Source organism: Gossypium hirsutum, chromosome A11, assembly GCF_007990345.1.
Source record: "Gossypium hirsutum isolate 1008001.06 chromosome A11, Gossypium_hirsutum_v2.1, whole genome shotgun sequence".
Classification (NCBI taxonomy): domain Eukaryota; kingdom Viridiplantae; phylum Streptophyta; class Magnoliopsida; order Malvales; family Malvaceae; genus Gossypium; species Gossypium hirsutum.
Window position 1 is genome coordinate 111,210,781 of NC_053434.1, and position 109,009 is coordinate 111,319,789.

At 34.1% G+C, this 109,009-nt stretch overlaps 3 protein-coding genes and 2 long non-coding RNA genes across 5 annotated transcripts; 3 read left to right on the forward strand and 2 right to left on the reverse strand.

The window, feature by feature from the left end:
- Positions 1–7,109: 7,109 nt before the first annotated feature.
- LOC107887835 (sugar transporter ERD6-like 5) lies at positions 7,110–10,857 on the forward strand. Its single transcript, XM_016812064.2, has 18 exons — positions 7,110–7,390; positions 7,639–7,701; positions 7,926–8,015; positions 8,159–8,218; positions 8,315–8,380; positions 8,492–8,557; positions 8,637–8,712; positions 8,796–8,860; positions 8,955–9,047; positions 9,147–9,227; positions 9,317–9,401; positions 9,487–9,530; positions 9,632–9,694; positions 9,786–9,845; positions 9,959–10,012; positions 10,114–10,173; positions 10,288–10,402; positions 10,490–10,857. Exons 1-18 carry the CDS (start codon positions 7,181–7,183, stop codon positions 10,609–10,611), a joined length of 1,473 nt encoding a protein of 490 aa, XP_016667553.2. The 5' UTR covers positions 7,110–7,180; the 3' UTR covers positions 10,612–10,857.
- Positions 10,858–16,337: 5,480 nt separating this feature from the next.
- LOC107887846 (uncharacterized) lies at positions 16,338–17,711 on the forward strand. The gene is made up of 2 exons (XR_001681212.2): positions 16,338–16,999; positions 17,294–17,711. It is a non-coding gene; the product is annotated as an uncharacterized lncRNA (long non-coding RNA).
- Positions 17,712–27,815: 10,104 nt separating this feature from the next.
- LOC121210054 (uncharacterized) lies at positions 27,816–30,227 on the reverse strand. Its single transcript, XM_041082135.1, has 6 exons — positions 29,910–30,227; positions 29,315–29,844; positions 29,131–29,245; positions 28,813–28,974; positions 28,323–28,610; positions 27,816–28,214 (listed from the first exon to the last, which is right to left on the reverse strand). Exons 1-6 carry the CDS (start codon positions 30,225–30,227, stop codon positions 27,816–27,818), a joined length of 1,812 nt encoding a protein of 603 aa, XP_040938069.1.
- A 1,001-nt stretch (positions 30,228–31,228) lies between these two features.
- On the forward strand, positions 31,229–40,266 carry LOC107955732 (sugar transporter ERD6-like 5). The gene is made up of 18 exons (XM_041079849.1): positions 31,229–31,435; positions 31,657–31,719; positions 31,946–32,035; positions 32,135–32,194; positions 32,292–32,357; positions 37,881–37,946; positions 38,021–38,096; positions 38,173–38,237; positions 38,413–38,505; positions 38,646–38,726; positions 38,809–38,893; positions 38,989–39,032; positions 39,118–39,180; positions 39,265–39,324; positions 39,400–39,453; positions 39,537–39,596; positions 39,684–39,798; positions 39,907–40,266. Exons 1-18 carry the CDS (start codon positions 31,244–31,246, stop codon positions 40,053–40,055), a joined length of 1,482 nt encoding a protein of 493 aa, XP_040935783.1. The 5' UTR covers positions 31,229–31,243; the 3' UTR covers positions 40,056–40,266.
- Positions 40,267–42,258: 1,992 nt separating this feature from the next.
- LOC107904554 (uncharacterized) lies at positions 42,259–43,325 on the reverse strand. Its single transcript, XR_001686250.2, has 2 exons — positions 42,949–43,325; positions 42,259–42,678 (listed from the first exon to the last, which is right to left on the reverse strand). It is a non-coding gene; the product is annotated as an uncharacterized lncRNA (long non-coding RNA).
- Positions 43,326–109,009: the final 65,684 nt, after the last annotated feature.

Sequence of the window (109,009 nt, forward strand, 5' to 3'; positions counted from 1 at the left end):
ACTTGGTCTGGACGTCTAGGTCGGGTTTAAGGTATTACACTCTCACAGTGTCATCTATCAAACATAAAGAAAAAATCTTTTAAAAACATATGAATCGATAAAAAATGTATAAGTTTTTTTCACATCAAAAATGAATTTGGACAAATGGTTGTGTAAATCCAAATCTAGACAACTGTTTATCTAGATCCATTCCATATATGTTTTTATATTCTTTATTTTTAATAAATATCATTTTGAAAAATATACAAAATATAAAATTATATACAATTAAAAATATGTAAAACACTTATAATATCTTGAAAATATATATAACAAATAAACACATAAATTTTTAAAAATAAAAAAATTATAAAAATATATATACACTATAAATTTATAAAAATATATAAATATGTAAAATTACTAAAAAGTATGTCTAGAATGAGTATAGAAAACAATATGTACAGGTTTATTCCTAATGTGAATTATTTTATATTTTTATTACTTTATATATTCTAAAATTTTATATATATATTTAAAATAATAATATAAATAACATGATATTTTATAAAAAAAAATACAAACTTACTAAAAAGCACATCTAAAATGAATCTAGACAAGTTGTAAATGTATCTAGACAATTTTTTGTCCAAGTTCATTTTTCAATGTGAAAAAGTATATTTTTTTAATAAATTATATATTTTGAGTTTTTAAAAATTTTTAATTTATGTTTATCATGTGTCATGCTTAAAGGCTGCCATGTGTCATTGTTGGATTTTGTATAGTACCTACAAAAATAAATCCTTACTAAAAAATAAACTTGTAGACAATAATGAATAGGTTTGAATCCAAAGAGACTAATGATAATTTTATTCTTTAATAAAACAAGTAAAATAAAAATAAAGTGGCCTTTTAAATTAAAAAAAATGAAAATGAGATAGCAAAATAAAGTTAAAAAAAGAGCAATACGATGAAAGTCTAGCTAAAGGTAAAATCTTCATTTGATTTACTAGTTTTTTTTTTGTGTGTGTGAATTACAATAACAGAGTAAAACTCGAACAACCAACGCTATTCAAACCCAGGCAACACTTGAGGTGGTAAACACCCTTGACCATCAGGCTATCACATGGGGTTATTTTTATTTACTAGTTTGATCATTAATATAAAGATAATTTCAGTGCTCTTTAAAAAATTAGTTATAGTTATTGACGTCATAGCTAACAACAAGTCTCTCCTTACCTTCTTGATAACCCAAAAGAATCTTGTTGAAGTTATTCATTAATAAATAATCTTATAAGTTTCCGCTTATGATTTAACTTATCAATAGCATTATGAACAAGGGAAACCTAATTCTAATCAACAAACACACACAAGCAGAGTTAATTTAGTTTAGATTGCTTGTCCACGTAACATGAATTGCATACATATCTTATACCCAATCATGCTATTCGTCGCAAATATTAGAATCAATTAAATAATTACGGATTTAACAATTGACAAGACAAATATTCTAAGCAATTAAGTACAGTACCAATATTAAAAAAATATGAATATTTGTAATTAAAACATAAGCATGCAAATACTAAAGAACAAAAAAGAAATAAAGAGCAATTAAATATCACAAACTTTTAGAATCAAAATATCGAAAATGCTTTAAGAAGACTTTAGAAACTTATGGAGAAAAGCAAACACAAAAATAAAATAATACTAAATTGGATATTTCTAGATATTAATTTAACAATTTCTATTTATAGGCAAAAATCACATCTTAGATAAAATACAAAAGTATCATTTATTAAATAAAGAAAATTTTTTCTAGATTTTTTAGAAGATTTTCACATCAAACTTTCAAACCATTTTTAGACATCTTTTCAATATTTTTTAAGCTTCAGAAATGAAATAACTTTGATTAAAATTTTTAATTTCCTTCAAAACGATAAATTATAGACCCAGAATCATTTTCTTTAACTCAAATCATAACTAAAATATTGAAGTAGTACCAATTGAAGGTCCAATCTGAAAAAAAATTATCAAAATTAATCTTCTAAGTTGACTTTTCTCTAGTTATTCACCTAAACTTTAAAAAATAAAATGAGTAAAAATAAAATGATTAAGGACTTAAATAATAAAATTAAAATGGAAAATTATTACAGATAAACTGACATTTATGAACTTATCACATGGGCTATTAATGCCTCAACAAAAATTAATGATGTTAGGGTAAATTTATCAATCAATATAATGAAATTCAAATTCAAATATTAATTAGAAAAAAAATATCACAAATAAACAAATTTAGAGAGCAAAATATACATATATATTTTTTATAATTAGCATTGGGGCAGATTATTTGAATAATGTATGAAATCTACAAAACATCCGTGAAAATTTTATCTAAAAAATGTATCCAACCTAATATTAAGAAATTAAAGCTTAAAAATTCATGAAATTGGTGCGACCTAGACTTCTTCATGGATCAAGTTATTTGTCCAGACCCGAAAATTTGTTTGAAATTTGGAAGGATTTGAGTAAAGTTATTAAGCCTAAAAAATGGGCTTGGACAAAAAGATTAGACCCGTTTAAAATATGGGTCGGGCTCGAGCTTAAACATTCAATGATCGAACTCGACCCGATTTATTTTTAAGTTTATAATATTTTATATTATGTTATTTTTATTTATTATGCAATTTAGAACATATTAAAAAAATAAACTTATATTAAATTTATAATATTACTTTAACATAAACATTAAAATAATATTAACGATTATATAAAACTTTCAATAAATAAAAAAATAAAAATAAAAATATTAAATATTAAAATAAAATAAATATTTAAAAAAATTTAAAAATAATATGAAAAAGGTTTAAAATGGGCTTGAGTAAATTATTTATAAACATAGATAAATCTAGAAAAAAATTTAGATCTATATTTTGATCCAAGCTAAGTTTAAAAAAACATAAAATATATTAATATTACATTTAAACTCAACCCAAACTTTAAATATAAACACCTCTAGTACATCACACGTAATTATAAACTAACTCTATGCCTATATTTTAGTATTATCAAAACAAACTTAGTGTCAAAATTGATTCCTCGAGCAAGAAATAAAATTAAATAAAACAGTTTATTCGGCTCACCTTTTTGAGTGGGACAAAAACATTTGATATTTAATTCAAGTAAATTAAAAATTAAGGTACATTACTTGTCCCATCAATTTTATTTTCTAATTTTTATATTTTCAATTATTGAATGAAATGATTTTCAAATCATAATAAAATTGAAAAAAGTTCTTAACTAAGGTCCTATAATCAAATCAATTATTATTATACATTAAAGTTTCTGTACATGGAAAAGCAGAAAGGCACATGCCTAGATGCTTCATCTAATTTGGTTATTTAAAAATTAATGAAGTTGGAAAAATGGTGAGGGAAAGCATGGAAGATCAAACAAAACCAATCAATGAAAATATGTTTCTAGAGGGAAATAAAACAACTTAACCTTAGTAATCATATGTGATTTGAATTCAAGTCGTACTAGTTACGGTGGTGTTAGAGTTTTACTCTCTTTTTATAATTAAAAAAAAACAACTAACCCTGATTAAAAATAACCTAAAATAAATGAATTTTGATAGGTCATAGGACTAACTCTATGAATAATTAAAAAAGAGCCATAGAATTCGGGAGACAACTTATGAGAATTCTAGGGCCTAAGAGAATATTGATAGTGTTGGGATACAGTGCCTTTAGTGTAGTGATATTATCTATGTACTTATAATTTTTCGAATAAATTAGTTTAATAAATTCTATCATTATCATTAATATCTTTTGTATAAGGTTCAATAGTTTTTACACGTAAAGCAAAATGAAATAAAATATCAGCTTATTGATTATGTAATGTTTAATTAATATTAAATTGCATTATGCAGTTGGATCATAATGTAAAAAAATAATTTATGTTAGTAGATAATCTAAATGATCTTTAATCCAATCAAAATTAAACAAGTCAATTAAAAGATATAGTGTCTATCAAATCCGATTAAAAAGATACTTTATTTGAGATATCGAAATGAATGACTCACAAAAAATAATCACATAAATAGGCAATAAAAACACCAATCTGTTGGTGTAAAAAGAAAATACTCAATAGCCAAAGAAACTCTAATTTTTAGTACTAAATAAGTGTTGAATTTATATAGCATGTTGTAACCGAAAATAAAATTTAAGAAGTAAAAAATCAAGCACCTTAATATCTAATCCCTTAACATCAACAACAAAATTTTAAAAAATATAAAAAAACAAAAAATTTTGAATTACAAATATTGCTTCCTAATCGACTGATTCTAAAGCATATTTATTTATTTATTTATATTAGTGTAGTATCATAATTTTAGTCTTTGTTTTTATATAATATTTAAAATTATTTATCACCCCTCCGTAATCGTTAAATAAGAGGATAATATATTTCAATGTATTTAAACTTACATTCTCTTACATTTATAACAATACTAATATTAATTGAAATAGTATTCTAAAACAGATTTTAAAGCATGCTTTACACACCATCACGTAATGTAGAATTTGTATGCTTGTTTTGGTATAAAAAAAAGTTGAGACGACAAGTGATTGGATAAATTGGATTTTTGTAACAGTGACTTACATTCAACAATTTCCTTTGATATGATGACATCTAACTAGAACCCAAACTTAATTGTATTTAAAACCTAACCCTAAAATGGAAACTCTCTAACCTTAAGTTATCCTATCTTGAAATCTAAGCTTCATATTTAAAATAAAAGAAATCTATTAACTACTTAATTATACACTCTAGTTAAAACAACTCTCTAAAATATATGAAACAATAGTTATAAGATTAGAAGAGGAGATGTTTTAGTGAAAAATCTGTGTTGGGCAGGGAGATTTTATAAATAAATAAAAAATGTTGTCTTGAAAATTGTAACAAAAAAACTTGACTAATCTAAATTTGACTTTCAGGCAAAATTTTCTTTTTAATTTGATTTTCGAAAGGAAATTCCCTATAAATTAAGTAGAAATTGACAAATTCCAATTATTGTAACAACCTTTTGATTTCAAACCTATCTATTACATCATTTGCTTGCGGATTAGCTTTTGTCTTCGTCATAGCAGTAATTGCTGTTGACTGTTTCTTTCTAGCATTCCAATAAAAAAGTCCTTTCACGGCTCACTTGTCAATAAAATAAAAGGTAAAACTATTAATTAATTGCAAAATAATTATTAAATTATTTAAAAAAATTTACTTTTAACTTACTCAACCATTAATATTGTTACATAATAGTTAAATTTCTTTGTTTACACTATTTACACTAATTAAAAGTTCTTTTTTTACTTCTTTTTTATAGTTCAGCTTTTTTTTATGAAATATCTTTGGATGGCACGAATTTGTGAATCAAAATTTAAATAATTTTTTTCTCTGGTTTCCAACACTGGTCGCTAAATCGACTTGTTTCTAAGATATATTCTTTTACTCGTCATTAGGTACTGACCCACTATACTGATTATTGAATCATCATTTGGAGCTCGTTAGCTAGACTTTTTAAAAAAAAAATTAATAGTCTAGTGACTTAAATGAAAACTTTTGAATAATTTAGTTGCCACTTTTTAACTTTTTGAAGTTTAGTAACCAAATCGTAAACTTAGTAATAGTTTAGTGATATTAGGTGTAGTTTGCCTTAAAATAAAACAAGGCATAATGAAATATTCAATATAATTATGAGTACAGGTGTTCATGAGCCTAACCAAGCTTAAACATGATATTAACAAAAATTTAGGCTGATATTTCAAGTCATGCCAACTTAATATCATTTTAGTCCCACCCATATTTTTTTAAAAAACATTAAAAATATATACTGATATTATTTTTAATTCAATATTCAATATTCAATATTTAATATATCTTTATTTGTTAAAATTTTATATAATCATATTAATATTTTTTTAATATTTATATTATAGTAGTATAATATTACTATAGATTTAATTTTTATATGTTATAAAATATTTTCAGAAGATATTTAATCAAACACCTTGAGGATATTGTATTCTTGTGTATTTTATATTTTTTCAATGCTTTTTTTTATTTTTGAGTTGCTTTCACACTGTTTTTAGTGTTTTAGAAAATTTTTATCAAAATTTTTTATTTTATAATAATTAAATTAATTTAAATAAATTTAAATTTAAGAAATCTTCTAACGTGGTACGGATTGGAAGACAAAAATTTTAATCCCGACACACTAAACATTGCTGAACAAAAACCCATCCAAAAGAGAGAAACGAGCCATAACGACTCAGTGGAAGCCCACTGCATGAAGTTACTCAAGGCATTCCAAATCGATAGATCCACTGGTATCAGTTATCAGCATCGGATCCATTCGAAAGGACTGCCGGAACAACAATCCATGGTGGGGTTATTATTCTGAGAGGAGAGAAACATGGAAAATTAAATTACCACGAATTTTATTAAAAAAATTAAGATCTGTTTATATATTTATGTATTCTATAATTAGCGTTAGCGTAGAGTAGTTGCAAAATGTAATCAAATCTAGAAAAGATTTTGTGAATAATTTATCCACAAAAATGTATTCAACCCAATGTCAAGAAATTAAAGCTTAAAAATTGGGTCCCATATTACATAATTATCCTCTAACCCTATGCCTATATTTTAGTATTATCAAATCAAACTTTTAAGGTCAATAAGTAATTAAGAATAGTGCTACATGTCCCACCAACATTTTTTTCCTTCTAATTTTTATATTTTATTATAAGCCATACTTATTGGAACTAATACAAATATAAGTATTTTCAATTCAAAGAAAATGAAATTAGATCTTAAATAATTTCCTATAATCAAATCAATAACTATATAAAAAAATAAAAAAAATATCATATATGATATTTGTACTTTCATAAAATATTTATGTGGTATTTATATTTTGTAGTATAAATGTCTTAATAAAATGTATATTGATAATTCACATAATATATTGAATATTTTTAAAATATAACTAACTAATGTAAAGTTATTCCAAAAATAAATCAAACATGGAAAACATGCATCTAAAAGTATGTCCATAAAAGTTCTTTTATATGAAAATTTGAAAGGCAGATGGATAGATGCTTCATCTAACTTGGTTATTTAAACAACCAGCAAAATTGGAAAAATGGTGAGGGAAATTATGGAAGAAGGGTTGTTAACAAGCAGGTATCAACTACCACCAAATGAAACAAAACCAACCAGCAATGGCGCCGACGGTGACGGTCTTACCGACAACCTTAACATGCCATCTCAGCCGGCAGCTTCGTCGTTAACACTTGTTCTTGTCTTTTGTACGTTTGTTGCTGTCTGTGGCTCATTCAGCTATGGATGTTCTGTAAGTTCTTCAGTACTTCCTTCTCTTCCGAACCCTTTTCTCTTATTCTGCTTCTTCTTCTTCTTCTTCTTCTTCTTCTTCTTCTTCTTCTTCTTCTTGTTCCAGGTTTTTTAGTCGGAATTCGGAAAGTAAAGTGGTTTCATCCATGATCAATATTTTAATAATTACACGTTTAAATTTAATAATATGTGCAAATATTTATATTATTTGGTAATTACTGATAATGATCTAACTTTGCATGAACCCAGCTTGGTTATTCATCACCAGCGGAGACAGGGATCATGGAAGACCTGGACCTCTCCTTGGCAGAAGTTAGTACACCCGAATCTTGTTCCATTCATTTCCTTTATTATTATTTTTTTGTACGACAGAAAAAATCATATATTCAATAGGCTTCCACTTACTTAAAGCACAAGAAAGCTCCAGTTGGGTTTATGTAACTATCTTACTCGAATCAACGCGAGTGACAAATACGGGTATACTTTTTTTTTTTTTCCCCTTCTAAGTTTATCCTATCTTTGTCACCCAATTGCAGTACTCTGTTTTCGGTTCAATAATTACAATTGGAGGAATGGTAGGAGCAATTCTAAGTGGGAAGATAGCAGATCTTATCGGTAGGAAACGTGTAAGTTCTTTTTTCTTCTTTTGGTTAAGCCTTTATACCTTCCAAAGATCTAATAATCATATAAGATTTCAAGTTAAATTCCTGTTGAATAATGGCTCATCTCATCCCTCTTAATTAATGTGTTCATGTACCGTGAGAAACAGGCAATGTGGTTCTCTGATGTCTTGTGCACTGTTGGGTGGCTAGCAATAGCATTTGCAAAGGTTAACTTCTAGCTTGAATCATTTACAGGCTATTGTAACTCCATATACACCAATCTGTAAGATCTTAAATGGTTGTTGTTCAACTCTTGTTATAAGAACGCTTTGTGGCTGGATATTGGAAGGCTGTTGATCGGACTCGGAGTCTCTATTTTCTGTTATGTGGTAAATATACTAAGGTTTACACTTCACATTTCATCAACTTAAATCAGCTTTTATGTAACTTACTATTGAGATACATGTATATATAGTAGCTGAACTTTCCATATCAAATAGGTACCTGTTTATATAGCTGAAATAGCACCTAAAAGTTACCGGGGTTCCTTTGCATCATCAAACCAGGTAAAATATACTAAACCCATAACTGATTGTGATTTTTAAACTCATCATTATTTAGATACGAGTTTTCCCAATGGTGCAGTTGATGACTTCTTCTGGGTTTGCAATTATGTTTTTCGTTGGAACCTTCATTTCGTGGCGCACCCTGACTATGATCGGTATATACTTTGATTTTTTTTATTAACTTAAAGCTAAAGGTAGTGTTATGTTATTTATGTATTATCCATTCTATTTCCTTCAGGTGCTATTCCCTGTGTAGTACAGATAATAGGCTTGTTTTTCATTCCAGAGTCCCCTAGATGGCTGGTATGTCTAACTCAGTAGTATGGCCAATCATAGGACGCTTTTTAAGTGCATAACATGTGGTCGAGAAAATGCAACATGTGACTGGCTTTTGCAGGCAAAATGTGGTCGAGAAAAAGAGTTTGAAGCATCCTTGAAGCGTCTTAGGGGAGAGAACTCAGATATTTCTGAAGAAGCTGCTGAGATCAGAGTATCATTTTAGCTTCATATCTTGTTATCTTCTAAAGATTGTGAACACTTGTTTCCTCATGATAACAAGAAACGCTATGTGCTTACGTTTCTCTTGTAGGATTATATAGCTACTCTTGAGCAACAAACAGAAGCAAGCTTCCTTGAATTGTTCCAAAGGAGATATGCCAATGCACTCATTGTGAGCCGAGAATAACATTAGCTTAATAATCTGTACTCACCATTTATGACTTGCCTGATCACTTACATACGGCTTCTTGGAATTTGCAGGTTGGAGTTGGCCTAATGCTATTGCAGCAACTAGGAGGAAATAGTGCTGTGGTATATTATACTAGCCGCATATTCAAAGAATCCGGTAAATTATTTTTGTTGTCAATACAAGTTTAATACCTGGTAGTGGTGGGAGAAAAGAAAGATGAAAACAGTCTTGTTTGCAACAGGTATATCAGGTAGCCTTGGCCTTCAAGTTTTAGCTGTTTTACAGGTACCTTCATGGCTACTTTTCCAACTTGTAATGAATGTCAAATTGTGTTCCAAGCATTTCCGAATTCCGAGACATGTTGATTACATTGTTTCTTTTCGCAGGTTCCAGCAGCAACTATAGGTTTGCTTTTAATGGATAGATCCGGTAGACGGCCACTTCTTTTGGTTAGTATTGTAAACAATTCATTTTAAGATTGTAAAAATGCTGAACAAACCAAGTTAAAAAGAATAGAATTTTAATCCAATTTTTTGGCAGGTTTCTGCAAGTGGATTGTGTTTCTCCTACTTTCTCCAGGGACTGGCATTCTGCTTTAAGGTATAACAGAATTTAGCTATTTTCTTCAAGAGATTGACAATGGCATTTCTTGTTTAATGCTTTCAAATTCTTATGTTTTTTCCCTGAAAACTTTGATGTTATTTCACAATCAGGAACTCCCCAATTTGAAGGCTCTTACTCCACCTCTAGCACTTAGCAGTACTTTGGTACTTTAGTTTGTCCTACAATCTTCTGCTTTTCACTTATTTGACTATTGTACATATTGAGCCAAACTACATGTATAAACTGATCAATAATGCAAAAACAGATTGCTGCTACAGCTTTCACAATAGGGTTGGGAGGAATACCATGGATTATAATGTCAGAGGTTTGTGCCAATTCTGAGATAAAAAGCTTCATCATTGCTTACATATCAAGTTTTCTTCAATAGCTGGAGACAAGAGATTCATTTGACTAAAACATGGTCCATATTCTTTGTCAGATATTTCCTATAAATGTTAAAGCTCAAGCTGGAAGCCTGGTGACTTTAGTCAATTGGTCCACTGCTTGGATAATGACTTACAGTTTCAATTTTATGATGGATTGGAGCTTAGCAGGTCATCCTCCATATCTCTCCTTCTCTAAGTGAGTAAATTAACATATCAATGTTCAGAACTAAAATGTATGAGCAAACATCACTGCAGGTACATTTTTCTTTTTCTCGGGAATCTCAGGCTTAACTGTCCTATTCGTGGCCAAGTTAGTCCCAGAGACGAAGGAGAGAACACTGGAGGAAATACAAGCATCCATCACTCATTTTATGTAATATAAGATTTAATCTTGGCATGGCCATGAATGCATGCACCAATAGGTATAAACAGTATGCATATGGCTTACTTTCATTCTTATTTTACAAGTGATCATTTCCAAGGAGGAACAATGCTGGTGAACCCTTTTCCATTTCAGCATATTGGGTTTAAAAGACCCTAAATATGTATTTGTATACTGTGAACTTGTACAGTATTGTGACATTCAATTTTCTTTATATATTTACTGTTGGAATTTTGTTTTAGTTCATTTGGGCAATGCCAACTGAATTTGGCATTTTCTTTTGCAGGCAGCTTAGATCATAAGAGTAATTGTACTGATTTGGATTGACTTTTATGAATATCCAAATGTATAGCTTTTTAGGCTTTCTGAACTGTAGCCACAAATTCATATGAACTATTGAACATCATTTCCTCAATGCCAGCAAAGCCCTAAATCCCCTTCCTTTTTTTTTTGGTGGTGTTGAAAAAATCTCAACCATTTAACATTATGAAATTATTATTTGTTGTATAGGCTTGTCCAAATTATTTATTATTTGGTGCATAAGCTCTGTATCCAAATTGGTTCAAAGAGGTACTAAAGGGATGTTGTATATAATGATAAAAAAGACACAAATGATACTTAAATGTAAACCGTGATTGGTGAAACCCTAGCCTTGTAAGCGAACACATATGTGTTCATACAAGGAGGGGAGTTAGGAGGATACGGAGGTGATGTTGTTATATTGCTCATATGAGTGGATATGAAGATATAGGAAAATTTGGTTATTCAAGAATCGGGATTAGAAGCTAATACAATGAAGGGTGTACGTGGAAAAAGGATGCATGTGGTTTTGCATGTTGCATGATAACATGAACAGTAAGCCTGTCTGTCATAAATGGTAGTCCACATAAATGGCTTATTCAAGGAGTAAATGTGCCCATAACTATCATAAATGAGTTTAGAAACCAGATTCGTTCACCAATAGTCTGAGTATGATTTTGGTATCATCCGCCAGTTGATCCAGAACAAAGTAAAGTATCTGCCAACTATCATGATCTAGTCGAATTTCTTTTCCTTATTGTTTGATAGTAATCATGGTGGAATTATTATCCCCAGGAACTTACTAGGTTCTCACAAACTTACCCAGTTTCTTCTTCCTTTCATTTTCTCACGTTAAGCGTGATGATCGAAGGGGTACAGCCAAATTTGCATCCAGTTTTTAGCCTTCTTATTTTCGGGGTTACATATATTTGTTGGGGGTGCTAGGTTAACTGTTAGAAACCGCCATTTGAAATTATCAATCTGTATTGAACATTATTTTGAACACGTTGAATGTTGAATGGAAGGCTTGATGGCATAATGTTATTATGACTAATTGATGTTAGTCACCAAGGGTCAAACTTGTACATCTTAACCCTTAAAGTGTGACGAGTTTTTATTCTAAAATAGTGCTTCTAAATAAACATAGTTTTAAAATAAAGGAATACTACTCTGGGAAAAGGGGGTATCTAATGATCTTTTCTTTAAAGAAAAATAAATATGTGTGTAACCCCCAAATTCGATCCGATGAACTAGATTCGAATCTAGGGTGTTACCATTCTAATACAGATGTAACTTATACAAATTATGATTGATTACACTACTTAAAGATAAAAATTCATCAAAAATACATAAGTGTAAACAATTATGAATTACAATTATAATACATAGATAACTTAATTACAAGTATAACAAAATTGATGTCTTGGTTTAATATAGTTATCCTGAATTAAGGATTTCTATGTATCAGACCAGGCTCGATCGTGCCAACAAAGCTTGCTCTGTATGCATAATAATCTGATACGTCGCTACTTTGGTGTAGCCTTGGCATATTTCCTTCAAGTATAGTCTCACTTTCAACTTGAAACATAAAGTATAACCCATTATAAGTTCATAAGAATTTAGTAAGAAAAACACTGATTACTTAAATCATATTTGCACACTGCATCTGGTAATTCAAATAACCATCTTATTGTTCTTATCCTTCAACTTGTCTAAGGCAAATACTTTTCTAGAATTCCATTCTTCATACACTATAGATGTCATACCTTACACTGAGATCATGTCTTACCCATCAATATCTTCGATACATCACTTACGTTCTTCATTTTAAACTTTCATGATTTTTTATCCATTTCATTTCCAGAGGTCTATACAGACGAAACATTGTTATTCTTGCATACATAACTCGGAGTCATCGTTTCATTGAAATTCATGAATGATCATGTACATAGAAGACAAAATACCTCCTTCAGTTATACAGTTTGAATCTTCCTTGAGAATACCCATTTACCTTTCTTTATCTTCTCAATTCATTATTCACAATTGAATCATAATATTATACGATACTTTACTGTGGCCCATAGAGACACTGTGCCTTATTGAACTTACTGATTACTTTTACGAACCATACTGAGCGCACTAAAACCATTTAATACAAAATTTGATCTTGCAAGACTTACCCTTACACACTAAAAGCGTTTCCTTTCAGAGTTAGTCATAAATACCATTCATTCAGAGTGCCCTATTATAGCATCTTCCTTAGAGTCTGCCATGAACATTGTTCCTTCAGAGTGCACCACAGAGGCATTTCATTCAGATTGTTGCCACAAAGGCTATCATTTTAGAGATTACCATAAAGGCTAATATTTTTATTATCGCCAAAAAGGTTATTCCTTCAAATTTCGCCATGAGGTCTGTCCTTAAGAGTGCACCACGAAGGCATCCTTTACGAAATATGCCACAAAGACATTTCCTTTCCTAACGTGTATACTATATGGATTTGCCTAAACTCGCATTATGTGAGGTTTGCCTATCATTGTCCTGGGACACATAGAAAACCCCATTAGGTAATCATCTTCCTTTAGATTCTTTTCAGTGGATGTCATGACCACGGGCTTTTTTCTTTTCAAAGATCGTGTTTAAAGTCCTGACGAACCCCTTTTGATTCCACCGCAGTGAACAAACACAAACTTACTTGACAAACCCTTTATATATATTGACACCATTCAAGACTTAACATATATTTCATCTCATACATTCTAGAAGTACTTATACAATCATACTTCAACATCAGAATGTTTATTACATACTTAACTTGTCATATTCCATATAAACTATACATGCAAAACTCATTAAACATTCATACAACAAAATAATCATCATACCATACGTTCTTAGTTTCAGTTTTGTAATTCAAACACAATCTACAGAAACATCTCGAATGCACCGTATACATAAAAGGGTTGACTTAGAGAATAAATTGACATCCACGGATTGCAACTTGAACTCTAGATCTAACATTTAGTTAGGGATTATAGCAATAATTGCCTTATAAAATAGAAGAACACTATCGAAGCCATCCCTTTTTGAAAATTTTAAATTTCATGAAAAACAAGGGAATCGACTTTTTGAAAATAAGACATGGAGTCGCCACCGATCTTTTGTTTTGGTGTGATCAGGTCACCTAGGAATTCGGTTATTTTAATAAAACAATTTTGGTTTACTAAAACAATGATTTTGGTCTACGAACTTTTGAGAAAACGGGTTCGGGAGTCAGTTACGCATGAGGAAAGATTAGCACCCTCACTACGCTCAAAATTGGTACCAAATCGATTAAATACTGTCCTTATGTCTAAAATTAAAAATGTTTTTGAAATGTGATTCTTTTTTAATAACATTTGAATAACCCGAGTTGGTTGCCAAAAATCTTATTGTTTCGACGTCCGAAAATTTATAATTAGAAAATCACAAAAGGATGCTCAACTATTTAGTCCAACGAAAAACTGAAACCCTGCACAGTAAGGCATGATTCCTCGAATTTCCAAACAACGACCATTGCCTCACCTTAGAAAATACGAGTGAAATTTCGAAGGGATCTTCGATCGTTTTGAACAAATGAAAAAGCGCAACCCAGCACGATAGGGCACGATTCTTGAATTACCAAACATCGAACATCACCTTTGTTTTAAAGGGTTTTCTTAAAAAACATGAGTGAAAACCTAAAGGATTATTCGATTGTTTTGAACAAACGAGAAATCACAACCCAGCATGATAGGGCATGATTCCCAAATTGTCGAACACCGAGTATTGCCTTTGTTTTAAAGGATTTTTTTAGAAGACATGACTGAAATTTTGAAGGGATATTTGATTATTTTAAGCAAACGAGAAATTGCAACCCAGCACGTTAGGGCACGATTTCGCGAACTGCCAAATATCGCACATCGCCTTCGTTTAAGGAATTTTTAAAAGATATGGGTGAAATTCTAAAGGAACCTTTGATTACTTTAAGCAAACGAGAAATTGCAACCCAATAGGTTAGGGCACAATTCTGAGAATTACCAAATATCGAATGTCGCCTTCGTTTTAAAGAATTCTTACTAGTTGTGAAACTAGCTTAAAAAAGCATTAATTCGATTTGAAATAAGACGGATTTAATCACAAAATTTGGATCTTATAAAACCACATTTCAAAAATCGATTGGAAAACGATGATATGGGGTCATATGTGTACGCATAAAACGCGACAAGGGAAGAGTGGAGGCAATACAATTTATTTAACCAACTAACGAGAACTTAAATGACTAAGCATAACTAGCTTGGAAATATAATTCAATTTCAATCATGCATGGAGAATAATTATCACATCAATGAGATGAATACCATGCAATAACAACGTATATGCTACAATATAGAACAAACAACAAAATATATGCAGAACAAAATTAAATTTAAGAGTCAAAGTAGTATAAGATATTGAATCAAAGATGATTTAATGAATCAATAATTTATGCTACATGCGAATTAATGGATTGGTGCACTTTAAAATTTATTTGTGAAAAAAAAGTTGGGATATACATCTAATCATTTAAAATACATATTATAAAATGAATGTTTAAATCGAATATCATACCAAAACGTTGAATAATATTGGTTTTAAAAATGAGGATTTATATAATAAAAATTTAAAATGTGTAAAATATATTAAAAAAAATAATAAAAATATATAATACGATATAATCTTTAAAAACATAATGGATCTACAAATTATATGTATATATATATAAATAACTTCTAAAAATAATTATTTGTAAAAACATAGAAATACATGCATGATTAAATTAATTTTATAACCAATTATATAATAGTTTTAAGAACCTACCTATGTATACATATATAAAGAAAACTATGTGTATAAAATACATAAGTTTAATAACGTATATATCAAATATAGATATCTATAAACATATACGTATATAAAAATAATTTAAAAGATGTGTTATATAGGATTATATAATAAAATACAATAATAAATTTAAGAAAACATATGAATAAAATAACATAACGTTAACAATATATATATAAAATAGCTTAAAATGTATATCACGTGAAATTATATAATAAGAGATGAGAATAAATTTAAAAGCAAATATATGTGTAAAATAATATAATATTAATGATATGCATGAAATTGACCTTATTATAAAGTATATATATATATATAAAAGAACATTTTAAACAAACAAGTTTAAAGGAAAATAAATAAATAGATATATAGTTACATATAGGGACATATATACATATATAAATGAAAGTGTGACTAACGAACTAAGACCATGCAAAACTTAACAAAATACTCCAAAATAATATATTAAATGGTGATTGATAAGTAATTTTTTTTTTAAAAAAAAGGGTTTCAAAAAAAAAAGAATGCTGAAAATAATGAATAAATAAGAAAAACTCAATTGAAACAGAAGTAAAACCAAGAGGACAATTGATAAATAAAATAAGTTGCTGAAATAATAAGAAGGACTAAAGCTTAACACGCGCGAATGCATGGGGACTAAAATTGGCAATATACCAGATCCCAGAGTGCTGCGTTTAGGTGCGGACCCGATTGCAAATGAGCGCAAATTACCAGTCCAAATTTAAAAAGGGAAACAAGATAAATTGGACGCGATTGACCATACATGCGAAAAGGGAGGGTCTGACGCTGAAATAACCCTCAAGAACCCAGGTATAGGGCTTGCCAAACGGTGTCGCTTCAGAGCCAATGAACTTGGCTTGAAACGTCGTCGCTTTATGCACCCTCACAGACCAAAAACAAAACCCTAAATGGGACTCCGTCCCCTTTCTTTTTTTTCCAAAAAACCAAAGTAAACAAAAAAAAAAAAGCCTATTGCTCCCATTCGGCCGACCCCAGGATCCGCGCAGTCCAACCGCCACCACTGCGAACGGTGGAGAACCACATGCGTGCCCCTCGCCTAGAACCTCGGCTTAAAGACCACCGATTTCAGCCCCAGAAATCCCACCCCAAGCTTCGATTTCGGCGAAGTGGAGAGGGATTTCGATGGCCCATTCGCACAGGTAAGCCCTTCTTTTCTTGTTCTTTTATTTCTTAACAAAAAAATGATGGAAGGCTCGAGGAGAAAACGAATCAATTCATAGAAAACTAAAGCAATTCCGGATAACTAAAAAAAATCACCTTTTCTATTTGATTCCTTTTTTTGTAGGCGTAAATGTGTAAGCCTTCGTAAAAAAAATACAATCGGTGCGTTCTTGGCTTTATAGCCGAAACTAAAATAGAAAAATACAATATTTCCTTGCTTTGCTGTTGCTGTGTTTGTCTTGTTCACAGGTACGGGTTTGTCTTGTTCACAGGTACGGAGCAGAGGACATGCGCTGGCCCTTGGCGCGAGGCGTACGGGGCTGTGCTGGCGCGGGTACGGGGGCTGTACTGGAGGGTACGGAGGTAGCTGGCGTGGGGGCTGGGGCTTGGCTGCCTGGTTGCGGTGCAAAAGTGGGGAAGAAACCTTAGGGTTTCTGTCCTCCAAACAATGGGCTTATCGGGCTTGTGGTTTGGGTCTATGTTTAGTTATTGGGCTTGTTTGGGACTTGGGTTATGTAGTTGGGTTTGGGTCTGTTATAAAACTGGACTGTTGTATTGGTTTGGTTTAATTTTTTTATTTTATTATTTTTTTATTTTGTATATATTTTGGTTTCTAGTGGGCCCGAGCAAATTTGGCCCACTACAAACACCATTAAAACTCGTTCAAATAAACTTTATAATCATCTCTAACCCAGATAACCCACATACAAATCCTTACTTCTTTATCTTACAGTCATGCGCTCTGACAGCTCTAATCTTTCATAACACACACGGTCATAAAACTTGCCTTAACATAGAGATTCACTGATGAAATCTGGGACTACATCTTCAGCTTAAAGAAATACATTTTGCTCCTTAAGCCTCAGATAACAATATTCTAGAAGAAAGAAAAAGAGAATTCTTTATTTATCCAAACTTGAATATCTATTAATATAATCTAAGTCCCTATTTGCACATGAAAAATGTTACATCTTTACTGAATTGCCTTATCCAAAAGTCTACAACTTTTGAGAAACTTACTTGAGTATCCCTTTACCTTTTAACTCTTCCAGTTCACATTCTGTTGGTTACTAACCAACTTACCTTGCAACTTAACTTGCATAATACCACGATTAAAAGTGCACTATACTTCTGATGTGAACTCGTACTTTCAATACTTTTCTACTTGGTCGCTATCTTATTCTAATTGACATAGCGTTTTCATTAACTGAAACACATAACTGTATCCGTCTACTCTAAACGCCAAAAGATGTATTCGAGTGAATACCACTCTGCCAGTCATACTATTTTAGGACTATACACTAAACCTTATACCTGCCAAAATCGAGATGTTATAAGTTGTGTTTTCTAATCAGGTCAACCTATGATGCTCCACATCAGAATTCGATGATTGGGTCGGATGTGGGGTGTTACAAGTTTAGTTGATATTAGAGCTTCGGTTTAGTCAATTCTCGAAAACCAATGTCGGTTAGAAACCCCATAATACATATTACCTAAATTTGGTCGAATTTCCCATAATATTACTAAAATTTGTGCATAATGTAGCAAAGAAAGAAGAATATCTGTGAATGTTAGGGATGATGAGGGTGAGGAAATACAAAGTAATCTCTTCCATAGGTGAGCAACCTTGCACCATTTTTGAGCAATGGAATATTAGGGACTGAGGCTCGAGATTCCTTAATTGAAATGAAAGGGAAATGGTTAGACCATTACATGGGAGTTGCCCTAACCTTATCTCATATACACTGTGATGAGTCGGTGAGACAAAAGGAGATGGTGAGGACAACGGTTTCATAACCAATATACCCTGCAGCTCTAGCTCTAACAGTAGAAGTCTTTAAAGAGGACCTAGTGGAGACCATCCGTAAATGGGGTGCCGAAGAGTTTCGAAGCAATAAAAAGGATGATTCAGTTACAGCAGAAAACTGGCTTTCTCGAGTTTATCGGGCAGTTGAAAAGCTATAGTGTTCCCTAGTAGAGAGTTTAAGATGCGACATCTCTCTGTTGGAGGATGAGGCATATTAGTGGTGAACCACAGTATCTAGCATGGTACCAAGAGATCAGGTGAATTGAGACTTTTCCTAAATAAGTTTAAGAACAAGTTCATTAACAGACTCTTTGTTGAACAAATGAAAAATGACTTTTTGGAACTCAAACATGGGAAATGACAATGTTTGAGTATGAGAATGAGTTTATTAGGCTAAGCAAGTACGTTAAAGATTTGGCGCCAGATAAGGAAGGCCTGTGCATTAGGTTTTGATAAACCATAAAAGTAACATATTTTAATCCCATGCTTGGCATGTTTTTGGATAATTTTTTATGTAAATTAGTGAATTTGATGCTCCTAATCCTTTAAATTTATGTTTCTATACTTAGGTAAGCATAGGGAAGTGAAAGAAGCGAAAAATGGGCCAAAATCAGACAAAAAGAGTTTTTTTCATGAACCACACGGCATGGGCACTTCTACACAGGCTGGGCACACGCCCATGTGAGCCACACGGGCTGGCCACACGTCTATGTGCTAAACTATGTCAATATTGCTCCCTGTTTCCCAAACACGTGAAAAAACCTAATTTTTAGGCTTTCTGAGCATTCTAAAGTCTATAAATACACACTAGAGGATGACTTAAAGGAGACACGCAGATAAGAAAGAAGAAATTACTTGAAAAACACCATCGGAATCAACTCAGAAGTAGATCTCCTTCAAGATTAAAGATCTTCATTCAAATTTCCTTTGAAGTTTTATTGGGTTTCTTATGTCTTGTTGTTATTTTAATTTTAAGATGTTTTCATCCCAGATTATGAACTAAATTCCATAGATACCTACGGCGGATGAAACCTATGATAGGTCTTGTTATTTAATTTCTGATTTTACATGATAAATACTTGATTTCTTGTTCTCAATTATGTATGCTTATTTCATGTTTTGATATTTTCAGGATATTGATTCATGTTAAATGTGCTTATTCAGTGGAGCAAAAGTCCCCATTTAAAAGTAGATCTAACATAATTGAGTGAAGTTACATGCAATCCTAGAAATAGGATGACATAAATCTATCAGATTAGAGTCAAATCTAATAGGGGAATTCATAGATCAGGTTAATGCGACAATAGGGGTTTTAATTAGAAAGAAATTTCAATTAATAAACCTAGAATCAATTGTTTTTACTCTCAAAACAGATATTAACATAACTTAGAGATTTCTACGGATCAAGGCACAAGTGAATAAATCGTTTAATTCAGATTCAAAATAATAAGTGAAGTCTAGGTAGATTCTTCCTTGGGTTTTGTCTATCTCATTGGTTTAATTTGATTATTTTCCTAATTTATTCTCTATCGTATTCTTAGTAATTAGTTTAGTTAAATTTAGATTAAAAATAATTCCTTCAATTTATTGGCTAGATAATAGAAAAATAGTAAGTACTAGTACTTTTAGTCCTCGTGGATACGATATTCCCGACTCACTATAGCTATACTATTATTCGATAAGTGCACTTTCCTTTGTCTCAATTTTAGTTAGTTTAGTGACTATCTGGTTTGAAGGAGGATTGAATGAGGAATTGAGGGTACTGTTGTCTGCCCTCGAGATCATAAACTTTGTAGTCTTGCTTGTTAAGGCCCAAAGAATGGAATTAGCCATTCAAGAAAGAAATAAGGTCAATAATAGGGAAAAGAGCAAGCGCGCAACCTCCGGTGTGGTGTTTAATATTGGGTTCAAAAGACTTAGAGATGTTAGGGGGTATTATGTTGCCCCAGTTAGAAAATCACAAATTGTGGCTTTCTAATGAGAAAAGAGTCCCAAATCCCCAAATCTTGAAAACCCTGTTAAAATTATTGTTATGTGTTTATGACGTGAAAGTATGGCTGACTTAATGGTAGTGTGCTCTAGGAGTGTCTGGGAAGTCATGGGTTTAAGCCTTGGCTTCCACAAAAAAATTATTTTTTAAGGTTAAACCCCTACCTTTGGTCGGTATGGTTATATGAAAAACTTGTTAAAAACCTTACAGAATGGGCCTGTTGGTTTAGTGGATAGTGACGCGTGAAGTGTACAAGGGGTCTGAGGTTTGAATCCCTGCTTGTGCATATGGAGATTATTTTTATTGATGGTCGTGGGAGGAGGTTATGTTTGACCGAAACTTTGCTTGGTTGAGTAGAGTTTGAACTTGTTAGTTGAGGGGATAACAGGGGAGTGATTTGAGGAGGATTATATGGGATTTGAAAGGGAGAAGAGTTGTAGCCGAATAAGGACTTTGGCAAGGGAATTCGGCCTTGAGGTTGGGAGCTTCTCTCGCTTTTCATTTTCGGGTTTTGATAATTTCTGGTTCTTTCACCCTTGTTTCTGAAGCCGTGTATCACTTTGTTTTTGTTTCGAGTATCTTGCGATTTTAGTTTGGTTCGATTCTACACTTCTCTCTAACCCTTTAGTCCACCAATTTCTTGCCATCACTCCTTTTCTCAATTGGCATTCTTTTCTTTGGCTGAATATCACTTGTCCTTTCTCTCACAAACCCTTTTCGATTTTTAGTCCTACTTGTGGATCGATTCATTTCTCATTCTCCCTTGCTTTCAACTGACTCCTTCTTGATCGATTCCTCCTTTCTCTCTCTTAAGTCTTTTGTTCTTCTTGCTTTGGTCAAATCTGTTAAGGCCTAAGCATCTTCTTTTCTTCCTTAACCGATTCTTACTGAGGTTCTGCCGACATCCCACTGAGTTCTTGGTAAGTGTTATTTTTACGATTGGTTTCCCCCAGCTAAATCTTATTTGGCTTTCTTCCAAAAGGTTCAGCTTCTGTATCTTTTAGGCCGAACGGTTGTTTTTCTCTCTTTTTCTACCTTGGGGGAAAGTTCATTTAACACATCTTTTCGTTTGTTTGTTACTAGAGGCTCGTTTTTTTAATTAAGGAGTTAGGCCAATTGCCTTGCCCCTGCAAGGGATCCTTTCACTCGTGGTAAGTGCTTTAAGTTTTAGATATAGTTATGATGGTTTATTGATTCTTATAAGTCGATTAACTGTTTCGTGTGAAGGTTAAAGCATCAGGAAGTAAACGTTGGTGTTGGAACAAAAAGGGTTGTGTGATTGTTCGATTGGTAAGTAGCGATAAATTGGTTAAAGTATTTTTAATACTATGGTTTTAGATTAACCATGAATATGGATTGATGGTGGGGTTGTTGTTAATTATAGGTTCTTTGATCTTAGAAGCGTCTCGGCTACAATTTCATAACATGTTTGTGTAACACTACCATTAGATGTGAAACGGAAAAAGCTGAAAAGCCGAAAAGTGAGCTCTCGATACAACACGGGCGTGTTGCCACCCGTGTGGCAGGCCGTGTAACAAAACATGGCCATGTGGTCAAGGAGATGGCCATGAGCATTTTCATGGTCAACATGATATTGGGCCATTTTGGGTCGAACTGGACCGTGTAGGCCCAATGGGCCTATGGGCCCCACATAGAAAAATCACACCAAAGTGTGGTAATTATTAGGCTGGGCTGTGTAAACCACACGGCTAAGGCCATTTTTGGGCTATGTGGGCCATACAAGCGTGTGGGCTCATATGGGCTTACAACATGGGCCGTGGGCCTATTATCACTGATTGACTGTTAAGGTTGCACGGGTTGCCCAAGACGACTGTGGACCTATTGTTGGGCCGGTAAGTGTACCTGGACCCTGATTTTTGATAAATAAATGATATACCCCTATGTGATGTATGACTGTTTGAGCATGCCATTTGTACTGCATATACATTTATATTATGTTACATTGCATGGGGTGGGATATATGATTTTGGAGGAAGTGTACTGAAAGGCTATAAGCCTATTACTGGCAGTTCTACTGCAAATACTGTTTTAGTGCCGCAACTGATGCTACTTGGAGTGTAGGGATGGGTGGGTCGATTTTATCCCCACATGGTGTGTAGGGCTGGTACGTAGATGGTGTGTAGAGGTTGGATTGGGTAGGATTTTTTGATTGCGTACTGTACTGTTACTATGATGGGCTTAGGCCCCATTGATACTGTTACTAAAATGGGCTCAGGCCCGGATTGTTATTGTTAATGATATGGGCTAAAGCCCTAACTGAAACTGAAAGGGCTTAGGCCCAAATTGTGTTTGCTCCGATTGATTGCTATTGTGGGATTTCACACACTGAGTTTTCATAAACTCACCTATTTGTTAACTCTGTAGAAATCCCCAAACTTAGACAGATCAATGCGACGGAAGATCAGTGGTGGCCACTCGACTTAGTTAACTTTTAATAATATACTTAAGGTTTATTTTGGGTTTTACGTTATGTAATAAGACCTCTCGAGTTTATTTTTGATTTTGGTATTTTACTCAAATTTATTTGTGATTTACAATTGCTAGCAGTAGGAAAAACGTGAGTTTTCAAAAATTCAAACGTTTTCAAACCCACGACAAACACGTAACTCGTTTTCAAAGCTTCTGCGAATAACAAACCATTTACGAAATTAATAACGTTTTATTAAAAGCAATATTTAAAAGTACATGTCCCACGTTATGAATGAGTAATAAGACTTTAAATCGACTTTTCCTTCTATACAAAGAGTCTAGTTAAAGAGGGGGTTTTTAAATGACAAGTCTTAGTTTTCAAAAAACACTTCAATGTAACATCGCCAGATTCGGCCATAACGTCTAGGCCAGGTTTGGGGTGTTACAGTACACCAAGCGACGTCTATTGCCAACACGGGAGGGTCCCAGAGAGAAGCTTTCCATATGTAACAGTTGTGGAAAGAGCCATACTAGCGTATGCTGGAGGGTCATTGAGGGATGTTTTAATTTTGGAGTCTAAGACCATTTCAAGAGGGATTTCCTTGTAAGAGTAGAAGGAAATAAATGAGCAATTTGTGCAGGTGGTTAAAGAGCCCTAACCGGAAATGAAATCAGGGACGGTGGTTAAATCAGGGTCAGTTTAGGAAACTCTAAGAAGAAATACAACCAGACCCAACCTGAAAGCTTCATCCAGAGTGTATGTCATGTAGGCAAAAGAGGATGCCAAAGCTCCCGACGTTATTACAGATAACTTTTCTTTATTTGACGCTTGCATACATGTATTAATGGACTCTGGGTCTACTCATTCTTATATTTGTGATAAGTTTGTAATGGAGCAGAGTCTTAGAGTTGCCCCTACAGAGGTTAGTATGTTAGTCACCAACCTCCTAGGTCAGAGTATTGTAGTAAATAAAGTGGTAAAAGACTGTTCCCTGAACTATGGCGGGCATGTATTTCTAGTGAATTTGATGCTTTTGGTTTTTCGTAAGTTCGACACCATATTGGGACTAGATTGGCTGACGAGGCATAGCGTTGTGGTTGAGTGCAAGTCCCGAGGGGTATGGTTAATATCTGCATCTCTTCATACGTATGAAATTCCACGGACGAAATTTATTTCTAAGGTAGGGGAGTTGTTATACCTTGGTTTGGTGAATGAGGTCAGTTCAGGTGACTACGTAGGAAAAGACCGCCTAAGTTGCGAGGCTTAGACTGTATAAAGTTGGTAGCTTCGTGGCAGAATGCTACAAAGAACTTTACTGATACTGCGGAGTATCAGTTCGAGTGATAGCAAGATTATAGTTAGGGCGAGGACCTTATTAGGTGGACTTTCTCACTAATAAGATCGCCACCCATGTTTTAGTGTCGTTACTTAAGTAAGTAGGATGACTTGTTATAGAAAATTTTAATTTTTTGTTGTGTAACAAAATCAATTTCTAAACCAAAATTTTCTAACATATTGTTTTTGCTTATTTGGTTGAATTTTTTTATAAATGACATTATAGGTTAGGTCATTTGAAATATAGAAAATTGAATGAAATGCATAAGCTAGATTTAATTTCTATTTTTAATAATTACATGGATAAATGAAATAAATGCATGAGACTAAAATTATCTAAAATCTTTTCCTTATGGTTAAAAGTAAAACAAAAATACTTGATTTGATATACAGCGATCTATGTGACATTCAAAGCACTCCTCTATTGGGAGGAAAGAAATATTTGGTTTTATTTATTGACGATTATTCTTGATATTACTATGCATATTTGTTACATTCAAAGGATAAAGAGTTTGATAGATTTAAAAGTTACAAATATGAAGTTGAGCTTCAATATAAATCATTATAAAGTGTTTTAAATAAGATGATGATAAGAATATTATAACGTAAGTTATTTTGAATCCACTTTCAACTCCATACATACCATAATAAAATGGTGTATAACACCTTTATTGAAAAAAGTTCATCTCTTATGTAAAATGAAAGAAAAGGAAATCAAACCTTTATTTCTATGAAACCCTAGACTCGAATTCAAGTTCGAAGGAGAGAATTGGATTCTACTATGAAAGAATGGGAAGATATTTATAACAAACCCTTGAATTAAATTTGAAAAAAAATAAATGATAATAATCAGTAAATTAATTTAGAAATAAAATTATTAAAATAGGAAAAAAATTAGGTTAGAAAAGAAGTGAGAATTCTTATAGAAGTAGGATTTGAGTAGTGTTGCTTGAAATGCAAGGAATGGATGGTTCTTTTCAACAATGAAGCTTCAAATTTTCTGCTTTGCACAAGTAAGGAGTTGAGTTTGAAGTATCAAATTTCCAGAATTCTCAAGAACTAATTTTGATTTAGAGAATGCAAGATAACCTTTTGATTAAGAGTTCTTCCTCTAAGAAGAAATTCGACCGATTAGATAGGCTAATTAAGAGTCTTGTACGAATGACCCTTAGAGTTCTTGTACAAGCCAACTAGTGAATTAAAATAAGTACTAATAGTAGAATTTAACCTTTTTCTTTAGCAGGTAGCTGTTGATTGAGTGATTGTACTTAATCTGGATCTTACAAATATCCAAATATTATAGATTTGTTGGGATTAAAAACAAAAATCAACCAAGGTTGATAGAAGTTTGAGCAGCAAGGCTCGATGCTTGCAGAGGAAACAAACAGAATCGGGCTTGAAGAGCAAAAATGAAAAAAAACGAGAGTTTTCTGATGAAATCCAATGATTTCATTAACAACAATGAATAAAGGCATTGAGCCATTACATATACCAATTCATGAGTTGGTCAAAATGTGACAAACATTACCTAATCATTACCTACTACCACTAATTTCATTAAAACTTGTTAAATGAAACTTGTACACTTGACAAAGCTGATTTATTAGCTCAACATTCCCTAATTACATCAAATACATCACCAACTATGTTTAAAACTAACTAGATTACATGACATCAACTAAACTAACAAAACAAAATAGTAGCAAAAACTTTAGCAGCTGTATGCATGGCTCAGGCTGTTTCTCTACTCTTTATCTGCTTCACATGCTGCATGCAGACCAACTTCAACACTCCTCCTTAGTTTGCTTGCTGTAAATTCCCATTTTCCTTCTTAATTCATTGAATCTTGACACATTAAGGGGCTTTGTCAAGATGTCAGCAACTTGATCTTCAGAACTGCAATGAATCAGTCTCACCTCTCGAGCTTGCTCCATTTCTCTAACAAAATGAAACTTAATCTTGAAGTGTTTTGTCTTCCATGGAGTACTGGATTCTTAGTAATTGCAATAGCAGATTGGTTGTCACAATTGATCTATATTGCTTCCCTTTGGTGTTGATTCAAATCAGCCATGATTTTTCTTAGCCAAATGGCTTGGTTAACAGTTACTGTAGCTTCCACATATTCTGCTTCAGCAGTTGACTAAGCAACAACATTTTACTTTCTCAAACTCAAACAAAAAATGGTTGAACCAAGGGTAAACACATACCTTGAGGTGCTCTTCATATCATCTAATGATCCAACCCAATCACTATCAGTATAACCAAGCAACTTCACGCTTTCAGCCTTGGTAAACTTCAAACCAAAACTCAATGTACCTTTGATGTACCTGAGAACTCTTTTGGTAGCTTGTAAGTGCTTCTCATTATAGTAATACAAGAATCTTGATGGCAGACTAACAACAAACATGATGTCTGGTCTAGTGGCAGTCAGAGATAGTAAACATCCAACCAAACTCCTATAGGTTGACTCACTAACCTTTTTAGAATCACCTTGGCTCGATAGTTTCTTTCCAACAGCAACTGACATGCTTGTTGCTTTGCAATTTTGCATAGAGAATTTGTTTAGAATCTTTGAGGAAAAAGTCTTTTGACTTAAGGAGATTCCATGCTGAGTTTGTAACATTTCCATGCCAAGGAAGTAAGCCATTTTTCCCAAATCAGACATCTTAAACATTTGCTTTAGTTTCTCCTTAAAATTAACCAATATAGCACGATTTCCTCCTGTCACTAGTAGTTCATCCACATACAAGGATACATTAGCTCTATTTCAATACCTTCTCTTTTGATATACAAGTTTGGCTCACTGATGCTCATTTTGAATCCTAGGCTAGTTAGATAGCTGTCGATTCTATCATACCAGGCTCTTGGTGCCTGTTTCAAGCCATACAAGGCTTTCTTCAGCTTGTAGACATTGTCTTCTTTTCCTTCAACTTTAAACCCTTCAGGCTATTCAATATAGATTTTTTTCCTCAAGATAGCCATTGAGAAAGGCTAATTTTACATCAAACTGATGAACTTTCCACTGCTTTTGTGCGGCCAAGGCAATTAGCAGCCTAATAGTGTCAAGCCTGGCCACTGGTGCAAAGGTTTCAAGGTAGTCAATGCCATATTTCTAGCTGAACACTTTCACTACCAGCCTTGCTTTCAGCTTGTTCAAACTTCCATCAGCGTTGTGTTTGGCTCGAAACACCCACTTCACTCCTATGACCTTCTTGTTGACTGGTTTTAAAACTAGTTCTCAGGTCTTTTTTTTTCAATCATGCTGATTTCATCAACCATAGCCTGTTTCCAGCCTTGCTGAGCTTCATCCTCTTCAAAACAGCTTGGTTCAACTACAGCTAGTTGTGCTCTTTCATATATCTTAGCCAATGGTTTAGTGCCCCTGATTGGTTCACCATCAATGTCCATTTCAAGACCATTTTGATCAGCTTTAGTTTGACCTGCCACAAGATCTTCAGCAGCAGCCTCTGGCTCATTCTTATCCCAGTTCCAGCTTGACTTCTCATCAAATACAACATATCTGTTCACAAGTACTTTGTTGGATGAAGGATCCAAAATCCTATAACCGTTCTTGATACTGCTATAGCCTACAAAGATACCAGGTTGAGCTTTCTTGGCCAACTTGTCCCTCTTGACAATAGGAACATGTGCATAACAGATGCAACCAAAGACCCTCAGGTGAGTCAGTGATGGTTTGAACCCAAACCAAGCCTCAAATGGAGTTCTCTAAACTAATGCCTTGGTTGAGAGCCTGTTTTGAAGGTATACAACAGTGTTAATTGCCTCAGCCCATAAGGTTTTGGGCAAGTTTCTCTCAAACAACAAACATTTGGCCATATCCATCAGGCTTCTATTCTTCCTTTCACTTACACCATTCTGTTGAGGTGTGTAAGTGTTGGTGAGTTGGTGCTTGATGCTTACTTTATCACAAAAATTCTGAAACATGGCTGAGGTATACTCAGTCCCATTATCAAACCTCAATGTCTTCAACATGCCACCTATTTCAGTTTCTGCTGTAGCTTTAAACTTTCAAAACACTGAGGCAACTTCTGATTTGTGTTTCAAGAAGTAAATCCAGCAATATCTCGAGTAATCATCAATGAATATGATGAAATACCTATTGCCATCCAGGGACTGTGTCTTCATGGGGCCACACACATCAGTGTGGACCAGCTGCAACTGGCATTGTTTGAAGGAAATAGCAGTCTAGCTTATTTTCCTAACTGACATACTTCACAACTTCTTCCTTCTCAACTGAATCAGTGAAGTTTTCAACCAAGTCTTCTTTGGTTAGCTGAGCCATTGACTTGTAGTTGACATGGTCAAGCCTCTTGTGCCACAACTTGGATTCATCTGAAACAACTGTGTAGGCACTGTCTAAGCTTTTGCTCTAATCCACAACAAAACTTTTGTCAACCATGGTCACTAACAAGAGCTTGGATCTATTTAGATCACTGATTAGGCATTCCTTGCCTTTAAATACCATAGAGTAGCCATTTTCTAACAACTAAGCTATACTGAGTAGATTTTTGTTAATTTCAAGCACCAACAAGACATTTGAAACAAGCTTGTTACCAGTGGGAGTGTTTATCATCATATCTCCTTTACCTTCTATTTTAATGAAATATTCATTTCCAACTTTCACTTTTGCTTTAATGCTTCTGTCAATTGACTTGAAGATGGCAACATTAGGGGTTAAGTGATTTGTGCAACCACTGTCTAACAGTCACCTCTTTGTGGCCTTTTCTTTTGCAGCTGAGCAAGAAACTGCAAAGACTTGCTCTTCTTGGTCACTTTCCTCTTCTGCTACTCTAGCTTCAGCTCTAGGTTGCTGAGGTTGATTTAGCCTCTGTTTGTCTTTGTTTCTGTAGACTTTCTCAACATGACCCATCTTTTTGCAAACTTGGTACTGCACATCAGGCCTAAACCAACAGTTTACCTCTAGATGGCCAAGCCTTTTGCAATGTCTGCAAGGTTGATCCTTTCTTCTTGCACCATCTAATTTAGGCTTGTCTTTCCAGGTTTTCTTCCCCTTGTCGGCAGAGGAGCTCGAGGCTGGTCTGCTTTTGGCTTGGAAGACACCTTCTTGATGCTCTTCCAGTCTACTGGCTCTCCTTTTCTCTTGAGCATAAATAACATTGATCAGCTCTGTAAATAAGATGTTGGTCAAGTCCCTCGAGTCTTCAAGGGATGATATCTTTGCCTCATACCTTTCAGGCAAGGTTGAGATCACTTCCTCCACAATTCTTGCTTCATTAAACTGTACTCTCCAAACAGTCTGATAATGTTTTCCATAGCTATGATTCTGTTTGAGTATTACTTCACTGTTTCTTCCTCCTTCATCTTCAAGTTTTCAAAATCCCTTCTCAAATTCAGTAGCTGTTGCTGTCTTATTTTTTTAGTCCCTTGAAACTCCTCATTCAGCTTATCCCAGACCTGCTTTGGTGACTCACAAGCTATGATTCTTGTGAAAATCACATTAGACACACTGTTTTGGATGCAAGACATGGCTTTGTACCTCTTGGTTCTTTCATCTGCATGCTGCCTAATCTGAGCCACTGTTGGATTAGCTCTTACAGGTGCTGGTTCAGCATCTGAGTTGACAACCTCCCACAAGTCGAATTCATGTAGGTAGGTTTTCATTTTGACTACCTATATGTGATAGCCCTCTCTATTGAACACTAGTGGTGCTGCAGGTGAGAAACCTGATGAAGACATGATTTTAAGGGTTGAAGTATAATAGGTCCACTAAGAATAGGGCTCTGATACTAATTGTTGGGATTAAAAACAAAAATCAACCAAGGCTGATAGAAGTTTAAGCAACAAGGCTCGATGCTTGTAGAGGAAACAAATAGAATCGAACTTGAAGAGTAAAAATGAAAACAAAGAAAAGAGAGAGTTTTCTGATGAAATTCAATGATTTCATTAACAACAACGAATAAAGGCATTGAACCATTACATATACCAGTTCATGAGCTGGTCAAAATGTGACAAACATTACCTAATCATTACCTACTACCACTAATTTCATTGAAACTTGATAAATGAAACTTGTAAACTTGACAAAGCTGATTTATCAACTCAACATTACCTAATTACATCAAATGCATCACTAACTATGTTCAAAACTAACTAGATTACATGACATAAACTAAACTAACAAAACAAAACAATAGCAAAAACTTTAGCAGCTGCATGCATGGCTCGGGTTGCTTATCTACTCTTTAACTATTTCACATGCTGCATGCAGACCAACTTCAACAAGATTTTAGCTTTTTGAACATTGTATTACAGATTAGCCGCAAATTCATAAGAACTAATGAATAAATCCCTCCTTTAATGGTTCCGAGGAAACTAAGGAAAGAGAGAGTATGACTCAGTCAGCTTGAAAAAAAAACGGGGGACCGGTAGGAATCCAGGAGGATTTTATTTATAAAGATAAAGATAAACTGCATATGTCAACGTGCATGAAATATAGACACAATTGAACAAATATCTCATTTCACGTGGGGACCCGTTAGATCCAATTGGTTACTCTACCTTATTTTTCAAACTGAAATTAGTTTCTTGTCCGTTTGTTCTTTATACCACTTTCAATCTTACTACTATACTTTGTAGCTTAATCTTCAATACAGTTTCTTGTTCGAATTTCATTGGAGATGAATAGAGCAAAATTAGAAGGAGGAGAACTTTCAAGTTCTTTGATACATAAAGAGAAACCTCGGGATGGAGTTGTACATGGTTTTTCGGGTGAAGAACTAGATGGAATTAAAACTACTTCTTCTGCAACAACCATGGTTGTTCTCAGCACCTTTGTTGCTGTTTGCGGATCTTATGTTTTTGGGACTGCTGTAAGTATATTCTTTTCACCAATGAAACCTGCTAAGTAAAGGGTTTCCCTCTTCTGCTTGGCCATGAATTTTGATTACACAGTGCCTAGATTGTTGTTTATTCATCTGTTGAAAAGCAATGAGACTTAAGAAAGTTGGGTTTTATTCAGATACACCTCTGGTAATAATTCTGTCATTTGTTTAACAAAAGATGAACTAATATACCATGATTGATTTTCCAGATTGGATATTCATCTCCTGCTCAGACGGGAATCACAGATGACCTAGGTCTCTCTGTGGCTGAGGTAAAACTGTTTCCTTTGTGTCAATTACTGACATATTCTTCCATATTTAAATGCTTGATTTTGTTTACACACAAAAAGAGTATAATTTGTACAGTATTTATGGCCTTATAATTTTGTTTCAAATACCTTATGCCAGCTTAAGCAACTGAGCAGGAGGATCATCATGGCTTTCCTATTATTGCTTCTTTTTCTGAAACTTCCGTTTTTCCTGCTTTGGTCATTGCAGTATTCCTTTTTTGGTTCAATATTGATGATTGGAGCTACGATAGGTGCAGTAATGAGTGGGAGAATAGCAGATTACATTGGTCGAAAATGTGTAAGATTTTCTAGGACATATGATTATATCTTTAATCCTAATACCAAACAGTTCTTCATGTCTTTGGCTTTCTTCAATATTGGTTAATTTGTGATGCAGACGATGGGTTTCTCGGAGATATTCTGCATAATAGGATGGCTTCTGATACTATTCTCCAAGGTGTTTTCATGCCTAATTTTATTATACTCTGCCTTTTTTCATCTGTACCTTGTATGGTCTCAAATCATAGTGCTAAATGCTAGCTGCTTGTGAAAAGGCTGCTTTCTGGCTTGACTTTGGACGAATGCTGGTAGGATGTGGGATGGGCCTCCTTTCCTATGTGGTAAGCTGTGAACATATAATGTTAGTACAAAACTCCGGTAAGGAAAAAACTCGAACACACGATCGGAACTCGAAAAGAAAAAGAAGAAATAGGACAGGCTCCAAGGCGTGTATCAAGCCACTATCTTTAAGGTTATATTCGCCCCCACTTATCTTCAGTGTGCAAACGAGTTCCAAGCAAATTAACCTCGAGGATACAATGAAGCCAATGACTATTTGCGTTTTGCACTGACGAGAATAGTCCACTATGCACTAAGTAATGTATAACAAAAACTCAATTTTAAGGTTATATTTCATGATGACTACCACAACACATGAAAGTGGAACACTAAGGGAGTTGGCTTCCAACTTTGTTAAACTTGATCGTTTTGATGGTGGCAATTTTCGACGATGGCAGAAAAAGATGCACTTTTTGTTATCAACTTTGAAGATTGCTTATGTTTTGGATACTCCAAAACCTGAAGAGAATGAAAATGAATCTGTTGCTGCAACCCGAGAAAGACAAAAATAGGACAATGCTGATTACATGTGCATGGGCCACATATTGAATGGTTTATCTGATGGTTTGTTCGACACCTGCCAAAACGACGTCACCGCTAAAGAATTATGGGACAAATTGGAGGCAAGATACATGACCGAAGATGTTACAAGTAAGAAATTTCTTGTCAGTCGTTTCAATAATTATCAAATGGTTGATGGTCATTCTGTTATGGAACAATTTCGTGATATTGAAAAGATGCTGAATCAATTTAAGCAATATGATATGAAAATGGATGAAATGATTGTGGTATCCTCCATAATAGACAAACTTCCTCCATATTGGAAAGACTTTAAAAGAAGTCTAGAACATAAGAAAGAGGAAATATCTCTTGAGGCTTTGGCAAATCATCTTCGTATTGAAGAAGAGTATCGAAAACAAGATCAGAACCTAAATTCTGAAAATGCCAAAGTACATGTTACGGAAGAAGTACAGACTACTAAACCATGTTCAATCAGACTGATACAGCACCTAAGTTCAAAAAGAAACAAAAGGGCTCATGTTATCATTGTGGAAAGCCGGGACATTTCAAGAATGAATGTCAATTTTTAAAGAAGAAATCATCTTCTAAGGCTGATAATAACGAAAAGTTCGTTGCAATGATATCTGAAATTAATATGGCACAAGATGATAATACATGGTGGATTGATACCGGAGCAACCAAACATGTGTGCAAAGACAAAAGCATGTTCACAAAGATCACACAATGTGAAAATGACAATGTCTTGTACATGGGAAATTCTTCCACCGCAACAATTAAAGGCAAAGGGTCTGTTGAACTACAATTCACTTCTAGAAAGGTTTTAACCTTAAATGATGTATATTATGTACCAGAAGTTAGGAAAATTTTAGTGTCTGGAAGTCTGTTGAATAAGTTTGGTTTCAAACTTGTTTTTGAGGCAGATAAGTTTATTTTGTCTAAGGGAGGAATTTTTGTGGGAAAAGGGTATATGTATGAAAGCATGTTCAAACTTAATATTATTAATAAGAATAAAAATACTATTTCTGCTTATATGGTTGAATCATTTTGTTTGTGGCATTATAGATTAGGTCATTTGAATTATAGAAAATTGAATGACATGTATAAATTAGATTTAATTCCTGTTTTTAATAAAAATATTGAAAAATGCAATACCTGTATGTTGACTAAAATTACAAGAAATCCTTTCCCTAAGGTTAAAAGGAAAACAAAATTGCTTGGTTTGATACATAGTGATTTATGTGACTTGCATAATACTCCTACATTAGGTGGAAAGAAATATTTTGTTACTTTTATTGATGATTGTTCTAGATATTGTTATGTATATTTATTGCATTCAAAAGATGAAGCGCTTGATAAATTTAAAGTTTATAAATCTGAAGTTGAACTTCAGTGTGAATCATTTATCAAGTGCTTAAGATCGGATAGAGGTGGAGAATACTATAATCCAAGTTATTTTGAACTCACTAGAATTGTCCATCAAGTTTCAGCCCCTTACACACCACAACAAAATGGTGTAGCTGAAAGGAAAAATAGAGTCTTGATTGAAATGGTAAATTCAATGTTATCATATTCAGGTCTTGGACAGGGTTTTTGGGGAGAAGCTGTTCTAACAGCTTGTCATATATTGAATAGAGTTCCTAATAAGGAAACTAAAATAACCCCCTATGAACAATAGAAGAAAAGGAAACCAAACCTTAATTATTTAAAGGTTTGGGGTTGTAGAGCTATTGTAAAAGTTCCAACACCTAAACGTAAAAAGTTAGGTGAAAGAGGAATTGAATGCATATTTATAGGTTATGCACATAATAGCAAGGCATATAGGTTCATAGTAATTGAACCAAATGATTCAATTTCAATTAATACGGTTATTGAATCAAGAGATGCTATTTTTGATGAAAATAGTTTTAATTCTATATCAAGACAATTACAACCACAACAATTGATTCATTCTTCAAATGAGAATGAGATTCTATTGAAACAAATTGATAATAATGATGAATCTTGTCAAGAATTAAGAAGAAGTAAGAGGATTAAAAAGGTCAAAGATTTTGGACCAGATTTCATTATGTTTCTTGTAGAAGGAAAAGGTGAAAGTATATGCAATAAGATACCTTATTGTTATAATACCGAATCTGATCCTATTACATTTGAAGAAGCAGTGAAATCTCAAGACTCTGCTTTTTGGAAAGAAGCAATAAATGATGAAATGGATTCAATAATGGGAAATCAAACTTGGATCTTAGTTGATCTTCCACCAGGTTCCAAACCAATAGGTTGTAAATGGATCTTCAAAAAGAAAATGAAGGTCGATGGAACCATTGATAAATTTAAAGCAAGGTTGGTAGCAAAAGGTTTTACACAAAGACAAGGTATTGATTACTTTGATACCTATGCTCCAGTAGCAAGAATTGCTACAATTAGACTATTAATATCACTTACCTCTATATATAATTTGGTTGTTCACCAAATGGATGTTAAAACTGCATTTTTAAATGGTGAATTGGAAGAGGAAGTGTACATGGAGCAACCGGAAGGATTTGTTGTTCCAGGACAAGAGCATAAGGTATGTAAGCTTGTTAAATCTTTATATGGGCTTAAACAAGCACCAAAACAATGGCACCAAAAGTTTGACAAGGTTGTTTTAGCTAATGGCTATAAATAAATGAATCCGATAAGTGCATATATAGTAAATTTGATAATGGAAAGGGTGTTATAATTTGCTTATATGTAGATGACATGCTCATTTTTGGCACGGATTTGGAACAAATAGAAAACACAAAGAAATTCTTGTCAAACAACTTTGCTATGAAGGATATGGGTGTAGCAGATGTTATTCTTGGGATTAAAATAACCCGAGATGAAAGCACTATAGCTTTATCACAATCACATTACATTGAAAATGTGCTTAAAAAGTTTGATCTTTTCAACTGTATACCAGCATCTACACCCATGGATCCTCAATTAAAATTAGTATCTAATGCTGGTAGGAAAATTGATCAATTGAAATATGCAAGTCTAATTGGTTGTCTTATGTACATAATGACTTGTACAAGACCAGATATTGCATATGCTATTGGAAAATTGAGTAGATACACAAATAATCCAAGTAGTTTGCATTGGCAAGCTTTAAATAGAGTACTTAGGTACTTAAAGAAAACTATTAACTATGGATTGTGTTATAATGGATATCCTCCAATTTTAGAAGGGTATTCAGATGCTAGTTGGATTACAAGTTTGGAAGATCATGCATCTACTAGTGGGTGGATCTTCATTCTTGGTGGAGGAGTCATTTCTTGGGGTTCCAAGAAACAAACATGTATTACTGATTCCACCATGGCAGCAGAATTTATTGCATTAGCCGCTGCATCTAAAGAAGCAGAATGGTTAAGAAATTTGCTTTATGATGTACCTTTATGGCTTAAGCCAATTTCACCTATTTCTATCCGTTGTGATAGTGAGGCTACTCTAGCAAAGGCATATAGCCAAGTATATAATGGAAAGTCTAGACACATTGGATTAAGACATAGTTATGTCCGACAATTAATTTCTGATGGAGTGATCACTATTAATTATGTGAGGTCAAGTGAAAATTTGGCAGATCCTTTGACAAAAAGTCTTGCTAGAGATGCAGTAAAAAGGACCTCAAAAGGGATGGGACTCAAGCTTATTAATTAGAGTCACCCATGATGGAAACTCGACTCAACGCTTGGTATAACGTCAAGTCTTGAGTTCAATGAGACAAAGTACATCATTAGTATGTGACTGTTAGCACTATAAATAAATCCATCCTAAGATTAAAGTGCTAGGTACCCGTAATGATAAGGGAAGGATGAGTAATGTACTCTTAATGGACCCATAACATAAATATGTTAGAGTGTTATAATTACGGGAACACTTTTGATGGGATCTACCTATGTGAGTGGAAGTGTGGCCGCTTCTAGGAGCTTAAGGGCTTGGCTCTGACAGCACTCATGAAAAGAAGACATAGACACATGGCTATAATAGTGTCCCTAGATACTATGCATTGACTGATGTTGAAATCATTGTGTGAGATGTGTTCAGTTAATCAAATGGAATAGTTGGTTCAAAGCTTAGTCTACCATACAATTTCGATTAACTTTAACATGTTTTCACTAAGTGAAGGTTCAATCGTAAGACACCTTTATTTATGCAAATTGATTTCCAAGAATATCAAAATCTAAATATTTTGAAAATGGAGGGAGATTGTTGGAATATTTTCAAATATTTATAGTATCCCAATAACTATAAATGAATGGGTGTAATTAATCAAAAGATAAAACTTTTGGTCATTGGTCAAAAGTTATATCATTTGATTTTAAAAAAAAAAGAATTATAACTATTCAAAAAATATTATTTGAATAGTTACAAAATTAAATGAATAATTATTATTATTTATTTATTCATAAAGACACCTATTGAAAGATGTCTCTATGAAGAGACATGAAAATTCCTATAAATAGGAATGAGATTTCATTTGGAAATCATATCAACAAATTCTAATATTATTTATTCTCTTCCTTCATTTTCTAATATTATTAGATTATTCTATAAAGTATTGCTGCAGAAATCCTTTGTAGAAAAATCTAATAATATTAGAAAATGAAGGAAGAGAAGAAATAATATTAGAATTTGTTGATATGATTTCCAAATGAAATCCCATTCCTATTTATAGGAATTTTCATCTCTTCATAGAGACATTTTTCAATAGGTGTCTTTATAAATAAATAAATAATAATAATTATTCATTTAATTTTGTAACTATTCAAATAATATTTTTTGAATAGTTATAATTCTTTTTTAAAAAAATTAAATGATATAACTTTTGACCAATGACCAAAAATTTTATCTTTTGATTAATTACACTCATTCATTTATAGTTATTGGGATACTATAAATATTTGAAAATATTCCAACATATAACAATTGTACTTGACTAGCCATTCATATGTTTGAAGAAAAATATCTTATCTTGTTCACCGTAGGTTCCTGTATATATTGCTGAAGTTACACCCAAGGATATTCGAGGAGGATTTACGTCGGTCCATCAGGTAACTGCTATGCACTATTAAAGTAATTCAATATGTTCTTGTGCTTATGTACCTGATGACAATCAATTCTGCAGCTGATGATTTGTTGTGGCGTGTCGATAACTTACCTCATAGGCGCGTTTGCCACCTGGCGCACTTTGGCTTTAATAGGTAACTATCAGATTTTAGTGCTACATTGCAATTTAAAGGATTCTCTAATGGTTTCTTCCATGTGACATGATTTCAGGAACTATTCCATGTCTTATGCAGCTTCTGGGTCTATTCTTCATCCCTGAGTCACCAAGATGGCAGGTAATTTTAAGGTAGTAGTCTAGATTCTATAAGTTATTTAAATTAGGAAAATAATGCCAAAACTCAAAAATGTGGTGCATGCTACTAAATGATAACATTTCTTCTGAAATTATTCCTCAAGAGTAAATCCAAGCGTTTACAAACACATTGATATGGTGAATACAACTATTTGCGGGCAAAGATAGGTAAATGGAAAGAGTGTGAAGCTTCCCTGCAGTGCCTAAGGGGAAACAATGCTGATATTTCTAATGAAGCAAGTGAGATTAAAGTAAGTTATTAGCTTTCAGTGCATGCAAGTTCCGGTTTCATTCCTTTGGATTTGTATCACATGTGCCCCTATATCTGCATGTTTTGACTACACAAAACGGGAAAGAAACGGTTTATCTTTTCTAATTTTTTCTTTTGCAGGATTACACAGAACAACTTCAACGGCTTTCGGAATCTAGCGTGTTCGATTTGTTCCAGAAGGAATATGCTTGGTCCCTCATTGTAAGAATTAAAGCCAATCCTAGATGTGTCATTGTTTTTTGCTATGAGTTTTTCCTTTTAACTTATAACTAAACTGATTAAGGTCGGAGTTGGCCTAATGGTACTGCAACAATTCGGAGGAGTCAATGGCATTGCATTTTATGCTAGTTCTATTTTCATATCAGCTGGTATGTTAAAAATATTTTCATGTTCTGAAACAATAGAAGAACTATATAGGAAGTTCATACTTGATAAAATCTTTATCTTTAATTCTTTGTGACAGGATTTTCTGGTAGTGTTGGAATGATAGCAATGGTTGTGGTTCAGGTCAGCTCTCTTGGCTTGCACCATAAACAGATTTCATATAATTTGGATTAATGCTTTTCTTAATGATCAGAATAATCTTCTATAGGTTCCAATGACAACATTGGGAGTACTATTGCTCGACAAATCCGGACGAAGACCACTTCTATTGGTACAGAAGCCTAGAAATGTATCTTCTATATGAATTTCATCTATTTGTAACGTTAAGGAATTGTTCCTGCTGAAATATCTACAGGTGTCTGCAGCTGGAACATGCTTGGGTTGCTTCCTTGTTGGATTGTCATTTCTCTTGCAGGTTCAGCCAGATTTATTGATCTAAAATTTCAATCTATATTCTTTTCCAGAAAATATTAAGCTAGATCACACACAGGACCTTCAACAATGGAAGGAAGTCACTCCTATTTTATCACTTGTTGGTGTACTGGTAAATCCAATGAATCAGTTTTTTTAGGCAGTACTTTTCATGAATTAAATCATCATCATGTTGATATGTTCGACTCACTGTAGGTATACACGGGCTCGTTTTCGTTAGGCATGGGAGGAATACCTTGGGTTATAATGTCTGAGGTAAGTTTACCCTGATTATCCAAATTCTGCAGCCTTCAGTGTTATTTTTACCTTTAAGCTTTACTGAGAAAAGGGTTCCAATTTCAGATATTTCCCATAAATATGAAAGGTTCAGCTGGAAGCCTTGTAACATTGGTTAGCTGGTTAGGCTCTTGGATTATTTCCTTTGCATTTAACTTCCTCATGAAATGGAGCTCAACAGGTACACTGTTGTATTTGACTTTGCCATGTCCACCATATAATTTTCGCTACATACTTATCAAATTTTAACCCTTTTGTTCCCTACGTTACACTGTCTTTCTTCATCCAGGAACATTCTTCATATTTGCTACCATATGTGGCTTAACTGTTCTATTTGTAGCTAAGCTGGTACCGGAGACCAAGGGACGGACGCTAGAAGAAATACAAGCATCGATGAATCCAGTTTCCTTGGAACGACGAGTACCATTTACTCCTTAACAATCAATAAATCTGTCATTGGGGAATTCATGTACAATATTCGAAGTCCTAACTTCCGTGCCATGTTAGAATTCATGAATTCAAAGTTACCAATGCTATACTTTGGTACATATGTTTCACCTGATTATTGGATCCAGTTCTTCTCCTGTAGTAGTCTCAATCCACTGAGTTATTGCTCGACCAGAACAGAGTTCTATTCCTTATAGTTCAACGAAATGGGGAAAGTTAAATATTTGAAACAAGCACAATCGTTGAAGATAAGTGAGAGTCAATAACTAGGTTGGCAATGGTTGAACAGTCATTGAAGCATCTTTTTTATAACCATATACATTATGACCATGTAACAGTCGGGGAATTAAACTTACTATCATCTAGCATGAGTCTTCAAGTAGCCTATTAGATTATTACTTTTCTGTTGACTGAAAATAGAAATGATAATACAGTGTGTACAGGGTTGTTTGGTGGAGAGAAGAAATATTGTAAACAAGTGAATAAGATGTACTAAAAAAAAGTAGAGAGGAATACTGGAGTAGATTCGGAAATATTGAGCACAGCGATAATGGTCGTTGATAATGTGGAGAAAGATAAATGTGATTGATGATCAGGTTCAACAAATAAACATGTTGAGAGGATTTTAAATAGAACTTTGAGAGTCCAAAATGCTAAAATAACAAAAGTCCCTCTCCCGCTAGTGAATGGTTCCTATTTGTAATGTCTCAAGAATGAGAGTTACAAAGGTGACAATTAATAGAAGTAATGAAATTAATTTTCAGTTACAATGACATTAATGGTTAAAAGGGGATGGTGAAGGTTTTGTTGGTGGTCGTGATGATGAATGGGGAAGAAGAGTCTTATGTTTATGAAAGAAGGAAACATTCATCATATCTGATCCATCAAGCCAAATTGTCCGAAACATCCTAAGACTGAAGATAACTTAAGAACTCTGTCATATCTCAGGGCTACTTCCACTTCTTCTACTGTGGCAAAGTAGTATCATGTGAAACATCTTTCGCAAGACAAGGGTTGTTCTTGCACATATGTCATTGTTCTTGCACATATGTGAGTTCTCAATATGGTTGTCCCCAATGTAGATGATGTTTCCATACAAGAGTTGTTTTGTGGTGATATTTTTCTTGGAAGAGCTTGTTCTATAAAATGGTTCTTCTAATAAAACACAATTGTTCTAAATGGAAGTTGTTTTAGACAACCGTTGTTCTAAATAAAACTATTCTTGACATGTCATTATTCTAAACAAGAGTTGTTCCAAATTTTAGTTATTCGTAACAAAAGCTATTCTCAAATGAATTCGTAACAAAAGCTATTCTCAAATGAAATGTACACTAGAGGAGAATTGTTCTAAATTAAAACACTATTCTAAACATAGTTATTCAAGACATAGTTATTCTCAAACAACGGTTGTTATGAACAACTATTTTGAATAATTATTATTCTTCTAGAAGAAATAAAAAGTGAAACAACATTGCAATTTCTTCCAAGCTTGGTAACTCAATTTCTTGAAACAATAGCCAAAACCAAATATCTATAAATTGCCCCCACATGAGTTTCAAGTATCACTCCTATTTCAGTCAAATTGGAGAAATAATCTTCTAGTTAAACTTTGTTTATTTGTTTCAATCAAACATTGATTAGTTTAGATTATTTTATTATTATTTTACCTATATAGGCATTTTTACAACCTAAGGAAAAACATCCATTATATATTAGAACTCATAACACATTTAGAGAATTTTGTGTTTACGTTTTGAGGGTTCTTTGTTTTTGAGGTTTAGTTTCTATCTCTATCTTTTGTACTCTTTATTCTTTTGCCATTATAGTAAAATTATTTTTGCCTGTGGTTTTTTATCCTCTTTAGAGGGGTTTTTCCACGTTAAATTTGTGTGTTCAATTTCTTAATTTATTTTGCTATTTTTTTTACTTGTTGCTTAATCGGGTCGATTCTAACAATGAGAATTCTTATTAGTACTTATGCAAGAATAATGTAGTAAAAAATGATAAAACAACTATATACTCGTAATGGAAAATCATTCATATTGTATAAGAAGGAAAAAAAATGTGTTTCCCATTTTGTTGCACCTTGTATGATGTTTTTTTTTGTTGGGAGAAAAAAAAAGTGCATAAAATTAAATATATGTTTGAATAGCATGACAATGCTTTCTCCTTTTAAAAAAAATTGAGAATAACGTGCTAAAATATTTCTATAACAAGTTTAGAATAACAAGCCATTGCTTTTGTAACAGGCCTATTTTGCCCGACCTGATCTCAAACCAATAAAAACAAAAATATAAAATAAAGTCCAAAATTATTAAAGTCCATTTACAACATCAAAAGTCTAAATAGCCCAAATTTCACCAAACCCATTATATCAGCCCAAACCACAATTAAACAGACACAAGCCCATATCAAACCCAAACCCCTAACCCAATTCCTACAGGCCCAAAATGCCCAATAGCCTAAAACAATTCAGAAACCCTAGGGTTTCTGAATCACCTTCGCACCGTACCCCCTCCATGTGCGCCCTCAGCGCGCACACTGCCTAAGACGGTCCTGCCTGTTACCTTGCACCAAAATGGTAAAACATGCCTTCGTTGACTCTTCCCGTAACCTGCAAACAAGCCAAAGAGAAGACAAAGCAAAAACAAAGCAAGAAACAGTAAAAAGCAAATAGCAGAGATCAAATCACTTGTATTCTCGGCTATAAAAAGCCCGAGACCCGATTGTAATTTTCTAGAGAGAGATTTTGAACTCAAAAACATCAACTGAAACAGAAGTAAAAATTGCTAAAAGGTGATCTTTTATTTTTTAAATTTTTTTATTCTTTTTCCCTTTTATTTTAAGGCTAAAAAACGAAAAATAAGAAGAAGAAGGGGTTTACCTGAGTTGATCGGCCTCCCTCCGACGACCATTGCTGGCTTCTGGATACCCCGCAACCCATCGGGTTTCCAATGAGAATTTAAAAGAGAAAACGAAGCCGAAAACTTTTTTTTTTACTTATTTCTTTCCATTTTCACCGTTTTTTTGGTTTGAAAACATCTAAATCAGGTTTACAAAAGGAAAGGAAGCTTAAAAGGCCAGTTTTGGTGCACCTCCGGCCACCGTCTACGGTGGGACTGCGGTGATCGACTGGTGGTGGCCCTTTCGACCAGCTTTTGGGTTTAGCCTAGAGAGAAAATTATGATGATTTTTTTTAAAGGGGGTTGATGGAATGAAATTTTTGTTGAAATTTTGGTATTTATAAGGGAACCATACGACATTGTTTTGGGCCTTGGTTTTAGGTGCCAAAACGGGGTCGTTTTGCATCAAGACCCGAAGACCCGACCCAAGATGGCCTAGGATCCGCGTGTTTATGGACCAGGGTAAACGCCCTGAAGTGGTGTCATTTTGAGGGTAGGGAATAATTTCCCATTTAATCCCCATCTTATATTGCGCGTATATATGGAATAGTTTTTTTAATTCCCCCTTTTAATTTTATTTTATTTTTTAATTTAATCCAGGGCCTTGCTAATCGAAACACATAGCATAATGATTAGGGATATTGTCCCTTTTAGTCCTTACTAATTTCGACGCATTCTTTTTATTTGTAACTTATACCTTCTAATTTTATTTTAAGTTCCAATTAGCCCCTTTTATTTTAATTCATCTATTTATTTGCTTGCTCATACATATATTATTGCTTTAAGTTACCCATTGGTTTGCTTATTTTATTTACTTTATGTATATTATTCATTTGCCTTCTTATTGTAATTTTTTATATCCCTTCTATTTATTTATTCTTTCAATCTTTGATTTTCTTCCATTAATTATTCATCTTATTCGTACACTTATAATTATTATTATTTCTACTGTTGTTTGTTGATGATTATTATCATTTATATTATCATTTCTATTATCATTATTATTATCCATGCATGTTAATATTTTAGTTGGTCAATATCAATGTTATGCATAATGTATATTATGTTATCATTACACGAAACTTGTGTCATATTACTAACATTCGTCAAGTACAATCCCATGCACATTTTAAATGATTTTTTTCCCTTTAAATAAAATCAATCAAATGTATACCATTTTTAAACGTTCCATTGATTTTATCCAAATTTGTACAAAAAGGAAATTTTGAAAACAAAGGCAATGTTTCGTGTTTGGAAATTCAAGAAAATTGTACCCTAACTTACGGGGTCTCGATTTTCTTGTTGGATCTAAACAACTGAACATCCTTTCAAAGTTATGCAATTCGATCCAATGATAAAATAAAAGGAAGGCTTGTTTTTGGGGATTTAAGGTGTCGTATCCTAACTTACGGGTTACGACCTTTATTTGCCTTGAGATAAGATATCCCTTTATGCGTTTTCATAAATTAAAGAGATTTTATTAGAAACTAGCATTAATACAAGGAGGGATCGTATTTAGGTTCTTTTTCAAATTTTCAACTTTCGACACGAAGACATCGATTAATCAATTAGGTACCAATTTTGGACGTTACGAGGGTGTTAATCCTTCCTCGCACATAACCGAATCTCGGACCCGTTTTCTCGAATTTTGTAGACCAACATCGTTGTTTTAATAAAACAAAACATTTTATTAAAACAATCAAATTATGAGGTGATCCGATCACACCTAAAAAAAAAAGATTGGTGGCAACTCCCATGTTCGTTTTCGTTTTCAAAGCCAAAGTCAACGCCGTTTTCAAAAAAAATGGTTTCGACAGCTTGACGACTCCACTGGAGACTTTGAGAGTCGAGCCATAAATTGATTAATTTTTTCCCTTTGTTGAAAACTAAAAATTTGTTTTAAATTTACGATCCCTTCTTTGTGTTTCATTTTTGTGGTTTTCGTCCTTTTATGATTGGCTTATGGTTCGAGTCTCTTAGTATACTTTTACGCATCATATTGCATAATCGAACGATTTTACCCTTTTAAGTGGGAGTGAGAAGCTACTCCTTCGTGAGGTCTTCACCTCCGTATAGGATAGTGGATCGCTTTCGGAATACATTCGTACCTACGTCTTTGTGAGATTTTTATCTCCGTATAGCCATAGGGAAATGTATGCCCTTGAACTGAACTCGATCCATATGAGCCTATAATAGGTGAAGATCGAGGAATCTACTAATTCAGGTACCCTACTTTAGAACCAAATCACATATAGTGAGCCTTAGGAGCCCACCCTCGGTAGAGCCACTCTAAACCCTAATAGGTTACCCGAATAGGTGTTTGATTATTTCCTGTTTGCTTTGAATTCTACTTTTGTACATAATACTGACTTATTGTGTTTTGCTATTATTGCATGGCATGTCATCATAAAAAGATGTTGATTCACGTTCGGTTACTAGATAGAAAAGCTTAGAATAGAAAAAGGGTTTCTTGATAAAGTGGAGGATAATGCGGTTGTCCGAGTATGGTCCGAGAAGACGCAGCAAGAAAAAGGCGATAGTTTGACCGAGGGGTATGAATTAGAATTATGGGATTTCAATCGCATTAGTGTGACTCAGAATGACCTATAAGAATTAAAAGAGATATGGGGTCAATGGAATGACGAGGTCAAGCAACTCTTTTACTGTAATTACGGTGACCTACCCTATCTGCTCGATGTAAAGGTGGGCAAGTATCTGTTTCGGGCCCTCGCACAGTTTTAGAATTCTGCCTACAGTTGCTTCACTTTCGGAAGAGTCGATTTGGTACCTACTGTGGAGGAGTACATGACTTTACTTCGTTGCCTGAAGATTCAGGTTGACAAAGCCTATTCAAGAGCCGTTAATGTCCCAACCTTTTCGAAGAAATTGATGAGTATCACGGGGATGAACGAGCAGTGGTTGCGGCCAGGGTTAAGCAAAAGGGAGACAGCAAGTGTATTCCTTGGAAGAACTTGAGAGATCTGGTTCTAGCACATTCGAATATGAAGAAGAGGGTTGACGTTTTCGCTTTGAACATCTACGGTTTAGTCATCTTTCCCAAGGTATTAGGACATGTAGATGAAGTAGTCTCGGACCTATTCGATAGACTTGATAAAGGGGTCACACCCGTCTTAGCAATCCTAGCAGAAACTTTTAGGTCCTTGAAAGCATGTCGGAGGGCGGGCGAAGGAAGATTCATAAGATGTATGCAATTATTGTTGGCTTGGTTCCACAGCCACTTTTGAAAAGTAGAAAAGGTCTCCTATCGAGTTTTCTCCGAGGACTATTCCCCATTAAGAGAATTAATGGTTATACCAAGGCGAGACGACATTTCAGAAGAGAAATGGATAGCTATTCTCCAGAATCTACAAGTCAAAGATGTTAAATGGAGGGTTCCATGGATGATCCTCGGTGGGATCTTATATTAGTGCGGTGATTTTGATTAGGTCCTTCTACTTGGAATATAGGAAGCCGTGGGATACACTTTGCTACCGTGTTAAGGCAATATCGATCAAGGCAGTTTATACCAGCAACACAAGGGTTGGCTCAATGTGAGTTCTCTTATAAAGGTGACAATTATAAGAAAAAAGTTTGTGAGATATCAGATGCTTGGAACCAAACCCGAAGAATGAAAGGATTCACTACGGGTCCGATGATGACCCCTGAGTATGAATGGTGGTGGGGTAAGAGAGTCAATGACAACATTCCTATGCCAAATCAAGGGAACGCTCGGCTGATAGAGGAACACTTACAAGCATTCCCGTCTGAATTAGAAATTATCAAACAAGATTTTAAGGATATGAGTCAGGAATTGGGCAAGAAGATAGAACAGTTAGAAGAGGAAAAGATGAAGTTGGGATTGGACGTCGATATCCACAAGTTAGAGGCCGAGAAATTTAGGAAGGGAAAGAACAAGGTAGAGGAAGATTTGGATAGTCTGAAAACTGATTACAAGAAGCTGTGTATGTCGATAAAAACTGTAGGTTTGGGTAAAATGTCAGAGCAGTGGCACCAAAAAATTAAAGAAGAAAAGACTAAAGCCGATCATTGAGAGAAGAAGTTTCAAGATGTTTGAGTGCGAGAGGACGCTTTGAAAAAGAGTTTGTTGGAAAGCCAAAGCGAAAAAGAGAGGTTATGAGCTTGGGTGGACAAATTGGAAAAATCACTATATCAGCATCGCAGTTGTAACTTCGTAATTGAGTTGAAGGCCAGTCTAAGCAAGATCGAGGAGTTGAAAGGGAAAATAGAGGAACTCAAGATCGCACTATGAGATAGAAAAATTCAAGTGGAACTCCTTGAGGCAAACAATGACCATTGTAAAGAACAGCTCTACCGCTCTTAAGATCAGATCAGAGATAGAGATTATGTCATGGGTGAAGCTGTGGCTCAAGTACGAAAAGTGGCTGATCATCTTCAAAACCTGGAGGTTCAGGCCGATGTACTAAGTGTAAAATATGAGTCGGAATCAGATCGGGGATGAGAATTAGCTTGGCTTCTTAGTAAGATTAAGGCTTTGGGCATTAGGGCGAAGTTGTATATGTAATCCATCTTATGTAAAGAAATTTGTTTTCTAGCAAAGTTGTTCTAATGAAATTGAATCAAAATCAACGTCTCTTTTTGCATTCATTTTATTCATCATATGCATTAAATTTCATAAAAAAGACCCTAATTAAATAAAATTATTTTAGTTAATCTGGAAACCAACAAGATTCAACCAACCGAATACCGCTACAATACCCGTCGCAAAACCAAAGCAATGGATCAAATATTAGAAAGATTAGAACAAATGCAAAGGGATATGCAAGAGCAATTAGGTAAAATACAACAAGACATGAGGGAACAAATACAAGAGTCCCAAAATAGTATGATAAGCCAATTGGCGTAGTTACTGGTCAAAGAACGTGAAAAAGGGGAGAGTACTACGGTTAACTCAGGGAACGATAATGAGGATCCTATTTACCCCAGGGTTTTACTCCGATCAATGCCCAAACACAACCAGAAGTGTACCTACGAAGGGTACCCGTCACTATCAATCCTCAACAGCATCAAACTGGTACCTCGGTGCCGATGAACAATCAAACAGGCTCAGGTTCCAATCCTAGGGACAACCCAACCAATCCTGTTGTTCCTGATCTTAACGATGTGGCAGAAATGGAAAAAACAAGAGTGAAACTACCAAAACAATTTGAGGATCAATACAAATGGTTGGAAGAAAAACTCAGAGCAATGGAGAACGTTGATTACCACTACGGAATGGATGCCAAAGACCTAAGTTTGGTCCCAAATTTAGTGCTCCGTCCTAAGTTTAAAACTCCAAATTTTGGAAAATATAATGGAACTAGTTGTCCAGAAGCTCACATCACCATGTTCTGTCGAAGGATGGTAAGATACGTTCACAATGATCAACTATTGATCCATTGCTTCCAAGGCAGTCTGATCGAATCAGCCACTAAATGGTACAATCAATTGAGCTGTGCTAGGATTAATTCGTGAAAAGATTTGGCCCAAGCTTTTATGAAGCAGTACAATCATGTAACAGACATGACACCCGACAGAAGCACATTACAGAACATGGAGAAAAATCAAAACGAGAGTTTTAGGCAATACGCCCAACGGTGGAGAGAGATAGCCACACAAGTCCAACCGCCCCTGCTAGAAAAACAAACAACTATGCTCTTTATTAATACCCTAAAGACACATTTTATTAACCACATGCTGGAGACCACAACCAAGAGCTTTTCAGATATAGTGATGTCTAGAGAGATGATAGAAATCGTGATAAGGTGTGGGAAGATAGAGGCAGAGGAAAGCTCCAAAAGATCGGCCCCAAGGAGGAAGGACAGCGAGGTGAACAATGTAAGTACATAAAACAAGGGTTATTCAAAACCCATTACTGTAAGCAAGCCAAGGACGGTGACTACTAGCCAGCTAGGCCCTCCAAGGAAAGAATCCAACCCAAAGCCAAATATAGAGAGGCTCTAGTTTACGCTTATCCCGATGTCTTATAGGGAGTTGTATCAGAGCTTATTTGATGCCCATGTGGTGTCACATTTCTACTTGAAGCCTATGCAACCCCTTTCCCAAAATGGTACGACGTAAATGCCCAATATGAGTACCATGTAGGGATAACGGGGCATTCGATGGAGAACTGCAGTACGTTTAAAAAGTTGATAGAAAGATTTATCAAAATGGGTATCATAAAGTTCGATAACCTATCAGGACCCAACGTAGTAGGAAATCTATTGCTTGATCATGCTAATAAAGGGATAAACGCAATAGTTGAGAGCGGGAGCAAAAGAATCAAGGCGACGTGGTAGAAATAAAAACACCATTGAGTTGGGTTTGGAAACAAATGATCGATGGAGGTTTGATCACGTAACATTCAGGGGAAAGGCCCAGAGAAGCGAGAAAATACTGTGAGTTTCATGCTGTGAAGGCCATGACATCCAAGAGTGCAGTGAGACCATAGTGCAAAATCTGATGGACAATAAAGAGATAGAATTTTATGAAAAAATCAAAGGATCAGAAGAATGAGACGTTTACGCCTCAGATGAGGGAACAACAGAAGGGGTCAAAAGAGTTAATCACCCTGTGGTGATCATTTCGTGACCGAGGAACAATGAAGCAGGGATACAAATGGCAGCGAGAGTCATAATTCAGAAACCTATATCTTTTCTTTACAAGGATAGCAAATGGGTTCCCTGAAACTATGACTGCAACATGACAATCCCGGGAGAGAAAAATCCGACTAATGCTTCAGGAGAGAGCCAAGATATAGGTTTCTATACGCGCAGTGGGAGACATTATGATCTTGTGGGAATAAGAACCGAAATTGTTAAAGGAAAGGCCCTAATAGTGGAGCAAAAGAAGGAAAAGATGGTCAGGATCTAGTCACCAGTTAATGAGTCAATGACTAAAAAAGAGGCTAGAGAATTCTTAAAATTCTTCAAGCACAGCGAATATAGCATTGTAGGACAGCTACATAAGCAGTTGGCTCGCATCTCAGTTCTAGCCTTACTTTTGAGCTCGGAGACACATCGGAACGCGTTAATGAAAGTGCTAAACGAAGCCTATGTTGCGGATGACATCTCTGTCAACAAGCTGGATCGTCTTGTCAATAATATAAGTGCCGACAATTACATAATTTTCAACGACGACAAAATACCACCATGGGGAATGGGATCCACAAAGGCTCTACATATCACCACTCGCTGTAAGGGATATACATTGCCAGAAGTATTGATTGATAATGGATCAGCACTAAACGTCTTGCCCCTATCCACACTAAATAGGTTGCCAGTGGATAGTTTTCATATGAAGACATGCCAAAATATAGTGAGGGCATTCGACGACACCGAAAAGAAAGTAATGAGGAAAATTGAAATACCTCTTTTAATCGGTCCAAGCACGTACGAGGTGGATTTCTTAGTGATGGACATCAAGCCTTTTTACAATTGCTTATTGGGGAGGCTATGGATTCACTTAGCGGGGGTAGTACCATCATCGTTACATTAAAAGCTCAAATTTATAACGGAAGGCCGATTGGTGACCATAAACGTGAAAGAAGATATCATTGTATCTGTTACCAGTGACGCGCCGTACGTGGGGACAGATGATGAAGCAATAGAATGTTCCTTTTGATCATTAGAATTTGTGAACACGACCTTCATTGTCAAAGGGAATAAAGTCCCGATGCCCAAAATCTCCAAAACTACAAGGATGGGCTTACAACTGATGGTTGGGAAAGGAGCTTTGCCCGGGAGAGGGCTTGGAAGACGCCTACAAGGAATGGTCGAGGCACCCATGCTCATGGACAAACGAGACCACTTTGGCTTAGGATTTAAGCCAGATGCAAAGCAAAAGAAAAAGGAGCAAGAGAAGAAACAAGAAAGGAGAAGAGCGCGTTTAAATGGGGAAGAGGTTAAATGGGAGCCAATAACTTTTCCTCATATATCCAGAACATTCGTGTCGGGAGGGACTATTAACTCTGAAGGCAGATCTACAAGCAAGGGGTCTGCTGAAGAAATGTTGGAAAATTTGAGCATTAACGCAATATCCGATGAAGAGACGAGAGAAGAGAATTTATTAGGCATTTGCCCATACATCCCGTGAAGTGTTTTGAACAATTAGGCCGCGGAGAAGATCCCTGTAACTTTTAGAATTAACTCAGAGTAATGTTCAAAAGAAGCTTATTGCTCTAAGTCTAGGGGCAATAAGAATACTTTTATGAAATAGGCATATGTCTGAATATCGTTATTTCAATAAAAAAAATATATTTTTGCGTATCATCTTGAGCAAATATTCTTTTGTTCTTTTTACTTCATTCATAATCATACCACACAAATAAATATTCTTAATTTTTTTTGTTCTTTGTATTTTTTTCTTCATCCCCATAACAGGTCTCCAAATATCAATGGTATGAGCAACGCTGTTACTGACTTAGAGTCTCCTTTAGAGCAAGATATATGTATGGAGGATTCTCAGGATCTTGAAGATGACCAAAACTGTAACCTATCTCCTGATTTGTTGAGGATGGTAGAACAAGATGAGAAACAAATCCTACCTTACAAAGAGTCAGTGGAAATTGTGAGCTTATGAGAGGAAAAAGAGGTGAAGATTGAAACTTGTATCACTGTAGAGACAAAGCGAGACCTCATTGAGTTACTCCGAGAATTCAAGGATGTCTTTGCATGGTCATAGACATGCCCGAGTTGAATACTGATATTGTAGTACATCGACTCCCTATAAAGGAAGATTACAAGCCAGTTCAATAGAAACTCCGAAGGATGAGACCCGATGTTCTGTTGAAGATAAAAGAAGAGGTTAAGAAGTAATTCGATGCTGGTTTCTTACAAGCGGTCAAGTACTCAGAATGGGTAGCCAATATAGCCCCATTCCTAAGAAAGATGGAAAAGTACGAATGTGCATGCACTATAGGGATTTAAACAAAGCCAGCACGAAAGAGAATTTCCTGTTGCCTCACATTGATACCTTAGTGGATAACACGGCAGGTTATTCACTTTTCTCTTTCATGGACGGCTTTTCGAGGTACAACCAGATAAATATGCATCTTGAAGACATTGAAAAGACCACATTTGTAACTATGTGGGGAACATTTTATTATAAGGTGATGCCATTCGGACTGAAAAACATAGGAGCGACGTATCAGAGAGCCATGGTAACTCTGTTCCATGATATGATGCACAAAGAAATTAAAGTTTATGTCAATGATATGATTGCAAAATCCAAAATGGAAGAAGAGCATGTGCAAGTCCTGAGGAAACTATTCTTAAGGTTAAGAAAGTTCCAACTAAAGCTTAATCCCACAAAATGTACCTTTGGGGCAAGATTAAGAAAGTTGTTAGGATTCATAGTAAGTGAAAAGGGGATTGAGATTAACCCAGATAAAGTCAAGGCCATACAAGAACTACCTCCGCTGCGCACTTAAAAAGAAGTTCATGGTTTTCTAGGAAGACTAAATTACATCACCCGGTTCATTTCACAACTAACAGAGAAATATGACCCCATTTTTCGTCTCCTTAGGAAACATAACCCAGGTGTATGGGATGAGGAGTGCTAGAGAACTTTTGATAAGGTCAAGCATTACTTGTCCAATGCCCCAGTGCTGATGCCACCTTACCTAGATAAGCCACTGATACTGTATTTGACGGTGTTCGAAAACTCCATGAGATGCGTGCTAGGCCAACATGACTAATCAGGAAGAAAATAAAAAGCGATATACTATCTCAGTAAAAAATTCATTGAATGCGAGATAAGATATTCGCTGATCGAGAAGTTGTGTTGTGCTTTGATTTGGACAATCCGAAGACTGAGACAGTACATGCTGTACCACACAACTTGGCTCATCTTAAAACTAGACCCTTTGAAGTATATGATGGAGTCAAATGTTTTGAATGGAAGAATAGCTCGTTGGAAAATTTTACTTTCTAAGTTTGACATAGTCTACGTGAACCAGAAGGCTGTAAAAGGGAGTGCAATAGTAGATTTTTTAGCCAGTAGAGCTCTAGAAGATTATGAGCCTTTGAGCTTTGATTTCCCAAATGAAGATCTAATGTATGTTACAACCACTGAAGAAGACTCTCAAGAATGTCATCCTTGGACACTAAATTTTAACGGAGCCTCAAATGTTGTGGGTAACGAAATCGGGGCAGTTTTGGTATCCCCAAACGGAGATCATTATCCTTTTACTAGTAAATTGGATTTTGATTGCACAAATAACATGGCAGAGTACGAATCATACATCATAGGTATCCATGCGGCCATTGAACGCAAAATCAAGGTGCTAGAAGTATATGGGGATTCTGCATTAGTGATCTATCAGCTAAAAGGTGAATAGGAGGCGAGAGGCCCTAAGTTGATCAATTATCGAAAGCTGGTTCTGGAGTTAATTGAGGAGTTTAACGGTATCACTTTTTGCTACCTCCCACGAGATGAAAACCAGATGGCTGATGCCTTAGCAACTTTAGCTTCTATGATCAAAGTGAATAAGCAAGAGAATTTGAAGCCTATCTAGATGAGTATATAAGACTCCGGCTCATTGTTACAACATCGAAGAAAAAGAAGAAAAAGACGATCACCCTTGGTATCAAGACATATTGCGATTTGTGAGGAATCGTGAATACCCAGACCAAGCGACAAAGAATGATAAAAGGACATTAAGAAGGCTAGCTAGTGACTATGTCTTAGATGGAGAGATCCTATACAAAAGAAGGAAAGATCAGGTGTTGCTAAGGTGAATGGACGTTGTTGAGATAAAGCAAATCTTGGAGGAAGTCCATGAGGGTGTCTGCGGAACACACCTAATGGTTTCACAATGGCTAGACAAATAATGAGATTCAGATATTATTGGTCCACTATGGAAGGGGATTGCATCAGTTATGCCAAAAAATACCATAAATGCCAATATATGGAAAATTTATGTACCTCATTCATCTCTTTATGTCATGACTTCTCCATGGCCTTATTCTATATGAGGCATGGATGTTATTGGACCGATCTCGCCAAAAGCGTCTAACGGACATCGATTCATCTTTGTAGTCATCGATTACTTCACCTAGTGGGTCGAGGCCACTTCTTACGCCAACGTCACGAAATCAACAGTCAACAAGTTCTTAAAAAAAGAGATTATATGTCGATATGGGATGCCTGAGAGGATCATATCAAACAATGCACTGAATTTGAACAACAGCACGATACCGGAGGTCTGTAACCAATTCAAGATCAAACACCATAACTTGTCACCATATTGCCCAAAAATGAATGGTGTAGTAGAAGCGGCCAATAAGAACATCAAGAAGATCATGGGAAAAATGACTGAGATTTATAAAGATTGGCATAAGAAATTATCATTCGCCCTCTACGCCTATTGAACGTCAGTCAAGACCTTTATCGATGTAGCACCTTTCTCTTTGGTTTATTGAATGGAGGCGGTTCTGCCTATTGAAGTTGAAATTCCCTCTCTACGAGTGCTGTCAGAACTAAAGTTAGATGAAGCAGAATGGATCCAGTATCGATACGATCAGCTAAACTTAATTGAAGAAAAGAGGTTGAAAGCTATTCGCCATGGTCAAATATACCAAAAGTGAATGATGCGGGTTTAACAAGAAGGTTCACCCTAGAGAATTCCATGAAGCAGACCTTGTTTTGAAAAAGATCCTCCCCATACAAAAAGACTTTAAAGGAAAATGGATACCAAATTAGGAAGGACCTTATATGGTGAAGAAGGCTTTCTCTGGAGGAGATCTGATTTTGACTGAGATGGATGGCAAAAGCATGCCTAATCCCGTGAATTTAGATTCGGTCAAGAGGTACTTTACCTATAAAGAAAAGGGGAGAGGCCAATGCGAAAACCCGCAAAAGGGCACTTTAAGACCGAAAGGGTTTTAAGTTGAAAACCCAGGATTGGGCAATTCAAATTTTGATCGAAGATGGGGCATGTGGTAGTATTGTCTTCTCTGAATTAACAAGAAGGATGGATGCTACATCTTGGGGAATTAACAAAGGACTTTTGGGCTTCTAAACACATATCAAGTTTAGAGGATCCTCAAGAAGTTTTGTGCAAAGAAGCTCATGCTACGATATCTGGGACACCTATTTTCATTTTATTCATTTTGTATCTTAGCAAAATGTGCTATCTTGATTACCTTATTTATTTCGAGATTTGCTCTCAATAAAACTCCATCTTGTCCATTGCAATAATCTTTTTCAAGCGTTTTTTATTGAAATAACGATTAATGGATCAATAATATTCAAAAAAAGAGGGAGTTCTGCATATTACTCTGAAATACTTCTAAATAGCATAAGGACCTGAAACGGGACCAATTAGTTAGAGCTAACCCAAATTCAAAGGTTGGAAATGTTGGGGAAAGAATATCCCCAAATTGTGTTTATTCTTCGGGTTTTCTACCAAAAATACCAGTTGAAGAAAAAGGACCGAATAATATGTCAATGATAAAACCTCGATGAACAATGAGCAATGCCAACATAAGCATTAAAAGAACATCATGCTAAAATTGGCATTTTTGCATTCATGCAAACATCATTCATATACATCTAGTTAGGAGCATTTGATTCATTCTGATCATGACATCTAACCATTTGGCATAAATAGGCTCATGAAATATATTCAACGGGTCATGTTCCCCAAAGGTTGGAGTAACAGATCAAAAAAACCAAAAATCCTATACCCTTGAAAATGCTGTGGGATGGATTAAAGTTATCATGGCGATCTTATCTCCCTGAAGTTGCAGTGGAGCAGACTGAAGCCATATATCTTATCTCACTGAAGTTGCAATAGAGAAGATTGAAGCCATGAACCTTATGTCCCTGAAGTTGCAGTGGAGCAGGTTGAAGTTACTAGTCTCATCTCCCTAAAGTTGCAGTGGAGCTGACTGAAAAGAGCGAATCTTATCTCTCTAAAGTTGTAGTAGAACAGATTAAAGCTATAAATCCTATACCTCTAAGGTTGTAGTAGGTCGGATCAAATCAAAGACGGTGAATCTTATCCTTGAGGTAGCAAGGGAGCAGATTCAAGCCACTAGCCTTGTCTCCCAAAGTAGTAGTGGAGCAAGTTGAAGTTAAAGTCTTATCTCCCTGAAGTTGCAGTGGAGCAGACTGAAGATAGCGAATCTTATTTCCCTGAAGTTGCAGTAGAATAGATTAAAGATACAAGTCACAAATCTTGTACTTTTGGAGTTGTGGTGGAGCATATTGAAGATACTTGAAGAAAAGAAGCGCCAAGAGAAGTCGAGACTCAACAGGTCCAGGCAAAATTAGCCCTTTTATAGTCTTTGCTTTATTCCCGTTACACGACAATAAGCAAAGAGGGGCAGCTGTAATAGGCCTATTTTGCCCGGCCCGAGCTCAAACCAATAAAAACAAAAATATAAAATAAAGTCCAAAATTATTAAAGTCCATTTACAACATCAAAAGACCAAATAGACCAAATTTCACCAAACTCATTATATCAGCCCAAACCACAATTAAATAGACACAAGCCCATATCAAACCCAAACCCCTAACCCAATTCCTACAGGCCCAAAAGGCCCAGTATCCTAAAACAATTCAAAAACCCTAGGGTTTCTAAATCACCTTCGCGCCATACCCCTTCCATGTGCGCCCTCAGCACGCACACTGCACAAGACGGCCCTGCCTGTGACCTTGCACCAAAATGGTAAAACATGCATTCGTTGACTCCTCCTGTAACCTGCAAACAAGCCAAAAAGAAGAAAAAGCAAAAACGAAGCAAGAAACAGTAAAAAACAAATAGCAGAAATCAAATCACTTATATTTTCGGCTATAAAAAGCCCGAGACCCAATTGTAATTTTCTAAAGAGAGATTTTGAACTTAAAAACATCAATTGAAACAGAAGTAAAAATTGCTAAAAGGTGATCTTTTATTTTTTTAATTCTTTTATTATTTTTCCATTTTATTTTAAGGCTAAAAAATGAAAAATAAGAAGAAGAAGGGGTTTACTGAGTCGATCGGCCTCCCTCCGATGACCATCACCGGCTTCTGGATACCCCGCAACCCGTCGGGTTTCCAATGAGAGTTTAAAAGGGGAAACGAAGCTGGAAACTTTGTTTTTACTTATTTCTTTCCATTTTCACCCCTTTTTTTGGTTTGAAAACATCCAAATCAGGTTTACAAAAGGAAATGAAGCTTAAAAGGTCGGTTTTATTGCACCTTCGGCCACTGTCTATGGCGGGGCTGCGATGGTACGGTGACCGGCTAGTGGTGGCCCTTTCGACCAGCTTTTGGGTTTAGCCCAGAGAGAAATTTGTGATGATTTTTTTTAAAGGGGGCTGATGGAATGAAATTTTTGTTGAAATTTTGGTATTTATAAGGGAACCATACGACGTCATTTTGGGCCTTGGTTTCAGGCACCAAAACGGCGTCGTTTTGATTCAAGACCCGAAGACCCGACTCAAGATGGCCTAGGATCTACGTGTTTATAGACCAAGGGTCTATTTGCAGCCTTGGTCCTTCCGCTTTTGAGTCTGTTTTAATGTGGTCTCTTTTCTTTTTTTGATTTTGCCATGACTTGTTTACTTTGTTTCAAATTAATCCTCGATGTGGTGCCGTTTTGAGGGTAGGGAATAATTTCCCATTTAATCCCCATCTTATATTGCGTGAATATATGGAATAGTTTTTTTTAATTCCCCCTCTTAATTTTATTTCATTTTTTAATTTAATCCAGGGCCTTGCTAATCGAAACGCATAGCATAAGGATTAGGGATATTGTAATACCCCGAAAATTTTTACAGTAAGATATTATCCTTGATATAGTAAAATAAGAAAATAAAGTAACAAAAAGGGAAATTTTGAGTTATGTCAATATTGGGAAGTATATTATGATATATTAATTCAAGAAAGGACTAAATTCTAAAAGTGAGAAAAGTTTTATTGTACAAGAGTAAATACTCAAAATTTGAGGGGTTAAAGTGCAAATATTTTAAGGGTGGAATAGTCTAGAAACTATGAAAAATGGATGAATTAGGACCAAATTGAATAGGTGAAGAACTATGAGGGACTAGATTGTAATTTTATCAAATTAAATGATGGCTCAAGGATGGAATTTTAAAAGATAATAAAGGGCAAAATAGTCAATTGGAAGAGAGAGAAATCTAGAAAGTAATGGTGATGTTGATGATATTTTATAATTATTTAATTAAATAAATATTATTTTAATGAGGTATTTTATTATTTTATTATTATTTATTTAGTATAAAAGGAAGGAAAGATGAAGAATTTTCATCATCTTTCCATGCACTAACATGAGAGAAAGAGAGAAAGAACGAAAGTTTTACTTTCTTTACAATTTGGTCCTTCTACCAAAAATTCACCATTTTCACCTGAAAATCAAAAGAATTTCCATAGCTACCAACAGAGAAAAATGTTAAGGAGACTATGGAAAGTTAGAATATCAAGTTGGATTCAAGAAAAGGAAGCTGAAGGAGAGAGAAAATCAAGAAGAAGATTGAAATCAATAGAACAAGGTAAGAACACCATGATTTCAATATATTTTTAAGTTTGATATTATTGAAAAAGCATGGGATTGATGTTAATGTAGAGTTTCCTTACATATGGTCTTATGTTCTTGATATGTTAGTGAAGAGAAAACAAGAGAAAGTGATGCGAAATAGTGTAGAGAAAGAAAATAAGGGTGTTATAAACATGGTAATTAATATCTTACACTAAAACAGTTTTAGACAGCAGCAGTGGTCTAATTTGAAAAATCACCAAAAATTGTGGAAATAGAATTATAAATTGAATAAAATAAGAAATTAAATTTTATTGAGTCTAGTTTTTCATAGAAGAAACGATGTAAGCAATGAAATTGTAAATGGTGAGATATAACAAATTTAGTTAGACAAGGTCAGAATGATTTCGGGTTCCCTTGTTCTGACTTTGGAAAATCATCAAAAATTGGAGAAAAATATTTAGGGGCTTAAATTTATATGCGTAGAATTCTAAATGTGACAGCCCTAAAGTGACCCTAGTCGGAAAGCGGTCTCGGGACCGCTAGACCGAGTCACCAAATTATTTGAATGTGATAATTATTGCCTAAAATATGTGAATATAAATGTGTGAAAGTTTTAAGCTTCGATTTAGTTAATTGCATGTGAATTTAGCTGATAGGACTTATGTGAGAAAATTTAGAAATGTGCTAGGCAAATGCAAGTGGCCTAATAGTGCATGTAATCAAAGGGGTGGACTTGCATGTCAATTTTCCCCCCATTTAAGTACTAGTGGCCGGCCATGACAAGGGATGATGGGCAAAACATGTCATGAAACATGTTGTGTTAATGGAAGAATAAAATAAGAAGCATGGGCAATAAACTAATAAGAAATTGAAGGAAGAAAACAAAGAGAAAAAAATGTGTTCATCATTCTCATGCATGACCAAAAAAAAGAAGAGAAAAGCTCTCATGTTGTTCTTGGCCGAATAGGAGAAAGAAAAAGAAGGAAAAAGAGCTTTGGGGAATCGGCTATGGTGGTTTGATAGACTAAGGTATGTTTGATGATGTTCCATGAGATGCATGCATGTTTTAGTAGTTAGCTTGAGTTCTAAATAGCCCATGGTTCAAATCTTTACTATGTCATGGAGATGATATTCGGCCAAGGTGGATTGGTGTTGATATCATTTGCATGCTAAAAGTGAAGCTTTGTAATGGTGCATGTGATGGTGGATTGATGATTCTTGAATCTTCTTTTTAGCATTTTTGAGTGAGACATTAAGTTCTTTGTTTAACCATGACCAAAAATTGAAATGGTATGGTGTTGTGATGCATTTGGCCATGGTAGGAAGTAGAAGGGAAAATATGGTTGTTGTTAGATGAAGTAGAGTCTAACAAATGAGCACATATGTGTATTAGTTGCTAGATGGAGAAGAATCAGCTAGCAAGTTGTGTGCTAAGGCCGAATATAATTTCTGTATATTAATGAGTAATGCATGTGTTGAATTGATGGAAAGGGAGAGGATGCTTTACTAGTGTATATATGTGTATGGGCCAAGTTTTGAACTTGAAACAAAATGGTATATAACCAATACAAGTAACCATACTTGTGGGAAGTATTAAGCATATAATTGGCCTCAACATATACATGCATACTCGGCCACATGAGAAGATTAGTGTTGCATGCATTCGGTTAGAGGCAAGCATATTGATGCCTTTATCTTGGTTAGGACAATCGGCTAAAAGGGAGTGTGGGTTAATATGTTGAGTTGATGCATGATTTCACATGTATGTGACTTTAATGTCTAATGTATAAATATGGGCTAAGTGCCTTGTGTTCCTCTTTTCGATGCTCAAATGATTAAATCAATAAATTTGTTTGAACTAGCTCAAGAGCTTAGAGGACCACAGTTGGATAAGGGAAAGGAAAAAGTGATCGAATAGCTGTCGAAATCGCTCGACCACATCCGAGGTAAGTTATTGAGTAATAGAGCTTAAATTATGATTTGATTAGATCATGTTTTAAGCAAATCAAAATCATGCTCTTTGTGTGTGGCTATTGAGCCGAAATTGCAAGAGTAATAAGTGTCTTGTGTTTGAGTTTTGCTAATGAAAATGAAATACGAATGTGTCATGATTTATTGTTAAATGTGTATGGTTATTCGAATGATGTCCGGGCTAAGTCCCGAAGGCTCTGTGCTAAGTGACCATATCCGGACTAAGATCCGAAGGCATTTGTGCGAGATACTAATTCCGGGCTAAGCCCGAAGGCATTGGTGCGAGTTACTAAATCCGGGTTAAGTCCCGAAGGCATTTGTACGAGTTACTATAACCGGGCTATGTCCCGAAGGCATTTGAACGAGTAGCTATATCCGGTTAAATTCCGAAGGTACGTGATTCGGGAATGAACGATCTTGCTGTAAAAATTTCAGTTAATACGCTTGTAACATCCCAACATTGAGGTATGTTTCGTATGTGCTTTGAATTAGTTGAGCCCTTACAAATAAGTATTCGCTCAGTTGATAAATGAGCTACCGGCCTTTGGCTAAGTTAATCTTTGTGTATGAATATAAGGGTTGGTAATGTGAAGTAAGTATGATATTGAAAATTTGTGCATATGAAATTATCTGTTTAGCTACATGAATGCTATACTTTGGTTGTGTCTAAATTCTTTGCTCAAAACTTACTAAGCAATTAATGCTTACTCCGTTTCTTTGATTCTCTGTTTATAGATTTTGGTTCTTCAGCTATCGGACTCGGGATTTTTGGAAGTCGAAGTCTCCCACACTATCAAAGCCCCCTTTTGGTATAATTTTGGTTGAACTTTGAAATGGCATGTATAGGACTACCCTTTTGTTGTTGGTCATGTACCCTTCGGTTTTGTGTAAATTTGGATAGCCATGCGAAAATGGCTTAAATATACTTTGATCATAGCATTATAATCGTTTTGTATGTTGTCCGTCGAGAGGTATGGAAATGTTGGTAACGGTTAGCCATGGGAAGGGTTATTCTTGATCACTTTTGGAATATGTATGACAAACTCTAGTTGATCCATGGAGGATCATGAAATAGGTAAAGTTTACCTTAAAAAAAACAGATGCTGGCAGCAGCAGTGATGTGAATGTGAAAAATCACTAAAAATAGTAGGAATGGAATTAAATAGTGAATAAATTACGTAAACGAACCTTGATGAATATATTTTCATAGGAAAGTAACAAAACGATCATATGGATAGTATGTTAAGAGATATTCAGGTTCTCGTGAGACAGGGCCAGAACGGTTTCTGGATTCCCTGTTCCAACTTTGGAAATTCATTATAAATTAACCAGAGATAATTAGAAGTCATTCCATATATGAATAGATTCCCCTTTGAGTCTAGTTTCTATAGAAACAAACGACATCAGCATTGAAGCCCTGTACAGGGAGATATCCAAGTCGTAATGCGCAAAGGTCAGTGTAGTCGATCCCTGTAACATGGGAGACTTTGAATAATAAACTGTACTAATTGGCCTGACCAAAAATTCTAAAAAAAAATATGTAGATGGACATATGAGTCTAGTTTCAGGGAAAAATTACGAAACTGATTTTCGAGTTGTGAAACTCAAGATATGATTTTTAAGGTGACAGTGACGCAGTTAGCCAACTGCCTGGAAATTTTTAAAATGGACTGCGATAGTAAGCGAATTTAGTCTGTGAACCCCTCGTGTCCGACTCCGGCAACGGTCTCGGGTACGGGGTGTTACACTAAATGAGCCTATTTTTAAAAGAAATAAACGAGAACATCATTTGAATCCTGTATGAGGATATAATTAACTTTTAGTGAAGAAGGGTCAGAACTATCAGACAGAAGAATAGAGGTGACTTTAAAGAATAAACTGTACTTATTGGCTAAATCAAAAATTCTAAAAATTTTATGGTAAGAAGATATGTGAGTCTAGTTTCATAAAAAAATAGCTGATCTTAATTTCAAGTTCTGTAGCTTAAGATATAAATAATTTAGTGACTATGATGCAAATGGATAGTTTTGAATATACATATAAGTAAATAGTGAAAATTATTGATAATGTTACTTGTAGCATGTTATATAAATTAAGGATGTGGAATGGAGAGGAGGAGGAGGGAAATAAATATATAATTTTTTAGCTAGCAAGGGTTTTGTTGAGTTTTTCACATAGGAAGAAAAACAGAACCAAGTTAACCGGATGAAATATAAAGCTCTTTTTGAAGCTAGAGCAACAAAGTAATAATTCCGGATGAAGTATAAAGTAAATTTGAGATTCAAGGACTTGGGAGTTGCAACCAAACGAACAGAAGCAAAAGGGATGAAAAATTGAGAGAAGTATTTCATCCAGGTAACATACATATTGTTGTTTGTTGCCACCCTTAATAGGGTTACATTTAAAATGGATAATTTGTATGTTTTAGATTCAAGGACTAAATTGAATAAAAGAGGAACTGTAGGGGCAATTTAGTAAAAATGCCAAAAATGACCAAAATGAAGGGAATTAGTTGTTTTATTGATTAAATTAATATATTGAATGAAATTATTAATTTGGATCAAGATTGGGTGAAAATCGGGGAAAATGAAAAATTTACCAAAATGCCCCTAAATCTTGATATTTCTGAAATTTCGCCAGATAAGTTCGTGTAACATGGATTATATACTTAAATACTTGAAATGTATGTTATTGATGTGAATATGATTTAAATATCCCTTGTATGAAAATTGATGAAACATTAATATATTTGATAAAAAGCGGGAAGAAATCCCGATTGAATGAAAGGAAAATTCGATGGATCTCTGAAAAGGAATTGACGATAAAAAGGATCTAGCCCAGACGGGCGATCCTATCCTGATGTAGCCCTTCCGAAGAATATGTGTAAAATGGATTTAGCACGGACGGGTAATCCGAATCAGGGTCTGAATTTAGCCTAGACTGGTAATTCAGATCCAAGCTCATTAGAGTAATTGTCGTTGCAGGGGATTTAGCCTGGACTGGTAATCCCGAGAATACTCTATAAGTTTATATTACATGGGATTTAGCCTGGACTGGTAATCCCGTTGTAAGGATGAGGTTCGCGGGAGTGTGCTTTCTGAAATGAAATGTGTAAGACCATGGTTGAAAGATACCATGGCAACATGATATGAAATGAATAAGACCATGGTTGAAAGATATACCATGGCAACATGACGGGGAAATGAATAAGACCATGGTTGAAAGATACCATAGCAACATGGCAGTAAATGAGTAATACCATAGTTCAAAGACATTATGGCATCATGTCGAAGATAAATAAGATCGTGGATGAGGGACGCCAAGACATTTATTGAACAACTAATATTCAGGTAATATATACCAGATGACAAATGGTTATATGAATTTGTTATACAAAATGGTTGTGTGAAATGTTTACAGGAATTGGTCATATGGAAATATATGTACAAAATAGTTGTATGAAATAATTAAGAAGATAGATAAATGAAATAAGTATGGGTACATGAAATTTAATTTATGATAAGTTTAATATGAACTATTACTGAAATAAATATACATAAGATATAAGGAAATGATGGTGCATGAAATATTGATATAACGAAATGAATGATATATGCTTATGAAGAAATGGTAAGAGAATAATATGTTTCGTGACATGTACATATATGATTATCTTTGATATGTTGATACAAGGAAATTATGTAAGTTGAGACTATTATTAAACTCAAGAGTGATATGTCGAGAAAATAAGTATATCAATGTTGAAATTACATGAAATGTGTACAAGTGTATTAACAATGTTGACAAGTGTCAAACTATTAATTGAACGGTAATATGTTTATTTATATGATGCATTGAATCGGTAAGTATTTAATTGAAAATTTTATTAAATGATATGTAAATCCTATTAATACCCCGAAACCCTATTCCGATAACGGATACAGGTTAGGGTGTTACAGATATTGTCCCTTTTAGTCCTTACTAATTTCGGCACATTACGCTCTGGTCCTTGCCACTCTTTTTATTTGTAACTTATACCTTCAAATTTTATTTTAAGTTCCAATTAGCCCCTTTTATTTTAATTCATCTATTTATTTGCTTGCTCATACATATATTATTACTTTAAGTTACCCATTGGTTTGCTTATTTTATTTACTTTATGTATATTATTCATTTGCCTTCTTATTTTAATTTTTTATATCCCTTCTATTTATTTATTCTTTCAATCTTTGATTTTCTTCCATTAGTTATTCATCTCATTCGTACACTTATTATTATTATTATTATTATTATTATTATTATTATTTCTATTGTTGTTTGTTGATGATTATTATTTATATTATCGTTTCTATTATCATTATTATTATCCATGCATGTTAATATTTTAGTTGGTCAATATCAATGTTATACATTATGTTATCATTACACCAAACTTGTGTCATATTACTAACATTCGTCAAGTACAATCCCATGCACATTTTAAATGATTTTTTTCCTTTAAATAAAATCAATCAAATGTATACCATTTTTAAACATTTCATTGATTTTATCCAAATTTGTACAAAAAGGAAATTTCGAAAACAAATGCAATGTTTCGTATTTGGAAATTCGAGAAAATTGTACCATAACTTACGGGGTCTCGATTTTCTTGTTGGACCTAAACAACCAAACAACCTTTCAAATTTATGCGATTCGATCCAATGATAAAATAAAAGGAAGGCTTGTTTTCGGGGGTTTAAGGTGTCGTATCCTAACTTACGGGGTACAGCCTTTATTTATCTCAAGATAAGATATCTCTTTGTGCGTTTTCATAAATTCCAGAGATTTTATTAGAAACTAGCATTAATACAAGGAGGGTTCGTATTTAGGTTCTTTTTCAAATTTTTAACTTTCGACACTAAGACATCGATTAATCAATTAGGTACTAATTTTGGGCGTTACAAGGGTGTTAATCCTTCCTCGCACTTAACCGACTCCCGAACCTGTTTTCTCGAATTTCGTAGACCAACATCGCTATTTTAATAAAACAAAACATTTTATTAAAACAATCAAATTACGAGGTGATCCGATCACACCTAAATAAAAAAGATTGGTGGCGACTCCCATGTTCATTTTCGTTTTCAAAACTAAAGTCGACGCCATTTTAAAAAAAAATGGTTTCGATAGCTTTTTTTATAAAATAATTCAAAATGGCAAGCTATTAAAAAAATAAGAAGAGCAAGAGTTTGTCTCTATAAAATTTGGGAAGAGTAAATATAGTATTTAAGAAGAACATGTGTTGTTTTTGTCTAAATATTTCTTTGAAAAAAAAGAACAACCTAATATTGTACTTCTAAAACAACTTATTATTGCATTTTCTAAAAAAGTGGGAACATCCAAGTATAATGCTTATGGAACAATCTTTTTTAAATTAACTTGATAACCTATTATAATGTTTTCCTAAAAAAATAATAGCTTACCATATCTATTCCTAAAAATTATGTGGAAAATATAAGTTCCACTTTCTTTAAAAAAGTTATCTAGCAACTAGGCAACTAATAGAATAGGGTATTGCTATAATAAAATTTATATAATTAAAGTAATAAAATAAGTAAATATTGGACATAAATATTTTTCGTTTATACCCTCGTTCTTAAAAATTTGGGAATAATAAGCCATTACTCTTCTCTTAAATTTTGGGAATTGCAGGTTATTGTGTTTCTTTAAAAAAGTTAGAAAGAATATGACATTGCTTTTTCCTAAAAATTAGAGAATAGCAAGCCATTGATTTTCTCTAAAAATTTAGGAATAGCTGGTTGTGTTTCCTTAAAAAAAATTGGAGAAGAGCATGTCATTGTGTTTCTTTTTAAAAAAAAAAGAAAAAAGAAAGAGAAAGAGAAGAGTATTCGTTGTTTTTCTCTTAAAATTCGAGATGAGGAAGGTATTCCTTTTCCTAAAAACGTGAGAAGAGAATGCTATTGTATTTCCCCAAAATGGAAAACATTCTATTGCCATAAACTCTTTTGAGTTATTATTCCTAGACGTGCTGGACTGATGTAGTAAAACTAAGCAAAGAGGAATGATGTAGTAAAGTTACACCGCCAAGCAATTTTTTATTGAAAATACAAAAAGAATTATATATTTTTATATGTAGAATAAACATTTATCTAATTTGATGTGATTGTCTTTGTATGTACCCATTTTGCATCATGAATAAGATCAACAATAATGGATGTTCTTGTATTGCTCATCTCCTTGATCAATTAGGGAAGAAACATTTTTTTCTCTAAAACTAAGTTGTTCTAATTCTTCTTCCCTTCAAGTAGTAGGATTTTGGTGTAACTCTTCAAATAGAGTTTTATTAAGAAAGAAACACAAGGGACTGACTTTTCTCTTATAAGAACTTATGTAATGAGTGACAATGTTGGTACTTAAGACCATAATTTTCAACTTTTTTTATTAGAAGAGCTATCATATGGGACTGGCAAAAGTAGTGTAAGAGATTGGAAAGATTGACTACTCCACAAGAAGAGTTTGTATATGTGATGGTAACTGTAACAGTCCAATTTTGTCAGGCCTAAATTACAAAAAAATAAATAAGTAAATAATGGTCCAAATACAAAAAATCCCAAGGCCCAAAATATATAACTTAACCAAAAACTCTAAAACTCAATAACCCAGGCCCAAACTACCAACCCAAGCCCACAACTTAAACTTTTCAGAAAATAAAAAAAAACCATAGCATCCAGCGCCACTCCCTCACAGGCATGCAACTCGAGGCCCTTTGTCCCGAGGTCTGCCTTTTCTGCTGCCATTTCACCAAAACGGCAAGGGCATACTTCTCCCATCGTCGTTGACCCTCCATCGCCACTTGCAAAAAGAAAACACAAGGACAGAAGTGCAACACGTAAAAAAACAGCAGAAAAGAAAAAGAAAAAAGATTAGTTTAATGTAAGACGTTCGGCTATAAAAGCCATAAACACCATGTAATCTTTTTACAAAGCAATCAGATACAAAAAAATAGAGAAATATACAAAAAAAAAGCATCGAGTTTTTAAAAAGGTATTTTTATTTTCTTTGTGCGAAATAGAAATAAATTTATTTCTTACCTGCGTCGTACCTTTTTTTTTTGCTGTGCGACGCTCAGGCCACTGTCTTCGACAGAAGACAGTATCATCAAGGCTTCGTCGGACGAAAGAAACCAAAAGGTTTCTAAACATCATCGTCGGGTTTTCGACGTTTTATTCCAAACTGGGACTAAAAGGGAGAAACGAGGCCAAGAAGGGTAAAAATAAAAGGGCTAAAAAATCGCAAATCCTTTTACCCTAGCCACCAGAAGTGGCGATTGCTGTCCCCGATGACTGGTGGCCACGGCAGGGCAACGGCAACCTCATGGCTGGCCTAAGGAGACCTTCATAGAAAACAAAATGAAGAAAGGATTTTTTTTTAAATTGCAGTAAAATGGTATTTTAAACAATTTTTTTACTGATATAACCCTATAAAATGACGTCATTTTGGGCATAATTTTCAGATGCCAAAATGATGTCGTTTTAGGCCAACCCGATGACCTGACCTTGATCCCCCTAGGATCTGCGTGTTTTTGAGGGGAAGGGGATATTTTCAGCTTTGGCCCTTTCGCTTTTTTTCATCTTTTTAATTTAGTCCTGTTCATTTTTATTTGTCTTAATTCTCGCCCCATAATTTAAATTATTGTGCAATTTAGTCCCCTAACTCACTGTGAATCCCCTGGAGAGGGACATGTGTCAATGTGATAGGGATAATTACCATTTGACCCCTAAAGTTTTCTATCTTATTTAGATTTAATCCTTTATATTTTGTTTCTTTGTAATTTAGGCTCTAAATTTTGCTCTATTTTCGATTTAGTCTTTTATTTCCCTTTTTCTTATTTATTTTGCAATTTATGCTTTATGTTTCGTTTAAATTCCAATTCAGTCCTTCATTTACTTATTTGCATCCTTTTACTAATTATTTTTATTTATTTATTTACTTTCCTCTATTAACATTTAAAATTCATATTATTTATATTTCTTTTATTATGCATTTTTACCCTCTAACTTTCACAATTTCTACTTTATCCTTGATTCATTACTACTATAAATTTGTTTTATTATTAAACATGACATTAATTAAATCATTATCGTCAATATTATATTATCATAATCAATTTATTATTAAAGTTGTTTCATCACCATTTAATAATGGTATCTACTATTGTTTCGTTCTTATATTATTATTTTATGATAGTCATTTGAAACTTTATCTATGTTTTATTTATTTTTTACTTAGTTATTTTATTATTATTACTTTGTTCTTATTATTATTCTAACCATATTATGCTTAGATATATTTATTCATTCTCGCACTATCCTCAATCACATATCATATCAAGTGATGCATTTGTTTTTACACAACTCGTGAGAATAAATTAAAACCATGGTGATATTCTTTATTTTGAAGATTCGATAAATTGTCCCCCTAACTTATGGGGCTCGATTTTTCCTTAAATTAAAATAATTGAATATCCCTCCTTTTTTAAAAAAAATAATAAATAAGATTGTAAGATTTGGGCTATAATTAAACGGAGAGTGTCCTTATTTTCGAGAATTTGATATTTTGTTCCCCAACTTATGGGACATGATTCTTTGCCTTGATCGACTCAAAATGAGAATGCATCCTCATTAAAAATTCAATTTAGATTGGATTTCTTTCAATACCATCAAGTAACAAGATGCAAAAAAGGGATCATATTTTAAATTCCCTTTGAATTTTCAATTTTCGACATCAAAACATCAAGTAATCAACTAGGTACCAATTTTGGGCGTTATGAGGGTGTTAATCCTTCCTCACTCGTAACCGACTCCCGAACCTATTTTCTTATATTTTGTAGAACAAAAATCATTGTTTCAGTAAACCTAACCTTTTATAATTAAATTTTGAGGTGATCCAATCACACCTAAATAAAAAGGATTAGTAGCGACTCCATTTTCAGTTTTCAAAATAAAGTCGTTTCCAAAAAGGTTTCGACAGCTTGGCGACTCCACTAGGGATTAAAACAAAAGAGTCAAGCTGCGAGTTGATTACTTTTTGGTCTTTTTTTTTAAAATTGATAATTTGGTTTAAATTAACGATCCTTTCATGCATTTTGTCCTTCATGTTTTGTCTTTGTTACCTGATGATACATAGCGATCTAGTATATCTGTTTTATTGGTTCGAAAGTTTCTCTTTATATGTTTTCACGTATATTGCATTGCATAATCGTTCAATTTTTCCCTTCTCAAATGGGAGTGAAAAGTTATTCCTTCGTGAGGTTTTCACCTCCGTATAGGATAGTGGATCGCTTTCGGGATACATCCATACCTATGTCTTCATGAGGTCTTCATCTCTGTATAGCCATAGGGAAATGTATTCCCTTGAATTAAACTCGGTCCGTATGAGCCTATAATGGGCGAGGATTGAGGAATCTGCTGGTTCAGGTACCCTTACTTTAGAACCGAACCGTATATAATGAGCCTTAAGAACTTACCTTAGGTAGAACCATACCAAACTTTTAGTGGTCACCCGAATAGATGTTCTATTTCTTTCTTTATATTCTAGCTTTTTATGAAATGTATTGACTTGTTTCGTTTTGTTCTGATTGTTATTGCATTGCATTTTCATTATAGAAAAGGGTGTTGATTTGCTTTCAGTTGCTAAGTAGAGAACTTGTCATGAAAAATAGATTTCTTGATAAAGTGGAAGACAATACGACCATACAAATATGGTCCGAGAAAACATAATAAGAGAAGGGCGATAACTTGACGGAGGGATATATGTCAGAACTATAGGATTTCACTCGCATCAGTGTAACTCAGAATAATCTTCAAGAGTTGAAAGAAATATGAGACCAATGGGATGACGAAATCAAGCAGTTAGTCTACTGTGAATATGGTGATTTTCCTCATTTACTCGATGTCAAAATAGATACACTTATTTTGAGATCTTTCCCAATAATTTAATCCCACCTATAGTTGTTTCACTTTTGGGAAGGTAGATTTGGTGCCTACCAAGCTGACAAAGCTTATTCTAGAGCTGTCAGTGTCTCGACATTCTTAAAGAGACTAATGAGCATAACTGGGATGAGTGAGCAATAGGTCGCGGCTCAGATTAAACAAAAGGGAAATAGTAAATATATCCTTTAGAAGAGTTTGTAGGATTTGATCTTGGCATATCCGGATGCGAGGAAAAGGGTTGACATCTTCGCCTTGAGTATTTATGGGTTGGTCATCTTCCCCAAACATCAGGGCACATAGATGATGTAGTTTCAGATCTATTTGACCGGCTTGACAAAAGGGTCACGCTCATCCCAGCAACTTTTGGCTAAAACTTGTAGATCATTAAGTGCATACCGGGGAGTAGGCAAAGGAAGATTTATCGGGTGTGCACAACTTTTGTTAGCCTGGTTCCATAGCCACATTTGGAAGGTAGAAAATGTCTTTTATCGAGTATTATCTGAGAACTATTCTCCATTAAAGAATCCGTGGCTACCTCAATGCGAGACAATATTTTTGAGGAAAAGTGGATGGCAATTCTCCAGAGTCTCCAAGACGAAGACATTGAATGGAGGGCCCTTTGGATGATCCCTGATGAATTTTTTTACCGGTGTGGAGACTTCGACTGGGTCCCTCTACTCTAGATATGGGGAGCTATTAGATATGCCCCTTAACTTGTATTAAGACAGTATAGGACAAGGCAGTTTATACCGGCAACGAAAGGGTTGGTTTAATGTGAGTTTGTGTACAAAGGTGATAATTACAAAAAGAAGGTTTGTGAAATATCGAACGCTTGGAATCAAACTCATAAAATGAAAAGATTTGCTGCAAATCCCATGACGACCCCCGAATATGATTGGTGGTGGGGTAAACGAATTAATGACAATATCCCTTTGTTAAGTCAAAAAAATACTCGACCAATAGACGAATATACAAGTGATCACATTTAAGCTAGAGATCATAAAGCAAGACTTTGAAAAGAGGAGTTCAGATTGGGGAAAAAGATCGAAAAGTTGAAAGAGGAAAAAATTCAGCTGGAATTAGATGCTGACGTCCAAAAGTTAGAAGCTGAGAAAATGAGAAAAGGAAAGAACAAGGATGAGGAAGACTTAGACAGTCTAAAAACATATTATAAGAAGCTGCGTTTGTCGATGAGGATTATTGGGTTGGGTAAAAAATTGAAACAATGGCAGTAAGAAATCCAATAAGAAAATATTAGAGCTGATCAGTAGGAAAAGAAATTCCAAAATGCTCGAGTTCGAGAAAATGCTATAAAAAGGATTTACTAGAGAACCAAAATGAAAAGGTTGAGTTGAGAGCTAGGGTAACAGAATGAGAAAGGTCATTGCATCAATATTGTAGTCACAACTTTGTGGTTGAGTTGAAAGCAAATCTGACAAAGATTGAAGAGTTGAAGGGAAAGATAGAAGAGCTCAAGGCCGCATTGTAAAATTGTCAACTTCAAATTGAGCTTCTTGAATCGAACAATGAACATTGGAAAAAGCAACTCCAAAGCTCTTAAGGTCAGATCAGGGATAGAGATCACATCATGCGCAAAGCTGTGACTCAAGTACGGGAAGTAGCTGACCATTTGCAAACCCTAGCGGTTCAAGTTGACATGTTGAGCTTAAGATACGAATCAGAATCAAATCGGGGCCGAGAATTAGCTTGGCTTCTTAGGAAAGTCAAGGCTTTGAGTATTAGGGCAAGACTATATATGTAAAATGTATTCATTTTATGTAAAGAGATTTATTTTCTAGAAAAGTTGTTCTAATAGAATTGAATCAGAACCAATGCCTCTTTTTGCATTCATTTTTCATTCATCAGCATTCCATTTCATCATATGCATTAAATTTCATAAAAAGAACCTAATTAATCAAAATTATGATAGTTACACTGGAAACCAACAAGAATTTGCCAACCGAATATCGTTACGGTACCCGTAGTAAAACCAAAGCCATAGATCAAAGGTTAGAGAGGCTGGAACAAATTTACGAAGACATGCAAGATCAGTTGCAAGTATAGCTATAGGAATAATTAGCTAAGGTGCAACAAGACATGAAGGATCAAATACAAGAATCCCAAAGAAGTATGATAAGCCAATTGGCCCAATTGCTGGCCAGAGGGATTGAAAACGGGAAAAGTATTGTGATTAACTCTGGGGATGATAATGAAGACCCTACAGACCCCCCAGGCTTTACCCCAATGAATGTTCAAGCCCAACTAGATACATATCCATAAAGGTTACCCATTACCATAAGACCTCAACAATATCAGGTCGACACTTTAGCACCGGTGAATTACCCAACGTGTTTAGGTTCCAATCTCAGAGATAATTTGACCAATACCATTGTTCTAAATCTAGACGATGTGGTGCAAATAGATAAAGCAAGAGTAGAATTGGAAAAACAACTAGAAGACCGATCAAGTGGTTAGAGGAGAAATTCAGAGCTGTGGAGAGTGTTGACTATTTTTGTGGAGTCGACGTTAAGGAATTGAGTTTAATCCTAGATCTAGTGCTCCCACCAAAATTCAAAACTCCAAAATTCAAAAAATATAATGGGATTGGTTGTCTTGAAGCCCATATCACAATGTTATGCCGAAGAATGATGGGATACTTCAATAACGACCAATTGTTAATCCATTGCTTCCAAGATAGTTTGATTGGTTAGTTGCCAAATGGTACAATCAGCTAAGCCGTGCCAAAATCAACTCATAGAAAGACTTGGTACAGGATTTCATGAAATAATACAGCCATGTGATCGACATGGCACCCTATAGAGTTATGCTACAAAACATGGAGAAGAAGCAAAGTGAAAGCTTTAAGCAATAAGCTCAGAGATGGAATGAGGTGGCAACGCAAGTTTAGCCACCTCTTCTGGAGAAGGAGACAACTATGTTTTTCATAAATACTCTGAAAGCCCCGTTCATTAACCATATGTTGGGAACCAAGAGCTTCTCAGATATAGTAATATTCGGAGAAACGATTGAAAATACAGTAAGGAGTGGAAAAATAGACGCGGAGGAAAATGCTAAAAGATCTGCTCCAAGAAAGAAAAAAATAAAGTAAATACCACAAATATGTATAATAAGAGCTATTCAAAATCAGTCACTGTAGGCCAACCAAGAACAGAAACAACCAGCCATCAAGGTCATTCGAGGCAAGAATCTAACTCAAGGCCAAACACGAAAAAACTTCAATTTACACTCATCCCGTTGACATATAGAGAGTTATATCAGAATTTGTTCGACGCACATGTGGCATCCCTATTTTACTTAAAACCCATACAACCTTCGCTCCTAAAATGGTATGATATGAATGCTTAATACGAGTACCACACAAGAATAATGAGACACTCAATTGAAAACTACACTGCATTCAAGAAGTTGATTAAGAGGTTCATTAAGATGGGGATTGTAAGGTTCGATGATCCCTTGGGACCTAATGTGGCAAGAAATCTGTTACCCATTCATTCTAACCAAAGGGTAAACGCGATAATTGAGAGTGGAGAAAAGATGACCAAAATTGATGTTGCAAAAGTAAAAACCCCACTAAAATGGGTTTGAAAAAAAATGATAAACATAGGATTAATCATTCAAGATTCAGAAAGGATGCCCAAAGGAATGAGGAGCTACTGTGAGTTCCACGCTGAATAAGGTCATGAAATCTAGGAGTGCGCTGAGTTCAGAGCTCTAGTGCAAAGTCTGATGGATAACAAAGAATTTAAATTCTTTGAAGATGTCAAAGGCTTGGAAGGAGGAGATGTTTATTCCTCGAAGGAAGGTTCAACAAAGAAGGTCTACAAGGTCAACCACCTAGTGGTGATTATTTCATGACCAAGAAATAATGAAACAGGAACACAAACTGCGTTAAGAGTTATAATTCAGAAACCTATGGCTTTTCCTTACAAGAATAGCAAAAGGGTTCCACGAAATTATGATTGTAATGTGATGATCCCATGAGAGGAGAACTTGGTTGGCACTTCAGAAAAGGGCCAGGATATTGGTTTCTTTACGTACAGTGGGAGACGCTATGTCCTTGCAAGTGTAAGAACCGAGCCCATTAATGGAAAAACCCTAACAATTGAGTATAAGAAAGAAAAATAGCTAGATGTGAATCACCTGTTAATGAGCCAGTAACTGAGAATGAGGCTAAAGAATTCTTGAAGTTCTTGAAGCATAGCGAGTATAGTGTTGTAGAAGAGCTACACAAACAACTAGCTCGCATATTAGTACTAGCTTTACTCTTGAGCTTAGAGACACATTGTAATGCATTGATGAAGGTGTTAAATGAAACTTATATCGCTAATGATATCTCTGTAAATAAGCTAGATCATTTGGTTAACAATTTGAGTGCCAACAATTTCATTTTTTTCAATGATGATAAAATACCTCTAGGGGGCATGGGGTCCACGAAGGCTCTACATATCACTACTTGCTGCAATGGATATACATTTTTAGGAGTGTTAATCGACAATGGATCTGCGCTGAACATCTTACCTCTATCCACACTGAATAGATAGTCAGTGGATAGCTCTCATATGAAGACGTGCCAAAATATAGTGAGAGCATTCGATGGTACGGAAAGGAGGGTGATGGGGAGGATTGAAATACCTCTATTAATTGGTTCGAACACATATGAAGTAGATTTCTTGGTAATGGATATCAAACCCTCTTATAACTGCTTGTTGGGTAGGCCTTAGATTCACTCGGCTGGGGCAGTGCTATTGTCATTGTACCAAAAACTGAAACTGGTAACAGAGGGTCGACTGGTAACAATAAATACTGAAGAGGATATCATTCCATCAGTAACTGTGACGCATCAGACATAGGAGCGGATGAGGAGGTAATAGAATGTTTCTTTCGATCACTAGAATTTGTTAATGCAACTTTTATTGTCAAATGAAACAAGATCCCAGTGCCAAAAAATATCGAAAACCATGAAGATGGGCCTGCAGTTGACGGTTAGGAAATGAACCTTACCTGGAAGAGGACTCGGAAAATACCTTCAAGTAAGAGTCGAGGCACTAATACTGATGGACAAATAAAACTGCTTTGGCTTAGGGTATAAGCCAGATGTGAGGCAAAAAAGGAGCTGGAGCAGAAACAAGAAAGAAGAAGAGTGCGACTAAGTGGGGGAAAGGATGAAGAGGAACCGATGATCTTTTCCTATATATCTAAAATGTTCGTGTCAGGAGAAATCATTTATCCTGAACGAAAGATATTCGAAAAAGAAAGCCCGGAAGGAATGTTGGGAAACTTAAGCATTAATGCTATATACGAATAAGGAATTGGGGAGAACCTATCAGACATTTGTCCTTATATCCCCGGAAGTGTTTTCAACAATCGGACTGCAGAAGAGATCCCTGGAATTTTTAGAAGTAATTCAGAGTAATGTTCAAAACACATTTATTGCTCTAAGCCTGAAAGCAATAAGAATCATTTTGTTAAAAAGACATATGTCCACTATTTTTTATTTCAATAAAATGCATCTTTGTGTCTCATTTGGAAAATATTCTTCTATTTTTTCATTTCATTCAAAATCATACCACACAGATAATTATTCTTAGATTCATTTTTTCTTTGGGTCTTCCTTTATTCCTATAACAGGTCTTCAAATATCAATGATACGAGCGACGCTACTACTGACTCATAGTCTCCTTTTGAGCAGGATATGTGTCCAAAGAACCTTAGGACTATAAAGATGGTCGAGATTGTAACCTATCTCGTGATTTGTTAAGGATGGTAGAACAAGATGAGAAACAAATCCTACCTTATAAAGAGTCAGTAGAAATTGTGAGTTTGGGAGACAAACAAGAAAAGAAAGAGGTAAAGATTAGAGTTTGCATCACTGCAGAGACAAAGCGAGACCTCACTGAGTTACTCCAAGAATTCAAAGATGTCTTCGCATGGACGTATCAAGACATGCCTGGTCTAAGTACTGATATCATGGTACATCGGCTTCCCATAAAGGAAGAATGCAAACTGGTTCAACAAAAACTCCGAAGGATAAGGCCTGACGTCCTGCTAAAAATAAAAGAAAAGGTCAAGAAACAATTCTACATTGGTTTCTTACAAGTGGTTAAATACTCAACGTGGGTAGCCAATATAGTCCTCGTACTTAAGAAAGATGGGAAAGTAAAAATGTGTGTAGACTAAAGGGATTTAAACAAAGCCATCCCAAAAGACAATTTTCCGTTGTCTTACATCGAACACCTTAGTGGACAACACGGTAGGTTATTCACTATTCTCCTTCATGGATGGCTTCTCTGGATACAACCAGATAAATATGCATCATGAAGATATGAAAAGACCACATTCTTAACCATGTAGGGAACATTTTGCTATAAAGTGATGCCATTTGGATTGAAAAATGTGAGAGCGACGTATCAAAAAGCCATGGTAACTTTGTTTCATGATATGATACACAAAGAAATCGAGGTTTATGATGATGATATAATCACAAATTCCTAATAGAAAAAGGGCATGTACAAGTCTCGAGGAAACAGTTTTTAAGGTTGAGAAAATTTCAACTAAAGCCCAATCCAACAAAATGTACTTTCGGGGCTAAGTCGAGAAAATTGTTAAGATTTGTAATCAGCGAGAAAGGGATTGAAATTGACCCGAATAAAGTTAAGGCTATATAAGAATTGCCTCCGCCGTGCACTCAAAAGGAGGTCCAAGGTTTCTTAAGGAGATTAAATTACATTGTCCGGTTTATTTCACAACTAACCGAGAAATGTGACTCCATATTCCGTCTCCTTAAAAAACATAATCCAGGTGTATGAGATGAGAAATGCCAGAAGACCTTTGACAAGGTCAAACATTACCTATCTAATGCCTAAGTATTGATGCCACCTAACCCAAATAAGCCACTAATACTGTATTTGGCAGTATTTGGAAATTCTATGAGATGCGTGCTTGGCTAACATGATGAGTTGGGGAGGAAAGAGAGAGCAATATATTACCTCAGTAAGAAGTTTACTGAATGTGAGACAAGATACTCACCAATTGAGAAGTTGTGTTATGCCTTAATTTAGACAACCCGAAGACTAAGACAGTACATGTTGTACCACGCAACTTGGCTCATCTAAAAAATGGGTCCTCTAAAGTACATGATGGAGTCGACTGCTTTAAATGAAAGAATGGCCCGGTGGCAAATTCTGCTTTCCAAATTTGATATAATCTATGTAAACCAAAAGACAGTAAAAGGGAGTGCAATAGCGGACTTCCTAGCTAGTGGAGCTCTAGAGGATTACGAGCCTTTAAATTTTGATTTCTCAAAACGAAGACCTACTGTATGTTGTGACTATTGAAGAAGGTGATGAAGAAGAACATCCCTAGAAACTAAATTTTGATGGGGCCTCAAATGCTATGGGTAACAAAATCGGGGCAGTCCTGGTATTCCCAAATGGAGATCATTATCCCTTTACTAGTAAATTGGATTTTGATTGTACGAATAATATGGCAGAATACGAAATAGAATACAAGATCAAAGGTGAATGGGAGATAAGAGATATCAAGTTGATCAAGTATAGAAGGCTGGTCCTAGAGTTAATTAAAGAGTTTGATGACTTCACCTTCTACTACCTCCCGTGAGATGAAAATCAGATGGTTGACGCCCTGACCACCTTAGCTTCCATGGTCAAAGTGAATAAACAATAGGATGTAAAACCTATCCAGGTGAGTATTTATGAGGCTCCGACACATTGTTACAACATCAAGGAAGAAGAAAAGGATGATCACCCTTGGTACCACGATATACTGCAATATGTAAAGAATTGTGAATACCTGCAACAGGAAACTGACAATGATAAAAGGACGCTAAAGAGATTGATTAATGACTATGTCTTAAATGAGGAAATCCTATATAAAAAAAGAAAAGGATCAAATGCTACTAAGATGTGTGGACACTGTTGAAGCCAATAAAATCTTGGAAAAAGTCCATGAGGGTGTTTGCGAAAGACATGCTAATGGTTTTACAATGGCCAGACAAATCATGAGATTTGGATATTATTGGTCCACCATATAAAGGGATTGTATCAGTTATGCCAAGAGATGTTATAAATGCCAAATTTACAGAGACAAAATTCATGTGCCTGCCTCCTTCACCTCTTCATGTTATGACTTCTCCATAGCCTTTCTCTATGTAGGGCATGGATGTCATTGGGCCGATGTCGCCAAAAGCTTCCAATGAGCATCAATTCATCTTTGTGGTCATCAATTACTTTACCAAGTGGGTAGGGACTACTTCTTATGCCAAAGTTGGCAGTTAGCAAATTCTTGAAGAAAGAGATCATATGTCGGTATAAAACACCAGAAAAGATTACATATGACAATGCATTGAATTTGAACAATAGCACGATAATGGAGGTTTGTAGTCAATTCAAGATAACATCACAACTCATCACCATATCACCCAAAAATGAATGGTGCAATGAAGGTAGCCAATAAGAACATTAAGAAGATTGTGGGAAAAATGACAGAGACTTATAAAAGATTGGCATGAGAAGTTATCATTTGCCTTCTATGCTTATCGAACTTCTGTCAAAATTTGGTTTATGGAATAGAGGTAGTTTTGCCCATTAAAGTCGAGATTCCTTCTCTCTGAGTTTTATCAAAGTTGAAGTTAGATAAAGTAGAATGAATCCAATCTCAATATGATCAGTTGAAGTTGATCAAAGAGAAGAGGGTAAAAGCTATCTGTCATGGTCAGATGTATCAAAAACGAATGATGTAAGCTTACGAAAAAAAGGTTCGCCCTAGTGAATTCCATGAGGGGGGCCTAGTATTGAAAAAGATCCATCCATACAAAAAACTTCAAAAGAAAATGGATTTAAAATTAGGAAAGACCTTATGTGGTAAAGAAAGCCTTTCCTAAAGGAGCGTGGATTTTGACCGAGATAGATGGCAAAAACCTATCTAATCTTATGAGTTCAGATTCAGTCAAGAAATACTTCACTTTAAAAAAGGGAGGGGGAGGTCAAGGTAAAAACTCGCAAAAGAGCGCATTGAGAACAAAGAGGTTTTGAGTTGAAAACTCGGGAAAGGGAAACTCAAATTTTGATCAAAGATGGGGCATGTGGTAGTCTTGTCCCCTCAGAAGTAGCAAGAAGGAGAAAATTTGTATCTTGAAGCATCAACGAAGTACTTTAGATCTCTTAGACACGTATCAGACTTAAAATGGTCTCTAAGAAGTTTGTGCAGAGAAGTTCATGCTGCGATATTTGGGGCACCTAATTTCATTTTACTTATTTTGTATTTTGGCAACGTTTGCTATTTTGATTAATCTATTCATTGCGAGCTTTGCTCCCAATAAATTTCAATCTTATCCATTATTACAACCTTTTTCAAGAATTTTTACATTGAAATAATGATTAATGGACTGACAATATTCAAGTAAAAGGATTTTTACATATTGCTCTAATAGGTTTCTAATTAGTACAAGGACCTGAAACAGGACCATTAGTTAGAACTAACCAAATCTAAGGGTTAGAAATATTTGGGAATGAATGGTCTAAATTGTGATTACTTCTTTTGGTTTCCTGTCAAAGATACCAAATTTGAACAAGAAAGCATGGTAACACATCAATGATGGAACCTTGACGAACAATAAGCAATGTCAACCTAAGCATTAAAAAATAGATCATTCTCAAAAATGATATTCTGCATTCATACAAATATTATTTTTATACATCTAGTTAGGAGCATTTGATTCATTCTGATCATAACATCCTAATCGCTTGGCATAAATATAGGCTTATGAAGTAGATTCTACAAGTCATATTCTCCAAATAACGGTGTAACTGACCAACCACAAATCCTATACCCCTGAAGTTGCAGTGGATCAGATTGAAATTAACATAGGGAATCTTATCTCCTCGAAGTTGCAGTGGAACAAATTTAAGCTACAGATCCTACACCCCTAAAGTCGTAGTGGGATGGATTGAAAGCCGTAGTGGGATGGATTGAATCTACCATAGCAAATCTTATCTCACTGAAGATGTAATGGAGCAAATTAAAGCTACAAATCATATCTCCCTGAAATTACAGTGAAGCAAATTAAAGCTACAAAACTTATCTCCTTGAAATTGCAGTGGAGCGAATTGAAGCTACAAATCTTATCTCCATGAAGTTGCAGTGGAGCAGATTAAAGCTACAAATCTTATCTTGCTAAAGTTACAGTAGGTTAGAATGAGGCTACTTGAAAACTAGAAGTAGATTCCGCAGGACCAAACAAATTTGGTCTTTCTTAAAGTCTTTGCTCCATTTTTGTTACACAACAACGAGCAAAGAAGGGCAGCTGTAATAGCCCAATTTTTCCCGGCCCAAATTACAAATAAATAAATAAGTAAATAATAGCCCAAATATAAAAAACCCCAAGGGCCAACATATATAACTTAACCCAAAACCCTAAAACCCAATAACCTAGGCCCAAACTACCAACCCAAGCCCACAACCTAAACTTTTCAGAAAACTTAAAAAAAACCCTAGCCTCCAACGCCACTCCTTCGCAAGTACGCCACCCGAGGCCCTTCATTCCGAGGTCTTCCTTCTCTGCCGCCATTTCACCAAAATGGCAAGGGCATGCTTCTCCCATCGTTGTTAACCTTCCATCGCTGCCTGTAAAAAGAAAACAACAAGGACAGAAGTGCAAAACGTAAAAAAAAAGCAGAAAAGAAAAAGAAAAAGAATAGTCTAATGTAAGACATTCAGTTATAAAAGCCATAAACACCATGCAATCTTTTTACAAAGCAATCAAATACAAAAAAACAGAGAAATATACAAAAAAAGCAGCATCAAGTTTTAAAAAGGTAGTTTTATTTTATTTTTTTTGTGCGAAATATAAATAAATTTATTTCTTACCTGCGTCGTACCCTTTTTTTTTGCCATGCGAGGCTGAAGCCGCTATCTCCGATGAAAGACAATATCATCGGGCCTTCGTCGGACGAAAGAAATCGAAAGGTTTCTAAAAATCATCGTCGGGTTTTCAACATTTTATTTCAAATCAGGACTAAAAGGGAGAAAATGAGGCAAGAAGGATAAAAATGGCTAAAAAATGGAAAAAAAAATTTACTTCGACCACCGGAGGTGGCAGTCGCCATCGCCGATGACCGATGGCCACGGCTGGGGAACGACGACCTCATGGCCAGCCTAAGGAGGCTTTCAGAGGAAAAAAGAAAAGAAAAGGTTTTTTTTTTGAAACTGCAGTAGAATGATTTTTTAAACAATTTTTTTACTTATATAACCCTATAAAATGGCATCATTTTTGGCATAATTTTTATATGCCAAAACGACGTTGTTTTAAGCCAACCCGATGACCCGACCCGGATTTCCCTAGGATTCGCGTGTTTTTGAGGGGGAGGGGATATTTTTAGCTTTGGCTCTTCCACTTTTTTTATCTTTTTAATTTAGTCCTGCTCATTTTTATTTGTTTTAATTCTCTCCCCATAATTTAAATTCTTGTGCAATTTAGTCCCCTGACTCACTGTGAATCCCCTGGGGAGCGACGCATGTCAATGTGATGGGGATAATTGCCAGTTGACCCCTAAAATTTTCTATCTTATTTAGATTTAATCCTTAGATTTAATCCTTTATATTTTGTTTCTTTGTAATTTAGGCGCTAAATTTTGCTATTTTTTCGATTTAGTCTTTTATTTCCTTTTTTCTTATTTATTTCGCTATTTATGCTTTATGTTTCGTTTAAATTCCAATTCAATCCTTCATTTACTTAATTGCATCCTTTTACGAATTATTTTTATTTATTTATTTATTTACCTCTATTAACATTTAAAATTCATATTATTTATATTTCTTTTATTGTGTATTTTTACCCTCTAAATTAAACAATTTCTACTTTATCATTGATTCAGTATTACTATCATTTTGTTTTATTATTAAACATGACATTAATTAAATCATTATCATCATTATTATTATCATTATCAATTTATTATTAAAGTTGTTTCGTCACCATTTAATAATGGTATCTACTATTGTTTTGTTCTTATATTATTATTTTATGATAGTCATTTCAAGCTTTATCTATGTTTTATTTATTTTTTATGTAGTTATTTTATTTTATTATTATTTTGCTCTTATTATTATTCTAACCATTATGCTTAGATATATTTATTCATTCCTGTATTAACCTCAATCGCATATCATATCAAGAGATGCATTTGTTTTTACACAACTCGTGAGAAGAAATTAAAACCAAGGTGATATTCTTTATTTTGAAGATTCAATAAATTGTCCCCCTAACTTACGGGGTACGATTTTTCCTTGAACTAAAATAATTGAATATCCCTCCCTTTTTTTTAAAATAATAATAATAATAAATAATAATATTGTAAGATTTGGGCTATAATTAAACGGAGAGCATCCTTATTTTCGAAAATTCGAGATTTTGTGCCCCAACTTACGGGACATGATTTTTTATCTTGATCAACTCAAAATGAGAACGCATCCTCATTAAAAATTCAATTTAGATCAGATTTCTTTCAATACCATCAAGTAGCACGATGCAAAAAGCGATCGCATTTTACATTCCCTTTGAATTTTCAATTTTCAACATCAAAACATCAAGTAATCAACTAGGTACCAATTTTGGGAGTTATGAGGGTGTTAATCCTTCCTCGCACGTAACCGACTCCCGAACCTATTTTCTTAGATTTTGTAGGGTAAAAATCATTATTTCAGTAAACCTAACCTTTTACAATTAAATTTTGAGGTGATCCAATCACACCTAAATAAAAAGGATTTATGGCGACTCCATTTTCGTTTTTCAAAGTAAAGTCGATTCCAAAAAGGTTTCGACAGTAACAAAAGTGATTTGTTTGTGAATCAAAGAAAACATCTCTTTGGAGAAAGTGATTGGTTTGTTTCTTATTACCCATAATAGTATTATTGGTTCTTTTTACAACCTCCACTAGACTAGACAATGAAGACAGCAATAAGTTTTGTATATAAAGTTGAAATTCTTCCAACATTCCTCAGAAGCACACTTTGATCAACTCTTACTCATAATGATCTTCTTGTATATTTAAAACCTTTTTTTTTAAACATTGAATGTACTTCATATGTCTTATTTTGGCTTTTGATACTCTCTCCTTAAATCAATGAAAGTAACATTTCTCTGGAGTAAAGAATAATTTCTCTTTAAACATAGAACACATTTGACTCTACAACTCAACAGAACCAGGAGTAAGGTTGACATACTAGGTGTATGTCTTCTCTGTCAAAGACTTAGAAAATTCTTTCAACTTCAGGTTATCATCCAACCTAGGTAATTTAAGTATTTGCACAAACTCCATCACATGTTGACGGGCATAACTTGTTTTCCCATTGAATTACTTGAACTTTTGGACTAGTGTAGTAATTAGGATATGGCTATGTAGCTACTTTAGTTGGGCATGGTAGCTTGAGATCAAGCTCATTAAAGCTCAAGCTCTTATTCTTCTCCTCAAGTAACCTTTGAAGCTCCTCCTTAATGACATAACCCTAAGAAGCAGTCTCAAAAGCAATTATGGTAGAGGCACCAACAATAACAGTAGAAACACCAAGATTAGTGAGAGTAGCTTGAGCAATAGTGATAAAAGGATTAGCAATGTTTGTGATTCTAGATGATTAAGGATTAATAGGCGTGTTGCCTCCATTGTTGGTATTCATGTTTGGAAGAGTTGTTCCATCAAAAGTATTTTTGCCTCCATTTATAGGTTGAACTTGTTATGTTGAAAAAGACATTAGCTTAGAAATAGTTTTCATCATTTGCTTATTGTTTTCGTCTAAAGTTTGCATTCTCTCTTGAGAAGCTTGAGTCCTGTTCACTAGTTCTTAGGTGTAGGTAAGAACAAGAATGTCTTGATTTCCAGTATAGTTATCCATGTTTTCAGGTAAAAGATGTGTAGAAAATTTTCACCTAATGTAGCCACTCCTCTCCAGTGGAGTTGCCAAAATGTAAAGAGTTCTTTGGTGGAAAGAGGAAGCATTGCAAACAAGTGAGCGAGATGTACCAGAAGAAAACAATGAGATAAACTAGAGTAGATTTGGTAACACTGAGCACAACAGTAGATGGTGGTTGGAAAAACAGAGAAAAGGAAAAGTGGCTGAAGATCAAGCTCAACAAAGAAATAAGTTGAGAGGATTTTAAAGAGAGCTTGGAGAGTTCAAACTGCTAAAATGCCAATAGTCTCCCTACTAGTTTTGGAGGGATCCGATTTATAATCTTAAGAATGGGAATTACAAAGCTGACAGTTATTAGAAGTAATGAAATTAATTTTTAGTTACAATGACATTAATGGTAACACTTAATGTTACAAGAAAATGTTAAGAGGAAACCTCCTAACTACTTTCATAACTAATCCACCAAGCCAAGCTCTCCAGAACATCCAAAAAGTTAAGATAACTCAAGAACCCTATCATATCTTGGGGTTACTTTCACTTCTACTTTAGTGAAATAGTATCATGTGAAACATGTTTCGCAAGATGAAGGTTGTTCTTGAACATGTGTTATTCTAATTTGTTCAAAACATGGGTTGTTCTCAATATAATTATTCCTAATGTAAAGATTGTTCTGAATAAAAGTTGTTATGTAAATACTTTCTCGGAAGAGCTTGTTCTAGTTTATGACTTTTGGAAAAAATAATTGTTCTAAATAAAAGTTGTTTTGAACAATATTTGTTCTTGAACGCCATCATTCTAAATAAGAGTTATTCTCAAATGACTGGATGTAAATTATTCTAAATTGAAGTCTTGTTCTTAATAGAGTTAATCTAGAATTATTCTCAAACAAAATTTGTTGAGAACAACTATTTTAAATAATTATTGTTGTTTTGAAAGAGATAATAAGTGAAACAACCTTATTTATTATTCCAAGCTTGATAACAGATTTGATGGAACGGAAACTAAAACCAACTATCTACACTTTTATCAACTGGTGGACGCAATTAATTCTGTAGGATGGAATAACTTTAGAAGATGAAAATATTGTACCTTTCATTAAAACCAGTAAACTTGTGGATATGCACATCAAGGAAGAGTCAATGTGTCGCAAGTGAAATCTGATCCATCACACTTCTCTTCCATTAAAATGAACGGAAGCACAGAAAATAACGTGTTTTTCAGTGATTCTCTCAAGTAGTATTAAATGACTGAAGAATAAGCAAATTTTAGATGTCTTTTGATGTTTCATATGGCAAATAAAGGAATAAATCCAGCCAAACCAAACTCTGTAGTACTCTTCACACTTCACAGGCCTAATTCCTATAAAGACTTGGATTATAGCCCCAAAACAAGCCTAAACAAAACCATCAATATTGTCTTAATCTCTGCAATCTGCATGACCTCCAAAGGTGCTCTTCCATACTACGCCCCCAAGGCCCTACCAGGGTCAGCCAACCAATCAAACCTGCTTCCAACAGACACAGTCTTCGCCTTCCAAGCCATTATACCTTCATTCTCCAACAATGGAAAATGCGAAACGACTCACAAATACATGACCTTAGGTGTCATTGTACTATGTTCACTTGCTTGCTTCTTCTGATCTTTCACTGACAGCTTTGTGGGCAAGGATGGCAAGCTTAACTATGGTATTGCCACAATCAATGGACTTGGGTTTTCAACGATGAGGATGATGATGATCTCGACATGGAGAAAAACCAGGAAGAAGCTGAGAAAATGCTAAAGAAGTATAGACTCACTGCCATAGATTTTATACATGCCTGTTGCTCCTTAACTTTGTTTTTAGTGCTTGCTTGTAGCAGCTTTAATGTTCAAGGTTGTTTCTTTCCTGAATAGGGGCCTAATGGTAATGCATCTAGCAGCTTTAATGTTCAAGGTTGTTTCTTTCCTGAATAGGGGCCTAATGGTAATGCATCGATGACAAATTTGCCATTAGCAGCTGGGATTTTGGCCAGTGGGTTGTTCATGCTTTTCCCAACTAAACTAAGAGGATTTGGTATGCTGACAAGCCCGATCATGGCAATAGAAACGAAGAGAAACAAACCCGGGAAATAGCTAACAAGGAGCCCCTGCCAAAACCTAAATGAGCTATTCACAAGGAAGAGGTCTAAGACTAAGAGACTTGCAGATTGGAAATAAATCATCGTAATTATAATTACAAAGTCTCTTATCTTTAATTATCAGTTAGTACAGTATGGTTTAATGGATATTAAGTTAAACTTATTTCATGTATCTATCTATATTAATAACATATTCTTGCATAAACGGTAAACCACATCAAACCATTTGTTCCACTTTTGACTCATAGCGAATAACTAAAAGTTGCGAAGGAAATGGTTATTCGGTGCCTTGCATAAAACATACATAAAATAAAGAGAAATTTACTTGATTAAGCCGGTACAATAATAAAATATATTACATTCTTAAAAATAATATTTAAATTTAAATCTAAGAGATAAAATTGTTAAGAGAAATAATTACAAATTCTAAAAAAAAATTAATTTCCATCGATTGTGAAATGAACAATATGGAAAAAATAAAAGTTAAATTACATCAATAGTCATTCAACTTTGGGTAGCTGACAAAACAGTCATTCAAGTTTTAATTCAGTCACTCAACTTTCGAAAAATAACAAAACAGCCATTTTAACCATTTTCTGTTACATACGTAACGAAAAAGTGGCATGGGCATCCTACTGTGTAAACGACCCCAATTTAAAACCCTAGCTGGGAATAAAAGAAAAAAAAAGAAGCATACGAGAAGAAGAAGAAGAAGAAGAGGAAGAGAAGAAGAAGAGAAAATTTCCAAAGCTCCACTCATCACCAATGGCGTATCAACATTACCTTCAAAGCTCCTTAAACCTACTTTCAAACCCCTAGAATCCATCAATCCAAAATCTCATTAGGGTTTCTCAAATTTTGTTTTCATCTATAGAGGAGAAGAAAGACCCATAGAGGAGAAGTGGTGGCCAAAATTTCATCTATATCTGACAGTGGAGATGGTAGATGGGGGTATTTTTATTTCTCAAATTTTCGACATGTTTTTTGTCTTCTCCAATTTTGCAACAATGGCTTTGCTTTTGGATTCTTCCAAACAATCCCTTCTCCCAACTTTCCTTTACTCTTCCCCTAACTCTTTCTCTCTTGATCGATTCCACGATGCCAACAACTCTGCCTTCGCTGCTTCGCACGAATCTCTAAATGCCAACAACCTAATCAATCTTGAGTTCCCTTTCAGCAAGTTCAACCTAGTTGAATTTCCCCATCACTTCTCATTCTTCGATTCTTCTGTTCTTTGGCAGGAACCATTTTTTCTTCATGGCTTAAACAAGGTGAGCTTTTTTTAGGTGCTTTCCAAACATCTTTTGTTCTAGATTGTTGATTGTTGAATGGATGATTGGATGATTGAGATAAGGTGGTGGTGGTTTGGAGGTCAACGATGGTGATACCAAAGATGGTTATGGTAGAGGCATTGACAGCAAGATTCTTAGGATGGAGAAGAAGAAGTATAAACATATTGGGCCATTTATGTAAAAAGTAAAAAAATATTGGGCCATATGTTAAAAACGAAAAAAGAAGGACGAAAAAAATACTCACTGACTTTGCCTTGTCCAATGTGGCAAGTTAACTGGCTACGTCACCTATCCTGTTAGGTCTGTAACAGAAAATGTTAATGAGTGTCTGATTTTTACTTTTTGATAACATTATTAATTGTTTTGTTATTTTTAGTGATTGAATTGAAACTTAAGTGATTGTTTTGTTAATTACCCCAATATTGAGTGACTGTTGGTGCAATTTACCCAAAATAAAATGTTTTTTATTATGTGATTATTATATAATTAATAATATTTTCTTTTGTATTTTATAGTTGAAATGTTTAATTATTATATTTTAAATTTCTAAATTAAAAAATGAAAATGAAAAGAGCTTGAAATTGAGTTTTAGCAGGTAATCCGAAAAGGATTTGGAGTGTAAAGAAAGCATTAAAAATTTTTTATAACCAAGGTTTCTTCCAGAGTTGTTTTATGGTTCATGAAGAGTAATTTTTTGGGATTTATAACTACCTCTTCAACAATGTTGTCTTTAATATTTGAATTTATATTTTTTAAAATTACAATATATTTTACTACTACACCCAACACAAATTAATAAGAAGGCATTTATTTTGCTTAAAACATGAGCATGCTCCATTAACTATTATGCGTTACACAAAAAGTGATCCAAAGTTAGAGCGTGAACATGTCTTATCAATTTTTCCTTTTTACCCTTGTTTTGATTTCCTTATATAAGTTTCCGTTTGATTATATTTATTTTATTTTATTTTATTTTTAAAGAGATAATATTTATCTCTAATTTATTTTATCTTAACTTTAGAAATCAATTTGCTATATAAAAGAAATAAATTTAGGTGGAAGAGGAATGAAAATATTTAAGAGTTACAGTTATATTTACTTGTTATGATTCTAGTTGAAAGAAAATTAAAATTTTGATTATTTGGAGTAATTAAAATTTTCACTCATAAGTAGCAAAGCAAGTATTTAGTTGTGTGAAATGCCAAATATTGATGATGCATATGTGTGGAGTTACACAGTTGGTCACAATAGCAATTAACTTCACTCGTAATCATTGTAGTTAGTGGAGTAGTTCATTTCTTTTTTCAATTAACATGGTCAGACCTAATCACCTTTATCATCCATCCTAATCAACAAGCATATATCAAAGCAAGCTCTAAAAATATCAAGATGTGCCTGACAGTCACTTAATCAAAGAGATAAAAACATAAATTCTTTCTCCATTAAATCCTTAACATTCTTAATTCAAATAAATTATCAGAATTTAACTATTCATCTTTAATATAATATTTGGTACTTAAACTTGATATTTATCTTAATTTAGTATTTAATTTCTTTTGTCTAATTTGGTACCTAAATTTGACTCTTTTTTTCTAATTTGGTACCTAATCTTTTTATTATTATTTGATTTAGTACTTTCAACTTGTCAAACATTTTACAAATTACTCCAATAAACTAACAATATTTTTTTATAAGACTGACATGTCACAAATAATATGATTTTTTTGGTATTTTATATGTTCAATTATTTTTAATTTTATTTATTTAATTATTTTATTAATTGAAAATAATGAATATTTTAAATTTTGAATTTTTAAAACTCTATTTTTCTTATTTAATATTAATTCATTAAGCATAGCTCAATACCTATTTTTTTTAATATGAATTTCGTCTAATACTAATAATATTTTTGTAGTATAACAAAAAAAAACACCATTAGTATTTTACGTAATTTGTATAGATACCGAATTGAACTTAAAAAAAATCTTAGGTATCAAATTAGAAAAAATGCCAAGTTTAGGTACTAAATTGGCCCAAAAAAATTTAGGTACCAAATTAGAAAAAAAGGGTCAAGTTCAGATATCAAATTGAGACAAAAAAATTAATAACAAATTAAAAAATACTAAATTTAAATATCAAATATTATATTAAGTCAATATTTTATTCATTAAATTGTTTTTATTTAAGGAGAAGTATAAAATGAAACCCGAAGTGAAAAAGAAAAAGCTACAAACAAAACTATAACGCACTTTAGATTTTGAAAATTAATTTAATTTCCTGAGACCCTGGTCATAAGTTTCACTCAAAGTTTAGAAAAAGAATTTCTTTTTTTGCAAAATGACATAAATCATAAATTAATTAAAATCTAAAAAAAACAACTAATGCTTAAAGGAATTAAAATTAAAATTTTGGGTTGCCTCCAAAAAAAAAAGAAAAAGAAAAAAAAGAAACACTTCATTAATGTCTTTGGCTAGAGATGGTTGCTCTGTTTGTTTCATTTATGTTATAGTCTTACAAATGGGTTTCTCTTTCTCCTATAAATGTGTATTTCATACTAAAGGGTAAGGGTTTAATTTCATTCATGGTGCCTGCAAATTTTGTAGTCCTTCAAAAGTGAGATTTGTTTTTTTAATAATCTTATAATATATTTGATCATATTTATTTTTTTGACACAATACGTAGAACTACCCATTGTCCCTTCCCAACTTATAAATAGTGAGGATTATAAATTTCAACTCACTTAAACCCACATTTTCCTACATTGACAACAGTACTTATGCCAATCGAATTGAAAATAAATCAACAAAAGTGAGATTTGTATGAACTATTATGTCGAAAACCTTTTTTAAAGTCGACTTTTTTAAAAAAAACGAAAATGGGAGTTGCCACCAATCTTTTTTTATGAGGTGTGATCGGGTCACCTCGTAATTTGATCACTTTAATAAACGGTTTGATTTACTAAAACAACGATTTTTGGTCTATAAACTTCGAGAAATGAGTTCGGGAGTCGATTATACACGAGAAATTATTAGCACCCTCGTAACACCCAAAATTAGTACATAGTTGATTAATTAATGTCTTAGTGTCGAAAGATGAAAACTTGAAAGGGGTTTAAAATGCGATCCCTCTTTGTATAAATGTTATTTTTACTTAAAAATTGCTTGGGTAAATCGAAACGTATGTTAAAGACCCTCTCATCTCGAGGTAACAAAATGTCATATCCTATAAGTTAGAATACGACACCTCGAATATTTGAGAATAAACTTGCCTTTTATTTTTTATTTAAATCTCATATATTTTAATTTTAAAAGGATATTCGGTAATTTAGGTTCAACGAGAAAATCGAAACCCCATAAGTTAGGGTACGACTTCTCGAATCTCCAAATATGAAACATTGCCTATTTTTAAAATTTTCTTTTTATGCATTGAGCAAAAATTAACGTAACACTTAAAATGATATAAATTTTAGTTTATTCGGGTATGGTATAAAAACGACTAAAAGTAAGAAAAAAAAAGTCATGCTTAGTTAATAATAATAATGCGACATAAATTAATAGTAATAATGGCATGATATACTTAATAAAGTATAAAAGTATAATGATAATAATGAATCATGATGCTAATATGCGTAAATAAAAAATAAAAAATGATAATAACAACAATAATAATGGTAACAAAAACATAATAATAATAATAATAATAATAATAAAATCTAAAGTTTGAAATATATTGAAAGTAGTAAATAAATAGATAAAAAGGCACAATAAAAGAAAATATAAAAAAGCCAATTGTAAAAATAAAATAAAGGAAATATTCAGTAAATAAATAAGTGAATATCAATAAAACATTTGATTAGAAATTGAAGCTAAATAAATAAATAATAAAATAATAAAATAACAAATGACACAGTTTATAAAAAAATTGAAGTTAAATAAACCAAGGATCGAATTGAAATTGAAATAAAAATAAAGGGTATAAATTATAAATAACAAAGTAGACTAATAAGGATTAAAATATAACTCGCTAAAAATGACAGGGACTAAATAGGAAAATAACCCTTGTCCATATGCGCACCGTTTCTCAGAGGACTAAAATAAAATAAAATTAAAATTTCATGGTAAAATTAAAAGAAAAAAAGACTGATGTGTGAATCTTCCAAAAAGCGGAAGGACCTATCGCGAAATAGATCATTAGTTAAAAGCACGTGGATCTTCTAGGCGGATCGGGTTGGACGCAGGCCAAAGGCCAAAACGATGCCGTTTTGGGCTATTGGAATCAGCCCCTAAACAACATCGATGCCGTTTTGGGCTATTGGAATCAGCCCCTAAACAACATCGTTTTACAGGGCTTATAAAAGCTAATTTTAAAAAAAAATTCATTCTGGACCATTTCTCAAAAAAAAAAAAATGAGAGCTCTCTCTTTGCTCTCTCACCCTCTGAGCCGGTCGTCGGGCCACCATGGCTGCTACCGATCGCCAGCGACAGCGCCGCCATCCACAGTGGCCGAAGAGCCCAAAAGCTCTGATTTCGAGCCCCTTTCGAAGGAAAAGCCTTCTCCTCTCAAAAAAGTTTAAAAAAACAATAAAAAAACCTCCGATTCTTTTATAACCGTCGCGTCGTCCGTTCCAACGGACCCCAAACCGAACCTTAATGGGTTATGGACTTTCAGCACCGGGGAGAACCTCCGATGATGAAGGGAGACGAAGCGTCTCAGGTAATTTTTCTTAGTTTATTTTATAGATATGTAAAAGGGTTTGAAAGATTTAAACTATAAAAAGGTCACCTCTTTTTTTGAATCTATATGCAATTACTATATCTTTTTGTATTTGATTTTCTTTACATATTTCTTCTTTTTCTTAAAAAAATAAATAACAGGTTAAAAAAAATTAACTTTGAAGTTTTGATTTATGTTTTTTTGATTACTCTAACCTTTGTAAAAACTTACATGTAGCTGTTATGACATTTTTTATAGTCGAAATACAAAACTGTCTGTTACAAATCTTTTGTCTTTTCTTTGTTGTCTCTTCTGCTTTGCGTGCCTGTTCTTCTTTGCAGGCGAAGGTGGCAGAGGGTGTGGTCAACAGTGGTGGCAAAAGGGTGTCAGACGGCATGCATGCTGACGTGAGAAGCAGAGCGGCTGGATATTAGGGTTTTTTTACTGAAAATTTGTTTATGTGTTGTAGGCTAGGGCTTGTAACTTTAGTTTTTGTTTTTGTTTTTGTTTTGGGCTTATAAATTTGTATTTAGGCCAGCTGTTGTAAATGAACTCTTAATATTTAGACCATTAATATTATTCTTGTTTTATGTTTTTATATTTGGGTTTCTAATTTGGGTCCGAACAGAATAGGCCCACTACATGTTAGTTTCAACTCATCATCGAATGCTTTTCTGGTTAAAAGAGTTAATAACAGCCATAACAAAAATATAAGATTCATCACTAAAATATCTTATAGCAACATAAATATTGAATTTAATTATCTTATCTCAAATTTCATAATAAATATACTATCATACCTATCCATTTTTGCTCTACATATTCTAAGAAAATGTTTTCCTAATAATTTTTTTTCTTTAACTAGGATAATAATTATTTTTATATCAAGTACTAAAATAAATAAAAAAGACCATACCATTTTTTTTTTTGGTAGACAAAAGGTAGCTAGAAGTAAACTAGCCAGAAAGAAAACCAATTATTGCAGCATACTATTGGTGTCTATAGCCTTAACTGCAATTGTAACATCAGCAGACTCAGCAGGGTGAAATATATTATTATACTAAAAATAAAGTGTTAGAAATTAAGTGATTCATCAAATCCCGTCATTTGTTGAAAAAATAAATATAATGACAAAATAAAATAATTTGTGGGAACGAAAGGCTGAGGGCCATGTAGAACTATACAGCACAACAAGTTGAATTCGTATATATAGAACTATTTTTCGTCTATTTAACTTTGATAAGAACAGAGTTTTTCAACCCTTAAATATATATAATTGAAACTCTTTTTGTATCATTTATTTTTCAAAATTAGTGAATTTCTCCTCCTCTACCTGTAATTTTTTTTCTAAAATAATTTTCACGTAAAATCTATGTGTTTTTATTTTTATTTTCTTATTATTTTGCGATTATTCTATTATCATTATCGATATTTATTATAACATAAAGGATTTTGTGGCATAAACTCTTGAGCCCTATGAGAGGGGACGAATATAAAACAAAGAGTCTTTTTGGTACATAATCAAGTGGTTTATTGAGAAGGGTATTGAAATACTTAATGCTTATCTTTACAAAATAAAATCCAGTCCACTGCCAACTTTTTCCTCAACATGCATGAAAAAGACAGTATTGTAAACCCGAAGACAAAATGGAAGTATATATATGATAAAGAATAATACAATAAATATATATACCAGATAAGAAGGTTATATCTTTTATTGAAAAGGACTTGATCGATTGCAAGAAGGAGAAAGCCAAATTATTCCGAATGTGTCTTGGCTTTTGCCATGTGCTTGACTAGTCTTTGTTGCGAAAGTAATTAAGATTCAACCCACATAATATAAATTCCAAATATTCATCAATTTGAATGTAAAAGAGGTGAATTATTATATTATATTATATTATACAATAGAATTAGTGTTATTTTCTGTCGATGATGCTTTTACTCATTTAGCGGGACTGAATGTATATCCTACCACGTCATACTAACAGACAAGAGGACCTTCCCTATAAATACTCTGAAGATAGATCAAGAAGGGATCGATCTTCTAGCACTGTAAAGTTACTCTGAGCAAGTGTTTTTTAATTACCCTATTCTCTTATCCTTGCTTAGGCTCTTGGCCTCTTTAGGTGAATCAATCTCTTCTACATCGTGATCTCCTCTTTGTCATCCTCTCTTGTTGTATCCTATATCAACAATTGGTGTGGTGAGCGTGGACGAAAATATCTTAAAATCATAATGATGCGACCAATAACCCCATAAACAAAATCAATGACACCAACCCTGCCAACTCCTCCACTCCAATGAAAAGCAATGACGCTGCCAACTGTTAGTACAAAACTCCAGTGAGTAAAATCTTGAACACATAAACGGAACTCGAATAGAAAATGAAGAAATAGGACAAGGCTCCAAGGAGTGTATCAAGCCACTATCTTTAAGGTTATATTCACCCCACCTATATTCGGTGTGCAAAAGAGTTTCAAGCAAATTAACCTCGAGGATATAATAAAGCCAATGACTATTTGGGTTTTGCATTGACGAGAATAGTCCACTGAGCAATGAATAACAAAAAAAAAACTCAATTTCTACAAAGAATTTTTACAGTAACTCTTTATAGAACAATCTAATAACATTAGAAAATGATGAAGGATAGAACTTTTAGAACTTGTTGGTGTGATTTTCAAATGAAATCTCATTCCTATTTATAGGAATTTTCATATCTCTTCATAGAGACATCTTTCAACAGGTATCTTTCTAAACAATAATGTCTTTAAAAAAACATATAATTATTCATTTAATATTATAACTATTCAAATACTATTGTTTGAATAGTTATAATTTTTTTTTGCAAAAATTAAATGATATAACTTTTGACCAATGACCAAAAGATTTATTTTTTAATTAATTACACCCACTCATTTATAGTTATTGGAACACTATAAATATTTGAAAATGTTCCAACACCAACACTGAACTTCCCTCAACCCAAACCAAGACATCAACTCACCTAACCATGTCCACCATGGAAGCCTTGACCTAGCTCTTGAATGTCCTAAACACTCTCTCGACTAACCCAGCTATTGTGCCCCCCCTTCAATTCCCAATACCCCATCATCTCTTACTACCCCACAATATCCTAAAGATGACCTTATAAAGCAAATTCTCTCTTGCTTTGCTTTCCAACCTTAACCCACTGTTGTGATTGTTCCTCTAGTTCAAGCTTCCTAGCAACAACTCTTTGGTTCTCAACACCATGTTACTAGGATGCAAGAAAAAATGTGTCTTATGGAGTTATGCTAAAGGCTAAAGGTTCTAAGTTTGACGAAGTTTTTTGGAGCTATGCTAATAAACCGTTAGCCCCTTCTGTGTTAACTCATAGCCTTTTCCATTTATTTGAAGTTCCCTAACATTTCTTGTATTGGTGCAAGTGACCCAAAGGACCACTTAGCTCACTAAAACAAACACATGAATATTCTTCGGGCCTTTGATGTTGTGAAATATGGGGCTTTCTCTATAACCCTTTTTAGCACCGCTTTGTAATGGTACTTATCGCTTCCCTCGAGGTCCATCAACAACTTTGATTAGTTAGTCAGGTTACTAATGAGCATATTTTTAGCAAACAAAACCCCACAGCAATCCCAGCATATCTTATGTCCACATGGCAGAAAGAGAACGAATCCCTCTGTGATTTCATAAAGAGAATTAATGTTTCTAATGCTCTAGCCATTCAAGCCTTTTTAGTCGGAACTACTCATAAGTTTTTCCTATTCCACCTCATTAGTAACCTTCCAGAGTAGTTATCTCAATTATACAAAATGGTTCACCGTTTTACGAAGGGTGATCAAATAGACATGGGTCAAGTCAAATCGTTGGCACAAGAAACCCAAAGGTCCTACTTTCACAAACGATGTTCACCTCCACATCACTATCAAGCTTTAGAACGCCAGTACCAACCTATGTGATGGGCTGTTCTGATAATATAACCCTCTATAACAAGGGATAGACAGATGTTTAATACTATCGGGCCATATTGTCACTCAGGACCCGTGAAGGACAATCGTCCTAACCAATATCAATGAGAACATGTTTTGTATAATCGTCATCATACATACTATCAACTTAATTGTTTCCTTGCCATCATATTTGACTAAGATGAGTATCGGGGAATCTTACCAAACCTTCCCACTATACCCTTCAACCTGTGCCGAGGTGACTCACCCTTTCATTACTGTTATCATAATGCTAAAGGCTATACTATGAATCGATGTGTCCAACTTACAGATGCCATTCAGAATGCTATCTGAAAGGGCCAATTGCAACAACATGTGGTTCGAGATGCCTACCCGTTAAATAAGGCAAATGATCAAGAAGTGGAATTATAGATGCCTTAATAGGTTGCAAGAAAGAATGGGCCACCTCGAGCTCCAAATAGAAGGCTCACTAGCAGAGCATTATATCTGTCTCTACATCAATCAAAAAGCCTAGATCTTTTCCTTGGAGTTTGAGATTTTCAGAGGTAGATGAATGGGAAGTTCTAAATGTAGAAGGAGATGATCCTTTTATTGTCTTAGCCACTATTTCATCCTTCCAGGTTAATAGAATGCTGGTAGACACAAGAAGTTCAGTGGATATTCTAATGGTTAAGACATTTAACAAGATGAGTCTCAAGGACATAACATTAATAAAAGTCAGTCTAGTATATGACTTCTCCAATTAGCCAATCACTATTAAGGGACCCATCACTTTCCTAATGGTATTAGGCAACAAAGAGCATACAATCACACAGATAGTTGACTTTTTAGTGGTGGACCAACCAGTAGCATATAATGCAATCTTTGGGAGGTTGATAATGTAGATGGCCAAAATGGTCATGGCCACTTTCTGTATTGAGCCAAATCATACTGTTAGTGAAGTTTTTAATTACCAATGCATTGGGATAGCTTTAATATATAGTTATAGATGAACCTTTCTAAAATATAATTTAAAAGAAAGAAATTAAAATAAAAAAACTAAATATTTGTAGTGCATTTAGTATTCTTAATATGATGTACTTATGCGTTTAAATTTTATTTTACATATAACTTAATCTATTTTTCATTTTAATATCATAGATATTTTATATGTTATTATTAGTTAGTTGCATATCATAAATTTTTTTTAATATTAATCTCATTATAGGTTTTTATCATCTGCTCTTTTTAATACAATGTCTAAAACTACTCATAGCCCCTCCCCAATCCTTAAATAGGAGGATAATACACTTTCGTGCACTCGAACTCATATTCTCTTGCACTAGCAATAAAGCCAATGTCAATTGAATTAAAACTCAATCGATAATATCGTTTTTTATTTTTAAACATATATATAATTTGTTAGAATTAAATTACCCGAATCCTTATTTAAAAAAATACAGTGGTAAAATAAAATAAAAGTAAAATCCATATAGAACTACACTTCTTTTATTTTATTTTAGAATAAGGTTTTTTAAATCTTATTAAACTCCATCTATTTTATATTAATTAGAATAAGGTGTTTAAATCTTACTAGAATATGGCTTCACAAGCCTATAAATAGACATAATCTATTCCTCTTGTAATCATTCGAATTCGACATAGTTAATTTTCTTCTCCTTTGCCCATGGTGTTTTTCCCAAAAGGGTTTCCACGTAAAATCTGTGTTCTTTATTTTATTTTATTTTTATTTTATTTTATTTTCACAAATTAGTATCCAAGCTTCCGGGTAGTTCATCTCGATCATGGTAATGGCGTCTTTGAAGTATGAAATTCCGCTGTTGGATCGAAACACTAGATTTACGTTGTGGCAGATTAAGATGCAATCAGTTCTTGCACAGATGGATCTGGAGGATGCCCTGCTAATGATAGATAAGATGCCTTCGACATTAACAGATGAAGAGAATAAGCGTAAGGATCTAAAGGCGTTAACACAATTACATCTGCATTTGTCCAATGAAATTTTGCAGGATGTGATGAAGGAGAAGACCGCCGCTGCATTATGGAAGAGGCTAGAACAAATATGTATGTCGAAAACTCTAACAAGCAAGTTGCATATGAAGTAGCATCTTTATGCTCATCGTTTGGAGGAATATGGGTCTGTACACGAACACTTAATAGTGTTTAAAGAAATTCTATCAAACTTGGAGGCCATGGAGGTTCAGTATTATAAGGAAGATCTAGAGTTGATTCTACTTTGTTCGTTGCCCCCGTCTTATTCAACCTTTAGAGACACGATTTTATATAGCCGCGAGTCACTTACAGTTGATGAGGTTTATGATTCTTTAACCTCGTATGATAAGATAAAACATCTTGTGGTTAAGCCCGATTCTCAGGAAGAGGGTCTCATTGTTCGTGAGAGACAAGATCGGAATACTGATGATGATCGTGGAATGACACAGGAATGGAATCCTCGCGGTAAATCTAAGGGTAGATCAAAGTCTTCAAACAGAGGTAAAACTTGTAACTTCTGCAAGAAGAAAAGACACATTAAATCTGTGTGCTATAAGCTACAGAACAAGATTAAAAGGGAGGCTGCGAATCAAAAGGGAAAACAACCAGAAAATTTTGGTGAAGCTGCTGCTGTAGAATACTGCAACGATGGTGAACTTCTAGTCACTTCTGTCAACAATTCTAAAGTGAGCGAAGAGTGGATACTTGATTCAGGCTGCACCTTTTACATGAGTCCCAATCGGGATTGGTTTACAACTTATGAAACAATGTCTGAAGGTGTTGTTTTGATGGGAAATAATGCTTCATGTAAAATCGCAGGTGTTGGAACAATTAAAGTTAAGATGTTTGATGAAGTTGTTAGAACACTTTGTGACGTACAACATGTTCCAGAATTGAAGAGAAATTTAATTTCGTTGAGTACTCTTGATTCAAAAGGGTACAAATACACAGCTAAAAGTGGAGTTTTAAAGATTTCCAAAAGTTCCCTTGTTGTGATGAAAGGGCAGAGAAAGACTACCAAGTTATATGTTTTGTGGGGTTTTACTGTTACTAGTGATGTAGCCGTCGCTTCCTCTTCCTTGTCAGATGATGATATTACTAAACTTTGGCATATATGCCTAGGGCATATGAGTGAGAATGGCATGACAGAATTGAGCAAAGGAGGACTTCTTGATGGGCAAGGAATTTGCAAACTGAAGTTCTGTGAGCACTGTGTTTTTGGGAAGCAAAAGCGAGTTCGATTCACCAAAGGAATCCATAACACGAAGAAAACGTTGGAGTATATTCATTCTAATCTGTGGGGGTCATCCAAAGTACCTTCGAGAGGTGGAGCTAATTATACGCTAACTTTTATTGATGATTTTTTCAGAAAAGTTTGGGCATTCTTCCTGAAGCAGAAAAGTGATGTGTTTTTCACATTTAAGTCTTGGAAAATTATGATTGAAAAACAGATGAAAAAACAAATAAAATACCTCCGCACAAACAATGGCTTAGAGTTCTATTCTGATGAGTTTAATAGACTGTGCAAGTCAGAAGGGATCGTGAGACACTTGACAGTTCGTCATACTCCACAGAAAAATGGTATTGCAGAACAAATGAACAGAACGATCATGGAAAAGGTTCGATGTATGTTTTCAAATGCCAACTTACTGAAGTCATTTTGGGCAGAAGCAGCTTCTACTGTAAGTTTTTTGATCAATCGATCTCAATCTATTGCCATTGAGAAAAAGACTCCACAAGAGGTATGGTCTAGTAATCCTGCTAATTATTCTAACTTAAAGATCTTTAGGTGTCCTACATATGCTCATGTTGGTAATGGAAAATTGGAACTGAGATCCATTAAATATGTTTTTCTTAGTTATAAAGCCAGTGTAAAAGGGTATAAGTTATGGTGTCTTGAAAATAGAAAAGTTGTGATTAGCAGAGATGTCATTTTTGATGAACCTGCTATGCTACCTAACTTATCTCTTAAAGACTCTTCTAATAAAGAAAATCAAAAGCAGGTGGAGCATCAGATTAATACAGAGTCAGCCAGTACAAAAATTGAGAATAGAGTTGCTTCTTCACCGCAATACTCTATCGCCAAAAACAGAACTAGAAGAGAAATTAAACCTCCAAAGAAGTATGTCGAGGCTAATCTAGTTGCTTATGCTTTAAATGTGGCTGAAGATATAGATGCGAATCAAAAGCCATCTAATTATTCTAAGGCAGTTAGCTGTGAAGACTCAGAAAAGTGGATGTTTGCTATGTAAGAAGAGATGGAATCACTCTACAAAAATAGAACATGGGATCTTGTGAAACTTCCTAAAGGTAAAAAGGCTATTCGTTTTAAATAGGTGTTTAAAAAGAAAGAAGGGACTCCAAGAGTTGAAGAACCCAGATATAAAGCAAGGCTTGTTGCAAAGGGTTACAGTTAAATTCCAGGAGTGGACTTCACAGATGTGTTCTCCCCAGTTGTTAAGCATAGTTCGATTCGATCTTTGCTTGGTATTGTGGCCATGCATGATTTGGAGCTTGAGCATTAGATGTAAAAACTGCATTTTTGCATGGAGAACTTGAGGAGGATATTTACATGCAACAACCAGAGGGTTTTACAGTCTCAGAAAAAGAAGACTATGTTTGTTTGCTGAAAAAGTCCCTTTACGGTTTGAAACAATCACCAAGACAATGATACAAAAGGTTTGATTCCTTTATGACTTCTCATGATTTCAAAAGAAGTAGTTTTGACAGTTGTATTTCCTTTAAGAAAAGCAGTGATGGTTCTTTCGTATATCTACTTCTTTATGTTAATGACATATTGATAGCAGCAAAAGATAAAAGAGAGATAAGAAAGGTCAAAGCCCAACTAAGTGAAGAATTTTAGATGAAAGATTTGGGACTAGCAAAGAAGTTACTTGGTATGGAGATTCTCAGAGATAGAAAAGCAAGTAAATTGTACCTAAGTCAGAAGGGGTACATTAAGAAAGTTCTTTGCAGGTTCAATATGCAGAGTGCTAAGCCTGTTAGTACTCTTTTAGCAGCCCATTTTAGACTTTCATCGGCTTTGTCTCCACAATCAGATGATGAGATTGAGTACATGTCACATGTTTCATACTATACTGTAGCGGGACCTCTCATGTATGTTATGGTTTGTTCACGTCCAGATTTATCATATGCAGTTAGTGTAGTTAGCAGATACATGGCGAATCCTGGTAAAGAACATTGGAAAACAGTTTAGTAGATTTTAAGATACTTACGAGGTACTACTGATGTCTGCTTACAGTTTGGAAGAACTAGAATGGAGTCATTGGGTATGTTGATGTTGATTTTGCTAGAGACCTTGATAGAAGAAGATCTCTCACAGGTTATGTCTTTACAATCAGAGGTCGTGCAATCAGTTGGAAAACAACTTTGCAAACTACAGTTGCTTTGTCTACCACTGAAGCTGAGTACATGGCGATTACTGGGGCTTGTAAAGAAGCTATTTGGTTGAAAGGACTCTTTAGTGAACTTAATGAAGACCTTCAAATTAGTATAGTATTTTGTGACAGTCAGAGTGCAATCTTCCTTACAAAAGATCAAATGTTTCATGAGAGAACAAAAAACATTGATGTTCGGTATCATTTTGTTCGTGATATTATTGCTCGTGGTGATATTGTTGTGAGAAAAATTAGTACTCATGAAAATCATGCAGATATGATGACTAAGTCACTTCCTATAACCAAGTTTGAGCATTGCTTAGACTTGGTTGGTGTTCATTGTTGAAGTTAAACCTTTAAGGGGCTTTATGGAAGAGGTGGAGAACTTGTTCGTTGAGAGTTCGCGATGAAGAACTTGTTCATTGAGAATTCGTGTCAAGGTGGAGATTGTTAGAATTAAATGACCCGAATCCTTATTTAAATAAAATACAGTGGTAAAATAAAATAAAAGTAAAATCCATATAGAACTATATTTCTTTCATTTTATTTTAGAATAAGGTTTTTTAAACCTTATTAAAGTCCATTTATTTTATATTGATTAAAATGAGGTGTTTCAATCTTACTAGAATATGGCTTTACAAGCCTATAAATAGACATAATCTATTCCTCTTGCAATCATTCGAATTCGACATAGTGAATTTTCTTCTCCCCTGCTCGCGGTTTTTTTCCCGAAAGAATTTCCATGTAAAATCTGTGTATTCTTTATTTTATTTTATTTTCACATAATTTTTACATGTAAACATATATAATAAAATTTCTAATACATATACGTCTATTAGTCTGTTAAAGTCAACAGTCAGCCTTCTAAGAAAACGATTGAGTAAATGTTAAATGACACTAATTAGATTTTTTTATTTTTTTTTTGGGGAGGGGAGAGGGTGAGAATAAGAATGAAAGATATGGCTTTTTCATGACATGGCAAAATTAGATACACATAAATAAAGTGATATGGCAAAACTAGAACATATAAAACTTAACAATTAGACCACATTCACTAAAAAAATCTATTAGACCACATATATATATAATTATTTTCTTTCATATCTTGCATAAAATTCAAGTAATTTCCAAAAAGAAAACAAGCAAAATTCCAATTAGTTTGACCCTACTTCAAAAGCTTTAGCCAACAGACATTCACTTTTCTCAACTTGGTCAATTTCCGCCAATTTGTTATATTCGACAATTGTAAATGTTCTTATACTTGAAAATATTGAAGTTTTTTTTTTCTGAACTTTTGGATATGAATACATATAATAATAAGAAAAAGGTGGTCACAGAGTTTCTGGGCTTTGTTTAATATATACTTCATATAGATATGAAATTACTATTTTTGGTGGCGCATAGGAGACCATACAATGGTTTAGAAGATATTTATGTGCACAACAGCACAAAAATTTTAGGATAAGAATCTGGCAAAAATGTGGTTTTTTTCTGAAGTAATATTAGATGAAAGAATTGTTTTTATGTTCAATTTATTCAATGTACCATTTGGCTGCTTTTGGTTACGGAAAGAAATAATCACGATGGAATATTGGAATATATATATAAATATATATATATTTGTTGAAGGAATGATTTCGAGGAAGAAATCTTTGAAGTATTATTTATTGGGTAGATCAATTGATTTTTCACATGGTCAGTATTGTTCTTGAGTTGTATTGGAGTTTTGTCTCTCACCCCTTTGAGAGTCAACGTACCATGAGTGATTTAGTTCTTTGAGGGGAAACACCTAAAGAAAATGGGCCATATGTGGGTACACGATCAACAACCAAGGGCAAGATATGGTCACACTCAGTGTACCAAGCTGCTCATGACATGTTGGCTCTTGCAAGAGACAATTTGACACGACCCGAGGACAATATCGATCAATATTAGGAGACCAATCAACTACCAAACATTTAACACTTTAAAGAATTTTTTCGTGTACCTTAAGTTGCTCAATAATATTATCAATTTTTTTATTAAACTATTAAAAAGAGATTTTAAAAATTTTAAGAATTTAAGTCTTGTGGGTTTAATCTAACTTTTTATTATACAATATTTGTAATTATTTGCAAGCAATAATAAACAAAATCTACAAGATGAACAAATTCACTCAAACAAAGAAAGTTTAAGTTAATTATAACTCTGTAAGTGATTATGTGTCAAAGTAAAATTTCTCATGTCACAAAGGAAATAATAATTTTGCATGCCATGTCATTAGTTTTTTTAATTAAATTAAATTAATTAAAAAATAATTAAACACTTTTAAAATTCTTTTACAAAGAGATTTTATGCTATAAGAATTGTAATATTTTAGATCAATCAAAAGATAAATAATAAAATTATATTATTTTAAATAAAATTAATTATGTGATAATAAATTATTATTTTATTCCTAATTAATTTAAATTTATTGTAAGATAAATAATAAATAAAAGAGATAAATCATTTTACATATAATTTACTTTTGAGGAATTTATATTCTATAAGATAATCATTCAAGAATGTTGCATTAACATCCATTTGTTAGATCTCGTACCTAGAAGCAATTCTAATGGATAAGAGTATGTGAATAAACTTGAGTATTGCTACAAATGAGAATGTTTCCTCATAATGTACGCTTTCTTTCTACGTGGACCCCTTAACTACAAGTCTGGGTTTAAAGGTTTCAATCATTCCCTCCGCATTTTTTTGTCTATTATACATTCATTTACACCTTATGAGTTTTATACCTTTCAATAAGTTTAAAAGTTTTTAAATTGTATTCGATTTAATTGAATCCATTGGGACATCCATGTCCTTCTTCCAAAGCTTGGAATCAACATCTTGCAGAACATATTTGTAAGTAAGTGGATTGTCCTCTTCATGTTCAATGATTCCTATTTAGTAAACCTAACCATCATACATGAAAATTTGGTCTCTTAGAAACTCTCCCACTACGTCGAGGCTCCTTATGTTTTTTTGTAGGTCTTTCATTTGTATTGGGATCTAAGATCGAAACTTGAGAGCTTATTTTATTTCCCAATAGCTCCTTGAATACCAATTTACTTTGTGATTTAAGTTAATTTGTATAACTTTCCTCAAAGAATGTTGCATGAGTGTTAACCATTTGGTCCTTCAAGTTATAGAATAATCCTATCACACCCAAAAAAGTCAAAGCTTAAGTTGTAATAGTGGCCTTGCAGACTAAATTGAAAAGTTTTCTATCTGGGCGAGCTCTAACATAAATAAGAGCAATTAGCGAACTGAATAATAAAATATTAGATTTCAACCTTTAGTTCCGTTACGTTTGAACTAGAAATCTACTAGTGGGAGACAGGATGATTAGGGATGCCTACACTTGGTTGTTGAATTGATATTGGTGAAAGAAGTGTTGGAGAATTATATAAGGGAGAGACATTGTTCTCTAGTGTTTTTCTTTCCTTTTTTTTGTTCTTTCTTCATCTTTTTCATTGGTCTAGTTGTAAGAGGGAAAGATTAAAGAGCGGTCTACATAGAGGAAAGAAGTTAAAGTTTATGCATAAGTAGCTGAAAAATTTCGTAGCTGGTAAGCTTCTTAACCTCGCTGTATTAGTTGATTTAAAAAAAAAAAGAAGTTAAGGATTTCAGTTAATCCATTGATTCTATTCTGTATTGGGTAAAGTTGTGGATAATCATTAAATTGCCTTTGCATGCAAAAAAAATATGGTTCTTATGATTATAAATTATCTTTGTGGGATTTATGAAATGGTTGTTGTGTTTAGTTGAGTAAGGAGGCTCAAGTAGCAAAGGAAATGCTAAGTAGATAGATTTGGCATCAACTTCCAAGTGAGTTCCAGAACTTAAGTCTTAAATGGATATTTAATTTTCTAGTATCGTGTTGGGTATGTTAACTTACTTTCTACAAATAATGAATTTTTCTACAATTGAATGATGATATATCGTGATGCATGTTGTGTGTAGATATGAAAACGCAATAATCAGTCATAAGTTTAACCACGCTGAATAGATTAAATGTTTGGCGTAATGTGTGTCGTTCCTGAACAGTAGTATTGGTTGATTGCTTATGTATGAAATGCATGTGTATGAATGATATGCAAAGTTGTAGGGGTCTGTCGAAGTGTGGTTACGATGGGAGGATTAGTGGAGAATGAAAATATGATATGTTTCAATTTTTTCCTCCGGTATGGCATGTGAATGCAAACCGAGATTGGAAAATGGCCCTGGCCTTGCGATGGAACACGTATGTGTTCAAATTAACAAGGATGACTTGCGAAGGTTCAGGAGGATTGTACAAAGAAAGGTGCACACTAGTATATGAAAGCCCTTTACAGGTAGCATGAAAACTCTTTGTAGGTAGTATGAGACTCTACGAAGTCTAAGGCCTTAAGTCGTATATGTGAAATGCAAGTCCATGGCCATGGCATAATCTAGGGAGGTCCATCAGACTCACCTATATGAAATAATCCAGTGAGCTTCCTCAAGATAATGTGTATATATAAATTTGCAACTTCTGTGAATCCGTGTATATGTTCGCATCTATGTTTCTGTATATATTAGTTTCGCTTTTATAAGTCCGCCAAGAATGAGTTCATTTACTTGTAATCTATTACTATGTGCGAATACAAAGGTACGGGCTATCTATGTATGCGAGTTATAGCCTGTTAGGACTATCTTACAAATGGACAATTTTGCAAGTGGGTGTTCGTCAGAACTATCTTACAATTATGAATCTGCAAATATGATTTCACAATTAAAGAATATGAATCTGCTAGCGTGTAATTTGTTTCTAGGAGTAGGCCACTATGTATGGGTTATCTGTTAGTGTGAGACAGATGCAAATTAAGACAGTCTGCTAGATTTTTTCTTTAAGCTTAGTGCTAAAGCTAGACATCAAATTCCATCTTATGAATGTTCGCGAAACCACTTGCGCCTTGGAATCCATTTCTATATGAAGATCTTTTCTTATAAATCTGTATCTACATATATGAATCCATAAGTCAGTATTCGTATCTATAGATATTGCCTTCTGATAAGGATGGTCTATCTTTCAAGTAGAAGCCACAAAGGTTATCCATCAAAAGAGAGTCCGCAAGATTCAACCATCATGCGCTGATCCGCCATGTAATGGTTAGCGAAGGTTTTTCGCGGTAGTACCAATGACTAGCCGGTAATACGACATTAGTTATTCAATCACTGAAAATAAACATATGAAAATAATCTATAAGGGGTTCTAGAATGAGAAGCAAGAAAAAGGAAGTTTGTGTCATAGAAGATAATATGTCAACTTACAAGATGCTTTGATATGTGTGGTGACAAGTCTGTGCCAGTGATATTGGTAAACTTTCCTAGTACGGATGAAGTCAACATGAACTTAGAACCATGAAGTCTATGTAGATAAAAGTTTTGTGAGGATACGAGGTATGGATAACTCAATAAGTTCAATTAGAACTTGCGTATGTGTTATTATGTATTGCAAGTAAAAAGCAAATTTAAGGATTTGAAGAGGGATCAGGCTAGAATCTACAGTGCTCGGACGAACATGCTTCTTAGTTGTAATATGAATATAGTGGGGTGACCTAGAGGCGAAGCCTCAGGGTCATAGTTGAATTTATATTTAAGTATGGTCAGAATATTATTTTCAAGACTAAGTAAATATTTCTCTATAGTAAAGCTACCTTTGTAAACTTTTATACCTTAAATTAAAAGTATATAATTGAAATAAATTCATGTATCTGGCGAAGTCAATTAGCTAACCATGTTTAAATAATATTTGCATAAAAATGGATAATATGAATTACATAATATATTAGAGAATGTGTTAGTTAAATTCAGATATAGAAAGTAGCACCCTGTAGTCCAGATCCTACGATCGGGCCGAGTTTGGGGTGCTACAAATCCACCATTTGTCACTTTCATCTTTTCATATATATTACAAACATGCACAATTTTGTCTATGAATTCCACTTCTTAATATACTTAACCAATACATATACAAGGCATCCTTATATCGTATGGTTTAGGTTAGGCTTCTAGGTATTTCACAGTCCATATGAAGTCTTAAGCACCATCTTAGTCAATATATCAATCAAAATGTAGCAAGTTGTTTGTAACACATATCCACAAACGGACGTTGGCAATTGTAAATAACTTAACATTGAATGAACCATGCCTAAACAATTTATATTTTTTATATGAACTACATCATTCTATTGTGAAGTTCCATGGATAGTTGATTAGGATAGAATCTCATTCTCAATGAGGCATACTAAAAACTCATTAAAAAAATATTTCTCACATCGACTAGATCCAAGTATCTTAATGGATAACCATAATTAATTTTTCATTTCTACATGAAACTCTTGAAATTTATCAAAATTTAATTTTCTTGTAGTGCATCAAGTAAAAATATCCATATCTCGCATAATTTTCTATAAAGGTTATAATAATCATACCCTCCTCATGCTCTAATGTTGAGTAAGTTTCATACATCTGTGTACACAAGTTCTATGAGTTGTTTAGCCCTCATGCTTTTTGCACCTAAAAAGACTCTTAGCCATTTTACCTTCTAATTAAGATCAACAATCCACATTGTGGAAGACTTACCACCTCCTTAAATGAACTTAAAGAACCATCTTTCACAAGTCTAGTGATTTTTTTCTTAGTTAATTGAACCAATCATTAAATGCTAAAGATAAGCTTCATTTGAGTGAAAGTTTTAAGTTTCTTATTCATGATTTCTATTTCAAGAAGTGAGTACATCTTTATTTTGAAAAAAATAGAGATTATTATCCATTATATGTTACAAATAAAAAACTTTTTTTCCAAATAGTAACTCTTTTATTAAATGTCATGGAATAACAATAATTAAATAAACATGTTATAGAAATGAAATTTCTAATAAAATCAGGAACATAAAAAAACATATTGTAACATATTTCACTTAAAATTATCAATATAGATATGTACTTGTCCCACTACTTCTACTATCACAATGCTCTCATCTTCGGATAATAACAAGAGGTTCTTATCATGTAGACTTTTATTTTCTTGAACCCTTATAAAGAAACATAAATATTAATAGTGGCTCTAGAATCAATGATGCAATAATGATTTGAATGCTTCAC

Excerpts from the sequence above, each read along its gene's own strand:
- LOC121210054 (XM_041082135.1), bottom strand. The coding sequence starts at position 30,227 with ATGAAAACCTACCTACATGAATTCGACTTGTGGGAGGTTGTCAACTCA. Across the intron at positions 29,845-29,909 it reads AGATGAAGGAGGAAGAAACA|TTTAATGAAGCAAGAATTGT; the intron begins GTGAAGTAATAC and ends TGGAGAGTACAG. Across the intron at positions 28,611-28,812 it reads AGGAAGAAGTTGTGAAGTAT|TTTAAAGCTACAGCAGAAAC; the intron begins GTCAGTTAGGAA and ends GTGTTTTGAAAG.
- LOC107955732 (XM_041079849.1), top strand. The coding sequence starts at position 31,244 with ATGAATAGAGCAAAATTAGAAGGAGGAGAACTTTCAAGTTCTTTGATA. Across the intron at positions 38,238-38,412 it reads CTGAGTCACCAAGATGGCAG|GCAAAGATAGGTAAATGGAA; the intron begins GTAATTTTAAGG and ends AACTATTTGCGG. Across the intron at positions 39,597-39,683 it reads CTTGGGTTATAATGTCTGAG|ATATTTCCCATAAATATGAA; the intron begins GTAAGTTTACCC and ends TTCCAATTTCAG.
- LOC107887835 (XM_016812064.2), top strand. The coding sequence starts at position 7,181 with ATGGTGAGGGAAATTATGGAAGAAGGGTTGTTAACAAGCAGGTATCAA. Across the intron at positions 8,558-8,636 it reads CCTTTGCATCATCAAACCAG|TTGATGACTTCTTCTGGGTT; the intron begins GTAAAATATACT and ends CCAATGGTGCAG. Across the intron at positions 10,013-10,113 it reads TAGCACTTAGCAGTACTTTG|ATTGCTGCTACAGCTTTCAC; the intron begins GTACTTTAGTTT and ends ATGCAAAAACAG.